Raw genomic sequence first — 132,833 nt, 5'->3', positions numbered from 1 at the left:
TGTAGCGATGAACATGACAAAATGTGGATTGTTGTTGATTTTTCCTAATGATGTCGATGATTTGTTCAGGAAATTGGTGTCCTGCTTGTAGCATACAGTTCGCCTTTAATCTGCGTTCAACAAACCATGATTGTGTCCTCTCAAATGTTGTTCTGATGAGAGCACATATTGGTAATGAACGTGCTCCCTTTAAAATGGAGTTGGTGCACTCAGCAAGATTAGTCGTCATATGTCCATATCTTCTCCCTCCATCAAAAGCCTGAGACCATTTTTGTAATGGGATTTTATCTATCCAATCAACTTGTTGTGAGTATTGGTTTCTCAATGCAGCAAGTTTTGCCGTCACAGTTGGTTGCTTGACCTCGTAAGCTGTAATGATGTAATGAATAAATAAATTAAAGAATAATGTTAACAAAATTATAAAAGTAAAAGTGTATGAAGAATGTTTGTAGTAGTACCTAAATTGATGAATTATTTTCTGAGATCGTGATTTTTGAATCTGTTGTTGAAGTTGGATGCTAGATGACGTATGCAATAAACAAAGTTCAAACCATCTTCTTCCCAACCAACCTCTTTCGATCTCAAGGCCGATAGGATACCCTTTCCTCTGTCAATGATGATGCAAATATTTTGTTGATGGCAAACATGTTCTCGAAGTAGTTGAAAGAACCATATCAAGGCCTCCTTTGTCTCACCTTCTACAATGGCAAAGGCCAATGGGAAAAGATTTCTATTGCCATCTTAAGCTATGGCGGTGAGCAAAGTTCCATGATATTTACCCGTTAGAAATGTACCATCAACTTGGAGAATGGGTTTACAGTATTTGAATCCTTGTATGCAAGGACCGAAAGACCAGAAAACTCTTTCCATAATATAGCAATTATTGTCGGTTGGTCCATCAATCTACACTGGAGAACCAGTGCATTGTAAAATTGTACCCGGGTTTGCTTCCTTGACGGCATGCAACCACCTCAGCATGTGGTTATAAGAGTCCTCCCAGTCTCCAAACTCCATAGCAAGAGCCTTTTGTTTAGCGATCCAAGTTTTTCTGTATGACACAGAATATCCGAATCGACCTTTAATATCTGCAATCAAGGACTTGATTGGAATGGATGAGTTTGTCCGGATTGAATTTGATATGATTGTGGCAATGTGAGTACTATCAAGATTTGTATGATCTTCAGATAGTATTGTTGAGAAACACGAATGTTGTCCGTCTATATTTTTGATTTCCCAATATTTACAGACTTTGCTATAAGCTGCCCTCAAACGCCATTGACAACCGTTGTGATATTCCACACAACGAATAACATAAATGTTGGGCTTCGATTCAACGACGGTGTATTTGTAACCGTTGGTTATGTGATAATGTTTGATTGCAGCAATAGTTTCTTCCTTTGAATGGAACTGCATACGTTCATTCAACTCTGTAACGACATGCGCAGATGATTGTGTGATGTGGTCGTCGTTGTTGTCATCTTCAAGTATGTTGTCTAATTCATCATCAGTGCTGAAGTCATCAACGTTATCTCATATCAAAGGTTGTTCGTCGATGAATTGCGATGATGAAGATGCTGGAAAGTTCCCTGATGCCATAATGTTATAGATGTTTGGGAGAATATGTAAGATTGGAGTAGAAGAAGAGCTCTTGGGCGTGCAGTTTGGATGCGAAGATGGATTTGTTAAAGACTGATATATAGATATAAATAGAAGTTCTGGGGAGGGGAAGGTTACTTTTGATAACTGTTAACTGGTTGTAATGTAATAAAATAGGAAGTATTGATAAGTGCCTGTTACGGTCTAAAATAGAAGTACTGAAGAATAATATAGCACTGTCAATATAGCAATGTCATAAGCTTTTGATCACACGTTTTTTTTTATTACTTATAGATATTGAGAAAATAATTTGTTTTATTGTTGTTAAAAATTAAATAATGTAGTATTTAGATGTATAAAAATAATATAGTTTAGAAATAATTAAAATCTGAAATGGGAAAATTTTAGAAATAGGATTTTAAAAAAAATGAAAAAAGGGAAGTTGTGGGGAGGGGGCACGACTTCAATAGGTGAAGTCTTTAAAATCCTATTTCTAAAATTTTCACAATTTAAAAAATTATTTTTTAACTCTAATAAAATGCTTCAATATTGGAAAATATTTTTTCAATTCAATAAAATTCATTCAATACATTTTATTTATTAAAATTCATTACATATTTTTACATTTTTTTTATGGAAAAAATGTTTATTGCAATTGATTAAAATGAGGTGGTAGGTGTGATGACCTTCTACACATGCACTCTGCACCTTAGCCTCTGACCACCAACATTAGTCATGGTATTCAACTTTCCTATTCATTTGCATGCCTAAATTTGGTGCAGATTTCACATTCAAGATTCGTCCTATAACCTCCTATTCAATCACATGCCTCCCTTTAATATTTGCAGGTTTGAAAATTCTTTGATAAAGACCACTCATTACAAAGTTTGAATTGTAATTTTCATGTCCTCAACCACGTGACTTTGAAGATTCTTTGGGCATCAATGGTTGTAGTTAAATATGTGGAGGGTCATTTCATTTCTCCCACCGTCTACCCTTTTCAATTGTGAGTTCCAATAGCCAAAGCACTTAACCCTTTCTCATTGCTTACATATCCCAGTTTCACCCAGAAAATTCAATATGGCTTATGCTCGTCAACTTCCCGTTGATATGTCCCTTCTACGTCTACAAGATAAACACATTGTGAAGTCAATTTGGGAAGGCAATGAACGAGTTATTTGCCCTCGAAGACATGCAATTTGGATAGCAAAGCATGTTAACGAACTTGATGAAAGAGTCATGAATATTTTACAGGCAGCAGGGTTTATCCATATTTTGAAAGCATCAACATTGGAAATAAATCACCACCTAGTCACTGCTTTGGTTGAGAGGTGGAGAGTCGAGACTCATACTTTCCACTTGCCTCTTGGTGAAAGTAGTATAACATTGGAAGATGTTGCATTACAACTAGGGCTTCCCATTGAAGGACATGTGGTCACTGGCATCAGGAGTGGTCCTCTGACAGTTTTTTGTCATCAACTACTAGGAGATGTTCCTCCTGAGAACAATGTTAGGGGGAACAGAATAAAGTTGTCTTGACTGAATAACACTTTTCGCCATTTACCTCATGATGTCACCGATCAGGTTATTGAACAATACGCTAGAGCGTATATGTTGATGATAATTAGCAACATCATGATGCCAGACACATCTGCAAGAATGGTGCATTTGATGTATCTTCCCCTTTTAGCGGACCTGCAGAATGTTTCACAGTATAGCTGGGGATCCGCAGTGCTTTCCTGCTTGTATCGTGCCCTTGATCATGGCACTAGGGCTGACCAAGAGAACATCAGAGGGTGCATGATCTTGTTACAATGTTGGGCATGAGAACGAATAACATGTATTTCACCATAATTACTTGAAGTCATAGAAGATGACATATCTTCTGGTGCAGTTTTTCCACTGGTGAAAAGATGGTGTCGCACAACACAGTCAATACATCATGACACGACAACTGTGAAACGATTTCGTCAAAAGTTAGACGACCTATCACCTAGACAGGTATTTTTGACCTCTTAACTTAATATTGTTGTACAGATTATGTTATCCATTTTTGGCTTAATTACTAGTATCTTTAATATCTTCAATACTTCAGTTTATATGGACACCATACAGACGTGATCTCCTTCCTCAAATCATTCCAGTCGAAGTGGCCCCGACTTGTCGGGCAGTTGTGCCTCTAATATGTTTCTCTGTTGTAGAATACCAACAATCAGACCGTGTCATGCGTCAATTTGGATTTCGCCAAAATATACCCCATCCACCGATGAATCTAGATGTCGAACATAAACAGGATATGAGAGGACGCGCTGATTGGAATTGGCAGGAACACCATGGACAGTGGATTGCATTATGGAATGATCGGCATAATTGTGTATTCAACGATATTCCTTTCCAAAAAAATGGTCACTTGCGAGATGAATCCGAGTACATGCAATGATATATAAATCATACAATCCGCTATATTGTTGTCATAGAAGATTCAACCGATGAAAAGGTACTACAATATCCGCACCATTTAAATTATGAAAGTCTTATTCTATTGCGTTCTTCATATCACACATTGTGTTTGGCAGTATGACATGGACCACGAACAACAGTTCCAACCGCCATCTGCATTCCGCGCATCACCACCGTATCATGATCCACAAAGGTCTGCCTCTGACCATGTAAACTATCAACATCCACATATGAATTCAAGGTTCCAACAAGACATGCCACCGACATCAACATATCCTGGGGTTGAGACCTCTTATTTCGCCTTTCCACCTTCAACACTGTTTAGTGGAGGTCCATCATCTTTTATTGGAGGTCCTTCCAATTCATTTGGAACCTCGACAACGACTCCACCATCTTCATGGCAACACGCTTCATCGTTACATAACGTGTATCGACCGACATATGATTTCCAAAACCTTCAGCAGTCCAATGAAACTCATCCCACGGATGAAGACCAACACGCGCTGAGTCCCACACTACAACAACAACAAAGGCGAGGACAACGACAACGACGAAGACCAACGTGTGGGACTAGAGGACATAGATAGATTGGTTGCGATCTTTATTTATAATTATGTAATTTGTCTATGATATCTTAATTAATGAATAAGATTTATTTCGTTATAAATTGTTATCCTTTGACGTTATTATTGCACATCGTGTCAAAACAACTTTATACATAAATCAATTTTAAAATATCATGCATTCAATGAATTCTAAAGCAAAGAATAAATCAAAATTTGATCCTCCACACACGGGTAATCGCTTACAGAAAGCCTGTAATCGATTACCAGTTACACCATGTAAGTGATGGCATGATTTCCTGGAATCCATTACCAGAGACGCTGGTAATCGATTACAGGGTTTGTGTAATCGATTACCAGAGACTCTGGTAATCGATTACAGAAACCCTGTAATCGATTACAAGCCCAACCCTAGCCTATATATTCACATTTTTCTCTCTCCTCACGAACTCAAACCCCTCTCACTCCAGTAGCAGCGCCTCCCCACGGTTTCCCCTCCTCTCCAACCTCAACAATCAACTTTTCTTCCACAATTTTCACTTCAAAACACCATTTTTCAACTCCCCTTTCAATTCTCTTCAATTTGCACCGATTGAAATTTGAAATGGCGGAATCTTCAAAGAGGCAAAGACTAAGGGGATCATCTTCTACAGTTGGGGGACGTCGCCGCCGTCAACCTTCACCCGCAGAAAACTCACCCTCGCCCTCACCACCACCGTCACCGACTGCTCCACACCAAAATCTTCAATTTTCAACTCCTGCACTAGCCCAAAGGTATTTCTCACTATATAAAGACCGTCAAATCATTGAGCCAAAATGCCTAGATGACGAATATTTTGAAAGTCGTAGTTTTGAATTTTTTGGAATGCTCAAAAATTTGGGATTTGATGAATTTTGCTGCGATGTTGCGCCTTATAATCCTGATTTGGTACGTGTGTTTTATAGTAACCTCACAATTTGTGAAAATGGAACAATGAAAACTGAGGTGAACAATGTGCAAATTATTATCAAACCCAACATTTTTGCTTCCATAGCCAACCTTCCCTCTGTTGGGTTGAAGTTTGAGGGAAAATTATTTGAGGATTGGGCCGATGAATACAATATAGACGTTGCTAGACAATTAATTTGTTTGCCACACAATCCTCCTACCACTATAATTCTAGCCGGCAATATGACAGCTGAGGCTAGAGTATTACATTATACTATATGTCGTGTTTTGTTTCCACGTGTTTCTAACTTTGCACAGGCAACCGAGGAAGATCTTCTGATAATGTGGATAATAATGACGGCAAAGTAGATAAACTGGACCCATCTCATCCGACATAGGATGAAGAAGGCTTTGAGGCCAGGTGCTCCTTTACCATATCCAACTTTGGTCACCCGCATCCTAGAACATTTTGAAGTTCCATTGGAGGATGAAATATTTGTCCCACCTAGTAGGCATTGCACAATATCAGCAGGAGTGATACAATCATTTGGATTGACCCAAAATGCTGACAATAGATGGGTTCACAGAAATTCTCCTCCTCCACATCAACATCAAAATCAACCGCCTCCTCAACTACAACCACAACCACGTCCTCAACAACAAACTAATTCATTTCATGACGTCATGAGGGGGATAAACGATCTCCGAACATTTGTTGAAGACAACTTCAATACACTCAATGAAAGCATGAATGCAAGATTTGAACAATTGGAGCTGAACATGGGTGACCGCTTCGATACTATTGATGCTCGAGTTGAGCATGTGGAGCACGACATTGACTATCTGCGTCGTCATTTTGGTCCACATGGTGGACCATCTTCCTAGATGCCTTTGAATTTGTAGTGTCCTTTTCTTTTAATTTAAGCTTATTCCTTTTGTAATGAATTTTTCATTCAATAAAGTACTACAATTTTCATTTATGATTTTATCTTATGATTTTGTCTTACAATTTTGTCTTATGATTTACATAAATTAAAAAACTCTTCTAATACATAACAATACATCACAATGTAATCAACAACAATGTGTGCTTACACAAATTCATATCAATACACTTAAATAACTTCCAAATTTTCAAAAACCTACAAAAAACACACTGGTAATCGATTACAACAACCTTGTAATCGCTTACCAGAGTGGTTCTTGCACAAATAACACACTGGTAATCGATTACAGAAGTGTCGTAATCGATTACCAGTGTGTTTTTGGCCTACTGAATTGAAGTCGTGCAGGGGTGTCACGATAACCACACTCTGTAATCGATTACCATTACAATGTAATCGATTATAGCACCCAAAAGTCGTTTTTAGGTTGCACGACTTCAACACTGTACACATACACAGTGTGAAGTCGTGTAGGGGGGGCACGACTTCTTCAATTGAAGTCGTTTGGGCCCCCACGACTTCCTCATTTTCGTAATTTCGGTTGAATTTGCCCATTTTGGTAATATTGAAGGCAAATATGCCTAGTTTGGTGCAAAAACCTCAAGCATTGCTGAAAGAACATTCTACCTTATTATAGCTATATAAGACTATATTTACTCTGAGTTTTTCTCTCCTTGAAGTATTGCCGAATATTTTAACTTCAAAAGACTCTACCATGTCCTCGAAATCCGCCTCACAGCAAACGCACTCCCTTCGTCTCCCTCACCCTCACCCTCATGTCCTGCTGGAGAAACATCCTCGGACTCAATATCCTCTGGGTCCTGTTATAAAAAGAGTTGGAACTTTTCAACCAAGTCTCGTGCTTCGAGGAAATGTTGCTGCCAATGTTCCTATTTGTTGCAATGTTTTATTTTATTAAAAATATTATATTTCCTAGTAGATATTTTGCTAGATATTTTTGATATTTTGGATCATGGGCTTGGTTCTCCAACACTATAAATAGAGTACTTCCTTCACTCCAAAACATAATCAGAATCATTCTTCTCTCATCCTGTCTTCTCTTAATTTCATTCTTTCTCTTTTATTTTTCTCCTAAAATTATTATGGGTTTAATTTATTCTCTTTATAAGAGATCATTGCTAGTTCTGAGATCCTCATATGAGAAGTTCCTGTTGTATCCTGGGGACTTGCGCAATACACCGCAGATAAGTCCTTAAGGACAATGAATCTACACGTCTCAGGAAATATTGTTCGTGATTATGTCAGCCTTTTTATACAACAATCTTAAGGACGTACTGCTAACATCAACTCAAACGGTATTTACGAAACGTTTTACATAGACACAAACTATTGTAAAAAGTCAAAAAGGTATGTTATTATTATATGATGATGTGAATATTTTAGGAGTATGAAAACTAATTTTTATTAATTGATAATTTAGCTATGAATGTTTTGAATGTTTCGTTAGATGTTTGTGTTTTGTAAGTCGATTATTGGTGATATTTTTAATATTTTTCGTGATCAATGGAAAATTGATCGAGAGTTGTTGATTATTTCCATGAAACTAATTTGATGTGAATCTTTTAGAGAGAAAAATAGTTTAAATGATAGGTAAATATGGCAGTAACCTAACAATGTTACGTTAGGCAATCAATTATGCTTAAAGTATTCTTGAAAAAAAAAACCTTTAGTATTAAAATGAATTAACTCTAATTAATTGTTTCACTGGAGGAAGAAAAGCGTTAAAATACTGATGCAGGCTGTCGCGGGGTTTTTGAAGATTTTGTTAATGCAAATGAACTAAATTAAAACACGAATGTAAACACAGAATTAAAACGGTTGATTACTAAAGCTAACATTACAATTAAATTAAAGAAAACTTGCCTGACTCACTCAAATTGAAATTGCTAAATCAGAAGACGTAAAAACAACCAAATTAAAATGCATCAACTAACTTAAACACTAAACGTAATAATAGAAATATCAATAAAAGCAAACGGAGATTGAAACAATTCTTGAAAACAAGATTAACAGTAAAACACAACGGATAATAGAAATAAAAACACTTGGTACAGAAAATGAAATACACATTGGGTCAACCACTTGAAAAACAATTTATAATTAAGAAAATGCATCTTGCGGCTGGAATAAAAATTCAATCAAAGAGTAAGCTAAACATAAAAAAAGCGTGTTAAAAGTGAACTAAATTACAATTGTTGAACCGGTGAAAATAAAGTAAGAAAATCTCATAGCAAACTGTGAACACCTGCTGGATGTAACCGCTGCCCCTCCATCAATTAAACAATACCGTGGTGCTCCCTGGACGTAACAGCAGCTCTCCAAGACGCTCACCGAGTGCACACCACTCTCTCTCTTCACCGTGCAGCCTTCTTTTCCAAAAGCAAAATCCACTTCTTCCAAAAGAAATTCAAAATGAATCCAATGTGCCGTGCTCTCATCCCATCATCATCAAGCCGTGACAAGCTCAATGTGTACCGCTCCAGAAAAGAAAATAAAAATAACCGTGCACCGTTTTCATTCAATGATAAACTGTTAAATAAAACCTTCCAGCCTTGCACAAAATTAAAAGGAAAAGAAAGTGTATTTTTTTTTTCATTCAACCAATGCAAAACGTTCCAAGCTTTCTCCAAAAAGAAACGTTCAAAAGCAAAGCTTAAAACAAAACTGAGGTTGCATCTCGACCGTGTGTCTCTCCTCTCTCCTTCTCGGCTGCTGCCTCTATTCTCATCACCACGCTACGTGTATTCTCCAACACTCCTGGACTCTTCCTCTCTCCTGGAATTCAACCGTAACCTTCCATCCTCAACGCTGCTTCCAGCTCCAGGCTAAAACAACACTTCACACCCCAAAAATCCTCTCGGTGGCTGCTGGTGGTGGCTACTGCCTCCCTTTCAATCACTCATATACCCTTAAAAATGAAGCAGTGAATCCCCTCCGTAACCCTCCTACGCGGACCCTTTGTTGTCCATTCCAAAGTAAATTCCCCTAGAGAGAGTCCGCTGGAGCCCTCCAAGTGTGCTGGAACGCTTTGCTCTTGACACCTCTCCATCCGTGTGTGCACACCACTTTCTCATGCTTTCTCTTCTCAAGGTGGCTGTGCTGGACCCTTGCTTGGATGCTGGACCTGGTTGAAGCTGGACGCTCCACGCTGCTGCTGCCTTCTAAGATTGCCATGGGTCGTGACCCTTTCCCAAGCTGGACACGTGTTGTGGGCTGAAGCTGCTGGAACGAGAATGAAGAAACATGTTGGGCTTTCTTCTCCCTCATGCGGCTGGAGCACACCTTCTAAATTGCCCAGTTCTCGGACCTACTTTTGCTGGATGCTTGCTTTCCTTTCTCCAATATGGATGCTCCGTGTTGGACGCTGCATGCTGCCATGGGCCGTGAGTGCTCCTGGAAAGCTTGTTGCTGCTGGGCGTTGCCAATTCCTGGACGTGCTTTGGGCCGTGGCTTCTTCGTGCACCTCCATGCTTTGCTGCTAACGTGGAACCAAGTGTGGGCTGTAACAGCGTGTGCATCTTCCATTCCACTAGTGCTGCTGGACCGAACTTGGAGTGGACGTGTAAAGCTGCTGGATGCACCTCCTTTTTAATGCCCGTGCCCCGCTGGATGCTCCTCAACGCTGGATGGCTTGCGCGTGTGAAATGCTGGATGCGTTGCTTGGACGCGTGGTGACAAAAATAAGGGTGTTGCTCCCTCTACCACCACCCTATACTTCCTCCACTTCCCCACATTATTTTAAATACAATTATATCCTTAATTTAAAAAGACTTTTACTTTTATCCTATTTTAAATAATTTGAAACCCTAATTTTACTTTCCCAGCACCCACCCACGGAACTCTATTCCCCTTTCCCCATTTCCGTTTCACCTCCCCACCTCCCGCACTTTCATTCCTTTTTCTTCCCAATTTTTTTTTAGTTTGAAAGCTTTCATTGCCACCGTGGTGTGAAGGAGTGTCGCCGCCATGGTGTGGAGGAACATCGAGGAGCGTCCAGAGCATCAACCAGCGTGAGGAAGTATACATCAACGGAGGTGACATCCTTCAACAGATGTCCCCTAATAAAACAAACCGTTTAAGGTAAAAACGGATGTCGACATCCGTTGAAGGATGTCACCTCCGTTTAAAGGTTACGTTTTTTATTTTAGGGTTTTATTTCAAGGTTTATTCGAATATGCATCTGGAGGAAGCACGACACGCACTGCACCACTCCACGCACTGCACCACGAGAGCAACACTGCACCACGAGAGGGAGACTGCTTGATAATTCTTTCCATCACCACCAACCTTTGAACTTGTAGTATCTCACAACGACGAAAGAAAGAGAGGAAGAAATATAATGTTAAAATGAAAGAAAAGTATTTTACTCATGTACGAGACTAGAATAGGTTATTAGTGAAATAGGTTGTGAATGGATAAAATAAAAAAATAATAACCCTAAAAATAAAATTTTACTGAGGGGCAAAATAGTAAAGGGGAGGTGGAGGGAGAAAGGTGTGGTGGTGGAGGGAGCAACACCCTAAAAATAAAAGTGAAGCTCTCTCCAATTTTACTAAACGCACCATGGGCCCTGCTCTTCTTTTCCAATAAATGAAGCCCATGGACGTGTGCACCCCTCCAAAGCCAAGCTGCTTGATTCAGCTACCAAATCTCTCGCCCATGTGCATATTGGATGCGTCACCTCCTTACTTTCCAAGCCAAAAATCCCAAGCTGTTACCTTCCTTTGGGCCGTGAGCGTGCTTCAAATTATTACCGAGTGCACCTCCCAAATAGTGAAATCCACATCTTAGTTTAAAGTATATTTGATGTGGCATTATCTTTTGAGCTCCAAATGTCCCAAATATTATCCAACAATTTCCTTACAATTAATAATGCAAATAATTAGCCTCAGATAATTCAAATTAATTAAAATAAGAATTTCTGATCAAATTAAGCACAATTAGCAAAAATGGAAAAATACTGGACATTCAAGTATAATTCCCTGATTAAATCTAGCACAATAAGCTAATTCCCTGATTAAATCTAGCACAATAAACTAAGTGAAATCGAGAAAATATTGACTCATCAAATACCTATGTGGCTCGTAGGTTTCTTCTAGTAAATAAATTTTTTATTATCTTGTTTTTTAAACTTGAAATCCTAATTGAATAGGAACCCAAATTTAATCCCCTTTTCCCAGCCTCGATTTTTTTTCTCTCTCGCGCACCAATCTTTGGGTGCCCTTACCTTTTCCTTTCTCTTATTCTGGGCTCGCGGAAGCACAAATTTTGGTGGCACTGAGGTTGATTCTCAGGGTTCTTCGTCGCGCCACCCAGGGAGGGTTTTCTTCTCCTCTTTCGCCATGGTCCGAGCTCGTAGACATCCCTCTACTCCCTCTGTTCCGTTTTGATCTGCCTTCCAGGGGAACCTTTCTTTTTCCTCTTCTTTGTTCTGACTTGGAATTTTCGCATGGAGGAAAGACCAGGTTTGGTGGCACAGGCGCGACGCTCTCTCTGTAGCAGTGTGTGCTGCATTGGCGGCTCTCCACGGCTTTGAGGACGCTCTCTCTGTAGCAGACAGTGTCGCGCTGGCGGGCGAAGGCCCCGGTGACGAGTTGCGAGGAAGGTCGGCGCGACAGCAGAGTGAATCACATTTCGTTTTGAACTTTTTTTTTAGGGTTTCTGAAATTGAGAATTGGGGAATTAGGTTTTTGATTCAAAAATTTGGGTTTTCTGTCCTTGTTTGTGTGATTTAATGTTTTCTTTTGTCCTCTGATTTTGGGGTTTTAGAATTGGAATCTGGAAATAAGTTTTGTTTCTGGGAATCTCGTGCTCTTGATCGTTTTGGAATTTCTTTTCTTTGTGCGTTTTGATTTGCGATTGGAGTAAATTCTTTCTTTTTGATTCCTAGGGTATTTTGGGGTCTACGTAGTAGAGGGTTGTTCCTTTCCTTACAGCGGTGAATGTTCACGGCCACCTGGCCGTTCTGAGGACTTTCGGTTGCTACAAGTTAAACTATTGATCTTAGAGGTCCAGTATCGGATTGGAACTAATGAGATGATTAATTAAAATAATAAATGATTTATTATTTTGAATTAATATTGAATTATATTTATTTATATTTTGTCATTATTGTTTGAGTAGAATCTATTCAGTAGATTATATTTTGAATGATATAATGATGAATGAATAGTCTTAGACAAAGAATGAGTATGATTTTTGTTAGAATTAAACAAACTTTGAAATGAAAGACATGAGTGAAACCAATGTGATTTTAGTTATTTGAATCATAAGGAAGGGAGATAGAATTTTACTATCCCAAGAACAATACATTGAAAAACTTCTTAAGAAGTTTAGGTTTTATGACTTCAAACCAGTGAGTACCCTTGTAGTTGATGAGTTTTTCTAGACTTGTTATTGCTTATGCAGTAGGTAGACTGAGTAGGTACACTCAATGTCTGAATCAAGAACATTGAGATGCACTTGCTAGGCTTATGAGATACTTAAGAGGTTCAATGGATTATGCCATTGAATATAGTGGATTTCCCACTATACTAGAAGGGTATAATGATGCTAGGGATATCTGATTCAAATGAGACAAATCCACTAGTGGTTTTGTATTCACACTTGGGGGTGATGCGATTACATGGAGATCAGTCAGGCAAACAATTATTGCAAGATCAACAATGGAATCTGAGTTTGTTGCTTTTGAGATGACTGGTAATAACACTGAGTGGTTGAAAAACTTCTTAGCAAATGTTCCGCTAGGAATGAAACCAACCTCATCGGTATCAATACACTGTGATTGCCAATCGGCAATAGCTATAGCTAAAAACAAGAAAGAATAGACATATTCAATTGAGACACAATTTGGTGAAGCAGCTGCTAAAGAGTGGAACTATTTCCATTGATTATGTGAAGTCAGAACGAAATCTAGCAGATCCTCTGACAAAATCCTTGGGAAGAAATATGATTTTAAAAACATCGAGGGGAATGAGACTTAAGCCACTAGCAAACAAACAAGTGATGGTAACCCAATCTTTGTGATTGGAGATCCCATTAATAAGGTTCATATAGGTAAAAACAAGTCACTTGTTAGTTTTGATAACACTAATTTGATTCTAAATCAAATATGTTTATTCCTATGGTGTGTGAAAGTGCTAGAGACTGCATTATTGAGAGGTTAAACTTTGTAATTAAACAAAGTTTTTAATGATCTTCATATCCCTTATGGGTGGTGTATGATTTGCAGCATACACTTGATGAAATCACCTATATGAGTGTCAAGTGGGGCCGCTTGCATGAGATCTTGGCATGATCTCTAAAGCACTTATGAATACCGGGCACGCGCATGGCCTAGTAAGCGCATCACAACGATAACAGCAAGGATTGTGGGGGTGTACTGTGATTGATAAACCTATAACACACTCAAGTATCTTTGGTTCATATAGCTTGCTATACCAACTATATTGTATGTTAAGTTTCTTGATCTAGGACTGGTTCATATAGCTTGCTATACCAGCTCTGATGCATTACATCTTGTGAAACCTAGAATAATTTCTTTTCTCTTTCGTTTGTATATATATTTTGCAATATGTGGGGGATTGTTATAAAAAGAGTACCGTTATTGCAAAATATCTTGTTTTGATTATGCATGTTCCGCAAGAAGCATTGGAACTTTTCAACCAAGTCTTTTGCTTCCAGGAAATGTTGCTGCCAACGTTCCTATTTGTTGCAATGTTTTATTTTATTAAAAAATATTATATTTCCTAGTAGATATTTTGGTAGATATTTTTGATATTTTGGATCATGGGCTTGGTTCCCCAGCTCTATAAATAGAGCACTTCCTTCACTCCAAAACATAATCAGAATCATTCTTCTCTCATTCTATCTTCTCTTAGTTTCATTCTTTCTCTTTTATTCTTCTCCTAAAAATATTTTGGGTTTAATTTATTCTCTTTATAAGAGATAATTGCTAGTTTTGAGATCCTCAGAAATTCTGAGAAGTTCCTGTTGTATCTTGGGAGACTTGCGCAATACACCGCGGATAAGTCCTTAAGGACAATGAATCTACACACCTCAGGAAATATTGTTCGTGATTATGTTAGCCTTTTTATACAACAGGTCTTTCCTTCACAAATACTCTCACGTGTTCCAGGTGTTCGTCTACTGATAGGCATAAGAATAATAAGCAGGGATGGATTGTATATGAGAGAAGGAATAAGAGAGCGACTTAGCTGTCATCATTTAACTGTTCGACAGTTAAGGGGGGAAGGATGAGGTAGTTATAAATAAAGGGTTGGTTAGTGGGAGAGAGGACTTTTGGGAGAGTTAGTTGTTGACAGGTATTGACCTGTGAAGAGGGTTAAGCCTTTGTTCTCACTGTACAAACATTGGTTCTGTGAATATCATTCTATATTCTTTCATCCTTTCTTGTGTGAGGAAGAGCATTCTTGATTAGGTTCCCAATTTAGGAACCTAACATCCACCCTTTCAGGAGGAACACGTGCTGCAGGGTCACGAAAAAGAGGAAAGAGTTGATCTTTCTTGAAGAGGTGGTGGTGAGGTAGTAGGAGATGAAGGCTGGTTAAGAGGGTTAAGAAGTTGTTGATGATGTTTGTGAATGACACTCTTCATTTGCAAGCTTTGAGGATGAAGCATATCATCGTAAAGGGGGTTTGATTGAACTGAAGCCCGTGTATGAGGCACATAGGAATATGTTGTGATGAAACTAAGGAAGAGAGTAATGTTATAGTCTGTAAAGTGATTGAGGAAGGTGAAATACAAAGAAATTAGGTGATTCCTTTCTTGGAGAACTGTGAGGAGAGTATATCCCCTTGATGTTGTCTGTAAAGGTAGCAGATGCAGGATATTTAAAGGGATTGTGAAAATGGTTTCAGGATTTTGGAGTTCATTGCCTTTGGCTTCTATTTTCTTGAGCAGTGTTTCATTTGCATTCTATTGATCTCGATTGACTTTTCATGTGCTGGCTAGATGAAACATACTACAATGGTGCACAAATCAACTCCATTGTGTTAAGGATTTGCAATATCTTTACCGCATATGTTGTCTTTGGTTGCTATACTAACTCAAACTTGTAGAATTAAAAGATTATATATATTAGGAAGTTAACAACGAACACGGAAAAGTGTCAAAATGCTATTGGATCATTTAAAATAATATTATTTTGAAAAAGTTAGTGTGCAAGGGTGTTGGAAATTGGTTTCTAGTTTTCATTCTCTCTACTCTCCACTTTCATTTTCATTTTCTGCATCGTGTGGTTCCTTTCTTTTCTCTCTCATAAAGCAAGTTCATTTTTTTCTGTGAGACTCCGTTAAAGTAATGGAAAATTCAGGTGAAAAGTTATTCCTTTTCTCATTTGCATTGTTCGTTTCTCCTTTCCCCTCTCTTTTTTCACTTATTCCATTTTGATTTACCCTTTAGCACTTTTAATGTACCCATTTCCATTTGCATTTTACCCTTTGATTATTGATTTATGTTTCATGTAGTTGAATGTGCGTCATCCTTTCGAAACGAAATATGTTGGTGATTTGAATGAAAGATTGACCCCGCACCAGAGGAAGTTAATTGCAAAGACACCATTCAGTTGGTTTTTTGAATGGACGTTTTTCGCAGTATCGATAAATAAAATCAATCATCCACCTAAAAAATGGAATAAATCACGTAAAAACACACCTAAAATCATCCAAAAAGACATAAAAAATGACCTTGGGGAGTCAAGTTCTTCCAACTAGCAAGTCACATATTACTTTTTGTACAAACCAATAATTAGCCCTTAGTAATCGATTACATGAAGTAATCATTACCCAGGCATAACTTGGACAAAAATGGTCATAAACTTCACCTATCTTGGAAATTACTTTCCTGCAGTATTTGTTATAGGAAATTACTTAATATTTGGAGGCTTATGTAACTTTATGCTTCCCATTACTTATATTTCTTCAAACATTTATGAGAGGTATAGTTATCATTTAGTCATTCTCCACATTTGCTCATCAAAAAATTGTTCCACTTGTATTCATTACATTATGCTAATATCATAACTAATCCACCCTTTTTAATCAATTGACGAAATGAAAGTAAATGTCAGTTGGTTGAATTGAATAATCTAATAACTTTCCTTCTTACGACCAATTCAATCATATAAATATTAAGGACTATAAGGTTCTTTGAGAGGGTACATATTGGTGTCAATATTGTTGTCATGGATTCTTAAGTGAGTTCATCACTTAAAGTCAACTTATACATAACTGAAATCACAATTTACACGCTATAGTACTTATAATTTGGATAATGATACTTTGATAACATTTTTTTGACAACATTTTAACATCATTTACGTGTCATTCTGTGATTGGTCCATGTTAGTATTTATGATTATTATTATTGATTGTGGAGTAATTTTGGACCAATAACATAATGAGACGTAAATGATGTTAAAATGTTGTCAAAAAAATGTTGTCAAAGTATGATTATCCTTATAATTTTAAAGTCTTTGAACAATAATATTTATTTAATTCTTGATTGTGTTTCGGATGACAATATTTCAGTTTCAAAAGCCTTTCTTTTGTCAGATATTGAACTTATCTTCTAGTTATGCGGATGGAAAATTAAGGACAACTCTTAACACGGTGAAAAAGTGCAATTTAAAAATTCCATGTTACATAGAAAAACAGAAGTGTGGTCAAAAGGATTGGTACTTTTGGGGTGTAATTTGTAACCACAACATTGGCAGTAATGTTGCTATTGGGTGAAACTTGGAGAAGCTTGTTGGAGAATACTTAGGTTAAGTGGACTTGCAAAAGTTAAAATATTGGTTGCAAAATTCTGTAGAGGTTAGTATACTAGTTCAAGAACCTGCACAGGATAGATACTTGTTGAAAAACATGCAGATTGAGATTTACTGATCTCAAGAAGATGTGAGAAAACTCAAACACTTAATTAATTCAGTGTTTGATAAAATTACGATTGGCTCCATGCACTTTTCACTAAAATTAAGAGATAAAAAAGAAAATTTACAGTGTTTGTTTGTGGTTGGATCTATCAGTTTGTTATGTTTGCGTAGTGATCTGGTTCATATGTGTACTCATGCAATGGTTGGTGTTGTAGCTTCTGAAATTTGTTATAGAAATGGAAATACTTAGTTGATATAGCTTGTGTATGTAAAGAGCCTGGTTTTATTGTTTTTTTCAACCCATCCAAAATATTCATTCCACCCTTGAAAATGTTAGTTCCATTTGGTGAAATGTTTCTGGCTGTAAAAATCCTACTTTAAAAATAAGATACTATTTTTTAATGACAATTTTCTTTTTAAAAAATAAATAATATAGTGTAACAAGCTGCTCCAATTGTAAATTGCATAAATTTGTAAAATTAAACATCATCAATTGGACAGAAAGAACTGAATTATTTAAATTTTGAATTTGCTTTTAACCAAATTGGATCTTTTAATAATTGGTGTAACAAAATTGAATAAAATAAATAAAAAATTTGTTAATTAAATCTAATTTTATCTTAATTGATGTTTAATATTTTATTATTATTTTAAAAGACCCTTCCTTTAACTTGCCATTGAAATTAACAAAATAGATGTACACCTTTGATTTCAGTTAAATCCCAGTCTGATATAAAGTAGTGTTCAAAGAGTAAAATCTTACGAAATTAGAGTGTCAAGCATTGAAAGAAAATAAACATGATAAGAATTTTAAACAATAATAAAAGTTTAACTGTAAATCAAAATAAAGTGAGAGTTTTTAATATTTAAAAAGTTATTTTTTAATAATTATATGCGAGCAATTGAAAAATAAAGTAAACTTAAAGGAATAAACGGTAACATTTTTAATTTTTTTTTGCGGGTGTCCTTTCCCCAACTTGTTCAAACCTGCCATCAAAGTGGTGAGAGACTGCAGCTTTTGGGTATCCATCGTTTCAGAGCCCAAATTCCGTTTGAAAAGAAAATGGTGAATGGAGCATTGTGCTTCCACGTACACAAATTCCCACTCGCTTACCGTGTCCTTAATCTCAACCTCTGTCGTCAACATGCCACGCGCCTTCACTTCCACACTCGCTCTTTGCTCCTCTCTCATCCTTTCAACTTCAATCACTCCGCCACCCCCTTCAAACCCTCCCTCCTCCGCATCCCCGATTCCCGCCTCTTTTCCCTCTCCGACGGCGGCTCGGGCGGAAACGGCGCTCGTGGCGGCGGCGGCTCCAACGGTCCGAATTCCGGTGGCTCTGGCGGTTCGAATTCCGCCGGCGGCAATGGAGGACATAAGTGGTCCTTGTTGTCATGGTAAACAAATATCAACATGCAACCTTATGTATCATGTTCCCTTTGTTTTTTTTCTAAGGTTACTGATGTCTTCTTTGGATAATAAGCACATGCAGAACAATAAAATGTTAATAATCATTTATGAGAAAAGTGTATTTCATTTTTGTTTCTTTATTTTTCTTTTATACGTGTTTGCCAAGAAGATTCCAACTTGTGCTCTGTGAGAGAAACACTTAACCTTATGTCTGAATAATAGACTTTCTTTTGAAAATGTAACATGGTTTTACTACAGGTACTTGGCTCTTCTTGAAAAATACCCTGTTGCGGTGAAAGCTCTAACTTCTGCACTTCTGAATCTAATTGGTGATTTGATTTGCCAGGTATTACACTATTTTTCCCCTTTTCTCTTTCAATTGTTTTGGTTATATTTTATTAGTGTTTCAAAATGTATGATATAAATAGAGACACTTTTTTGCATAGAATATAGCAGTGTTTTTACTTTTGTGCTAACTGCTCTGCTTTATGATAATTTGCCATCTTGTTGTCTGTGGACAAACATGCAAGTTTTCACCGATAATTTAAAAGATCAGGAGAGATGGAATTATGCTCAAATTCGTGGAATCAAGAGTTGTTTTTTTTTTTTTTTTTTGTAAAAGGATTTTATGACATGAATGAAGATTACGGAACTGGCATATAAAGAAATCCAAGCAGCACCCAATTTGCGTAGTTTATTTATAACATTTATGATGATTTTACATAAACTCGCAGTTAGAAAATATTTTGAACATTGAGTTTTTTGGCTACAATCAATAAAAGTGATGTCTTGATGGCTGGATTGGACTTACTGCTATTACCTTCCAATTAAAAGCAAACATGGTTAGACATGCTATGTCATTTGCTCAAGACTGGTATAAATTTATTAACAGTGGTGACAGACTGCTACACTAGTGTCACACAGACTGAGAGTCCTTAAGATGATATATGCTTGCAAGTTGCAATATGTTATGCTCTAAAATCAACAAGAACTGATCTAGTGGATGCCCTACTTTGTGCATTTATCTTAGAAGTAAATTGATTGTTTTTTTTTTTTTAATTTTGTTTCTGAAATTTATCTCTTGCCTTTCGAGGCATTTTGGGTCTATCCTTATTGCTAATGGTATCTAGCTTTATTTTTCATCACTTTTTATATGGATTCTGAAAGGATTACTTTTTTTGTCAATCCTTAATTTACTTTTTGTAGCATTGCGTGCCTATGCTTTCATTCATATATGTTAATTTTTTTAATAAATTTAATCTTATTTTCTACAGCTTGCCATAGATCAAGTGCAGTCACTGGACTTGAAGAGGACATTTGTCTTCACTTTACTCGGTTTTGCTTTAGTGGGTCCAACATTACATTTTTGGTAATTCCCTAGAACCTATGTTGGTATGCCTCTTTATATAGCCTAATAAATATGACTTTGTGACCGTACTTTGAATAATATAATGACATCCCAACCCAACAACAGTAGTAATAAGTTCAATATGTTGGTGTAGGGTTTTTTTTAATAATGTTGATAATATTTATTCATTACCCTGATGAATATTATTAGAAGAATCCATGAAGATTGATTTCTGATATCTGTGGTGTCTATCTTTAGGAAATTTTCCGCCATGGTCACATGAGTTTGGATGAAGGCTAACCGATTTGTCAAGTCTGTCTCATTCCATCGCTCTTCCTGATTTTTTTTTTCTAATTTGTAGGTATTTGTATCTGAGTAAATTGGTTACACTTCCTGGAGCATCAGGCGCTTTTTTGCGGCTTGTACTTGATCAGGTGGGATATTTCTATTGATCCTCCAATACACTGCCAGTCTCCCGTCAGTTATTAATTAATTTTGTGCTTGCGTGTGATAGTTTAATTTTGAATGTTATGAAATCTTTTCACAGCTCTTATTTTCTCCCATATTCATCGGAGTTTTCTTAGCTACGTTGGTGACACTTGAGGGAAATCCATCACAAGCTGTACCCAAGCTAAAACAGGTGTGTGTTTAACTTGCTTGCTTTTATTAAAACGTATTCAAAGGGTGGTTATCAATGTTGTCATGTTTATTAGTGTGTATTCATCTACAAATTTCATTTTGTAGGAGTGGTTCTCTGCAGTTCAAGCAAACTGGAAACTATGGATACCTTTTCAATTTCTCAACTTCAGATTTGTTCCACAACAATTTCAGGTTAGACTGGTAGACTCATGCACACACACTGGGGATTTTACGTCAACATAAATCTGTTCACCACTCTGATACATGTTGGCATTTTAATATTGAAGATCAATGTTTAATTTGACTTCACCAATGCTTAATTTTCTTGAAATTCATTTAAACGAACCAGGATTTTATTTAGTCTATTGCTCCTCGTGGAAATTCATAGTTCTTGAAAAAAGAATATTCTATTGATCTTTCAATAGACACTCTCTCATACTACCTTCTAATCTTTTTTAGCTGAACAACAACGGAAAAATGAACATAATGAAGGAACTTTTTATTAACATTTCCGTATTCATCTTGCAACATGTTTGGATCTCTGGATTCATATTTTTGGTCCCTTGTTTTCAAGTATTATCATATGAAAGAAAATCCTGCTTGGCCTTCTTAGTCGGTTGACAAGGCTTCCCAGTTGTTTGCATTTCATTGTTCCATTTTTTTATGTAAAGCAAACATTTACATTCACACTCACACACATATACTCTTTACTCAAAGTTGATCTTTAATTACATTGAGAAGTTCTCAAATGCCTAAAATCAGTGCAATGGAGCTATCTTTGGTTATGCTTGCTATTTCAGGTGGATATTTTTCAACTTACCCTACCAGATTGTATTTTTTGTGGACAGTATTCCTTGGCCATAGAATCTAATGCTTTCTTCAATGTTCTTATATTTGCTTCTCCCTTTTATTAATGTTATTGTTGAGTTTAAAGTAAATGGACATAATTTCAGGTCCTTGCTGCTAATGTTATTGCTTTGGCTTGGAATGTCATTCTCTCATTTATGGCACACAAAGAGGTTCTTCCAAAATAGGTAAGTTGTATGTTCCTTGAATGCACATATTAGGTTTCTGAGTAGGAAACTAATTAACCACGATCACAATAGACAAAAAAGATAATGAAAGAATGAATTTATCTTATTAATGGTAATAGAATTCTCTAAACAAGGATAGTTGGGAGCATAACCGCTTGTTAACAACCTCAATAATCAAAAGCATAACCCTAACAATAGAATCTAGCTCTATTTATATTAAATATTTCCCGCCCATCTTATACTAAATATTTCCCTAGAATATAGCTCTATTTACTATAAATATCTTATACTGAGTATTTCCCTATAATATAGCTCTATTTACTATAAATATCTTATACTGAATATTTTCCTATAATATGGTTCTATTTACTATAAATATTTTCTGCCCATCCTAACTGCACCAACAGTTAGGATAATAACTCTTCAATCAATTGGCTCTAGTTCTTTTCCTCTTTCTACCGTTCGACTCGAGCTCTCACCGCCTTCAGCCGTTCGAATCGATTTCTCACTGCCTTCCATCGTTTGGCTCAACATCTCCCTGCCTTCCACCATTCGATGCCCTTTTTCTTCTCCCTCACTGCCTTCCACCGTTCGACTCGACCTTTCCCCGCCTTCCACCGATCAGTGTCCTTCCTCTTTTCTCATATACTTTCTTCTTCTCTCGTATACCTTCCAACCCCTAACATTACCCACTGCTTGATGTTCAACCTTCTCCTCAAGGTTGAAATTTGGATTGATCTTTGATAGTCATTGCATCTTCCCACGTTGCTCCATCCAGTCCCCCCTCTTGCCATTCTATTAACACTTGTTGCACCTCGTCCTCCCCTTGTTGTATCTGTCTTCTATCCAAAATTCCGATAGGCCAAAAAGACAGTCCATCTACTTACAAGTATGTTGGCAATTCCTTCTCCACACTTCTTTCACCCACTGCCTTCTTCAACTGGGATACATGGAACACTGGGTGCGGTATCTAGCAATTGGAGCCTAAAAGCGACCTCTTTGACCTTCTGTGTGACTTGGAAAGGCCCAAAATACTGAGCGGCAAACTTAGGATGTAGTCTGACATAGAAGTATGCCTGTGCGGTCTGATCTTTAAGTACACCCAATCCCCAACCTCTACATCTACTGATCTCCTTTTTTTAATGGCCTGTTTCACCATCAGTTCTTGAGCCTGTGCTAAATGAAATTTTAGTTGTTTTAGCACTTCATCCCTTGTCTGCAACTCTTGACCTACAACTTCCATAAGGTTTCCCCTGGTATGAACCTGTGCAAGGAAGGGGGAGATCTCCCATTCACTGTTTCACTTGAGATCTAAAACAGAGAAAAATAGTTCTAAAGGGCTTTAAAGACCCTTCTCAGTTCTATTATTTATATAGATAAAAATCTGATACAATAGATAGATGGAAGATGAAGAGATTGTCCTAGACTGCTAGGAACAATCATTATAGATAACCCAACACACAACTACCTACTTTAGGCCCTGCTCTACTAATCATAGGTAGACTTAATAATTATTCTAACACTCCCCCTCAAGCTGGAGCATACAAATTGTATGTACCCAGCTTGGAACAAATAAACTCAATCCGAGGTCCTCTTAACGACTTAGTCAACACATCTGCGAGTTGGTCATTTGATCCAACAAACTCAGTACATATTTCTTTTGACAATAATTTTTCCCGAACAAAATGACAATCAATTTCTATATGTTTGGTTCTCTCGTGAAACACTGGATTTGATGCAATGTGAAGAGCAGCTTGGTTATCACAATACATTTTCATACTTTGGATGCCACAGAAGTTAAGCTCTTGAAGGAACTGCTTCACCCATATAAGTTCACATGTTAATGAAGCCATTGCCCTATATTCAGCCTCAGTTGTTGATCGAGCCACTACATTTTGTTTCTTACTTTTCCATGAGATAATGTTTCCTCCAAGGAAAACACAATATCTAGTAGTAGATCGTCTATCAATAGGAGAACCTGCCCAATCAGCATCACAATATCCTGATACCTGAAGGCTTCCTTTTTCTTCATATAACAGCCCTTGCCCGGGAGCCTTTTTCACATACCTTAGAATGCGAATGATAGCATTCCAATGGCCAACACATGGAGCTTGCATAAACTGACTAACCACTCCAACTGCAAAAGATAGATCCGGCCTTGTAATAGTGAGATAGATTAGTTTTCCAACTAGCCTCCTATATCTCTCCGGGTCGGAGAATAATTCACCTTCTTCTGTTGTTAATTTTTGATTTGGATCCATAGGACTATCAACCGGTCTACAATCAATCATGCCTGTTTCTTGCAAAATATCCAGAGCATACTTTCTTTGGAAGATTACAACTCCATCTTTTGATTGAGCTACTTCAATGCCTAGGAAGTATTTGAGGCTCCCAAGATCCTTGGTTTGGAAATGTCTACACAAGTACTCCTTCAATTGAGATATTCCAGCAGTATCATTTCCTGTAATAACTATATCATCAACATATACTATCAAGTAAACACATTTCCCAGGAGACGAATGATAATAAAAGACTGAATGGTCTGCTTCACTGCGTTTTAGTCCAAATTTTTGAACAATGGAGCTAAACTTTCCAAACCACGCACGTGGTGATTGCTTGAGCCCATATAGAGATCGATTCAATTTACAAACCATACTAGACTCCCCCTGAGCAACAAACCCTGGAGGTTGCTCCATATAAACTTCTTCCTCAAGATCACCATGGAGAAAGGCATTTTTGATATCCAACTGATGAAGTGGCCAATGACGAATGACTGCCATTGCAAAGAACAATCGAATGGTAGTCATCTTTGCCACGGGAGAAAAGGTGTCACAATAATCAAGACCATAAACCTGAGTGTACCCTTTTGCAACCAGCCGGGCTTTTAGCCTATCAATGTCACCATTAGGGCCGACTTTAATTGCATATACCCATTGACAACCAACAGCCTTTTTGCCCGGGGGAAGTGGCACAAGCTCCCAAGTATGACTGTGGTCAAGAGCCTACATTTCTTCAATCATGGCTTGTCGCCATCTAGGATGATCAAGTGCTTCTTTCACATTTTTAGGAATAACCACAGGAGATACTGAGGATAAAAGGGAATAAAAGGAGGGCGACACTCTGTGATAACTAAGAAAATTATAAATGGGATGAGGGTTTCGAGTGGAACGAGTACCTTTTCTGAGAGCAATGGGCCAACCAGAATCATCTTCACCAGGAGGCGTGACAGGAGATGGTGACGGAGAAGAAACTGAAGGAGGAGATCCACCATTTTCTAGAAGAGGATTACTCACCAGGGTACTGGGTCGAAGGATATCAGTATGTGGAGAGGAAGGTTCGAGAGGACCTTGGGCATGACTTGGATTGACTGAGGTATTGGAGATATTAGACTCAACCACTGGAAGAGGAAGGACCTGGTGGAGGATATGAACATCTTGAATAGAGGGAGAGAAGAAAGGTGTCTGTTCAAAGAAGGTAACATTGGCAGACATGTAGTACTTTTTGGTTTCAGGAGAGTAACACCGGTACTAGGGATGGCAATTTTATCCGCGGGCACGGGTATCCGCGGGTAAAATCCGCGGCAGGTAGTAACTATCCGCGGATATTTACTACCTGCGGGTAACGGTAGCGGGTATTTTAGTATCCGCTTCTAAACGGGTCGGATACGGGTAGTATACTACCTGCCCCGCGGGTACCCATTATCCGGAAAAAATTAAAAAGAAATAATTTATATATTTTTTAATTAAATTTAATTAAAAATAAATAAAATTATATTTTATTAGTTTAAATTTAATTAAAATTAAATTTTAATTTACATTTAATTTAATTTATATTATATATATATTTGTATTTTTATTTAAATTTTATTTTTAAAATGTATTAAATAATTTTTTTTTATTTTTTACGGGTAGCGGGTCGGGTAATGGGTACGATTTTATTCGACGGGTCGGGTTGCGGGTAGGCACTACCCGTGCCCGACCCGACCCGTTGCCATCCCTAACTGGTACCCTTTTTGAAGCCGAGAATAGCCCAAAAAGACACATTTGATCGCACGAGCAGAGAGCTTGTCGAGCCCCGGAGACATGTCGTGAACAAAACAAACACAACCAAAGACTCGAGGAGAGGTGTGAAAGAGAGGATCATTGGGAAAGAGAATGGAGAAAGGGACTTTATTATTGAGAAAGGAGGAAGGCATCCTATTAATAAGAAAACATGCAGTTAAGATGACATCCCCCAATGATGAACAAGAATATTAGCACCAAGCAAAAGGGTACGAGCCGTTTCAACCAAGTGTTTATTTTTTTTTTCGGCTATACCATTTTGCTGGGGTGTATGAGGACAAGTGGACTGATGCAAAATACCATGGGAGCTAAGAAGTGAAGAAAAAGTTGATGAGAAATATTCTTTAGCATTATCACTTCTTAAGACTTTAATTACGTGACCAAATTGGTTCTTGATTTCATTCAAAAAAGATGTGAAAATGGGTAACAGTTCAGAGCGATCTTTCATTAGATAAACCCAAGTACATCTAGAGTATTCATCAATAAAAGTAACAAAATACCTAAAACCAAAAGAAGAGACGCGACTAGGTCCCCAAACATCAGAATGAATAATAGAGAAACTAGAAGTACACATTGATTGAGACCTTTTAGGAAAGACAGATCTAACATGTTTTCCTAGTTGACATGACTCACATTCTAAAGTCTGAAGACCACTAAGTTCAGGACACGTCTTTTTTAACTTTGACAAGTGAGGATGGCCAAACCGATCATGTAACACTTTAGGGGGAAGAAGAGCTACAACACAAGATACCCGTGGACGAGATCCAAAATGGTATAAACCTCCAGCTTCATATCCTTCTCCAATCTGTCTCCCCGAGCCACGCTCCTGTATAACAAAAGATTTTGAATCGAAAGTTATTGAACAAGGTAATATTTTGGTTAACTGACTTAGGTTAAATTAAATTGAAATTAAATTCAACAAGATAATGAAAGAATGAATTTCTCTTATTTTAATGGTAATAAAATTCTCTAAATAAGGATAGTTGGGAGCATAACCTCCCTCACAAGACTGTAGCCACTTGTTAACAACCTTAATAATCAAAAGCATAACCCTAACAATAGAATCTAGCTTTATTTATATTAAATATTTACTGCCCATCTTATACTAAATATTTCCCTAGAATATAGCTCTATTTACTATAAATATTTTATACTGAATATTTTCCTATAATATAGCTCTATTTAATATAAATATCTTATACTGAATATTTTCCTATAATATAGCTTTATTTACTATAAATATTTCCCGTCCATCCTAACTGCTACAACAGTTAGGATAGTAACTCTTCAATCAATTGACTCCAATTCTTCTCCTCTTTCCACCGTTTGGCTCGAGCCCTCATCGCCTCAGCCGTTCGGCTTGATTCCTCACCGCCTTCTATTGTTCGTCTTGACATCTCCCCACCTTCCACCATTCGGTGCCCTTCTTCTCCCTCACTGCCTTCCACCGTTCGGCTTGACCTCTCCCTGCCTTCCCCACTGTGGTTCGGTGTCCTTCTTTTCTCATTCTCAGATTTAGAAGGAATATTATTTCTTTCTTATTCTCATTATGAGGTTATTCACCTCTATAAATATACATGGGTTAGCTGCATATTTTAGGAAATGCAGACTATTAATTCTAAGAAACAGATCCCTATGATTACGGGATCAATCATACATAAATAAACCTAATAAATGCAGCACATAACTGTTGCATAAATACAGCCTATCAAATATAAAAACATCCTAAAAATATATCACGACAATTACTACCACGTCAATCATGGTTTTGACACTCCCCCTCAAGCTGGTGAATTGGTGTTTTCCATTCCCAGCTTGGATATAATCCCTTCAAATTTACTGTAGTTCAGGCCCTTGGTGAGGATGTCCGCAAGTTGGTTTTGAGTGGGACATATATGGTGTGCAAATCATGCCACTGTCAAGTTTTTCCTTGATAAAGTGTCTATCGACTTCAATATGTTTTGTCCTATCATGTTGAATCGAGTTGTGAGCTATGCTAATTGTAGATTTATTATCGCAATATAACCTCATAGGTTCATCCCACTTTATCTTCAAGTCTTCCAATATAATCTTAAGCCATAGAAGTTCACATATTCCGTGAGCCATTGCACGAGATTCTGCTTCAGCACTTGATCTAGCCACTACACTCTGTTTTTTACTCTTCCAAGTGACTAAGTTTCCACCGAGGAAGGTGCAGTATCCCGTGGTTGACCTTCTATCTACAACTGACCCTGCATAGTCTGCATCTGTATATGCTTCAAGACTTACACTCTTGTTCCGCTTGAACAAAATTCCTCTTCCGGAGGTTCCTTTTAAGTACTGAACAATCCTAAGGGCAGCTTGTAGATGAGCTTCCTTTGGTTGGTGCATAAATTGGCTGACTAGACTTACAGCAAAAGCAATGTCTGGTCTAGTATGAGATAAGTAAATAAGTCTGCCCACAAGTCTTTGATACATTTCCTTGTCCACCGCAATATCCTCCTCCATACTTCCCAATTTTATATTTGGATCAACTGGAGTATTTGCTGGTCTGCAGCCTGTCTTCCCTGTTTCTTTGAGCAAATCAGTAATATACTTCTGTTGAGATATGAAGATCCCTTTCTTGGAATGAGCCACTTCAATTCCCAAAAAATATATTTAAGCCTCTCCAGCGTCTTGATCTCAAATTCAGTGGCAAGACACTCACTTAACACTTGTTGTTCCCGCTTGTCGTCCCCACTTACTATAATATCATCTACATACACTAATAAAAGTGTTACTCCCCCTGAAACTGAATGTTTGATAAATAATGTGTGATCTCCTTGGCTCTGTTTGTAGCCCAGACCTGTCATGACCTTGGTAAATCTTCCAAACCATGCTCTTAGAGATTGTTTCAGCCCATATAGAGCCTTTCTTAGTTTGCAAACAGTTCCAGCAGCAACCTGATTATTGTAACCAGGGGGCAATTCCATGTATATTTCTTCTTCAAGATCTCCATGCAAAAAGGCATTCTTAGCAGCAACCTGATTATTGTAACCAGGGGGCAATTCCATGTATATTTCTTCTTCAAGATCTGCATGCAAAAAGGCATTCTTCACATCAAATTGCTGCAAATCCCAATCATTATTAGTTGCCAATGACAATATTACTCTGACTGTGTTCATCTTAGCAACCGGGGCAAATGTCTCCAAGTAATCAACTCCATAGGTTTGAGTGAAGCCTTTAGCTACCAACCTTGCCTTGTGACGTTCAATGGTCCCATCGGCCCTATACTTCATTGTATATACCCACTTACATCCAACTGGTTTTTTTCCAGGAGGTAGGGTGACAAGTTCCCAAGTTCTATTTTTATTTAACGCATCCATTTCCACATCCATGACATGTTTCCATTTCCTGTCAGACAATGCTTCAGATACAGATGAAGGTGTGTGTGTGGAGTTGAGGTTAGTGAGAAAAGTTTTATGGGTAGGAGAGAATTTTTCAAAGGATAAGAAATTTGACAGTGGGTAAAGTGGTTGTTGGGTGCATGTTCTAGTTCCCTTTCTAAGGGCAATGGGCAGGTCCAGAGTTTGGTCCACCACCGTTACCTCATGCAGTGACGGTGGGTTGGATTCTTGGACATTGCCAGATCCTGGAATGGCCTTTTCTTTCCTTGAATATACCAGATTTTTCCCAAACTTTCCGCCTCCATCAGGTGCAGGTGCAGGCTGTTTTGCTGGTTCAGGTGCAGGAGGTCTCACTAGTTCAGGTGCAGCATGATCATCATGCTCAATGTTTCCCTCCATGTTTCCCTCAGTTTCAGGGTCAATTTCCTGGCTGTTGAATATAGTAAAAAACTATATATTAGATTAATCTCCCTTGTGTTAACACACATAGGGTTCTCTATTTATAATAGAAGAAATATGTGCTAAGCCCAAAATACAACTTGAGATCTAAAACAGTAAAAAATAGTTCTAAAGGGCTTGAAAGACCCTTCTCAGTTCTATTATTTATATAGATAAAAATATGATACAATAGATAGATGGAAGATGAAGAGATTGTCCTAGACTGCTAGGAACAATCATTATAGATAACCCAACACACAACTACCTACTTTTAGGCCCTGCTCTGCTAATCATAGGTAGACTTAATAATTATTCTAACACTCCCCCTCAAGCTGGAGCATACAAATTGTATGTACCAAGCTTGGAACAAATAAACTCAATCCGAGGTCCCCTTAACGACTTAGTCAACACATCTGCGAGTTGGTCATTTGATCCAACAAACTCAGTACATATTTCTTTTGACAATAATTTTTCCCGAACAAAATGACAATAAATTTCTATATGTTTGGTTCTCTCGTGAAACACTGGATTTGATGCAATGTGAAGAGCAGCTTGGTTATCACTATACATCTTCATACTTTGGATGCCACAGAAGTTAAGCTCTTGAAGGAACTGCTTCACCCATATAAGTTCACATGTTAATGAAGCCATTGCCCTGTATTCAGCCTCAGCTGTTGATCGAGCCACTACATTTTGTTTCTTACTTTTCCATGAGATAATGTTTCCTCCAAGGAAAACACAATATCCAGTAGTAGATCGTCTATCAATAGGAGAACCTGCCCAATCAGCATCACAATATCCTGATACCTGAAGGCTTCCTTTTTCTTCATATAACAGCCCTTGCCCGGGAGCCTTTTTCACATACCTTAGAATGCGAATGATAGCATTCCAATGGCCAACACATGGAGCTTGCATAAACTGACTAACCACTCCAACTGCAAAAGATAGATCCGACCTTGTAATAGTGAGATAGATTAGTTTTCCAACTAGCCTCCTATATCTCTCCGGGTCGGAGAATAATTCACCTTCTTCTGTTGTTAATTTTTGATTTGGATCCATAGGGCTATCAACCGGTCTACAATCAATCATGCCTGTTTCTTGCAAAATATCCAGAGCATACTTCCTTTGGGAGATTACAACTCCATCTTTTGACTGAGCTACTTCAATGCCTAGGAAGTATTTGAGGCTCCCAAGATCCTTGGTTTGGAAATGTCTACACAAGTACTCCTTCAATTGAGATATTCCAGCAGTATCATTTCCTGTAATAACTATATCATCAACATATACTATCAAGTAAACACATTTTCCAGGAGACGAATGATAATAAAAGACTGAATGATCTGCTTCACTGCGTTTTAGTCCAAATTTTTGAACAATGGAGCTAAACTTTCCAAACCAAGCACGTGGTGATTGCTTGAGCCCATATAGAGATCGGTTCAATTTACAAACCATACTAGACTCCCCCTGAGCAACAAACCCTGGAGGTTGCTCCATATAAACTTCTTCCTCAAGATCACCATGGAGAAAGGCATTTTTGATATCCAACTGATGAAGTGGCCAATGACGGATGGCTGCCATTGCAAAGAACAATCGAATGGTAGTCATCTTTGCCACGGGAGAAAAGGTGTCACAATAATCAAGACCATAAACCTGAGTGTACCCTTTTGCAACCAGCCGGGCTTTGAGCCTATCAATGTCACCATTAGGGCCGACCTTAATTGCATATACCCATCGACAACCAACAGCCTTTTTGCCCGGGGGAAGTGGCACAAGCTCCCAAGTATGACTGTGGTCAAGAGCCTGCATTTCTTCAATCATGGCTTGTCGCCATCCAGGATGATCAAGTGCTTCTTTCACATTTTTAGGAATAACCACAGGAGATACTGAGGATAAAAGGGAATAAAAGGAGGGCGACACTCTGTGATAACTAAGAAAATTATAAATGGGATGAGGGTTTCGAGTGGAACGAGTACCTTTTCTGAGAGCAATGGGCCAACCAAAATCATCTTCACCAGGAGGCGTGACAGGAGATCGTGACGGAGAAGAATCTGAAGGAGGAGATCCACCATTTTCTAGAAGAGGATTACTCACCGGGGTACTGTGTCGAAGGATATCAGTATGTGGAGAGGAAGGTTCGGGAGGACCTTGGGCATGACTTGGATTGACTGAGGCATTGGAGATATTAGACTCAACCACTGGAAGAGGAAGGACCTGGTGGAGGATATGAACATCTTGAACAGAGGGAGAGAAGAAAGGTGTCTATTCAAAGAAGGTAACATTGGCAGACATGTAGTACTTTTTGGTTTCAGGAGAGTAACACCGGTACCCTTTTTGAAGCCGAGAATAGCCCAAAAAGACACATTTGATCGCACGAGCAGAGAGCTTGTCGAGCCCCGGAGACATGTCGTGAACAAAACAAACACAACCAAAGACTCGAGGAGAGGTGTGAAAGAGAGGATCATTGGGAAAGAGAATGGAGAAAGGGACGTTATTATTGAGAGAGGAGGAAGGCATCCTATTAATAAGAAAACATGCAGTTAAGATGGCATCCCCCCAATGATGAACATGAATATTAGCACCAAGCAAAAGGGTACGAGCCGTTTCAACCAAGTGTCTATTTTTTCTTTCGGCTATACCATTTTGCTGGGGTGTATGAGGACAAGTGGACTGATGCAAAATACCATGGGAGCTAAGAAGTGAAGAAAAAGTTGATGAGAAATACTCTTTAGCATTATCACTTCTTAAGACTTTAATTACGTGACCAAATTGGTTCTTGATTTCATTCAAAAAAGATGTGAAAATGGGTAACAATTCAGAGCGATCTTTCATTAGATAAACCCAAGTACATCTAGAATACTCATCAATAAAAGTAACAAAATACCTAAAACCAAAAGAAGAGACGCGACTAGGTCCCCAGACATCAGAATGAATAATAGAGAAACTAGAAGTACACATTGATTGAGACCGTTTAGGAAAGACAGATCTAACATGTTTTCCTAGTTGACATGACTCACATTCCAAAGTCTGAAGACCACTAAGTTCAGGACACATCTTTTTTAACTTTGACAAGTGAGGATGGCCAAACCGATCATGTAACACTTTAGGGGGAAGAGCTGCAACACAAGATACCCGTGGACGAGATCCAAAATGGTATAAACCTCCAGCTTCATATCCTTCTCCAATCTGTCTCCCCGAGCCACGCTCCTGTATAACAAAAGATTTTGAATCGAAAGTTATGGAACAAGGTAACATTTTGGTTAACTGACTTAGGGAAATTAAATTGAATGGACAGTGAGGGACAAAAAGAACAGATTTCAGAGTTAGAGAGGGAGACAGGGAGACTTGACCGACTCCCTTTGAACAAGTTTTAGAGCCATTTGCAAGGGTAATGAAATGGGGTTTTTCTTGGAGGGAAAGGGTTGAGAACAATGAGGTATTACCAGAAATGTGATCAGAAGCACCCGAGTCAATTACCCATGAATTTAGACCTTCCATGGATTGAGAAATGCAAGCTGTGGACGTCCTCGACCTCCACGTCCTCCTCCTCTAGTGCCACGTCCTCCTCTTCCTCGCGTGGCAACCATGAGAGATGGTTCCATTGTTTCATGAGCTTCCTGAGACTGAGACACCGGAACACGAAGAAGACGTGTGGTCAAGGCTTCCAAGGAGGGGACCTCATGACTTGTGAGAAGTTGATCTCTGATGTGATTCAAATCTGGATGCAAAGCACGGAGGATCATCACCATATAATACTTGTCAAGCTTCTTTTTGATATCTTCTGAAGATTCCACTTCCAAGAACATTCTCAATTCTTCCACAGCTGCTTGGGCTTCAGTCATGAAGGAGACCATATCATGGTCTGTCATTTTGAGACAGGCGAGCTTGTTTGCGGTATCATAGAGACGTTGAATATCATTAGCATAAATGCTTTGAGCTTTCTTCCAAAAAGTGTAACATGTCTTGAACGCTCTCAGAGATATCAAAAGCCGTGGTTCCACAGATTGCCACAATAGGGCATACAATTGGAAATCAGCTTGTTTCCATTTTTCAGCTTTGTCAGAAGGAACTTGGCTCCCATCCTGCTCAAGGTGGTCATAATGTCCTTGACCAAGGAACCACATTTCCACAGCAGCAGACCAACACAGATAATTCTTTCCATTTAGCTTTTCGGAAGTGATTGAGGGACTTCCAGAGAAAGAAAGAGCACTTCCAGACGCCATTCTTTGATAAAAAACAGGAAAAGGAACCAGAAAAACCAGAAATACCGTGAAGAACCAGAAAACCCTAAAGGGTTCCTTAGGGTTTTCTTAAAGGGGAGCTTCTGGACACACCAAAGTAGAATTTTGAGGGGCAGAACGGACAGAGGAGCAGAGGGCGACAGCTATGGAGGTGGCGCGGCGACTTTTCGGTGAGCAGAGGGCGGCGCGTGGACAACACGCGCCTGTTCGCAGCGCACAAAGAGGCGGCGCGTGGCGGATCGTGGAGGAGAATCAGGCGAACCCACCGGTGGGGTTGGCTGTCGCGTGAAGAGGCGAACCAGATTCAGTGGTCGCCTGACGGAACAGTGACGGCGGTCGGCGGCAGACAGCGGTGAACGGCGGCGGACGGCGACGGATGGCGGCGAACGGTGGTGGACAGCAGCGGACAGCAGCGAGATGGTGGACAACCAAGTTGAAGAACTTCAAACTGCAGTTGACAGCTGCAATTAGTGGCGAGACAGCCGCGGACAACGGCGAACGGCACCGGACAGATGCAAACAACAGTGATAGTGCTGGTGGACAACCCAGGACAGAAACCAGAGCAGGATGAACCTGCTCTGATACCAACTTGAGATCTAAAACAGTAAAAAATAGTTCTAAAGGGCTTGAAAGACCCTTCTCAGTTCTATTATTTATATAGATAAAAATATGATACAATAGATAGATGAAAGATGAAGAGATTGTCCTAGACTGCTAGGAACAATCATTATAGATAACCCAACACACAACTACCTACTTTTAGGCCCTGCTCTACTAATCATAGGTAGACTTAATAATTATTCTAACAATACAAATGAGAAATAATAACAAACTAACTAAAAGATAAAAGATATAATATATCTAACACTCCCCCTCAAGCTGGAGCATACAAATTGTATGAACTAAGCTTGGAATAGATGAACTCAGTGTTGAACTAGATGATTTGTCTTCAAGAGTGTGAGGCAAACATAGATGGACTAACAGTAGCTTGTGAAACTTCAACTTCAAAAGTGGATGAAGGAAAGCCGTGGTGGACAATGACAAACTGCAAGGACTGATTTCCAATCAATGATGGATGAGTGACGGGATCAACAGTGGTAGCTAAAAGCTAAGAGCTACAAAACTGCAGGGACTACACTAAATCCTCATCAATGATGGCTGGGTGACGGGATCAACAGTAGTAGCTGAAATCTACAAAACTGCAGGGACTACACCCATATATATGTGACTTGTAGTGTCTTGGAAACGTACTCCCCCTTAGTGTGAACGACGGAAATGTGGAATATCACAGTTGCTGGACCACTAAAACAGAAACAAAATACTAAGCTATAATGCTGAAATAAAGTCATCAAAGATCCAAAGATTGGAGGTCCAAAATTCTTTGCTGGACAACTCCCAAGTGGTGATACTTAGCAGTGTATCACAAGAAGATCGGGCTAAACTCTAGCCCAAGAAGAACTGACACAGTTGCGTCTGTCTGAGACGGTAGTTGTTGCAGCGGCGGTTGACTGCTATAAAACTGTAGGGACTAAATTGCAATCACTGACTGATGAGGCCTGTAGTGGCTGGAAGCGACAAAACTACAGGGACTGCCATCACTAATTGACGAGGTGATGGGGGCCTACAGTTGTTGGAAGCATACGGTGCCTGGACAACGACATACGGTGCTAAACAGCGGCAAACAGTGCCGAACAGCGGCAAAAAGTGCCAAACAGCGGCAAACAGCGCCGAACGGCGCCGGACAGCGACAAACGGCGCCGGACAGCGGAAGACGGCGCCAGGACAGCGGAAGACGGTGCGGACAGCGGCAGACGGCGCGGACGGCGGCAAACAGTGGCTGGACAGCGACAAACAGTGCCTGTACAACGGAAAACGGTGCTTAGACCATCAACGGCGGTTACGAAGACAGACGAAGATGGCAGCAATGGCTGCTCTGAGGTCTGATTAGAGAGAGGGAGGTCCGGCGAGAGCTATGGAGGTGTCGCGGTGAAACTCCGACATCGGGAAGGCGGCACGTGCAGAACACGCGCCCGAGATCTGACGGAAAGAGGAGGCGCGTGGAGGCGCGTGAAGAGGAGTCTGGTCTTGTCTCCGTCGGGGTTGGCCGTCGCTCGAGGAGATGCTTCAGATCTGCTGGTCACTGGTCGAAACTGTGACGGCGACCGACGACGGACTGGCCTGAAAGAAGTGCTGCGTGGCGGCGCGTGACTAAGAACTGGCTCTCGAAACCGGCGTGGTTGGCCGTCGCTCGAAGAGACGGTCCAGATCTGCAGGTCACCGGCTAAAACTACGGTGGTGGCCGGCAGTTGCGACGGTGGCTGGCCGCGAAAAGTGGCGGCGACAGCGATAGCAGCGACGGCAGCGGAAAGCGGCGATGGTCGACGACAGAGGCGACTGGCTGCACTGAGAAGAAGAGAAAATGGGCTGCCGACTGAAGATGATCAGAGAACCACTAGAAGAGGATCAGAGAACCTGCTCTGATACCATGTTGAATATAGTAAAAAACTATATATTAGATTAATCTCCCTTGTGTTAACACACATAGGGTTCTCTATTTATAATAGAAGAAATATGGGCTAAGCCCAAAATACAAATGAGAAATAATAACAAACTAACTAAAAGATAAAAGATATAATATATCTAACCAATTTCAGGTCCAAACGTCATATTTGGGAACATGAGAGTCTCATCTTCCTTTCTTACATTCTCCCCTTGAAGATGAGGTTGTTTAAAGTAGCTTTCTTGTTTATTGAATGTGACATCTCTTGACACATAGAATTTTTTTGAGAGGGGTTGAAAACATTTGTACCCTTTTTGTGTGGTAGAGTACCCTAAGAAGACACACTTGACAGCCCTAAGATCCAACTTTCCCCTTTCATTACTATGAATATGCACAAAGGATACACACCCAAATATTCTAGGTTGAAGGTTATTTGTAGGGTCTAAGTGTGGTGGGTAGAACGAGGATAGAACTTCCATGGGACTTTTAGAGTTTAAAATTTTAGTGGGTAGCCTATTAATTAGATAGGTGGCAGTAAGAAGGGCTTCCCCCCAAAATCTCTTAGGAACATGGTTTTGAAAAAGTAGAGCTCTAGTTTGATCGAATAGGTGCTCATTTTTCCTTTCTGCAATCCCATTCTGTTGAGGTGTGTTTACACATGAGGACTCATGGATTATCCCTTCCCCTTGGCAAAAGGAGTTTAGAACAAGGTTAAAGTAGTCCTTGGCATTGTCAGACCTAATTCTTTTGATACTGACCCCAAATTGATTTTTAATCATTGAGACAAATTGGATAAACATACAGCTAACTTCAGATTTTTGTTTCAATAAAAACACCCAAGTCACCTGGGTACAATCATCAATGAATGTTAAAAACCATTTAGCACCTGAGATATTAGGAACATGGGCAGGACCCCATACATCAGTGTGAACAAGAGAAAATGGGAGAGAACTCATCTTATTGCTAATGGGAAAAGGTACACGCTTGTGTTTTGCAAACTCACACACCTCACAATGGAGACTCTCCACATTTAAATTTTTAAACAGGGAAGGAAACAACACTTTTATAACACGGAATGACGGATGTCCTAGCCGGTAATGATGAAGTTGAGCTTTCTCTTTATTGGTCATGATGGATGTAGATATAAGACTCTTGGTAGGCAGATTAGGGTTCTCCATGTAGTATAGGCCATTCCATTCTCTAGCATGTCCAATCATCCTCCCCGAGTTCTTGTCCTGCAAGATACAAGCGTTGCTGTAAAAGACAACATTACATGAAAGATCTTTGGTAAGTTTTTGTATGGAAATCAAGTTGGTGGATAGTTTAGGGACATGAAGGACATTTTTTAAGGTCATGGATGGGCTTATTTGGACCTCTCCTTGTCCGGCTGCAGTTATAAGGGTTCCATCTGCGGTAGAAATTTTCTTGTTGCTAGGACATGGGGAATACGTGGAAAAGTATTTGGGTAAGGGGGTCATATGGTCAGTGGCTCCAGAGTCTAATATCCAGTAATGTGTAAGTGGTGTATCTGAAACATTGAGCCCAAACAGAAACGGAAACTTACCAGAGTATGTCAATGTACACGTACCTGTACTGGTGGGCTTCTCCAATTTACTAAGAATTGCTCTTACCCGTTCTATCTCTTCATGATTCAACTTTACAGATTCTTCACTTGGACCATTAGCAATGTATGCTTGCCCTTGCCCTCCTTTTTTGTATACGCTTCCTTTTTGCCCCCATTCTCGGCTTGGGTTTTTTGGCCTCCATTCTCGGCTTGGGTTTTCTCCTTTCGATCCCCATTCTTTGCTTAAGATCTTTCTATCTTTCATCCCCCATTCTTGGCTTGGGGGTTTTCCGTATAATTTCCAACATTTTTCCCTTGTGTGGCGTGGCTTATTACAATGAGTACACCAAACCTCTTCATGTTTCTTCTCCATATTCGGAACCCAGTTTTTTCTCTGGTTGGCAATCATGATTGTTCCTCCTTCTACTATCATTGCAAAATTTTCAGGGGTTGAGGTTTCCAGCATCAGCCCTCTCCTACTTTCTTCACTCTGGATAATGGCCACCACTTCATTAAGCCCTGGAACTTTTTCTTTTCCCAGGATTTGGATTCGAACTTGGTCATATTCAGGGTTTAGGCCTACCAAAAAATCATAGACCCTATCTTGTTCAATATACTCCTTTAGAATTGTTGAGTCTTCTGAGCATTTTGCTTTTATAACTCGATAGTGATCCAGTTCCATCCATAGAGACTTGAGTTGATTGGCATATTCTATGACTGATTTATTTCCCTGTTTGGCAGCCACAATCTTCACTTTTACATCATAAATTTGAGCAGCATCATTGGCCTTAGAGTAAGTTTGTTCAGCTGCCTCCCAAATTTCCTTGGCTGATTTCAGAAACATACAGGTATCACTGATTTCTGGGACCATTGAATTCCATAGCCACTCCATGATCATGGAGTCTTCTTCATCCCATGATTTGAATTTGGGATCAGTCTCATCTGGTGCATCACCAGTCAGGTGACTGATCTTCCCTTTACCTTTCAAGATGGTCTTAATGATTTGAGACCATTTGAGATAGTTCTTCCCATTTAACCTATAAGTGGAATGAATATTCTACATTTCTCCAGTGGTTTGGGGATTGTCCCCAGTTTCCTGATTCACTACTTCAGCCATAACAAGGAGAAATGGTGGAAGGAGTTATGCTGCAATGAAGGCTAGCTCCGGGGCGCAACAATAAAGGCTGCGATTTTAGGTTACAGATCGTGCAACAATGAAGGCTGCAGCTGCGGTTTAGCGGCACGGTGAGAGACTCCCAGGGATCGGGAGTTCTGATACCATCTCAGATTTAGAAGGAATATTATTTCTTTCTTATTCTCATTATGAGGTTATTCACCTCTATAAATATACATGGGTTAGCTGCATATTTTAGGAAATGTAGACTATTAATTCTAAGAAACAGATCCCTATGATTACGGGATCAATCATACATAAATAAACCTAATAAATGCAGAACATAACTGTTGCATAAGTATAGCCTATCAAATATAAAAACATCCTAAAAATATATCACGACAATTACTACCACGTCAATCATGGTTTTGACACTCATACTTTTTTCTTCTGTCTCGTATACCTTCCAACCCCTAACAACACAAGACCTAATTTTTAGTAACTAGCCTTTTGACCTTAGGAATTGAAATAACTAGCCTTTTGACCTTAGGAATTGAAATATACACGAACCTGAGGCAAGAAGAAATTCCTAGGATGTTTCCTAAGAATAGCTTCATCATTAAGTAGTTGCAAAGCTGGTGTTTCTGTAATTAAAAGTGAAAATGCAATATTCGACTATTGGCAATTATAAAGTTACTCGTTACTATTGTATCTAACAGTTCACCTTCAACACAGAATAATTAAGACACTTGAAAGAAAAAAGCAGAACAGTTATCCTGAGTGATTCAATATGTATTACCTAACAAAAACCATCTTGTAATCCGGTGATGTACAACAAAATCCTATTATTATGGATATATAATACCGACTTTGTACTTTCAATCTGTTTATTTTACAGCTTGGTAGAGCATGCACAATGCTACTGTAACTGCATAATAGTTGACAATATTAATCAGTTTTATGTCCGTTGATAATTCTTTAGACCGAGCTCGAAAGGAAGCTGCAAGAGCTATATGTTAGTTTTTAAACTTTTGTAATTTACATGAACATGAAAACTTGCACTTGTATAAACTTGTGGAAATGTTGTTTGGTCATACAAGAGTTTCTTGTTGTTTGGCTTGACTGAATTTTTTATAACTATGTTGTGGTCTATGCTAAATATTGATTGGTGGGGAGACCCCTCATGAGTTGGATGAGCAACCTGTGCAAGGAATGAGTGAGACTGCTGAAAAAAGGCTCTGGTAATCGTTTACAGCACCCCTGTAAACGATTACCCGAGAGAAATTGCCAATTTGTACAGAAAGTCCAACACAGGTACTCAGTCAGATGAACAGAGGTCACCATTGGACAAAAAAGTGACTTTTAGGCACTTCTGGACCTGTCTGAGGCTGGTGCAGGTGTTGCAGTGGTGGGAGAGGGTGGGTGGTGATGTGATGTGAGTCCAAGGAGGGTGGGGAGACCCCTCATGAGTTGGTGGAGCAACCTGTGCAAGGAATGAGTGAGAGTGCTGAAAAAAGGCTCTGGTAATCGTTTACAGCACCCCTGTAAACGATTACCCGAGAGAAATTGGGAATTTGTACAGAAAGTCCAACATAGGTACTCAGTCAGGTGAACACAGGTCACCATTGGACAAAAAAGTGACTTTTATGGTAATCTGCACCTGTCTGAGGCTTGTGCAGGTGTTGCACTGGTGGGAGAGGGTGGCTGGTGATGTGATGTAAGGCCAAGGAGGGTGGGGAGACCCCTCATGAGTTGGAGGAGCAAGCTGTGCAAGGAATGAGTGAGACTGCTGAAAAAAGGGGCTGGTAATCGTTTACAGGACCCCTGTAAACGATTACCCGAGAGGAATTGCCAATTTGTACAGAAAGTCCAACACAGGTACTCAGTTAGATGAACAGAGATCACCATTGGACAAAAAAGTGACTTTTAGGCACTTCTGGACCTGTCTGAGGCTGGTGCAGGTGTTGCAGTAGTGGGAGAGGGTGGGTGGTGATGTGATGTGAGTCCAAGGAGGGTGGGAAGACCCCTCATGAGTTGGAGGAGCAACCTGTGCAAGGAATGAGTGAGACTGCTGAAAAAAGGCTTTGGTAATCATTTACAGGACCCCTGTAAACGATTACCCGAGAGAAATTGGGAATTTGTACAGAAAGTCCAACACAGGTACTCAGTCAGATAAACACAGGTCACCATTGGACAAAAAAGTGACTTTTATGGTAATCTGCACCTGTCTGAGGCTTGTGCAGGTGTTGCAGTGGTGGGAGAGGGTGGCTGGTGATGTGATATGAGGCCAAGGAGGGTGGGGAGACCCCTCATGAGTTGGAGGAGCAAGCTGTGCAAGGAATGAGTGAGACTGCTGAAAAAAGGGGCTGGTAATCATTTACAGGACCCCTGTAAACGATTACCCGAGAGGAATTGCCAATTTGTACAGAAAGTCCAACACAGGTACTCAGTCAGATGAACAGAGATCACCATTGGACAAAAAAGTGACTTTTAGGCACTTCTGGACCTGTCTGAGGCTGGTGCAGGTGTTGCAGTGGTGGGAGAGGGTGGGTGGTGATGTGATGTGAGTCCAAGGAGGGTGGGGAGACCCCTCATGAGTTGGAGGAGCATCCTGTGCAAGGAATGAGTGAGACTGCTGAAAAAAGGCTCTGGTAATCGTTTACAGCACCCCTGTAAACGATTACCCGAGAGAAATTGCCAATTTGTACAGAAAGTCCAACACAGGTACTCAGTCAGGTCAACACAGGTCACCATTGGACAAAAAAGTGACTTTTATGGTAATCTGCACCTGTCTGAGGCTTGTGCAGGTGTTCCAGTGGTGGGAGAGGGTGGATGGTGATGTGATGTGATGCCAAGGAGGGTGGGGAGACCCCTCATGAGTTGGAGGAGCAAGCTTTGCAAGGAATGAGTGAGACTGCTGAAAAAAGGGGCTGGTAATCGTTTACAGGACCCCTGTAAACGATTACCCGAGAGAAATTGGGAATTTGTACAGAAAGTCCAACATAGGTACTCAGTCAGGTGAACACAGGTCACCATTGGACAAAAAAGTGACTTTTATGGTAATCTGCACCTGTGTGAGGCTTGTGTAGGTGTTCGAGTGGTGGGAGAGGGTGGATGGTGATGTGATGTGAGGCCAAGGAGTGTGGGGTGACCCCTCATGAGTTGGAGGAGCAAGCTTTGCAAGGAATGAGTGAGACTGCTGAAAAAAGGGGCTGGTAATCGTTTACAGGACCCCTGTAAACGATTACCCGAGAGAAATTGGGAATTTGTACAGAAAGTCCAACCAACACAGGTACTCAGTCAGGTGAACACAGGTCACCATTGGACAAAAAAGTGACTTTTATGGTAATCTGCACCTGTTTGAGGCTTGTGCAGGTGTTCCAGTGGTGGGAGAGGGTGGATGGTGATGTGATGTGAGGCCAAGGAGGGTGGGGAGACCCCTCATGAGTTGGAGGAGCAAGCTTTGCAAGGAATGAGTGAGACTGCTGAAAAAAGGGGCTGGTAATCGTTTAGAGTACCCCTGTAAACGATTACCCGAGAGAAATTGGGAATTTGTACAGAAAGTCCAACACAGGTACTCAGTCAGATGAACAGAGATCACCATTGGACAAAAAAGTGACTTTTATGGTAATCTGCACCTGTCTGAGGCTTGTGCAGGTGTTCCAGTGGTGGGAGAGGGTGGATGGTGATGTGATGTGAGGCCAAGGAGTGTGGGGTGACCCCTCATGAGTTGGAGGAGCAAGCTATGCAAGGAATGAGTGAGAGTGCTGAAAAAAGGCTATGGTAATCGTTTACAGCACCCCTGTAAACGATTACCCGAGAGAAAAATCCAATTTGTACATAAAGTATGACACAGGTACTCAGTCAGATGAACAGGGGTCACCATTGGATGAAAAACTGACTTTTAGGCACCATTTTGTATGACATAAATAAATTCATTATAACACACCATTAATAGAGATTCAGTTACACAACATACACAACAAAATGATACATTGTACGTTTCAAATATTACAGTCATCCATGAAATGGTGTTCATATAAAATTACAGTTATCCTAAACCCACTATTGGTTGTCTGCTTGATTGGACGTTGATGGTTGGTCAGATGGACGGACAAATTTGCGGAGGATGTCATCCACATTGAGTTCCTTCTCTGCCCACATAGGAAGTCGAATGACAGGTTTTGGTGTCTCCTTAACAAGGTCAATTGTAGGAGGAGAAACTTAAGCTGGAAATACCTTCACTATAGAGCGATGCGTAATATTGAGGTAGTGGTTTTGCCTAAATGGAGTGAAGGGGTGGACCTAAATGTACAAACAGAATTTGTAAGAAGAAGAACACTTAAATACCAATAAAATAATTATGGTAGTTAAGTACAAATTAGATGGCTTACAAGATTGAGTATGATAACGGAACCAACTGCGATATTTTCTGCAATTTCAGGATCTTCAAGAGCTTTCTTGTGCAAGGAAGCCTTCATCGTGGCAGTTGGGTCCTTAAGAGTCAACTGCATATCTCCCAACCCATTGGGCTTGCACTCTTTCAATATGCAAACCACCAATGGAAGGACCTCAGCTGATTTTGCCTCTTGGAGGGAGTTAACGTTCTCGAATTTTCCATCCTTTACGAGACCTATGATAACAAAATATGAAAACAAATTACAAGTATTGAAGGTAATAATGTTCTTGGAAGCGTGTATGAGATTCAGTGTACCGTGGTGTTCAATAAACATCTGTGCCCATTTCCAAGCATTGGACTTGAAATCTCGTTCATAGGTTGCGTCAGCAACATCACGAGCAAATTCTTGTGTCGATTTCGGTTGTTCTGTTCCCGTTCTATTCATGAAAGCTACTTGGATGTTACCTGCAGGACCAGGAATAAGCGTTGCGGAAGCATCGCATTTTTTCAAAAACGATTCAAGGACATCATCATCATAAACAAGGTCTTCCCATGCATCCATGATTATGCAGAAATTTCCTGTGGACATAAAAATTGTAGGTTAAGGAATATACATCAGTGGGATGATTAAAGAAGTCACTCACAACTAAATAATGGTAAACGGGTTACTGTCACCTGATTCAAGCCTACAGAATTGGTTTCTCCCCGAATTTGAAATACAAGTACGTGAACGATGAAATAATATGAAATCAATGAAACCAAAAAAATATTAATATTATATCTATTTCCATTAACTTAACTTATTCAAATCAAGTTACATTAATTGTGGGGAGATAGTCTGACTTGATGGGTAGCCTTTAAAAGTGAAAAGCATTGATTGGGGGTTAGGAGAGAGAAACTTTATGCTGACAACCATCAATGCATGCTTTCACAGGATAACCAAATACGTGTATGACAAGGCAAAAATATGACCTTTTGGCGGGAATACACAGCTGCGTCAACAACCAACGTTAGAATCCAACGTTCACACTTATTTCCATTGACCAAGCACTTCCAAACAACTTACCCGGGTGTTCATTAAAGAGAAGGGCCAAAACGAAGTTCGGAGGGTTGGTGAGAAGCACATAAGGATCATTTATGGTGGACTTAAATGTAGAAGATGAGGTTGGTTAGGACCCCTGAGCTTCATTAAAGGGCACACCATTTTTCACCAGGGTACGTTTTAATAAGTTCTTCGAAAAAGATTTTATTTTCATTATTTTTGTAGTTGCCAGTGGTCATAGTGGTAAGTGTGATGAGTGAATATAATTTGCTTTATGTCTAAAGGTGGGTTTAATGTCAACGCACACAATGGATGGGGATCAAGGGAATGACTATAATGACAATGTTGATGAGCCCAATGAAAGTTTAATGGAGATTGACCCAATAGTGCATATGTGTTTTGACTCAATGGTTGAAGCAAAAACTTTTTACACAAACTACGCCATTAGACGTGGGTTTGCCGTGCGGACTAGAACTTCTAAAAAAGATAAAGACAACAACGTCTACTACCTCAGAATAGTTTGTTCAAGGGAGGGAAAATATGTGTCTTCGGTCAAACCAGTGGTAAAAACACTTCCAAGTCAAATTAACCAATGTCCTGCTGGGATAACCATTGCAAAGAAGGAGGACAAGTGGTTTATAAGGACCGTTGTTCTGGACCACAACCATGATCTTTGTCCAAATAACTCCAAACTATTTGCAGCCAATAGAAAGTTAAGCATGCATGCAAAACACACGTTGCAGGTCAACCACGATGCTGGAGTTAGGTTAAATAAGAGTTTCCTTAGCATTGTGAACGATGCGGGGGGATATGAAAACATGGACTTTGTGGAGCGGGACGCTCGAAACTACATTGGCCAACACAGAAGATCTTTATGTAAGGATGGTGATGGTCAGGCACTCCTACGACACTTTTCGTCAATGAAAGATAGAAATAACGAGTTCTTCTATGACATTGCTCTGGATGAAGGGAATAAAATCTGTAGTGTGTTTTGGGCTGATGCAAGAAGTCGTGCTGCATGTGAAGAATTCGGTGATGTTGTTTCCTTTGACACCACTTACTTAACAAATAAGTACGACATGCCATTTGCGCCTTTTGTTGGAGTTAACCATCATGGACACTCGATTTTACTTGGCTGTGGATTGTTGTCTTCAGAAGACACTGTCTCATTTGTCTGGTTGTTCCAATGTTGGCTAAGATGCATGCGTAATAAGACTCCTCAAGGTATTATTACTGACCAATGCAGAGCAATGACCAACGCTATTGAACAAGTGTTTCCTCATACGAGGCACAGGTGGTGTTTATGGCACATCCTTAAGAAGTTGCCTGAAAAATTGCACGGGTATAGAAATAATCCCGTTATCAAAACCGAACTACATGCGCTTATATATGATTGTGTTTGTCCAACAGAATTTGAAAATGGTTGGAAGGAACTACTTACCAAACATGGATTGGAGGAAAATGAATGGCTATGTAATTTGTACGAAGAGAGACATAAATGGGTCCCGTGTTACTTGAAAAAAGATTTTTGGGCAGGCATGTCTACGACTCAGAGAAGTGAGGGAATGAATGCCTTTTTTGATGGATTTATCAATTCTACAACAACACTTCAACAGTTTGTGGTCCAATACGACAATGCACTTAGGGTAAAGGCGCAGAAGGAAATAGAAGCCGACTTCTCCTCCATGAACACCACTATTGCATGTGGTTCTCAGTCACCAATTGAGAGACAATTTCAAGTGGAATACACACATGCAAAGTTTGAGGAGGTCCAAACAGAATTCCGTTCAAGGATGAATTGTTTCATCAAAGACACCTTAAAGGAGGACTTGTGGAACACTTACACTGTAAAAGAGGAACGAATGTGGGAGGGTAATCGTGTACCGGATAAATTTTACAAAGTTCAATTTGATCCCATCACACAGACAACCACTTGCTCTTGCCACCTCTTTGAGTTTAGAGGAATTATATGTCGCCATTCCCTGTTGGTATTTGGCCAAGAAGATGTTTACAGTGTTCCCTCACAATACATTTTGAGGCGCTGGAGCAAAAACATTCGAAGAAGACACACACTAATAACAGCATCGTATAGTAATTCGACAAATGAACCACGGATGCAAAGATACAAACTGTTGTGCAAACGTTTTTATGAAATTGCTGAAGTTGCATGTGAGTCTGAGGAAACTAGTACTGAATTGGAAAAAGAACTTAATTGTTTGGGTACAAAATTTGGATTCAGTTCTTCCATGACAAATAACATCATCAGTGATGCAGGCCAACTAAGATACGATAATGGTGCATGCACGTCAATACCACTTACTCCAGTTGGAACATCTGATGTCCTTGTACACAGTCCTGCAACTGTTAAGCGAAAAGGACGTCCACGCACAAATAGGTTGAAGTCCACTGTTGAGAAAAAAACCAAAAGAAGAAAGTCAACTTCATTGACAAACACTTCAACACCACCCACCGAACAATGCGTGAGTCATTATTTACGGTCAAAATATTTATTAAATAGTTTTAGTCTACCAATTATGTTTAACTTAGTAGTTGTGTTGTTTCAGGGCGAAAGACCAAGTAATGTTATTGAATGTGATCACCGTGAACAATTTGAAGCGGACACTATCCAACTATCACAAGATACCGAAATGGGTCATTTTGGATTTATGTCGTTGTTGTCAGCTGTACATAACAATTTCGATAACAACATCAACTGATATATACAACTTGTTTGCTGCTTATTTTGTAACTTTTTTCTGTTTTTCAAAGTTAAAATGGTCTTCCATGAAATTCCTTTAATGAATGTATGTGATGCATATGACCACACCAGTATTTGATGTTGTAATCGATTACGAGGCTCTTGTAATCGATTACGAGGCCATTGTAATCGATTACGAGGCTCTGGTAATCGATTACTGTGTTCAGTTAATTAAACCAAATTATCCCACTGCATAACGTGTATAACTTGCAATCGTGTTCATAACCGCCCAAAACACATCCTTCCTCAAATTCGTTTCGAAAACCTCTCTTCTCTCAATGCAAAACCCTAAACGAAATACAATGGCTGATCGTGGAACGAAGAAACAAAAGGCATCTTCTTCCGTTGGTGGACGTCGCCGTCGCCGGAGTCCAACCCCATCACCATCGTCATCCCCTCCTCCGCCTACCAATGATCTCTTCTCGTCGGATGAGCAACAGGAGAAATATGCCCAACATTTCGTAAATCGGGAAATTTTGGAGAGTAAGTATCTAGAGGACGAATACTTTCAAGGAAAAAATTTTCAATTCTATGACATATTACACGAAGCTGGGCTGACTGAATTTGTGTGTTTAAGAAGACATTACCACCCACAATTAGTCAGAGTGTTCTATAGCAACATGTCAATATCGGATACGGGGGTTATTCGAAGCGAAGTTAGAGGGGTCAAAATTAGGGTGAGCCGTAATCTTTTTCAACAACTCACTAATCTCCCATCTGATGGTGTTTGTTACGAAGGCAAAGTTGTAGATGAGTGGAAAGAACAATACGATTCTGTCACTGCAAGGCAACTAGTGTGTAGAGATGATGCAACCATACAATCTAGAATACTAGCGGGGCAAATGAAGGTTCAACCAAGGATACTTCATTACGTTCTCACTAGAGTATTAATTCCTCGTGCAACCAATATTGGTCAGGCATCCGAAGAGGATATTATGCTGCTATGGGCATTTTTCAATTCCATTCAAATTAACTGGGGACATCTTATTAGATATAAGATGAAAAGAGCATTAAGGGAGAACGCAAAGTTGCCGTATCCACATTTGATAACCATCTTCATGGAACACTTTGAAGTGCCTACTGAAAGTTATCCCATTTCAGAACTGAAGTTCAAGCAAAGAATTGGTTGTGAAGTTGTAGCATCATTTGGTTATATGCAAAATGATGAAGGAGAATGGGTTCCCAAAGGCAATGCCCCCCATCCCCCCGTACAAGAAGGTCAACAGAATCAAGGACAAGATGATGAACAAGGCAGTTCATCTACAACACTAGATAATGTAATCAACCGCATAGAACAACTTCAAACCTTTGTTGGTACAAGATTTGATGCCTTTGAAACTCGATTTGATGCCCTTGAAACAAGATTTGGAAACATGGACATGGTCATCACTACAAGGTTTGATGCGTTGCAATCGCGTGTTGGGAACATTGAAGAACAACTGCAACACTTGCCAAGTGCTTCTGGAAACAATCCTCAGACTTAAAATTGCTTGTTTAGGCTATCTTTACTGCATTTTAAAGAACTATGTACTCCAGTTCCTGCTTTGATCATTTCAAGTATTTAATAAAATCAAGTTGTTTAGTTTCAAAATGGTTCCTCAACTCTCGAAATTTATTATGTCATGTTCAATTTATGATACACTTAATACCATGGCAGTTGTGAGTAAAAGTCAGTAACCAATACCACTTAATACTAACCAATAACACTAACCAATACCACTTAATAACACTGCAGTTGTCTGTAAAACTAAAAGTCACTTTTTTGTCCAATGGTGACCTGTGTTCACCTGACTGAGTACCTGTGTTGGACTTTCTGTACAAATTGGCAATTTCTCTCGGGTAATCGTTTACAGGGGTGCTGTAAACGATTACCAGAGCCTTTTTTCAGCAGTCTCACTCATTCCTTGCACAGGTTGCTCCTCCAACTCATGAGGGGTCTCCCCACCCTCCTTGGACTCACATCACATCACCACCCACCCTCTCCCACAACTGCAACACCTGCACCAGCCTCAGACAGGTCCAGAAGTGCCTAAAAGTCACTTTTTTGTCCAATGGTGATCTTTGTTCATCTGACTTAGTACCTGTGTTGGACTTTCTGTACAAATTGGCAATTCCTCTCGGGTAATCGTTTACAGGGGTCCTGTAAACGATTACCAGCCCCTTTTTTCAGCAGTCTCACTCATTCCTTGCACAACTTACTCCTCCAACTCATGAGGGGTCTCCCCACCCTCCTTGGCCTCACATCACATCACCAGCCACCCTCTCCCACCACTGCAACACCTGCACAAGCCTCAGACAGGTGCAGATTACCATAAAAGTCACTTTTTTGTCCAATGGTGACCTGTGCTCACCTGACTGACTACCTGTGTTGGACTTTCTGTACAAATTCCCAATTTCTCTCGGGTAATCGTTTACAGGGGTCCTGTAAACGATTACCAGCCCCTTTTTTCAGCTGTCTCACTCATTCCTTGCAAAGCTTGCTCCTCCAACTCATGAGGGGTCTCCCCACCCTCTCCCACCATTGGAACACCTGCACAAGCCTCAGACAGGTGCAGATTAGCCTAAAAGTCACTTTTTTGTCCAATGGTGACCTGTGTTCATCTGACTGAGTACCTGTGTTGGACTTTCTGTACAAATTGGCAATTTCTCTGGGGTAATCGTTTACAGGGGTGCTGTAAACGATTACCAGCCCCTTTTTTCAGCAGTCTCACTCATTCCTTGCAAAGCTTGCTCCTTCAACTCATGAGGGGTCTCCCCACCCTCCTTGGACTCACATCACATCACCACCTACCCTCTCCCACCACTGCTACACCTGCACCAGCCTCAGACAGGTGCAGAAGTGCCTAAAAGTCACTTTTTTGTGCAATGGTGACCTGTGTTCATCTGACTAAGTACCTGTGTTGGACTTTCTGTACAAATTGGCAATTTCTCTCGGGTAATCGTTTACAGGGGTGCTGTAAACGATTACCAGAGCCTTTTTTCTGCAGTGTCACTCATTCCTTGCACTACTTCGTCCCCCTACTCATCACGGGTCACTCCACGCTTCTTGCGTTCACATCAATCACCAACACCCATCTCCCCACTCAGAAATTGATCAAATCCTTCGCATTAATTACCATTAATTTTAGTGAAAATGGTCTCGTACTTTTCAAATCTTTATTATAATGCTGCGTTCATTTTTCAATCACTAATTTTGTCATTATAACAAACACAAACGCAAAGCAAAAACAATTCATTTCGAAATCCAACCACTATTCTTATTACAAACACAACTGTACATTGTCAAATAACATTAGGTACATATTTGAACATCTTATACATGTCAAAATTGTCAAATAACATTAGGTACATATTTGAACATCTTATACATGTCAAAATTTGATAATTTCTTAGCAATCCTAGACAATGCCGTATAGATGTAGGGCTTCCATTCTGCTAATGTTGTCATTGTCCAGGATCCAGTCACACACATATTTCTTTCTAATCCCAAGCAGCTCCTCCTGAAACCAACATTTTCCACATTAGAAACCAGGACATACAAGAATATTATCAAACACACAGTTCCAACTTACAGTTGTATATTCAGGCATGCTTTTCCCGTTGTATTTTTCATCTCCATCCCAGATTTCCATTGCTTTCAACATTATTACTCCACAATCATGTCTGAAATAATATACCCACAACATCAGATTACTTTTGCCCATATACATCACAATATAATCCGGCAGTACAGTTGAAGAAACTTACAAGTTTGGTTGGGATGGGATATTTGCTTGTTTAACTGTCAAAGGACCAATACTACCTTCCGGTATATTCATCAGGATGCAAAAAAACCGTGCCATATTTTCAGCCTACCAGTTAACAAAAACAATAAATACTTAAACAATGCAGGGTTATGTCATAATCACACGGTAATCAACAATGAAAGATGTCTAATCTTACAACGGCTGTGTCTATCCTTTTGCGGTCTCTGATCCCCTTCCCCAGTGAATCAATCACAAAAATCTCCATTAACCTCAATTTCACTGAATAACACCACCAATGATCATCGTGGACAAATGGCAGAAACAACTACAAAAAATATAAACAATTTCAGTAACACATTTACAACCAAAAGTCGACAAGATTTGCAAATTCAAGGTTACTCACAAAGTCCGCCGTGGGTAATTCTTCAAGTCCAAAATGATCGGAACGCAAATAAGTGTTATAGTTATGAAGCGTGAATACATGGCGATTCTGTGGACGTTTCCTATAATCTGTAAGAATATGGTGCTGTGGACAATTTCAAATTCATCAATAAAAAATTGATCAAAAATACTTTCTTCAATTATAAATATGATACAATATCAAATTTTATTTACCGAGTATAACGGACTAAAATGAAACCTCTTAACAACACCGCACAACCTTTTCTCAAAGTACATAAAGACCGTACAAGCAAAGAACACCACCTACACAATAAAAAATTTTCACATTACTAAAATAAACTATAACATGAAACACAACCAAATGTGACAATACTAACCATGTTATCAACGTATTTCATTGGGGCCAAAGTGTAAATTGAAGTAGTGCTCAAGCTTTGGCCAATTATCTCGCTTACAACCCTAAACATACAAATATTAGTCAATCACAAACAATACATATTCCTCAACCACAACTACAATTCATACCACATACCTGTGTACGTTCATCTCTCTGATGCTGACTGCTGTATACAATTGGTTTACATCCACACTAGTGCTTGGATCACCAACAAAACTCCGCAATGGGGGTATAGCCAATGGCACAACCTCCGGTTCTCCTTCATCACCATCATCTTCTATTTCAATAAAATTAATGTTACGAACAGTTTCATCATCCCCTCTTACTTCAGCATGTGCACCTAGGTGTTGCAGTGGTGGGAGAGGGTGGGTGGTGATGTGATGTGAGTCCAAGGAGGGTGGGGAGACCCCTCATGAGTTGGAGGAGCAACCTGTGCAAGGAATGAGTGAGACTGCTGAAAAAAGGCTCTGGTAATTGTTTACAGCACCCTTGTAAACGATTACCCGAGAGAAATTGCCAATTTGTACAGAAAGTCCAACACATGTACTCAGTCAGATAAACACAGGTCACCATTGGACAAAAAAGTGACTTTTAGGCACTTCTGCACCTGTCTGAGACTGGTGCAGGTGTTGCAGTGGTGGGAGAGGGTGGGTGGTGATGTGATGTGAGTCCAAGGAGGGTGGGGAGACCCCTCATGAGTTGGAGGAGCAACCTGTGCAAGGAATGAGTGAGACTGCTGAAAAAAGGCTCTGGTAATCGTTTACAGCACCCCTGTAAACGATTACCCGAGAGAAATTGCCAATTTGTACAGAAAGTCCAACACAGGTACTCAGTCAGGTGAACACAGGTCACCATTGGACAAAAAAGTGACTTTTAGTTTTACAGACAACTGCAGTGTTATTAAGTGGTATTGGTTAGTGTTATTGGTTAGTATTAAGTGGTATTGGTTACTGACTTTTACTCACAACTGCCATGGTATTAAGTGTATCATAAATTGAACATGACATAATAAATTTCGAGAGTTGAGGAACCATTTTGAAACTAAACAACTTGATTTTATTAAATACTTGAAATGATCAAAGCAGGAACTGGAGTACATAGTTCTTTAAAATGCAGTAAAGATAGCCTAAACAAGCAATTTTAAGTCTGAGGATTGTTTCCAGAAGCACTTGGCAAGTGTTGCAGTTGTTCTTCAATGTTCCCAACACGCGATTGCAACGCATCAAACCTTGTAGTGATGACCATGTCCATGTTTCCAAATCTTGTTTCAAGGGCATCAAATCGAGTTTCAAAGGCATCAAATCTTGTACCAACAAAGGTTTGAAGTTGTTCTATGCGGTTGATTACATTATCTAGTGTTGTAGATGAACTGCCTTGTTCATCATCTTGTCCTTGATTCTGTTGACCTTCTTGTACGGGGGGATGGGGGGCATTGCCTTTGGGAACCCATTCTCCTTCATCATTTTGCATATAACCAAATGATGCTACAACTTCACAACCAATTCTTTGCTTGAACTTCAGTTCTGAAATGGGATAACTTTCAGTAGGCACTTCAAAGTGTTCCATGAAGATGGTTATCAAATGTGGATACGGCAACTTTGCGTTCTCCCTTAATGCTCTTTTCATCTTATATCTAATAAGATGTCCCCAGTTAATTTGAATGGAATTGAAAAATGCCCATAGCAGCATAATATCCTCTTCGGATGCCTGACCAATATTGGTTGCACGAGGAATTAATACTCTAGTGAGAACGTAATGAAGTATCCTTGGTTGAACCTTCATTTGCCCCGCTAGTATTCTAGATTGTATGGTTGCATCATCTCTACACACTAGTTGCCTTGCAGTGACAGAATCGTATTGTTCTTTCCACTCATCTACAACTTTGCCTTCGTAACAAACACCATCAGATGGGAGATTAGTGAGTTGTTGAAAAAGATTACGGCTCACCCTAATTTTGACCCCTCTAACTTCGCTTCGAATAACCCCCGTATCCGATATTGACATGTTGCTATAGAACACTCTGACTAATTGTGGGTGGTAATGTCTTCTTAAACACACAAATTCAGTCAGCCCAGCTTCGTGTAATATGTCATAGAATTGAAAATTTTTTCCTTGAAAGTATTCGTCCTCTAGATACTTACTCTCCAAAATTTCCCGATTTACGAAATGTTGGGCATATTTCTCCTGTTGCTCATCCGACGAGAAGAGATCATTGGTAGGCGGAGGAGGGGATGACGATGGTGATGGGGTTGGACTCCGGCGACGGCGACGTCCACCAACGGAAGAAGATGCCTTTTGTTTCTTCGTTCCACGATCAGCCATTGTATTTCGTTTAGGGTTTTGCATTGAGAGAAGAGAGGTTTTCGAAACGAATTTGAGGAAGGATGTGTTTTGGGCGGTTATGAACACGATTGCAAGTTATACACGTTATGCAGTGGGATAATTTGGTTTAATTAACTGAACACAGTAATCGATTACCAGAGCCTCGTAATCGATTACAATGGCCTCGTAATCGATTACAAGAGCCTCGTAATCGATTACAACATCAAATACTGGTGTGGTCATATGCATCACATACATTCATTAAAGGAATTTCATGGAAGACCATTTTAACTTTGAAAAACAGAAAAAAGTTACAAAATAAGCAGCAAACAAGTTGTATATATCAGTTGATGTTGTTATCGAAATTGTTATGTACAGCTGACAACAACGACATAAATCCAAAATGACCCATTTCGGTATCTTGTGATAGTTGGATAGTGTCCGCTTCAAATTGTTCACGGTGATCACATTCAATAACATTACTTGGTCTTTCGCCCTGAAACAACACAACTACTAAGTTAAACATAATTGGTAGACTAAAACTATTTAATAAATATTTTGACCGTAAATAATGACTCACGCATTGTTCGGTGGGTGGTGTTGAAGTGTTTGTCAATGAAGTTGACTTTCTTCTTTTGGTTTTTTTCTCAACAGTGGACTTCAACCTATTTGTGCGTGGACGTCCTTTTCGCTTAACAGTTGCAGGACTGTGTACAAGGACATCAGATGTTCCAACTGGAGTAAGTGGTATTGACGTGCATGCACCAGTATCGTATCTTAGTTGGCCTGCATCACTGATGATGTTATTTGTCATGGAAGAACTGAATCCAAATTTTGTACCCAAACAATTAAGTTCTTTTTCCAATTCAGTACTAGCTTCCTCAGACTCACATGCAACTTCAGCAATTTCATAAAAACGTTTGCACAACAGTTTGTATCTTTGCATCCGTGGTTCATTTGTCGAATTACTATACGATGCTGTTATTAGTGTGTGTCTTCTTCGAATGTTTTTGCTCCAGCGCCTCAAAATGTATTGTGAGGGAACACTGTAAACATCTTCTTGGCCAAATACCAACAGGGAATGGCGACATATAATTCCTCTAAACTCAAAGAGGTGGCAAGAGCAAGTGGTTGTCTGTGTGATGGGATCAAATTGAACTTTGTAAAATTTATCCGGTACACGATTACCCTCCCACATTCGTTCCTCTTTTACAGTGTAAGTGTTCCACAAGTCCTCCTTTAAGGTGTCTTTGATGAAACAATTCATCCTTGAACGGAATTCTGTTTGGACCTCCTCAAACTTTGCATGTGTGTATTCCACTTGAAATTGTCTCTCAATTGGTGACTGAGAACCACATGCAATAGTGGTGTTCATGGAGGAGAAGTCGGCTTCTATTTCCTTCTGCGCCTTTACCCTAAGTGCATTGTCGTATTGGACCACAAACTGTTGAAGTGTTGTTGTAGAATTGATAAATCCATCAAAAAAGGCATTCATTCCCTCACTTCTCTGAGTCGTAGACATGCCTGCCCAAAAATCTTTTTTCAAGTAACACGGGACCCATTTATGTCTCTCTTCGTACAAATTACATAGCCATTCATTTTCCTCCAATCCATGTTTGGTAAGTAGTTCCTTCCAACCATTTTCAAATTCTGTTGGACAAACACAATCATATATAAGCGCATGTAGTTCGGTTTTGATAACGGGATTATTTCTATACCCGTGCAATTTTTCAGGCAACTTCTTAAGGATGTGCCATAAACACCACCTGTGCCTCGTATGAGGAAACACTTGTTCAATAGCGTTGGTCATTGCTCTGCATTGGTCAGTAATAATACCTTGAGGAGTCTTATTACGCATGCATCTTAGCCAACATTGGAACAACCAGACAAATGAGACAGTGTCTTCTGAAGACAACAATCCACAGCCAAGTAAAATCGAGTGTCCATGATGGTTAACTCCAACAAAAGGCGCAAATGGCATGTCGTACTTATTTGTTAAGTAAGTGGTGTCAAAGGAAACAACATCACCGAATTCTTCACATGCAGCACGACTTCTTGCATCAGCCCAAAACACACTACAGATTTTATTCCCTTCATCCAGAGCAATGTCATAGAAGAACTCGTTATTTCTATCTTTCATTGACGAAAAGTGTCGTAGGAGTGCCTGACCATCACCATCCTTACATAAAGATCTTCTGTGTTGGCCAATGTAGTTTCGAGCGTCCCGCTCCACAAAGTCCATGTTTTCATATCCCCCCGCATCGTTCACAATGCTAAGGAAACTCTTATTTAACCTAACTCCAGCATCGTGGTTGACCTGCAACGTGTGTTTTGCATGCATGCTTAACTTTCTATTGGCTGCAAATAGTTTGGAGTTATTTGGACAAAGATCATGGTTGTGGTCCAGAACAACGGTCCTTATAAACCACTTGTCCTCCTTCTTTGCAATGGTTATCCCAGCAGGACATTGGTTAATTTGACTTGGAAGTGTTTTTACCACTGGTTTGACCGAAGACACATATTTTCCCTCCCTTGAACAAACTATTCTGAGGTAGTAGACGTTGTTGTCTTTATCTTTTTTAGAAGTTCTAGTCCGCACGGCAAACCCACGTCTAATGGCGTAGTTTGTGTAAAAAGTTTTTGCTTCAACCATTGAGTCAAAACACATATGCACTATTGGGTCAATCTCCATTAAACTTTCATTGGGCTCATCAACATTGTCATTATAGTCATTCCCTTGATCCCCATCCATTGTGTGCGTTGACATTAAACCCACCTTTAGACATAAAGCAAATTATATTCACTCATCACACTTACCACTATGACCACTGGCAACTATAAAAATAATGAAAATAAAATCTTTTTCGAAGAACTTATTAAAACGTACCCTGGTGAAAAATGGTGTGCCCTTTAATGAAGCTCAGGGGTCCTAACCAACCTCATCTTCTACATTTAAGTCCACCATAAATGATCCTTATGTGCTTCTCACCAACCCTCCGAACTTCGTTTTGGCCCTTCTCTTTAATGAACACCCGGGTAAGTTGTCTGGAAGTGCTTGGTTAATGGAAATAAGTGTGAACGTTGGATTCTAACGTTGGTTGTTGACGCAGCTGTGTATTCCCGCCAAAAGGTCATATTTTTGCCTTGTCATACACGTATTTGGTTATCCTGTGAAAGCATGCATTGATGGTTGTCAGCATAAAGTTTCTCTCTCCTAACCCCCAATCAATGCTTTTCACTTTTAAAGGCTACCCATCAAGTCAGACTATCTCCCCACAATTAATGTAACTTGATTTGAATAAGTTAAGTTAATGGAAATAGATATAATATTAATATTTTTTTGGTTTCATTGATTTCATATTATTTCATCGTTCACGTACTTGTATTTCAAATTCGGGGAGAAACCAATTCTGTAGGCTTGAATCAGGTGACAGTAACCCGTTTACCATTGTTTAGTTGTGAGTGACTTCTTTAATCATCCCACTGATGTATATTCCTTAACCTACAATTTTTATGTCCACAGGAAATTTCTGCATAATCATGGATGCATGGGAAGACCTTGTTTATGATGATGATGTCCTTGAACCGTTTTTGAAAAAATGCGATGCTTCCGCAACGCTTATTCCTGGTCCTGCAGGTAACATCCAAGCAGCTTTCATGAATAGAACGGGAACAGAACAACCGAAATCGACACAAGAATTTGCTCGTGATGTTGCTGACGCAACCTATGAACGAGATTTCAACTCCAATGCTTGGAAATGGGCACAGATGTTTATTGAACACCACGGTACACTGAATCTCATACACGCTTCCAAGAACATTATTACCTTCAATACTTGTAATTTGTTTTCATATTTTGTTATCATAGGTCTCGTAAAGGATGAAAAATTCGAGAACGTTAACTCCCTCCAAGAGGCAAAATCAGCTGAGGTCCTTCCATTGGTGGTTTGCATATTGAAAGAGTGTAAGCCCAATGGGTTGGGAGATATGCAGTTGACTCTTAAGGACCCAACTGCCACGATGAAGGCTTCCTTGCACAAGAAAGCTCTTGAAGATCCTGAAATTGCAGAAAATATCGCAGTTGGTTCTGTTATCATACTCAATCTTGTAAGCCATCTAATTTGTACTTAACTACCATAATTATTTTATTGGTATTTAAGTGTTCTTCTTCTTACAAATTCCGTTTGTACATTTAGGTCCACCCCTTCACTCCATTTAGGCAAAACCACTACCTCAATATTACGCATCGCTCTATAGTGAAGGTATTTCCAGCTGAAGTTTCTCCTCCTACAATTGACCTTGTTAAGGAGACACCAAAACCTGTCATTCGACTTCCTATGTGGGCAGAGAAGGAACTCAATGTGGATGACATCCTCCGCAAATTTGTCCGTCCATCTGACCAACCATCAACGTCCAATCAAGCAGACAACCAATAGTGGGTTTAAGATAACTGTAATTTTATATGAACACCATTATAAGTATTTCATGGATGACTGTAATATTTGAAACGTACAATGTATCATTTTGTTGTGTATGTTGTGTAACTGAATCTCTATTAATGGTGTGTTATAATGAATTTATTTATGTCATACAAAATGGTGCCTAAAAGTCAGTTTTTTATCCAATGGTGACCCTGTTCATCTGACTGAGTACCTGTGTCATACTTTATGTACAAATTGGATTTTTCTCTCGGGTAATCATTTACAGGGGTGCTGTAAACGATTACCATAGCCTTTTTTCAGCACTCTCACTCATTCCTTGCACAGCTTGCTCCTCCAACTCATGAGGGGTCACCCCACACTCCTTGGCCTCACATCACATCACCATCCACCCTCTCCCACCACTGGAACACCTGCACAAGCCTCAGACAGGTGCAGATTACCATAAAAGTCACTTTTTTGTCCAATGGTGACCTGTGTTCACCTGACTGAGTACCTGTGTTGGACTTTCTGTACAAATTCCCAATTTCTCTAGGGTAATCGTTTACAGGGGTCCTGTAAACGATTACCAGCCCCTTTTTTCAGCAGTCTCACTCATTCGTTGCAAAGCTTGCTCCTCCAACTCATGAGGGGTCTCCCCACCCTCCTTGGCCTCACATCACATCACCATCCACCCTCTCTCACCACTGGAACACCTGCACAAGCCTCAGACAGGTGCATATTACCATAAAAGTCACTTTTTTGTCCAATGGTGACCTGGGTTCACCTGACTGAGTACCTGTGTTGGACTTTCTGTACAAATTCCCAATTTCTCTCGGGTAATCGTTTACAGGGGTCCTGTAAACGATTACCAGCCCCTTTTTTCAGCAGTCTCACTCATTCCTTCCAAAGCTTGCTCCTCCAACTCATGAGGGGTCTCCCCACCCTCCTTGGCCTCACATCACATCACCATCCACCCTCTCCCACCACTGGAACACCTGCACAAGCCTCAGACAGGTGCAGATTACCATAAAAGTCACTTTTTTGTCCAATGGTGACCTGTGTTCACCTGACTGAGTACCTATGTTGGACTTTCTGTACAAATTCCCAATTTCTCTCGGGTAATCGTTTACAGGGGTGCTGTAAACGATTACCAGAGCCTTTTTTCAGCACTCTCACTCATTCCTTGCACAGGTTGCTCCTCCAACTCATGAGGGGTCTCCCCACCCTCCTTGGACTCACATCACATCACCACCCACCCTCTCCCACCACTGCAACACCTGCACCAGCCTCAGACAGGTCCAGAAGTGCCTAAAAGTCACTTTTTTGTCCAATGGTGATCTCTGTTCATCTGACTGAGTACCTGTGTTGGACTTTCTGTACAAATTGGCAATTCCTCTCGGGTAATCGTTTACAGGGGTCCTGTAAACGATTACCAGCCCCTTTTTTCAGCAGTCTCACTCATTCCTTGCACAGCTTGCTCCTCCAACTCATGAGGGGTCTCCCCACCCTCCTTGGCCTCACATCACATCACCAGCCACCCTCTCCCTCCACTGCAACACCTGCACAAGCCTCAGACAGGTGCAGATTACCATAAAAGTAACTTTTTTGTCCAATGGTGACCTGTGTTCACCTGACTGAGTACCTGTGTTCGACTTTCTGTACAAATTCCCAATTTCTCTCGGGTAATCGTTTACAGGGGTGCTGTAAACGATTACCAGAGCCTTTTTTCAGCAGTCTCACTCATTCCTTGCACAGGTTGCTCCTCCAACTCATGAGGGGTCTCCCCACCCTCCTTGGACTCACATCACATCACCACCCACCCTCTCCCACCACTGCAACACCTGCACCAGCCTCAGACAGGACCAAAAGTGCCTAAAAGTCACTTATTTGTCCAATGGTGACCTCTGTTCATCTGACTGAGTACCTTTGTTGGACTTTCTGTACAAATTGGCAATTTCTCTCGGGTAATCGTTTACAGGGTTGCTGTAAACGATTACCAGCCCCTTTTTTCAGCACTCTCACTCATTCCTTGCACAGCTTGCTCCTCCAACTCATGAGGGGTCTCCCCACCCTCCTTGGACTCACATCACATCACCACCCACCCTCTCCCACCACTGCAACACCTGCACCAGCCTCAGACAGGTCCAGAAGTGCCTAAAAGTCACTTTTTTGTCCAATGGTGACCTCTGTTCATCTGACTGAGTACCTGTGTTGGACTTTCTGTACAAATTGGCAATTTCTCTCGGGTAATCGTTTACAGGGTTGCTGTAAACGATTACCAGCCCCTTTTTTCAGCACTCTCACTCATTCCTTGCACAGCTTGCTCCCCGAACTCATGAGGGGTCACCCCACACTCCTTGGACTCACATTACATCACATGTTACTCATAATGACCACTCAAACACCAACATGTTACAAACAAGCCTGCAACTTAGGAGACAAAAACAATTACGACATTCTGAAATCGACAAACCCACAACTCATAATAACAATGGTATTGAATAGATAAAATATGAGACCAATTCAAACCAAAACTCAAATTTTATTTCATTGAACCAAATCGGATACATTGAACATTGTTTTCTTAATCTATTTACAATGATTACAATTTTCATTACTTTCCAAATAACATTTTCAATCAACTAAATACACAAATCACTCATTTTTTATTCTAAGCACTACGGTCCCGGTGTATGGAGTCCTAAGTGCTCTTTCCTTGTAACGCCTTCGTGATCCAACCCTAACATACGTCTTCAAAGGTTGTTCATTTCCGTCAATGTCAGTAGGGGATACAAAACCAGTGTTCACAGATGGTTCTGTACGAGGCACACTTTGTCCAACGTCATCTTTATTTTGCCTTCTTGCCTTCTCTTCAGCCAATTGTGCCTCCAAAGTTGCAACCCTCCTTTTAAGTTCTTCAATTAGAAATTCTTGTTCCTCTAAGGCACGCATAAAAGTTTCTCTGCGAGCTCTTTTTTGTTTCTTCTTTCCTCTTGGTTTAGCATCCTTTCTTTTAGGTATTGGTCTGTATTCCTCCTTATCCTTTGTTGAAGGACCACCATAAAAATCGTCAACAACCTGAAATTTAACAACACATTACAGATTACACAACTTTGGTCAATATATGAAAACATAACAAAACTTTCGATAACAAACAACTTACCAAACCTGTCTCCATACACCGTTTAATGAACTTGTCTCCAACACTTATATTCATCCAATGCAATATTCGTGGAAATTTATCAATAGGACCTTTTGGTGGAACAAACAGCTCAAAAAACCATACCTAAGACAAATAAATCATCTTAACTTGTAACAAACTTAATTCAAATAACAATTTAAGTAAGTACATCAAATACTATTAATTACCTGGAGCATGTACACACAACCGTTGACGTAAACGTTTGAAATACCTTTGCCTTTCTTCAAGCCTTTTTGAAGCTTTGCACAAACTATGTAACAGAAAACGATAAACTAGACTACCCCAACAATAACTACCCAAAGCACTTAAGTTGTCAACAACATTAAACATTACGGGAAACACTTTCCCGCTACGTTTTGGAAATAAAATCTCACTTATCCCTACCAGGAGGTAAAGGCTACAAAAATGAGAACAAGGAATCTTCTTCTTTTGTTTTCGCATTAGAATTTTGTATATTGAATTCAATTCCTTTGTTCCTTTGCCTATGTATTTCACACATTCACTATTGCCCAGCTCTTCCTTTAAGTTAATGTTTGCACCATCTGTACTCAGTCCCAACCCTAAATAAATATCATTTTCATTTATATTCAAAACTTTATTCCCAACTATAAAACCACTACTACAGTCGTCCCACTTACCCAATAACTCACTCAGTATATTTCTACCTACTTTAACATTGACATTGACATCTAAAAACCAAGCAAATGGAGTTGTCGCAATCAATGATCGATGCTCCTTTGTTAAGCGTTCGTTCAAAGTACATATATACTTTGCCGAAAAAGAGTGACGAACACTCAACTGCATAAACCAAAATCAAATCATCAAAACAACGAAACCCAATAACCCAAGCACCACAACACAACGATACGAACCCCAAACATTAACCCAAATCAAATAACCATGCTACGAGATGCCCAAACCGAATAACCAAGCTACGACATGGAATGGAAAACCACTTACCTTAGTCGTCGGACAATCGTCACCGGAACTTGCCATTACGCACGATAACAGGAGACCAAACTGGCCGGAGACAACAGGATGCAAATGGAACGAAGCGAGACGAAACGCGACCTTCCACCTCTCAAGAGAACGGACCTTCGTTTGCAATGGAACAGAGAAAGGGAAAGGCAATGGAACAGAGAAAGGGAAAGGGGTATTTTAGGATTTTCACTCAAAATAAGGGTTACGGTCATAGGTTTTAAAAAAAAAAAAAATTTTAAACGAACCAATGAGGTGGCGACACGTGGCGTTGTCAAAAGAGTGTTAAAAATCTGTTGTTGGAATATCGCGGTCCTTAAAAAAATGTAATATTTGTCACTTGTCTTAGTGTTAGATGAGAGTAATTCTTTATTCCAAAGTATATGCATGACATCTTTTTGTGCCACATGGTGTTGTGGTTCATGTGAGTTGCATGTTAAATGTTTGAGTTATTACACATTACAGATTTTTGTCGAACATAGCGACCATTGTTAAAGTTATTAATTTTGTTGGTGTTTATAAGAAAACAAAGTTTCTTTAACAGAGAACAAAAATGAACAGAAAGGATTGAAAAAATATATTGAAAGAGAATATATAGATGGAGAATAATGAAAACTTATTTTATTGAATAAGGAAATGTTACAATTTATAAAATTTAAAAATAACTACCCACTAACAATGTGTTCCTAGAACTAAGCCATTAAATAAAATGCATGAATCAAAAATAACAAACCTAAACTGATTCCTTAAAACTAGGGAAATTGTTAGAATCTTTTTAGCTATTTCTATTAAAGTCTTTACTTTTATTAATTATATTTCTTCCTTATTTAGGAGATTATAATTATCAGGTATGATTAGGATATCCCTGAAATATAGGGATTCTTTCTTTAGGAGTTATTATATTACTTCCTAAAATAACTTTCTAGCATTGTATATATGGATTTGTAATCTCAGCATAATAAGATATACGTTTTTATCCTAAATTATGAGATGGCATCAAAGCTCTCAATATTTGGGAGCCGTCTTTGACTGCGTAGTAAAACCCTAGCCATTGCTGCCACTCTCTCTTTCAAAACAGCCTTCATTGTTGTTGCCAACACAACTTTACACTGTAGCCTTCATTGTTGTAGTGTTCTTTCTTATGTAGTGCTTTTCCTTTGAAATCTCTTCTCATTGCATTACTATCGTTCTGCTACTTGGACATGGCAAACCACACTGTTGAAGTGGTGCCTACTGCATCACAAACCAATCAGGAACAACTCTAGAACCTCAACACTGCCTATCGCTTAAATGGAACAAATTATTTGAAATGGGCCTAGCTTGTTCGCAGAAATTTAAAAGTTAAAGGGAAAGCTAACCACTTGACTGATGATGCACCTCTAGAAGACGATCCCAGATTTACAAAATGGGACGAAGAAGATGGTTGATCCCCAAAAGGGGGGACTCACCAATATGGAAAAGAAAAATGAAGGAGTGTGGTGTACCTTCTGTAACAAACCTCGTCACACTTGTGATAAATGTTGGAAGCTACATGGAAAGCCTCCTAGTCGAGATTAGGGATCCCAAAATCATGAAAAGGAGTAGGGAAAAAGAGGCGACAACAGTAGAAAGGGCGGACAAGCACACCTAGGTGTTGCAGAAAATGAAGAAAACAGGTGGACCAATTCCACTTAACCAGAATGAGGTTCAACTGATGTGCTCCTTCCTTAACAAGTTGGATAAATCACTATGTAGTTGTTCTCTAACACATTCAGGTACGTTTGGCGAGTTTCCTTCTTTTGGACTTAATGCCTCAAATAAACAACCTAACCCATATTGGATACTAGATTTTGGGGCTACCGACCATATAACACCCTTATCTAACATTTTCTCCTCATACATCCCTTGCCTTAGCAACAAGAAAATATCCATAGCTGATGGCTTTCTGATGACTGCATCAGGTGAAGGAGATGTTCAAATAAGCCCTTCCATCACCCTTAAAAAATGTCCTTGATATTCCTAAATTATCTGTTAGTTTAGTCTCCATTAAAAACCTCATACACGATTTCTCATGCAATGTTATTTTTTCTAATAATGATTGTATCATAATACAGAACCAACAATTGGGGAGGACGATTTGACATGCTAGAGACTGAAATGGCTTGTATTACTTGGACAATCCAAATCTGCCATCAGCCCTGGGAAATAACAACTCTTTTTTATAGACCAGCAGGGAGAAGATCTTTCTCCATCATTGTCGTCTTGGATATCCTTCCTTTAGAGTCATAAAATTATTATTCCCTTCCCTTTTTAGCAAATTGGATGTGGCAAGTCTCAATTGTGAAGTGTGTGAACTTGCTAAACACAAACGTGTTTCTTTCCCTGTTAGTAATAATAAGAGCACTTTTTCCTTCTATTTAATTCATACTGATGTATGAGGTCCCTCAAATGTCACAAATGTTTCTGGTACTCGTTGGTTTGTTACCTTTATAGATGATTGCACTCGTGTCACATGGGTTTTCTTACTAAAACAAAAATCTGAAGTAAGCTCTATGGTTCAAAGTTTTTTCTCAATGGTAAAAAATCAATTTGGTGTTAGCATTAAGAGGATTAGATCTGATAATGCCAAAGATTACTTCAATCATGGGTTGATTTCTTTTTGTCAAAAGGAAGGTATCATCATGAGTCCTCCTGTGTCAAAACTCCTCAACAAAATGGGATTGTAGAGAGGAAAAAATGGACACCTTCTAGATCAAACTAGAGCTCTCCTTTTTCAACATAAGGTTCCTAAAAGTTTTTGGGGGGAGGTTGTTCTCACTACCTATTATCTACTTAATAGGCTACCTTCTAGTATTTTAGCCTCTAAAAGCCATATGGAGGTTCTATCATCCTTTTATCCTAATGTGTCCACATCCAACCACCTTGTTCCACGCATCTTTGGTTATGTCTCTTTTGTCCATGTCCACAGTAGTGATAGAGGTAAACTTCATCCTAGAGCCTTAAAATGTGTTTTCATAGGTTACTCATCCACACAAAAGGGATATAAATGCTATCACCCACCATCCAAAAAAATTTTGTGTCTTGTGATGTCACTTTTTTTTAGCACAAAAGTTACTTCTATAAAGATCATCTTTAGGGGGAGACTGCACCAAATAAAGATGATATCCTTATGCTTCCTGACTTAAGCTTAGGACCAAAAATAAGGACTAAGACTCAAGATGGGGTTGATGTAAGATTTGGTAAAAATCTGGTTTATACAAGAAAGACAAAGACTGTTCCAAAATCTGTCCATGTTCAACCATCCAACCCAACATTACATGAGGTAACTATCCCCAATCCTTTAATTTCCAATGCATCAAACTCTGTTTTTTCCAAATATACAAAAATCTGAATCCAGTCCAGCATCCCTTTATGAGGACCTAGATATTCCAATTGCCTAAGCAATTCATCGCTTATTTGGTGTGTACATGATATTGGCTTAATCAAATCAGATGCATCTCAATTGAATTTGCAATCAGATTTTCATCAGAAAAATATTGTGAATCAGCTATAAATCTGAATCTCCTGCCAGTCATCATACATTCGAGCTCTTGAATGAATATGTCATGGCTCATATGGCATGTAGATGATGGACATACACACAGATTATGTAGTCCAACTCAAGCACATTTCTAAACCAGAATTGAAGACAAAACCAATAACTAACATGACAGAATGACAAAACAGAAACAAATTAAAAAAAATTAAAATGACTCAAATCTGAATTGACCGATTAAAATGATGAAACACCATCAAAGAAAGACTAGCACACAAGAATTAAACTCAACAGAACCTAATGGAGTCAGATTGGCAATGTAACAGTGAAAACAGAAGCAAAAAACAAAGAAACAAATATAAGGACAGTGAAGAATGGATGTAGAACGCTTAGTTGGAACAACCACACAACACCGTGAGCAACCTAGGCTCTGAATACCACATGATAGGTTGCGTCCTAGCTAATGGATAATATGAAGCAGTAGATGGATGATGGAACCGTGAGTAAAGGTGAAGTGTGCTCACTAGATTTAACTGGCAGCGGAAGAATTTGGATTCGGTGGTTGATGTTGGTGGAAGAATGAGCTATCAGTGGAGGCAAAGCTAGCTCAAACGACCTTCCATCCTTGGAAGGAAGCTAGAGGAGAGAAAGGGGAAGCTCAAGGAAGGTGACTTTTGGGCAGAGTAAGGGGGTTGGCTTCTAGGCAGCAAAGGCTTACTCATATTCATTCAAAAGTGTCTCATACAATCTGATGAGTGTTATTTTATAGCACTTTCAATCTATCCATTTGGTGCTTCTAAGCTGAGCCAATAATCAGCCGCATATAGTGAATCATAAGCCACGTGGCTTAGTGTGCATCTCATGGTAAAATACAATTAAACACCTAATTCACGTGCTGTAAAGTGGATATGAGCTTGCGGATGGTTGAGCGCTCTAAGGCTTGCGCTGGGCATACCTTCATGGGCTGCATTAATGCTTTCCTTAGCTAGCTCCCTCCACGGGTTTGGACACACTTTGCTGCCTGCATGGGCTTGGATTGGTTTAGTTGATCCTTCTTGCTAGCTTCTAGCTCCCATTTGGAGTGTGCAAAGAAGTGTTGGCATGCTACAAAGATCATTATGAAGCCTCTTTGGTTATTTTTCAAGTAAATGGTTCCTTGACTAGTTGAGGGCTTGGACCTTGTCTGTCAGATTTCCTCACAAACCTAAACACCACAACCACACCTACCTCTCTTTATCTGAGACATCGAGTGATAAAAAATGGAAACAAGCTATGGACATGAAAATGAAAGCACTAGAAAAGAATAACACTTGGGATTTGGTGGCTCTCCCGAATGGAGAAAGACCAATAGGGTGCAGGTGGATATATACTATAAAATACAAGGCTGATGGGTCTATTGAGAGGTACAAAGCAAGGTTAGTTGCTAAGGGGTTCACTCAAACCTATGCAGTGGATTACATGAAAACTTTTGCTCCAGTGGCAAAAATGAATACAGTTAGGGTGATATTATCCCTAGCAACTAATTATGGTTGGAACTTGCAACAATTTGACGTTAACAATGCCTTCCTTCATGGAGAAATTGAAGAGGAGATTTACATGCAATTGCCCCCTGGATATGAGGCAAAAACAGCTGTCAACACTATTTGCAAGCTAAAAAAGGCATTGTATGGGTTGAAACAATCACCACGAGTGTGGTTTCGAAGGTTTACTAAAGTTATGATAAGTCTGGGCTTTAAACAAAGTCAAGGTGATACGGTGCTCCAGAAGAGGTGTGGGTTGAAGGCAGTGGAATAATGAGTTGGACCGTGAGTAGTGATGAAAGTTGCGCACAGGAAGCAAATGGCAGTGGAAGGACTTGAATGCAGCAGATGATAACGCTTGTGGTTTGGCAGCAGCGGAAGAATGAATTTAGTGGATGCATAGGTGGAGAAAGAGCTCTATGGTGAATGGGTTCTCTAGCTCAGGTGACCTTCACTGGTAGGAAGCTAGATGGAGAAGGAAAGCTCAATAGGAGGTGACTTTTGGCAGAGTTTCGGTTGCTAGAAAATGCTTTAGCAGAAGTAAAACTCATTAATCATCAAAAGTAACTTTACAATGAGAAGAGGTGCTGATTTATAGCCAATCCAACAACCATTTTAATGCCTATACTGAGCTGATGATCAACCGTGTTTAGTGGATCAAAAGCCACGTGTAAGGAAATGAAACATGTGCTGGAAATAATTGATGCACCGAAAACATGTGCTACACGTGAAGACAAATCAGCAGCTAGATGGGTGCACGTGGGGTTTGTGCTAGGCGCATCTTCATGGCTGAAATGAGACTCTATTAATCAGCACTTTATTATTCTTTTCTTGGGTTTCTTCTATCCTTCTAGTGATGAGACCTTGGTTTGCTATGGTGCTTGGTTCCCGCATATCATCACGAGTTTGCAAGCTAAAAAAGGCATTGTATGGGTTGAAACAATCACCACGAGTATGGTTTCGAAGGTTTACTAAAGTTATGATAAGTCTGGGCTTTAAACAAAGTCAAGGGGACCACACTTTGTTCATTAAACACTCTAAATCAGGGAGAGTTACAGTGCTATTGGTTTATGTAGATGATATTATAGTAACAAGTGATGATGAGGAGGAGCAACAACTGTTAAGCCAACATCTAGCCAAGGAATTTGAAATTAAGACCTTGGGAAAATTGAAGTATTTCTTAGGGATTGAAGTGGCCCATTCTAAAAAGGGAATATTTATATCTCAACAAAAATACATCACAAATTTGTTGAAAGAAATTGGGAAGAAGAAACTGGGAAGACAACATGCAAGCCTGTGAGTACACCAATTAATCCAAACATGAAATTGGGGAATGTAGAAGAAGGTACTACAGTTGACAAGGAAATGTATCAGAGGTTAGTTGGTAGATTGATTTATTTATCTCACACTAGGCCTGATGTTGCATTTCTTGTAAGCCTTGTTAGCTAGTTCATGCACCAACTTAAGGAGGTTCACTTACAAGCTGCATTAAGAATTGTGCAATATTTGAAGGGAACCCCAGGCAGGGGAATTTTGTTTGAATGAAATGGGAATGTAAGTGTGGAAGCATATACAGATGCAGACTATGCAGTCTCAATTGTGGACAGGAGGTCAACTACGTGGTATTGCACTTCATTAGTGGAAATCTTGTGACTTGGAAGAGTAAAAAGCAAAATGTGGTAGCTAGATCCTATGCGGAAGCAAAATTCAGGGCAATGGCACAAGGGATATGTGAACTACTATGGTTAAAGATCATCTTGGAAGACTTAGGAATAAAGTCAGATGAATTAATGAGACTTTATTGTAATAACAAATCTACTATTAGCATAGCTCATAATCCAGTACAACATGATAGAACCAAACATATCGAGATCGACAAGCATTTTATCAAAGAAAAATTAGACAGTGGTCTAATATCTACTCCATATGTCTCTTCACAAGACAACCTTGCAGATATTCTAACAAAGGGGCTGAACAGTAATAACTTCGAAAGTATCGTTTCCAAGTTGGGAATGGAAAATACCCATTCACTAGCATGATGGGGAGTGTCATAATCTTTTTAGCTGTATTATTTCTATTAAAGTCTTTGCTTTTATTAATTATATTTCTTCCTTATTTAGGAGATTATAATTATCATGTATGATTAGGATATCCCTGAAATATAGGGATTCTTTCTTTAGGAGCTATTATTATACTTCCTAAAATAGCTTTCTAGCATTGTATATATGGATTTGTAATCTCAACATAATAAGATATACGTTTTTACCTTAAAAGGTGTAGTCCTGAAGCAATTTTCTAACACTCCTTCTCGCTTTAGGAACTTGATGACAAATTTATGAACACCGAAAAATGACACCAAAAACTTGTTTAACAATCGGCAAATGTGACCGAATCGTATCAAATAATAAAACTAGGTAAGACCAAGTATCGTTTTCCCAAAGGACTCACGGCCTAGTTAGCTATATGATTTGTTGATTATTTAAGACTTGTAAATGATTGATTTTAGGTTTTAAATGCAAAAGACAGTAATTAAACATGTATGCATGAAGTTGATCAATGGAAAAGAGGAATACAAACACTTTAATGAATTAGATGGATGAGTATGTTGTTGGGGTTATCAATTTCATCTTATCCACTCTCATATTTTTAGGAATTCATCATTCTTTTCATCAATTGCTAATGCCACTCTCTAAATCACCTTGCAAGAAGGCCTATCCTTAATTACGAGTTCATACAATTCCTAGCATTCCTAATAATTAATTCTGAAGTGCAGAAGCTTAACGACAACCAATATACTATTGGGAGAAATTTCCCGGATCTAGACTTTCCCGTACGTTCCCGTATCGACAAAATCAATAATCATGCATTGAATGAGTTAAACAAAGCAAGCTTTAAGCAAAGAGGAAAAACCCTAACTACTGATGAAAGAAAGCATAGGTCTTAAATATAAGATGTAAAAACAAATTCCATATATGAGAGTTTCACAAGACTATATTGATTCCCCAACAACAATACAAGGTTTAGTTCACCATATTCATGGTGAAACTAGATGAATAATAATGGAAGAATGAAAGATAAAACCCTAGAAAGGTGAAGAGGTAGCCTGAGCATCCAAGATCCTCCTTCAAAGGGGTGGAAGAGAGAGTGTTTGCTTCGTTTCTACCAAAGATACAAACCTTAGGACGTCCTAAAGCTTATATACTATTCTAAAATTACAGAAAATTTAGGCCCAAGCCCATAAGTGTGCCGCTCAGCGGTAAAGTACCGCTCAGCGGTAAGTGCGTGAGTTGGTTTCTTCCCCTCAGCGGCCATTTTGCCCCTCAGCGGATCCCCCGTGATCTCTTGAGTGCCGCTCAGCGGTAAACTGCCGCTGAGCGGCAGTTGCGGCTTCTCTTTTTGCACTTTTTGATGTCTTTTCTGATTCCATCTCTCTCCTTCTTCACTTCTTTCACCAAATTCACCTTAAAACCTGCACAAAAACACTGAAATCAAGCATAAACCTGTCTAGCTCTCTTATTTCTGAAAATATGAACAAAAGCATGATTTCAAGCTAGTTTCTAAGCGTTAAATGTTGCTTTTAGTATCAATTTTAAGCATGAAAATAACAGTTTTTCAACTGTTATCAACGTCTTCTCTATAGTTCTCTCTGGCACATCTTCTTCTCCTCCACAAGCTCTTGCGTTGAGGGCAAAGTTCAAAACTGCCAACGCCGCGACTCTTTCCAGATCGTCTGCTTGTCAAAACCGCCAACGCTCTTGGACCGCGACTCCTCTAGAAGGTTAGATCCTCTCTTTTGCTATGTTTGGGCGATTAGGGTTTCGCAACAATACTAGAGTAACTTCTTTCCACAGTAACTATTTTCTCTTCCACTAGCATTTCTTCACTGTATAACATGCACTGCTCATATTTGTTAGTATGCCGTGATTATAAAATTTACCAATGAACCGAGTGCTGGATGGTTTCTTTGTGGCTATACTCTTAGTGAGGAGTGCTTATTAAAGTTAAGAAATCGAATGGCGAATTTTGAAAAGTCAATCTGAATGAGTATTGTTTAGTTAGAGCGAGCAATAGAAGGCACTTTTTAATGTACATTCAGATTGTTGTGGTAAATATTTTAATTGTTTGGTAGCATGTAATGTTAAATGAAGGTACAATATTCCATTTGTTGTGTATGATTTTTGTTGCAATTGTGTTAACTAATACATAGGAAACTAGAAACTCTCGGAGCTCAAAGGGCTAGTCTTGAAGATATGCTTAAAGATATGAAAACAAAGGTATGCTTGATAAGCCAAATTCACATAATTACATTTTTAAGTTCTTCCAGTAGAAGCTACATTTCCTGTCTTATTATCTAAAAGCGGGAGATATGCTTATGCCTTTCGATGAAATTTTATGCATGGTTTATTCTTAACAATTTGGTTTTCTCATGATATTTAATGATATCGAAGAAGTATTACACTTGTTGTTTGCATTTAATGTGTGATTCTCCATATTCTGAATTCAGCAATAAATGTCCTTGGTCCAATATGTGTTTTTGGATGTTAGGGGGATTATGCATGTGCAACATCCAAAAGTATATTAAACAAATCAGGTTTGGCTCTCTGAAGTTGTTAGTTTTGTTTCTGCATGTTGTGGATCTTCTTTATCTTCTTTCTCAAATGCTTCTTTATCATCCAAGTCCAGAGATGGAACTGTTAACTCAGAAGAATTAGAGTTGTCAATGGCGTGGCCAGAGTCAATAGTATATATTAAATTAGCAATATATACTAGAAACTAGAGGGTTGAAACTAGAAGCAAGAATGAAGAATGACATATGGAGAAAATCATGCAAAACTTAAAAGTGCTTAAAAGAAAAATATTTCGATAACTAAGGGAAAACTAATCTTAGAAAACAAGTATAGAAGTTATTTTTGGATATTTCCATGTACTTTAAATTTAAAAAAACTCGTCAGTAAGAATACAAGTAATCTTCTTCCCCACAGCTTAGTGAAGAAGGAATAAGGCAAAATGTAAATGGAAAGCAGAGGAAGAATGATTTGACTCAAGTGCAACTGTGAAAGCAGAAAACTTTTGTCCCAACAATATGTTTAAGTATATTGGAAATCGCCAGATCAGTGTGTATCATTCATTATAACACACTAGTACAATATTTGCTTTTAAACTCGCATAATATAACTCATTTTATATCAAACCGCTGCCTATCAAAATGCGATGGCAGATTTGAAATTAAGGGAACCTTATTGATAACAGTTGAAAAACTGTTATTTTCATGCTTAAAATTGATACTAAAAGCAACCTTTAGACTTAGAAACTAGCTTGAAATCATACTTTTATCCATATTTTCAGAAATAAGAGAGCTGGACAGGTTTATGCTTGATTTCAGTGATTTTGTGCAGGTTTTAAGGTGAATTTAGTGAAAGAAGTGAAGAATGAGAGAGATGGAATCAGAAAAGGAATCAAAGAGTGCAAAAGGAGAAGCCGAAGGCACCGCTCAGCGGCACTTTATCGCTGAGCGGCACTCAGAAGGTCACGGGAGGTCCGCTGAAGGGCAAAATGGCCGCTGAGGGGAAGAAAAGAGACGCGCACTCACCGCTGAGCGGTACTTTACTGCTGAGCGGCACATTTATGGGCTTGGGCTTAGATTTTTTGTAATTTTAGAATGGTATATAAGCTTTAGGACGTCCTAGGGTTTGTATCTTTGGCAGAAACGAGGCAAACACTCTCTCTTCCACCCCTTTGAAGGAGGATCTTGGATGCTCAGGCTACCTCTTCACCTTTATTGGGTTTATTCTTTCATACTTTCATTGTAATTCATCTAGGTTCACCATGAATATGGTGAACTAAACCTTGTATGTTTGTTGGGGAATCAATGTAATCTCTTGAAGCTCTCATATATGGAATTTATGCTTGCATCTTAATCTAAGATTTATGCTTTCTTTCATCATTAGTTAGGGTTTTTCCTCTTTGCTTAATGCTTGCATTGTTTAACTCATTCGATGCATGATTATTGGTTTTGTCGATACGGGAACGTACGGGGAAGTCTAGATCCGGGGAATTTCTCCCAATATTATGTTGGTTGTCGTTAAGCTCCTGCACTTATGAACTGATCATTAGGAATGCTAGGAATTGTATGAACTCGTGATTAGGGAGAAGCCTTCTAGAAAGGTACTTTAGAGAGTGGCATTAACAATGATGATTTGAATGTTGAATTCCTAAAATATATGAGAGTGGATAAGATGAAATTGACCCCCAACAACATATTCATTCATATATTTCATTGAAAGTGTTTATCTTTTGCTTTTTGCCATTGATCAAAACTTCATGCATACATATTTAATTTTCGTCTTTTGCATATAAGATCTCAATTATTTCGTTTGTAAGTCTTAGCTAATCAAGAAATCACATAACTAAACTAGGCCGTGAGTCCTTTGGGAAGAACGATACTTGGTCTTACCAAGTTTATTACTTGAACGATTCGGTCATACTTGCCGATTGAAAAACAAGTTTGTGACATCATATTTTGGTGTTCATAAGTTTGTCCATCAAGTAAGTCTCGGTTGCATGTCGGACCGAACCAGAACAACGCTACGATCTCGGTTGCACGAAAAACCGGTGCCTAAAACAAGGCTGACAACTTTTTGAAAAGGTGATACTACCTCGGGTACATGCAGAACTGAGGCATAAAACCTCTGCCACACCTGCAACTCACTAAACACGCTACTTCCACACGTCAAGTCAACCTTACGGCATCGGGTGCTATGTTTAACCGAGGCATATAATGCTTTATCGCCTTAGACAAAGGTAGAACCGAGGTATAATATGCTTTACAAACCCCATTTCATTCGTGTTCTTCTCCTCTTTGCCCTAAAATGAAGCACTTCATGCTCCCAAGAAACCCTCTCAAGGAAGAAGAACTTGCTTATGCGGCCACCATTGTCGCCTCTCCTAGGCCGTGAGTCCTTTGGGAAGAACGATACTTGGTCTTACCAAGTTTATTACTTGAACGATTCAGTCATACTTGCCGATTGAAAAACAAGTTTGTGACATCATATTTTGGTGTTCATAAATTTGTCCATCAAGTTTTTGGCGCCGTTGCCGCGGACTCGTGGTTTAACTGGTTAATTTGTGTGATTATTGATTATCTTTGACTTGTTTTTGAATTTTTAATTTAAATTTCGAATTTTTATTTTCTGTTTATATTTTTCAGTTTTTATTTTATTTTATTTTATTTTTCTGTTTTTATTTTATTTTATTTTATTTTTCTGTTTTTATTTTTCTGTTTTTATTTCCTATCTTCTTATCTTTTCAATTATATCCTTTGATTTGTTTTTATCTATCTTCTCTATCTTTTTGTGCTAACAAATATTTTCTAGAGTTTTGTGCCTAATGTTTGTAGGATGCAATTCGAACAAAAATTTAATAGGCACTCAATTCTACTAAGGTAATTTCAACCATTGGTGGGATCTCACTCAGGCATGGATAATGATCAATTTTGGCAAGCTGTCAAACAATTTAAGAATCGACCACCACAACAATGGCAGCAAAAACCCTCTCTATCGGGAAAAAGGAGAACGTTGGAGGAGGCAGTTCAACAGTACATACAGATACCTGATTGTCATCACAAAACCACTCAAGCTGCCGAAGAATTTGATAGGCCGCCACCACAACAATGGCAGCAACAACCCTCTCTATCAGTAAATTTGAATGACACCCTTCAACGATTTTTGAAAAATTCCGACTCTACTCAGAAAAGCATTGAAGAATCATGTAAAAGGATGGAGATGCACCTTCGTTACATTAGTCAGAGATTGAATGATGAGGTTAATACTGAAGTTAACCTTAAGGAGGAAGGGCAAACCAATGTCACTGAAAGTGACAAGATTCTTGATGAGAAAAAAATAGAGGGAGATGAGGAAAAGATAGAGAGAAAAGAGAAAGAAGAGTTGAGTGAGAAAAATAAAGATGAATAAAAAGAGAAAGAAGTGGTTGAGAGAGAAGAGAGAAAGAAGATTTGTGTGAAAATAAAGAAGTTGAAAAGAAAAAGAAAAGGGAAGAAAAAAATGAAAGAAAGGAAAAAGAGAAAATTTAGGGAGAGAAAAAGGAAGAAAAAGAAGATGAGAGGAAAGAAGAAAAAATCATATGAAAAATCCCATCCTCATCTAAAGAAGAATCATAGGAAGGAAAAGAAATTTAAGTGCTTAATGGAAATCTTCAAGAAATTGGATATGATTGAGACACTGCAACAGGTTCCTGGTTTGATCAAATTTCTGAAGAAGTTCAGTAGGAAGAAGAAAAAGAAGAAGGAACTTGAGCTTTATTGGGTCAAGCTAGTGACGTTAAAAGAGCGCTTGCTGGGAGGCAACCCAGTGATTTAAGAACTTTTAATTTTTGGTTTGGTGATGTAATTTTGAACTTTTGGGTATTTTTTGTTTTTGTTATAAGTGTGTTGCAAGGTTTACATCTACTGATGGATGTTAGGCGGAAGAGTATCTACTGAAGGATACTATGTTTGTATACACCTACTGATGGGTGTTGGTAAGAAAGATTTGCATCTACTGAAGGGTGCTGGAGGATTTTGGGTCAGGCTCGTGACGTTAAACAAGCGCTACCTGGGAGGCAACCCAGTTGATTAATTGTTTCTGTTTGTTTATTTTAGTTAGGATTTGCATAAGCATTTTTAACATTGAATTGCAGGGAACCCATGAGGGGCATGCAGGGAAGACACGTAGGTTAAGAAAAGAAGGAGAGGAGCACATCACGAAAGCGCCGCTGAGCGGTACTCTCGCAGATTAGGCTTTAGTTCCCCTTAGCGGGACCCGAGCCCATTAGGGTATTTTTAAACCCTAAGCTGCGCAAAGTCTTATACTTTCTGGCTTTTCTCTGCACAAACACTTCCACACATCTTCTCTTAGGTTTTCCACATCTTTTCACTCTTACCTCTTAAGAAAAAAATCTCTTCCATTCACTTTTTCACTAGTGTGCCATCAAAGTTTGGGGTTGGAAGAGAGCATTCTAGCTTGGAAGCATTCTCATTGCATCTAGCATCTCCACCCAAGTAAGTAAAATGCATTTTGTTCATTCTAGAGTTCTTGAATTTGAATGTGATTGTCAAAGCATGAATATTTAGGGGTTTTGATTTTTATGCATGATTTGATGATATATTTGATGTTTGAACCGATTAAACTGCATGATCATGAACTGGAAAACTGAAAATTGCATTTGGGTGGAGTTAGGACAGCTTTAAAATAGGTTTTTCAAAAATCTGCAGAGTTACCGCTGAGGGGTAATCTGCCGCTGAGCGACACTCTGCCAGATTTGGTTTTTCTGAGTTTTTGTGTGTTGGAATGTGGCACTGGTGGCGCTGAGGGGAAATTCTGGCCCTCAGCGGTGGTTTAGCTTCGAAAGGAGTTGTGTTCTGTGTTTTACTAATGATTAACATCATGTTCTGTGGTTTTGTTTGTGTTTTGAATGTAGGAATGGCATCTTCATCAGGAAAAAGATTGAAAACCATGGCAACCAAGAGAAAGGAAAAGGAACCAGAGCAACCCCATTCTGGCAGGTTCCTCTCTAGGAAACATGAGAAACACTTTAGGGTGGTTCAGGACAGGAGACTTCTGATGGAGAGAAAGGTTGGAATGATACCTAACTTTGCTCCTCAATTTGGAGAGCAAGTGTTAGGGAATGATTGGGGAAAGCTAGCCACTTATCCTGCACCTGCCAACATAGCTGTGGTAAAGGAATTTTACACCAATGCAAAGAAGATTGGTGATTATCCAACTGAGAATTATTTGGGGTATGTCAGAGGCCATGCTATCAGGTATGATCCTGATTCTATCAACAACTTCCTGGATACTGTGTGGGCTGGTGAGCAATGTCAGTTTGCTCTTTGCATGGAGGAAGGTGCTGATTTTGAGGATGTGGAGAGAGTGTTGTGTATACCTGGAGGACACTTCCAAAGGAATAGATCTGGCTCAGTGGTTAACATTAGGAGGACAGATTTGACTTCTCTTGCAAAATATTGGATGGCATTTTCTCATGCCAACATTCAGCCATGTTCACATGTGTCAGATATTACTCTCAGCAGGACACTATTCATCTACTATGCTATCAGAAATTTGAATGTTAATATTGGGCAGGTGATAGCTGATGAAATTAGTGTATGTGCTAACACCTCAAACAACAAAGCACCATTAGGACATCCTTCTTTGATCACTCACCTTTGCAAGCTAGCTGGGGTGGACACTTCTGTTCCACCATTTGAGAGGCCAAGAAAAGCTATTGATGAGGCTTATTATAGACAGTACTGTGGAGGTGAGGATGTAGCTCAGCCAGTTCCACCACGCCGGGCTCGTAGAGAGAGAGAGCCAGCACAGAGCCAGACATCTGCTGATACACATGAAGCAGAACCATTCCAGATGAGGGACATGTATATGTCTCTTATAGGTGCTCAGTTGCAGTCCATTCACAGAGGGCAGGTGGCCACTGCTGAGATGATAGTGGGGATGTATGATACACCTCCAGCCCACAGGTGGACTATGGATGAATTCCACAATGTAGTGGCTTGGCCAGAAGAACCAGTACATGGAGGAGGAGCTGGAGCAGCTGAAGCTTCAGCTAGAGATATGGAAGAAGATGAAGCTGAGGAGGAGGATGCATTTGATGATGATGAAGATGAGGAGGAAGAGGAAGATACAGAGGACAGCTCAGACTGATGAGGAGCTGAGATAGCATTTACTGATGAATGCTATCATATGATTATGCTTTTGTGGTTTAAGTTTTCTGAACTTATTTGTTTTTGTTTTTAGATTAGGGTTTGATGTACTCTATTGAACACCTGGTTTGTTATGATGGTTTGCTATTAACTATGATTGTGTGATAAGTACTGCTTGATGATGCTTATTGATTGATTGATGTTGAGATAGATGTGCACATTAAAATGCTTATACAGGTGATTCACAAGCTTTGTGAACAAATGCATGATATTATGATTGTGATTGTGAGATTAAGCAGGATGTGTATGTCAAATATGAATGAGCTTATATGTGAGGTTTTGAGCTCCAGAGTTTGTGGTATGATTGAATGCTATTACTTTGAAAGCATGAATGATTTTGCCCAGGTTTTCTATGATTGAATCAATTGCTTGTTTTGCATCATGTGATCAAGGCCATTTGTTGGAACCCTTTTTATTGGCCAAATTCATAAAGTTAGCCTACTAAAAGAGAACACGTTGTGTTCTATCCTTTGAACCCTTAGCCTTGAACATACACTGAAAACCTTTGATTGAAAATCTTTACCTTGAGTTAAGTAGAAGATCTTGTATGGTATTGTTAAATGTTCAAGTTTGGGGTTGTTGGGAAAACATGAAAAGAAAAGCATTGAGCTAAGAGCTAAAAAGTAAGAATATGCAAAGAAAAAGAAAAAGAAAAGAAAAGAAAAAGAAGTAAAGCTCAATGCAAATGCAAAGGTAAAAGAAAGTTGGGAATGAATAAGATGATTGTGTTGTTATGATTCTCTTAACTCAAGGATTTTGTGATCCAGAAAAACTAATTTTCTTGTTAGCCCAGCCACATTATAAGCCATTGAAAAGTCCTTGTGATGATGCATGCTTGTGAATGTTTTTGATTGTGGTAAAATGAAAGGCAAAGTTGATTCATGTGACATTGTGATAGTAGAGTGAAGGAGTGAAACACTTTACCTCTTATACACTTGTGTGTTGAGTGAAACACTTTACCTAGTGAGGAAATAGTCCATAAGCACATGAACATCCATGCTTAATTGATTGATCATTCATGAAAAATAGCATTTGTTGGAATTTAAATGACTTTGTGAACACTAAAGCATGTGCACATCTTGAATGAACTCTTGGTCATAAGTTTGAGTGAAGTTGTTATTTATCTTGAAAAAGAGGATTTTTGAATGAGTGAACCATCATATGAATTGGTTGGAGATTGAGTTACATTTTGTTTGCTTGAGGACAAGCAAAGTTCTAAGTTTGGGGTTGTGATAACAGTTGAAAAACTGTTATTTTTATGCTTAAAATTGATACTAAAAGCAACCTTTAGACTTAGAAACTAGCTTGAAATCATACTTTTATCCATATTTTCAGAAATAAGAGAGCTGGACAGGTTTATGCTTGATTTCAGTGTTTTTGTGCAGGTTTTAAGGTGAATTTAGTGAAAGAAGTGAAGAATGAGAGAGATGGAATCAGAAAAGGAATCAAAGAGTGCAAAAGGAGAAGCCGAAGGCACCGCTCAGCGGCACTTTACCGCTGAGCGGCACTCAGAAGGTCACGGGAGGTCCGCTGAAGGGCAAAATGGCCGCTGAGGGGAAGAAAAGAGACGCGCACTCACCGCTGAGCGGTACTTTACCGCTGAGCGGCACATTTATGGGCTTGGGCTTAGATTTTTTGTAATTTTAGAATGGTATATAAGCTTTAGGACGTCCTAGGGTTTGTATCTTTGGCAGAAACGAGGCAAACACTCTCTCTTCCACCCCTTTGAAGGAGGATCTTGGATGCTCAGGCTACCTCTTCACCTTTATTGGGTTTATTCTTTCATACTTTCATTGTAATTCATTTAGGTTCACCATGAATATGGTGAACTAAACCTTGTATGTTTGTTGGGGAATCAATGTAATCTCTTGAAGCTCTCATATATGGAATTTATGCTTGCATCTTAATCTAAGATTTATGCTTTCTTTCATCATTAGTTAGGGTTTTTCCTCTTTGCTTAATGCTTGCATTGTTTAACTCATTCGATGCATGATTATTGGTTTTGTCGATACGGGAACGTACGGGGAAGTCTAGATCCGGGGAATTTCTCCCAATATTATGTTGGTTGTCGTTAAGCTCCTGCACTTATGAACTGATCATTAGGAATGCTAGGAATTGTATGAACTCGTGATTAGGGAGAAGCCTTCTAGAAAGGTACTTTAGAGAGTGGCATTAACAATGATGATTTGAATGTTGAATTCCTAAAATATATGAGAGTGGATAAGATGAAATTGACCCCCAACAACATATTCATTCATATATTTCATTGAAAGTGTTTATCTTTTGCTTTTTGCCATTGATCAAAACTTCATGCATACATATTTAATTTTCGTCTTTTGCATATAAGATCTCAATTATTTCGTTTGTAAGTCTTAGCTAATCAAGAAATCACATAACTAAACTAGGCCGTGAGTCCTTTGGGAAGAACGATACTTGGTCTTACCAAGTTTATTACTTGAACGATTCGGTCATACTTGCCGATTGAAAAACAAGTTTGTGACATCATATTTTGGTGTTCATAAGTTTGTCCATCAAGTAAGTCTCGGTTGCATGTCGGACCGAACCAGAATAACGCTACGATCTCGGTTGCACGAAAAACCGGTGCCTAAAACAAGGCTGACAACTTTTTGAAAAGGTGATACTACCTCGGGTACATGCAGAACTGAGGCATAAAACCTCTGCCACACCTGCAACTCACTAAACACGCTACTTCCACACGTCAAGTCAACCTTACGGCATCGGGTGCTATGTTTAACCGAGGCATATAATGCTTTATCGCCTTAGACAAAGGTAGAACCGAGGTATAATATGCTTTACAAACCCCATTTCATTCGTGTTCTTCTCCTCTTTGCCCTAAAATGAAGCACTTCATGCTCCCAAGAAACCCTCTCAAGGAAGAAGAACTTGCTTATGCGGCCACCACTGTCGCCTCTCCTAGCTCCGCCAAAACCCGCCCCTCTCACAAGCACAAACACTCCCTAGCCACATTGTTCTTCTCTCTCGCTGCATCCAAGCGCTCCATCATCGTCTCAACCACAAGGTTGCTGATAGGTCGTTGTCGCCGCTACAGTGTTCTCGCACTGCTTCGCGATTCCTTTTATCGCTCAAGATCTCCAAATGCCATCGCCGGTGTTGCCATCCAACCACTGCCTCGTCGCCGCGCCTCCCTGTTTTATCCTCGCCGTTGCTCCCTCCCCGCTGCGTTCACAACGTCTGTCGCTGCCTCCCCGTTGCTGCCTCGCCGTCGAGGGAACGAGGCTCGAACCACTAGACCCCGGTGCGGAACTGGAAGGCGTTGTACTCGTGCGTGTGGGCTTGCGAGGAGGTGACGGAGAACTCGCACATGGTGAGGTAGAGGGCGGAGAACTCGCACATGGAGGAGGTGACAGTGGCGAGGATTTTCTTGTCTTCTTGTTGATAATTTTTTGGGGTTTCTTAATACGATGGCAGAGTCGAGGTTTGCAAGTGATTTATTTTCTGTGGGATTCTATGGTGTTTCTGAGGTCTGAGAATGGAGAGTTGTGTGTTGGGATTCGAAGGGAAAGAAGGGAATCGGGTTTGAGGTGTGGAACTCTGCTTCTGGTTTAGGGTCTGGAAGTATCGGTGGAAGTGGGAATTGTGGGATTGGTCCTTATGGGCCTTTCTCTTTTTTCTTGAGAGAGGAGAACAAGAGCTTAAGGAATGGTGGCGGCGGTGGTGGTGGTTGGAATTTGAGTGGCAGGGCCAAAGTGAGGCTTGAGGCTGTTGTTGAAGTAGTGACCCTGGCTGCTTCTAACAAACCTTTTGAGGTTGTTTATTATCCAAGAGCCAGTACTCCTGAGTTTTGCATTAAGGCTTCTTCTGTAAGGGCTGCTATGAGAATTCAATGGTGTTCTGGGATGAGGTTCAAGATGGCCTTTGAGACTGAGGATGCTTCCAGAATAAGCTGGTTCATGGGAACCATTGCTTCTGCTCAGACTCTTATGTGACTGTTTTTTTTTCTTTTTATTGCTTGGTATGTGACTGTGTGTGATTGTAAGCAAATATGTTTGGTTCTGCTGTTAATCCACCTATAACATTCTATGTTTTCGCATGAGATTTCTCATGAACGTTCCTAGGCTTAAATTGCAGTTACTTAGTATGCCTATGGAGGCAATATGGAAACATAAGTTGTGTCCCTTGAAGGTGTGTTTGCCTACTATAGTAGTGGAGTTTCTCATATCAGGCGTTGATGGCTTCTAGAATTGATTAACAGAGAGAATTTGGCAGTTTATTTTATTAGCAGGCAGCAATGAATTTGGTTTTGACCTTAGGAAGAGCAGATACTGATTTTGGTGATGAGACAAAAGGGACTGGAAAAACCATACGCCTAGGGGAATATACTGCCTCGGTTCCCCTGAACCGAGGCATAAAGTCTTACAAAAAAAAATTAAAAAAAACCAAAAACTTTACTGCTTCGGTTAATGTTGAACCGAGGCGAAATCCTGTCATTTTATGCCTCAGTTCTCAACCAAGACCAAAAGTAGCAGACTTTTTGCCTCGCCTGGATATGCCTCGGATCGGGAACCGCTGTCTATAGGCAAAAATAACCGCTGTCGTTTCCCCTGTCTGTACTAGTGACATATTGATAACACAACTTCTTGCTTGTCTACATCTTAAATGTCTTATCAAGAAGTTTGAGTCCAATAGATTTTTGCATATATTACCACTACCAATTAAGATAACAATTAACAAAAATTCAAAGAAAGTATTCATAATATACATGTCATGTATACCATACTGGTTTTTTAGTTGAAGTGCAAGAAAAACATTTAGGTCAATAGCTTCTCCATGTGGGTAAATCAGACTCTGATAAATATATACTAGGAGAAGATAATATTAGATGGTCTTGGATACTCTATAACCCCTGTTAATCTTTGTATGACATATAATCAAAATGCTATTAATTTTGTATTGTAAATTTTGAATGTGTTATGCAGACATTGGTTAGGACCATAAACATGTGATGGTTTATGATTAGTTAATTTCTTTAGCGGTAAACATGCTTCTCAACTCGTAGTAAATTAAGGTACTTGAATTGCAGAGGGAACAAATTCATGTTTCAGTATTTACATGTGAAAAATATGTGAGACATTTGCTTGTACAATTGCCGATAACCAAAGTTTTGCTTAATTAAATTCCTTGTAAAGATAACTAAGTATCTAGAAAGACTCTTATTCATGCTATGATAAATCCAAACTTAGATAAGGCTTGATACAGTAGGTTACGACAAAACCTCAGTTGAATTTAGCACACTTCTACTCCTAAAAAATAAAACGTGGAAAGACATCACAATAGAGGAAGAAATCGCAACTATGTTGCTACCTCTAGTTGTTTAATTTCTATTTCAACTTCTTTCATCAAGTTTAGTTTATCATGAAAGTTTTCTTCAAGTCAAAGCTGATCAAACTAGTTTAAATATTCACTTAGAGAATGAATCAAAAACTTTGTCTGATATTGATGATTGTTATGTTGATGTGTATATCTGAAACACATTCACTTAAATTATAACTTATTGAAGATACACATCAATATCACAATGAGGAGGAGAAGAATATCAAGAAGATGATGTGGGAAAGAGTTAACCGAGAGTATGTTATGGTACATAAATTTAATTGCTATTTTCTAGTTTTTGTAGTGCTAGAAAGTTGTTTATATCTATAAGTTTTTTCACTTTTTATCTTCATCTGAAAGTCAAATTCAGAAGAGGATGCGTGTATCTTGTATTTTAACTTGATCTTTTATTTTATCTTGTATTTTAACTTGATCTTTTATTTTAGGAATAGGCAGTCAAGGAAGGAGTTGCAACAACTAATAAGAAAACTTTTGAGGGAAGTTTTGGAAACTGCTTAGAGGATTTCCAGCAGCAAGAAAGCTAGCTGTAGCTGCAACAGAATCCACAAAGGTACTTTATGAGAGTTTTGAATATCCAAAAATATAATATAAATTTTCTTCTTTAATTATTGTATTTTTAAATTATTTTTCTTTCTATTTAACTATTATTTCCAAAGTTTTAAATAATATTAATTACTTTCATTTGTTACTTATATTTTAACTTTTTACTTAAGTCAACCTAGGAATCTCCCTCAACCTTTTCATCTTTGTATAAGCTTAAAGGAGAGTTGTGATGTTCCTCCTAAAAACGCTTTTCCCACTATTGATGCAGACTACGAGTTGTTTAGTGATGATGTCCTACAGTGCTTGGTAGCCTTAAGTAATTTATCTTATTATATTGTCTAAATGTACTTGTTTGTTGAATTATATTCTTTGATATATTTTATAAATATTATTTGGATAACTTAGGTAAAATGTATATATTGGGGTCAACCATACACCATGAAACCATTATAACTGATATGATGAGAGTGGTGGTTGTTGACTCAAACTATTCATTGTGTAGATATTTGATGACACATGTCCAGTGGAGCAACATGTCATAAAGGATGAGGAGCAGTGAGCTCAATTTTTTTTAACTATTTGTAAATGATTAGATGTTTCAATGTTACATTTTGAGTTTAGGAACTATTTTATGTGTAACTGTGTTAAGTAAGTATGTTAGGTAAATATATTTAGGAACTTTTTTAGGTAAATATTATATTTTGATGTATTAATAGAAACAATATTGTTAGGTAAATCTGGGATTGAACTTTTTGCAGGTCTGGATATGGATAGTAGCACATACAAATCAAATATTTAAAAAAAAACCGTCACTTTTTACACCAGTTAAAGTCACATTAGGTATAAAAAAGTTTTATAATCGGTATAAAAGTGAGTTTCTTTTATACCTGTTCTATTACCAGCAGGTATAAAAGTGAGTTTTTTCAAATACGAGGGACGATTATTTTTATACCTGATCCAAAAATATCAGGTGTAAATATAAAACTTTTATACTTGTTACAGAAATAACCGATATACAAAAGTAAACTTTTATACTGGTTCTAACCGGTGTAAAAGGACGTAAACTTTCTATACCCCTTCATCTATAGCTATTCAAAAACAGATATAAAAAGTCTTTTTGAAACAGGTATATAAAAAACCTTTTTTGCACTAGTGGTGGGATTGTCAGGCAGCGGAAGGATTTCATAATCTTCTTCTATGACTTTCCAAATATATAAAGCTTCTAGTTAAGCCTCCATTTTAACAGCCCAAAGATAATAGTTTTCCCTTGAAAATTGGAAGAGTTGCTTAGGAAAAGCTTGTTTCAGAATCCATTCTAAGGTCCCGTAAGAAAAAAAGCTCTAGATACCAATTGTTGGTGTTTATAAAGCAAAGTTTCTTTAATAGAGAACAAAAGTGAATAGAAAGGAACGAGAAAACATATTGAAGGAGAATATATGAAAAGAGAACAATGAAAACTTATTTTATTGAATCAGGAAACGTTACAATTTATAAAATTTTAAATAATATCCACTAACAATGTGTTCTTAAAATTAAGCCATTAAATAAAATGCATGAATAAAAAATAACAAACCTAAACTGATTCCTTAAAACTAGGGAAATAATAAAAATAAAACAGAATTAAAAGGACTAGTAATTTTCTAACAAATTTGGGCATTGGTTCCCCTCTTCTTCTAGGTTCTCATCCTCGTCCCTTTTTGTTCGTTTTTTGGAACCATTTCCATGAATATAGACATGAAAGCATCACAATCTAGATTAAACAGAATACTTTAGTATTTAATTAAGTGTAAATAGAAAAAAAAAAATTAACTTTTATCTTCCCGCTCGTGAAATCTCTCGCGAACCAGCAACAAGACATATTCGACTTACGTGTATTTGAATTGTCATTCTTGCCAAAACTGTATAAAAGAAAGAAAAACTATAAAATACACACAAAGAAAAAGAGAATAAAAAAAATTAGAAAAAACGTTACCCGAATGATTAACCAAGATGTGTAGGGTTCTAAATCGTCAGTCAACAATACGAGTCTTCTAGTTAAGAACGTGTGTGAGCATCCCAATATTTTACTCTCTACGTCAAAATAATATATTGTATCCTACCTTTTCGGTATATGCTCTTCCCCTCATAATTGTTTGATAATAAAGGAAAAAGTATTTTCTTCGGACTTTGTCCTAGATAACGATGTCATAACATCTCGAAAACAAATCGCAAAAGAAAAATGGCAAACTGTAGCTCATACATCTTTGCAACTAGTATTCACAATGGTGCATTATCAACTATATGGTGCAAGTTTTTTACTCCCACTAAAAGCTTTGTAATTATCATCTATATGCATTTCCACAAAAGTACACATGAATGGACGTGAAAAAAAACTGAAACCAAGAAATTAAGGGTTAATTAGCAACTTCTGAATAAAAAAATTACTTCTAAATGATGCATTGAACAATGGTATGCTTCAAAAAGACCTCTTGGTGAATAAATTACTGAGGTATTTGGATTCCATAATATAACCACTAAAGTTCACAACCTCATCATTCAATTTGCATAAATAAGAAAGGAAACATTAAAGCTATGAACTAGAATTGTAAAATCTGGAAAATTAGTTCTAAGCAACAAGAAATCATACAAACTAAGAAAAAAGAGAGCACAAGAGAAAGGAAAGAAAGGTACAAGAATAAAAAACAGAGTCAAAATGAGAAGAAATGAGGAAAAGTCTAGAATTGTATATGGATGCAGATTTGCTACTTTAACCTCAGTGCAAATGAAATTAAGGATGCAAGAACCTAATAAAAATAAAACATATTATATAAAATTTGATTTAATACATTTAAATATATTATATTATATTAAAATATTAAATTAAATTAAATAATTATTATATTTTAAATAAAAAACTAAATTTCAAAAACCTGTGTTTATCGGATATCAAAATCCGTTAAACTTTTAACGGATTCCAATAAACAATTTTTTTTTCAATTTTTTTATTTAAAGTTTAATAATTATTTAATTTAATTTAAAATTCTAATATTATTTATAGTATTTTTAAACATTTCTTTTTAATTTTTAGGTTTAATAGCCTATTTTCTCTCCAGTTTTGCTGAATAATGTCAATTCAGTCCCTCATTTTAAAAGTGTTTGAAAGTGGTCTTCAGTTATTAAATTTTGTGTCAAAATCATCCATTCTGTTAAATAGAACCAAACGACATTAATGGATTGATGATCTGGCAGCATATAGTGCTTACGTGTCACTATTGGGCTACCGCAATAGAGATGCTTCGTTCCCTTTCTCTTTGACTCGTGTGAGAGGTTGGCTAGGGAAACTTCCCCATCTAGGTTCAACCCGCATCAACCCAAGGATTCACTGTCATCCATACCTCGAAGGTGGACATCCCCATGGTCAAACCCAATGTAGACGAAACCAAGCTCTCAAAGAAACCTAAACGCATATCAAACAAAATTCCCAGACCCAAAATCAAAACGAAAAATCTCACATTTGCAAATCGAAAAATGAAATAGATAAAAATCACAACCCTAATTTCATTCATTGCAATTGCAGATGCACAAGAAATTCCCAATTAAGAACCCAAGACAGGACCCCAAAGTCCCAAATTGAAACCCTAATTCGCACTGTCGATCTGCAAAGAAGAAGAACCCCAAACTCAAACATCCTATCCAAGCCTTGCAGAAAAGAACAGAGGAACAACCCAAAATTACTCGCGCATTAAACTATGGCCATCTCCGACGCCAAGTAACCCAGCGTCCCCACCACACTTGTGGTGTTGGGAACCTCCTTGTGTCGTGTTTAGCTCCCTCGCTAGCTGGTGTCAAATTCGACAACGACAAGGGGAAAAAGGTGGGGGAGGTGGCATTGGTGAATAGGCCGAAGTACTGTCTGGCGAGGGCCCCAAGAGGGTCGGTGTTGTTGTTGAGGACGAAGGCGAGGTCAAAGCCAGGACTGGTAGTGATTTGTGGCAAGACAGAGAAGACAAAAGAGGTTGAGAATGAAGTGATGGATGAGGATGAGGAATTGGAAGAAGTTTTTGTGATGAGAACTTTTGTGGGTAGAACACGCATCCATAAGAGTACTAGTTGGAGTCGTTGGTCACCACCGCTAACCCCTTCTACACTCCAGCGGAGGTGGCCAAGCAAGTCGCGGCCTCCAATGCCAAACTCATCATAACACAGGTTTCCTACGGTGATTGTTGTAGCAGCAGTACTTGTCTACAACACACAAAGATGACAACTTGTTGCGGCCAAAGGACAGAGAACAAGCCAATAACACCTACCATTGTCAAGCAGAATCACACATGGAGGTGGGTTTCTCAATTCTCTCTCTCACGGACCTTCTTTTAGATGAGTTATCTCACTGCCAAGAAAGAAGATAAAATGGAATTCGCATTGTTTTGAGTAATCAGTGGCAAGAAAACGGAAGAACATTGTGGTTGGAATGCTCTCGAGTGCCTCAGAGGGAGATTACTAGCAGAGAGACAAGCTTCAAAGGTTGCCAAAGAACAAGTAGAATCATTATGCAAGAAGGTCATTTTCATACGTTGTTTCTTGTTTCCTTCAGATAATTTAGATTAGGGAAACAAAATGACATAACTTTGTAGTTTTTGCTTGATAAATTTTATTCTGTGATTTTATTTTTGTCTCCCTAAAATTGAAAATAAAAATCTTGCGTTTTAGCAGTTTAATGAGTTGGAAAAGAAGCTTAAAAGAAGAGATTAAACTAAGAGACAAAGCAAAAAGAAAGCTAAACTTTTCAAGAAGAAGCTTGAAAGTTTCAAGGGGTTAGTGGTGGTCACAGTGGCGCCGTAGAAGGAGGAGCCTAGGAATGTGAAGACGAACTGGGGGCAGTTTTGGAGGAGAAGGACTTTGACGTGGCAGTGCCCTAAATAAATATTTTCCCAATTAAAAAAGCCCTACACGTTAACGTCTAACTGTCACTACGTATACAACTTTAAATTGACACATTATCACTACACTATGCCAGATCATCAATGCTTTAACTCTGTTTGATTGTATTTAACGGAAGGGACGCTTTCGACGCAAAATTTAATAATTGAGGACCACTTTCAAACACTTTTAAAACGAGGGACTAAATTGACATTATTCAGCAAAATTGGGGACAAAATAGACTATTAAACCTAATTTTTATTGTTGCTACTTTTATTTTAATTATTTTTATTTTCCTTTTTTTAATATAACTATTATAATAATAGAAATTATATTTTAATAATTATGGAGATATAAATGTATATTAAATAATATTAAAATTTTAAATTAAATTAGATTATTATTAAATTTCAAATCTTAAAATGAAATTTAAAAAATTTATGAATTGAATTTCAAAATCGGTACAAATTTCAAAATATGTTAAAGGAGTGTAGAGTGACTTTAATAAGAAAGAGAAAAAATTAAAAAATATTGATTAGGTTAAAAATGAAATTTTTGGAGCTATAGATGAGAGGTTGCGGGTGTAGAGTGAAACACCCTAAAAAAACTCACAAGACTACAATATCTACAAAAGTCATGTCGGTCAGGACCAACCCATGGACATTTTATTTTAGAAAAAAATGTTTATTTTAAATAAAAAATGTAATTACTTTTAAGATTACATTCTCATTTCTTATAATTGTACAAATCATACTTATGTTCCACTACTATGGGTTTTTATAGATTATTTCATTTAGCGTACAAAATGTTTGAGAGTGATGCTCCCTCCACCTAGGGATGACAACGGGTAAGGTCGGACACGGATAGTCCTTACACACAATCCGACCCGCCGGATAAAATTGTACCTGTCATTCGACCAACTACCCGCACGGGTATCCGTCTAAAAAATACCCGCGGGTATTTTAAAATCTGCAGATACCCGCAAAAAATAAAATAAAACTTTTTTATACATTTTTAAAATAAAATTACAAAAATTATATATAATATAATATAAATTAAATTAAATATAAATTAAAATTTAATTTTAATTAAATTTAACTTAATAAAATATTATTTTATTTTATTTTTAATTAATTTTAATTAAATATATATATATAAATTAGTTTTTTTTTATGAGTAACGGATACCCACGAATCGGGGTATACTACTCGTACCCGACCGGTTTAGAAGCGGGTATTAAAATACTTGCTACCCGTTACTTGCGGGTAGTAAATATCCGCAAATAGTAACTACTCACCGCAGATTTTACTCGTAGATATCCATGTTCACAGATTTTTTTTGTCATCCCTACCTGCACCTCACCTATTTCACCCTGCACCCCTCATTTTACATATTTGTCCTTCATTTATTAAAGTCAAAAGAAAACTAATGATGAGTTAATGATTTCCTAACCACCAACAACCCTCCTAACGACCAACAACCCTAAATCTCCTCTGACTGTATAAACCCTACCCTACATGCACCCCCTTCCCCCTTACCATTTTTACACTTTCATCACAGTAGCATTTTGTTAACTTTTACTATTTGACTATTTTCGGAGTTGAGACTTTAGAGGTTATACAGTGGTGGTTGTGATTCGTGGTGGTGGTGTTGTGGATATTGGAGGAGAAAGAAGGTGGCGACAGAGAGCTCAACGAAGTTAGTTTAATATTTCAAGTAAACACCCTTACTCGACATTGGAGTTGCGGTTAAGGGTGTCATCGTCTGAACGCCAGTTCCATATAGCCGAACTTCGAATTTCGAATGCCCCCAATCGCACCTCGAACTGCGGTTTAGGGGGTTGCACTTCCAACTTCGGTTGCATTGTTGTTGAGTCATCGACAAGTGTACCGGATCGTACAAGTAATATAAAATGGTAAGACCAAGTATCATGTCCCAAGAGACTCTTAGCACTAGACAGTCGTGTCATAACTCGATTAATTAAGACTTAAAAGGAACGAAATCATTGGTTTAGAATGCAAATACAAAAAAATTAAATATGAATGCAGTTTTGATCAATTGAAGAGTAGCACAGCGATGAACAAATGATGTTTATGTTATCAGATGAATATGTTGTTGGGGTTATATTTCACCAAGTTTACTCTCATGTATATAAGAATTCTTCTTCTTTCATAAAGTCAATGTCACTCACTAAATTATTTAAAACCCAATCCCTTGGTGAATAAAGTCTATCCTTAATTACTAGTTCTTACGATTCCTAGCTTCCTAATAATTAATTCTTAAGATCAAGAGCTTAAGACGACCAAGACTCATACCCCCATCCTTGAGAAATACTGTTCTTGGAAATAGTTCTACAAGAACCTGAATGGTAAAGAACCTCCCAGAACTCATGCAATTCATACATCACGCTATGAATGAGTTAAACAAAGCAAGCATTGATCACAGAAGAATTACCCTAAGAGTTAATGAAAGAAGCATAAATTATTAAGAATCAATTCAAATACATGAGAGTTCACAAGGTTACATCATCCCCAACAACAAATAGAAGTTAGTTCCCCATTGTCATGGTGAAACTAGATGTACAAAGGAGAAGAATGAGATAAAAACACCCTAAAAGTTGAAGATAGAAGCTTTCGCATCCAAATCCTCCTTCAAAGAGTGGAAGAGTGTGTTGTTGCGCCTCCTCTGCCAAAGATGCAAAACTTAGGGCATTTGGGTCCTTTAAATAGAGCGGAATGACAACATAAACAAAGCCCATGACCATTTTGCTGGCGCTCAGTGCCCCACTTAGGGCGCCTAGGCGTGTTGCGATACTAAAACTAGCGCTCAGCTTCACTCGGAGGGCAAGAAAGCGTGGTTCTTCTGGAAAAGTGACGCTCAGCGCCCCCAAAAAACGGCGCCCAGACAGTTAAAAAGACTTAAAAGACTTTTTAAAAAGAGATTTTTTCAGGAATGGATTAACCTATAGATTATGGATGAAATTGAGAACTCTAATTATCTATATATAACGATAAAAATATCCAACTTTTACATTATAATATATTAAAAAATGTTATTATCCATATTCTCTACCAGTCTCATCTATACCGTCATATAAAAAAACACTTTTACCCTTTAAAAAAAAACATATTTTGTTAACATTTTATTTTTTATTTAATAGAATAAATAATTAAATAATTCTTTTAATGTCAAAATAACTAAATAATATATTTTTTAATATTATATAGAGATTATTTTTTGGTGTATTTTTTTCAATTTTATCATTTAATAAATAATTGTACTTTTTAAGTGATTTTCCTTTCAAATTTAACCATTTTTAAAATTAAAATAACATATATAATAAAAAATTATTTATAAAATAAATAAAAATATCTATAATAAAGTTATAAAAATTATTTATAATTATAATTTTTTTTGTTATCATTTCACTAGTATTAATCACTAGTACAATAAAGAGTAAAGACACCGGTTGTAAATGTTTATAGGCCTCGGTTCTACAACCGAGGCATACGGGGACAAAGTAAAAAGTTAAGGTTTATGCCTCGATTATAGACCGAGATAAAATGAAATAGAAATATGCCCCGGTTCTTAGATAACCGAGGCAATAACGTGTGTGTTTTTTTTTTCAGACTTTACTCGTTCATTCATGCCAACCAAACTCAAAATTTCCCATTCAGCTTAAGAATCTAACACAACCAAGAAAACCATAACAGAAATCAAACAAACCACAGTATTACAACAACCAATAATCAATGTCAAAAATCTGTCTACAGAAGCAACAAACATCATGAACTCACCAATGTCCAAATTACAACCCACAAATTACAAATTACAACAACTAATGAGAAGAAACTCAGATACAGAAACTCAGATACAGAGATGAAGATGAACTTAAGCTGAAGAAACTCAGAAGCAGAGATGAAGATGGACTTAACAGAAGCATCTCCGACCACCAGAAGCATCTCTGACCATGGGTTTCTTCCTTTTCGCACATGGGTTTCCGTGTTCTTCCCCCAACAGAAGCATCTCCGACCACCACCATCTCCCCCACAAAGGTTGCAGCATCCACCATCATTGACTTCCTCTGCTCCCCCTCCACCGTCCTCACCCTCCTCGCCACCGTCACTGACTTCCTCTACTCCCACTCCGTCGTCCCCACGAAGCTTGCCAGCATATCCTCTGCCGTCCCCACCCTCCTCGCCACTGTCACTGACTTCCTCTGCTCCCCCTCCTTCCGCGAATCCTCTGTCCACCGTCATAGATCTGCCCTCCGCCCCTCCATGTGCGCAGATCTGCTCTCCGCCCCTCCATGTGCCCAGATCTGCCCTCCGCCCTTCCATGTGCCCATATCTGCCCTCCGTCACCTTCCTCCGTCACCGCTGCGTCCTCGTCGCCGTTGCATTCTCGTCGCCGCGTCCTCGTCGTTGTGTCCTTGTCGTTGCATCCTCGCTGCCGCCGCGTCCACCGTCGTCGCACATCGCACATCGCAGGAGGAATATCGCGAGGCGGAGAAGAGGCAGAGAAGAGGAGAGGTGCTTTGGGGAAATGATCAGGGTTGTCTCGATTTAAAGCCCAATATGCCTCGGGTCCATGCCAACCGAGGCCGATTTAGAGCCCAATATGCCTCGGGTTCATGCCAACTGAGGCCATATCTTTGCTACGTGAGGGTTATGCCTCGGTTCACTCTGATAATCGAACCAATATTACTTTTAGACACCGGTTTCTTAACAACCGAGGCATATAATGCTTTTAAAATTACGAGACTGCCACCACGTTTTGATATGCTTCGGTTCAGTAAAAACCAAGTCGTAATGTACGAGTTAGAAACGTCATTTTTTACTAGTGAATATAACTAAAATGTGAACGGAGATGTTCAAAAGAGTTTTAATAATTTAAATTAGGCTTAATAGTCTATTTTGTTTCCAGTTTTGGTCAATTATGTCAATTTGGTTTCTGGTTTTAGAAAAGTGTCAACTTGATCCTCACTTATTAAATTTTGCATCAAAATTGTCCCTTCCGTTAAATAGAAACAAACAGCGTTAAGGATGGATGATCTGGCAGAAGACGTGGTATTTTTAAATTGTATGCGTTGTGACGTATTTAGTATTTCCTTTAATTATAATTAATTTGGATTAATATTTTTCTTTTAATTATAATTAATGTGACACTTAGCAATGGTGTCCCACTTCTCAGATCAAATCTTTTTCTTCTTCCAAAAAGAGTGTTGCAGTTAGTAATGGATAATCGGCAATGGCGTCCCACTTCTCCATCGAATATATGTCCCACTTGCTCCCTCTCTCACTTCCCCTTCTGCCCCACTCCGCCTCCCACACCCTATCACCACCCCCACCCCTCCAAACCCCTCTTTCTTACGCCCCCACCAACCTAAATTTCCAAATGGCTGCATTGCGATTTATCCATGGTTGTTCTGGTTTGGTTCTCTTGCTTTGCAGGTCTGAGGAGGCATGATGTTGATGCACGATGAGGATTCTCGCGGTGGGGATGGTTTCTACGTGATTAGGGTTCTGCAATTTGGGGCTCTTTTCGATTGGGGTTTTGGACGACGCTGTGGTTGATGTTCTTGTGCGTCAATGGAGGTGATGTGATTTACTGTGGTTGCTGGACGACGCTGGTTGTGTTCTTGAGCGTGGTTGAGGTGTCGCTGTCGACGATCGATGCCGCTGTCGACGATCGGTGGAGAAGAGACCTTCGTTTTTTATTTCGACTATGACGGAGACCTCTTTGATTATGACAGAAACAACGAGGCTTACTCTCATTTTCTACACTCCGTGGACTCTTACTTGCTTTCGCGTGATAGAGACCAACCCCTCCATAGATTTCGCCTCAGATCGAACTCTACCTATGGTCATCTTGTAAGTATCCAAACATGGATTACGGCTACAGTCAGTGGAAGCGTTCGACACCTCGACCTCCATTTCGATTTTGGTTGTGCAGAAAGGGGAGGTGGTGGAGAAGTAGAAGGGGTAGGTGGTGGAGAAGTAAAAGGAGTTGGTGGTGGCAGTGAATGAACAAGCGTTGGTGGAGGAGGGGAATTCTCCGGTGCCAGCGGAGGAGATTTTTTCGGCGGAGATACGGTAGGTAGAGGAGAAGAGATTTCTGGGGGTGGTGTGGTAACGTTGAAGGTGATGGTAAAGGCGATGAATGTAAAGGCTGCGATGGCGATTCCAAGGATGGCGGAGACTCTGTGTCGTCCGATGATTGCTGCAACGAGGACGGTGGCAGAGGCGAAGCTGTAATGAAATTCGAAATAGGCGAGCATAAGGTTAAAGTAAATAAAGGTTAAAGTTTAAAGGGTATTTTGTAATTAAAAAAGTTGTGGAGAGGTGCAGGGAGATTTAGTGATGTTAAAGTTTAAACGGTATTTTGTAATTAAAAAAGTTTTGGAGAGGTGTAGGGGGATTTAGTGGTGGTGGAGGAAGCAACACCCCTAGAGAAAAGAGGGTTTGGGTCTGGCCAAAAAAATACCAAATGCACTCCTAAATTCTATCTCTGCACTCATTCTCTGACACGTAAGCATAAATATATCTACAAAATGCCACGTCTTCTGCAAGATCATCCATCTTTAACGTCGTTTGTTTCTATTTAACGAAAGGAACAATTTTGATGCAAAATTTAATAAATAAAAACCAAATTGACACTTTCTTAAAATTAAGAACCAAATTAACACAAGCGAACAAAACTGGGGACAAAAATGACTGTTAAGTCTTTGAATCAATTTAAATGTATCAATGAATTGTAATTACTATATTAAAAATTAGCTATTAAATGAATAATTAAATAAAAACATACAATATGTATAACCTTTCAAACTAGTTTATTTACGCTAAAACCCATACATTGAGTATGCCAACTCCACCTCACCTTAAAAATAAAAATATAATAAACCAAATCTGAGACATAGTTAAACACTACCATGTCACAATTTATTTAACTTTTAGAATAGACTAACACTACATTAAATAAAAATTCTTAAAAATATAATAACATGTTGCTCAAAGCAAAAGCAAAAGCCAAAGAATATAAATGAATAAATAAATACTATAAAAAATAGAGAAGTTACCACCTACTACATCCACTTTTATCATCACGTGCAGGAGCATGTTCATTGGTAGTCCACGTGTAAAGCCACCGACCATGGATAGATTTACGTATCAAAAGCTTTAAATTCAAAACTGGATAAGGTTGCGATAACTGTAATTCAAACTTGAATTCAAATTTGAGCGCCAAAAATGAACGTGTACTACATAAATACTTCAATGGTGTCTTTTAAACTACCAACGGTTACTTTGCTCAATAGGAAATTGTACCAGTAGTATATGCACTGAGTTACTAATACCAAAGAAGCAGGAAGCTCCTCATTTTGACTTCCAGAAACCAACCCAAGCTGTTAAATCGTTTACTTTTCCAAGCGATTTGGTTTGAATTTGCAAAAGTTGGAGTTTGTTTTGGAATTTTTTGTTCAAAACTGAGAGTAATAGAGATGGATTTTCATGGCATGAAGAGGAAGAGACTGCAGGCTCTGTGCAAGAAACATGGCATTCCTGCAAATTTGAAGAGCTGCGAAATGGCAGACAGACTCTCCTTGCTTTTCAAGGTTCATATCATTCGACCCTTTTCTTCAAGTAGTAATTTTTTTAGTAACAAATAAAATTTCTTCAAATAATTTAATTTGAGAATAATCCCAAATAATCTTCAAATAAAATTTTCTTCAAAACCGTATAAGAAAATTTTCACACACTCTCTGTACTATACGAACAAAAGAGGTGTCTTTTATGTTATACAAAGATATTAATACCCCTTTTAATTCTCTACCGACTTCAATTATTTGAATTGCAATCACTAATAAACTGAAGGAAATTACGACTAAATTTTATCCATTTTCTATTTTGTTTAGGAACATGGTGTTAGGGACTGGTTTTTAATTGTTTATTTGCTTATTGGGTTGGTTATTGAATTGTTGGTTTGTGGAATTTGGTTTTGTTTCGAACACAGGAAAAAGAAATGGAAAATCCTGTAGGTTCTGGTAATGCTAGAACTGAGAAAGACACCACCCTTTATTGTGTTGGTGGCAAAAATGGGGAAGTGATTGATTTGGTGACTCCTAGCCCGGGTTCAAAGGAAAGGAGTGTTTTTTCTGCCAAGAATTTGAAAGGTTCAGAGATTGAAAGGTTGGAATTTGAAACAAATTTGTCCCCGGAAATAACAAGGGAAGACTTTGGAATTTGTGGGGTTGGGGAAGACATGCAAAACAGACTCAAGAACGAGCATGATAACAGTCAGGGAGGTTTACATTTAGCACCTGTAGCAGTTGCTTTAGTGGAATTCAACAACCAATTGTCGGAGGGTGAAGATGAGAAGTTGGGCGACAACAATAATCTTATTGGAGATATTTGTGAATATGAAAAGGGAAAAGCCGGAGCTGCAGAACAAGGCGTTCATAATAGCCTTCGAGGATCAAACATGAAAGATGTGAATGCTTTACATTCTTCTAAAGAGGAATCTGTCTCTTCTATGATGGTAGAAGATGAAGCTACAGAACAAGGCGACTGCATTAGCCCTCAAGGATCAAGAATGAAAGATGTGAAGGTTTTACATGTTTCTCAAGAGAAATCTGGTTACCCTGTGGTGGAAAAAGATGACGAAGTAGAACAAGGCGACCAGAGTAGCTCACCAGGATCAAACATGAAAGATGTGAATGCTTTACATGCTTCTGTAGAAGAATCTGGCTCTCCTATGATGGAAGAAGATGAAGCTATAGATCAAGGCAACTGCATTAGCTGTCAAGGATCAAGCATGAAAGATGTGAAGATTTTTCATGTTTCTCAAGAGGAATCTGGTTACCTTGTGATGGAAAAGGATGAAGCTGAAGAACAAGGAGACCACAATAGCGCTCCAGGATCGAACACGAAAGATGTAACTGTTTTACATGCTTCTGAAGAGGAATGTGGTTTCCCTATGGTGGAAGAAGATAATGCTTTAAAACAAGGTGACCTCAATAGCTCTCAAGGACCTAGCATGAAAGATGTGAATATTTTACTTCTTTCTCAGAAGGTATCTGACTATCCTATTGCGGAAGATGTAGCTGTAGAGCAAGGTGACAACAATAGCCCTCAAGGACCAAACATCAAAGATGTGAATATTTTACGTGTTTATCAAGAAGAATCTCTTTACCCTGTAGTGGAAGAAGATGTAGCTGTAGAACAAGGTGACCACAATAGCCCTAAGGGACCAAACATCAAAGATGTGAATATTTTACATGTTTATCAAGAAGAATCTCTTTACCCTGTAGTGAAAGAAGATGTAGCTGCAGAACAAGGTGACCACATTATCCCTCAGGGACCAAACATCAAAGATGTGAATATTTTACATGTTTATCAGGAAGAATCTGTTCACCCTGTGGTGGAAGAAGATGCAGCTGTAGAACAAGGTGACCACAATAGCCCTCAAGGACCAAACATCAAAGATGTGAATATTTTACATGTTTATCAGGAAGAATCTGTTTACCCAGCAGTGGAAGAAGATTTAGCTGTAGAACAAGGTGACCAAAATATCTCTCAAGGGCCAAACATGAAAGAAGTGAATGTTTTACATGTTTTTCTGGAGGAATCTGGTTACCCTATGGTGGAAGAAGAGGAAGTTGTAGAACAAGGTGACCACAATAGCCTTCAAGGATCAAACCTAAAAGATGTTAGTGTTATGCATGTTTCCCAAGAGGACTTTGGTTTCCCTACGGTAGAAGAAGTGCAGAAAGCTGAAGGCAATATTCGTAATGGCAGTTTCTACGATCTCTTAAACACTGGATCAGAAGTTGAAGCCAAGAATACTGATGGAAAGATCAAATTATCTGCAGAAGATTCTGTAGAAGATGTTCCTTCTAGTTTGAATAAATCTTCAGTTGGCACACAAGATCAATTTCAGAGCACTTATCCAGAAAATGAAGTCATGTCTAGTGGTCTTAATATTCACCAAGGTATAGTGCAGTTTTTATTTTCAAATTTCTTCGTTATGTCTTTAAGTATAATTGGTTTCATAATGTTCTATGGCTGCCTTTCTGAACCATCTGACTTAATGTAGATACGTGTAAAGAGGAGTTGAAATCACCACAAAATACAGGTTCAATTGCAAATCCAGGGGAATGCTCTAGATTTTCTCCCCATAACCTTGAAGCCTCCTTAGTTGAGAGCTTTCAGTTTGAAACATATTCTGACCCGAGTCCACTTGGAGATATAGGAAGTTGTAACATGAAAGAAAGCATGCAAAGTTACAAGATTGAGAAAGTTGAAAACAAGACCAATGCGACTATTGAACAATTTACAGATGAGCTCCAATCTTCAACTTTTGAAGATTCGGATGGGACACCAGTTCAGTTCCTATCAAATGATGCATTAAGTGAAGTGAAGACAGATTTTAATGTTCATGAAATGGTTGTTGCAGGTACAGTGAACTGTTTTATTTTAAAGTTTATTTATAATGATGGTTCATCAAAATTTCTCCCTTGATTTTTAAGTAATGAATTTGTAATCTCTCTAACCGTGATGTTCTAGGCATTGTGTTTGAAAATGTTGATATGTCTGAAGCGAAGTTTGTATCTTCAAGAAAAATAAGTTTAAGCTCAGCTTCAGATAGAATGATTGGTTTTTCCCCCAAGCAGCTAAATAATTCAGAGACTAAAGTCTTGCAGTCCGAAACAAAACTTTTCCCGGAAACAGCAAGAATTGATGTTGGAATTGGTGATATGGAGAACATGCAGATGGATGTCAACAAGGAACTAGTTGATGAAGTTGGAGACTACTTATTGGAGGGAGAAATTGACAAGTCAGGTCTGATTGCTGATTCTGAGGAAGTTGATAATCGAATTTGCGATGTGGAAGAGAACATGCAAATTATTGTCAATGAAAAGCAAGTTGAAGAAAGTGAGCAAGTTATACGTGCAACACCTAGTCCAATGGTCTTGAACAACGTGGAAGTTGGAGAGCAGTTGTTGGAGGGAGAGATTGAGAAGTCATGTATGAATGCTGATTCAGAGGAATGCATTGGAATTTTGCCCAATAATCTTCTGCCTTCAGCAACAAAAGGCTTTGAGGATGAAACATATTTTGATGTAAGTGCACTTGGAGATGTTGTGGAAACTTTCAAAATGGAAGAAAGCATGCCAAGTGATCAGATGGAGAAAGAATTCAGTCAGAAAGTTCTGCATATGACAAATGATTCGGTGCAGGAAGAAATTACCAGGTTGATTAATAACTCTGATGATCATGAATGTGTTGGTGTGACTGGTCCAGAAGATGGCAAAAACCAACATAATATGAAGATGGACATGGAAAGCATTGAAAAATATTTGCTCAATGATTTCCACACTTTGGAAGATGCAAGTGGTCAAAATTTAGATGAGAATGCTCCAACTATGCCTCAGGAGGGTGAAATGAAGTTATGCACTTTTAACCATCAACAAATGTCTGCATCAGGTAAAGTATATAAGTTATGGTTAAAGCAATGCAATCAAGAGTTTGTTTACCTGTACAAATTAATTGTTTATATATAGGAATCATCTGTGATATTTTTGTAAACCTTTATTTGCAGGCACTTTCTGTGGAGATGAAATGGAAACACCACCAAATTGTACAAGACCTAAGCTCCGTGAATCATTTATAAAGAAAGAGTTGAAGATTATGTCGAGTTTGCCTATGAAACGTGCAAGGGATATTCTTGGAGCTAGTGACATGAAAGAAAACATTAAAATTTCAAAGAAAACACCTTCAAGGAGTGCATTTCCTAAGAGGAAACCTCTACAACATCTTCAACAGAACTGAACTTCACAGCCCGTGAACTGTTGATTTCTGTAGCAGTTTAGTGAATGACAGTGTTTCAATAATGTGATGGTTACAAATTTTTCTCGATGACCAACATGTTTTAAAGTATATATGATGAGAAAAGACAATGCTACTTTATGGTAATTGTTGTGTCAAGTGTGTTTTCATGCTTATTCTGTTTCATGTAGCCCTTTATCTAACATGGCATTGAGATTGTTACAATGCACTAGTTGAAACGTGTCATATTGAGATGCATATGATATTTAACTTGTAACGCAGATTAGAACTGGCATGATCTTTCTCTAGGAAAAATCTCACATACTCAGACAATTTGTGGCTTAATTTTCATCATTTGGTTTGTATATTATGTTGTGTAGTTTCATTGGATTTGTGGCTTGATTTTCATCATTTGGTTTGTATATTAAGTTGATTTAGGCTATGGTTTATTACTCAGACAGTTTTTTACTTCTCTTTTTAGGATATTGTTATGCTTCTTTGGTTTTATGAGGTAATAACACATAATTTAATGACTTCTCTTTTTGGAAGCATGATCTTGAAGACTCTTAGAAATGTGAGAACCTCGCTGAAGAGGAGCAAAAACTAGTTTATTTTAGAAGATGATGCTCTTAAAATAAGCAGACTTTACAATGGTGTTCAAAATTTTCCAGTATACGAGTGTAAACATTTATGTCATTTTTTCTTGGAATGCTCTCTAACATTTATGTTGGCAAATATCTTATGAAATTTTTATACAAGTGTGATATAACCACATTTTTTATTATATAATATATATATATATATATATATATATATATATATATATATATATTAAATATTTGATATTAATTTGAGATAAAGAGAATTTATAATATATAAAAAAATACTTTTAGATGATATGGATAATCATGAGTTAAACTTAAAGTCATTTTTAATATATTATTCAACGATAAACTTATATATAGCATGGAAGTAGAGATAAATTTATTTTGATATGATTTAGTATTTAGAAGAATTGATTAGTTAATTAAGCAAATAAAAACTCATACAAAATCTTTAAATATTTTTGTTGAATAACTTTTTAATATTTTAATGACTTTCTCTTCTTTCAAATTAAATTTATGAACTTAAAATTATTTATCATCATTGAATTAAAATATCTCAGTTAAATTTTATTTAATTGACAATAATTACGCTTTAAACAAATAATCTAGGAAAAGAATGATTTCTAACTTTGCAACACCGTAACCCAGCGGTTTATTACTTTACCAAACAAGCCTTATTTTGCATATCATTGTAAAGTTTCGAAGGCTTGATTGGTTATTTAATTTATTTTAATATGTAATTAAGTGTAGCTAACAGTGAAGAAAAAATATATTTTGATAATATATTTATGATTTAATGAGTAATTTGGTTTTTATATTTAATTTTTTTATTTTTATATTTGTTTTCTATTTAGTGAAGATTTTATTTTTGTAAAAAAAAATCAATTTGGCATTTTTGATTAAATTTGTACTAACACTTCTTTTACATTATTACGTTTTAAAATTTAAATTTGTTACATGTTAAAATCATTATCTTTTATCTGAAATTCTTCAAATTTTGATATCTAACACTTTCAAAGAAAAAAATAACCCAAATTTTGATGTATGTATATTCATAATTTGACACCAAACACTTCCAAATAACATTAACTCAATTCTTTCAACACTCGAGTTTTCTTCCTGCATATTATTAGTGAAATATCTTTAATATCCTTTATTATAAAAAGATTAAAAGTCCTAATTTTCCAAGTCTCATCTCTTACGGGTCATGAATTTCTTTTCTAGGAAAAGAAGCAAGGACCGTATCAGAGAATAGCATTAAATCTATCTTTTTAATCGTAATAAGTCATGGAAGAACAGCAGCATAAGCTTATGTGCACTGTGGAAGTTCATGAAGTGACGTATGTGTGTGAGCAAATGCATTATGGAAAGAGAAGAGAATAAACTCAGAAGTGAACAAGAAGAAATTAGAGGAAGAAAACAGTATAACCTTCTTTCATATTATTTGAATAATGAGATTGTACAATACAGAGAAAGTTTATATAAGAAGAGGGAAGAAACAGAAAGGGAAATAGAAAGGGGAAAAGAAAACAGAAAAAGAAACGGTGGTGCGGTACAGAGGAGCATTTAATGAGAAGCGGTGACAATGCTTTTAATAGTGTTCTGATAGCCCCCTTCAAGCTTGGCGTAAATGTTCAGAGTGTCAAGCTTGGAATTAATGGTATGGAAGATGGAAGGAGGAAGGGTCTTCGTTAAGATATCAACAAGTTGTAAAGTGGTATGGATGGGGAGAAGCTTGATAGTGCCTTGCTAGACTTTTTCGCGAATGAGGTGACAATCTATCTCGATATATTTGGTTCTTTCGTGGAAGACCTGGTCAATAGCAATTTTGGTTGCAGAGAGGTTGTCACAGAAGATGGTAGCAGGTTGAGAGAACGGAAGGCAAAAATCAGTGAGAAGATTGGTGAGCCATTGAACTTCACAGGCAGTTTAAGCAAGAGCATGATATTCAGCCTCGGAAAAGCTGCGCGACACAGTTGATTGCTTCTTGGATTTCCATGATATTGGGGAATTTCCCAGGTAAACAATGTATCCCGTGGTAGATTTGCGGGAGTTAGGGCAACCAGCCCAATCTGAATCACTATAAGCTTTTAAAGTGAGAGTGTTAGTAGCTTTTAAAAAAATTCCTTGACTTGGTGTTTGTTTGATGTAGCGCAGGATTTTGAAAGCATCTGGATGATGAAGCTTAGTTAGGGAAGCAATGTGCTGGCTTAAACGGTGGACCGCATATAGGTGACATCGGGACGAGTATTGGTGAGGTAGATAAGTCTCCTGATTAATCTTCTGAAGGCAGCAGGATCATCAAGAGGATCACCTTGAGAGGAAACTTTGGTAGAGAAGTTCATTGGTGTGCTGACAAGAGCACCATCAAGCATCTTTGTTTCGTTGAGAAGATCCAAAGCATACTTGCGTTGGGAGAGATGGATACCTTCACTGCTTCATGCCACCTCAAAACCCAAAAAGTAAGACAAGTTACCAAGATTTTTAATTTTGAAACAATCATTAAGCATATTGGTAATGTGATTAATGTCATTGATGTAATTTCCTATCAATATTATATCATCTACATAGACAAGCATGATAGCAATTTTATCATCATTGTGTTTGGTAAAGAGAGAATGATCATCTGATGTTTGTGTAAAATCGTGAGAGAGGAGAAAAGAAGATAATTTATCATATCATTGACGACTAGCTTGTTTCAAACCGTAGAGGGATTTGTGGAGGAGGCAAGCTTGGTTAGGACCTATTGCAATGACTCCTGGTGGTAATTGCATGTAGACTTCTTCATGCAAGTCTCCCTGTAAAAAGACATTATTGACATCTAATTGCCTTAGATGCCAGTTTTTAGTAGAGGCAAGAGATAAGATAAGGCGCACACTAGTGAGTTTTACAACAGGGGAGAAAATGTCAAAGTAGTCAATGCCCTTCATTTGAGTGTACCCTTTTGCTACGAGGCGAGCTTTGAATCTATCTATTGTGCCATCAACGTTGCATTTGGTCTTGTAAACCCATTTGCATCCTATAGCTTTTTTATTTGAGGGCAGAGTAGTGATGGTCCATGTATGATTTTGTTCCAATGCAGTGATTTCTTCTTACATGGCCGATTGTCAATGTTGGTATTGTATGGCTTCTTTATAGTCTTGTGGATCAACAATGTTGTCTAGAGAAGAAAGAAAAGTTCTATATGCAGTAGATATTCTATCAAATGTTAGAACATGATCAATAGGATATTTAGTGTTAGTGTTGCTATAGGAAGAGATTTGAAAGTCTTTTAAATATGTAGGGGGTTTTCTTACTCTAGTGGACCACCATGGAGAATGAGTGTCATTCTCTATATTGTCTTCATCATTGTTTTCAAAATCAGAAGAATTGTTGGAAGTAAGAATTTCATAAGGATGATCATGAACATAAGATATTTGATTATTACTCAAAGGTAAAGGAACATGCAGATTATCAATAGTGGTAGAGTTTTTATCAGGAAAATCAGTTTCATAAAAAATAACATTTCTAGATATTTTAATATCATGCTTGTCAAGATCATAAGTTATGTAACCTTTGGTAGTAGGATGGATCCCAAGAAAGAGACTAGGCTTGGCACGGGGATCAAGTTTCTTCCTATTGCCTTGAAGGGTGCTCACATAGCACAGGCAACCAAACACTTTGAGTCTGTTAAAATCAAAATCTTTTTGATACAACCTGTCATAAGGAGAATTATTTTGCAGAAAAGGTGTAGGCATGATATTAATAAGGAGAGTAGCATAATTGATAGCATTAGTCCAAAACTGAACAGAAATGTTAGAATGCAAAATTAAAGCTCTAGTGACATTTAGAAGATGTTGATGTTTCCTTTCAGCTATACCATTTTGTTGGGATGTTTCATTACAAGATGTTTGATGAACTATGCCTTCAATCTTATAGTAATCATGCATAGTAAATTCATTGTCATTGTCAGACCTAATGGCCTTTATGGTAGTTTTAAAATTGATTTTTAACATATGAAATGAAATGAATGAGATGTTGGCGGGTTTCAGATTTAGTTTTCATCAAATGTACCCAAGTGTATCGAGTATGATCATCAATAATGGTTAGAAAATATCTATGAGAGTGTAAAGAAGAAATAGAGCATGGTCCCCAAATATCAACATGTATAACATCAAAACGATGTAAAGCATAAGAAGTACTGGAAGGAAAAGGGAGACATTTTTGTTTAGCAACATGACAGGCATTGCAGTTATCAGATCTAGAGTCAATACAGTGGTATTTTTGTTTTAAGATATCTAAACTTATATAAGACATATGATCCAAGAGATTGTGCCAAAGATTATTACATCCAACTTACATATTTGGTAAATATTTGCAGGGTTGATAGAGTGTTGTCTGATGTTGTTGTAGTCATGAAAGATGTATAAACCAGCGTGAGAATTAATTGAACCAATCTTCTTGTTTTTTTTCATATCCTGAATAAAACAAATGGTATTAGAAAAGGTAAGGCATAAATGATTGTGTGCAACCAATTTAGATATAGAGTAAGATTATAACAAAAATCTGGAATGAAAAGGATGTCCTTTAGAATGATCTTGTCATAAATCTGAATAACTCCTTTATGAGTAGCTTTTGTTTGCATGTCATTTGGTAAATTGATAGTAATTGGGGTAATCTTTTCATAGGATTGTAAATGATTAAGGGAAGAAACAATGTGATCTGTTGCGCTAGAATATAAAATCCAAGAGACACTACCTTTGTCTTTGTGTTAATTAAGACCAAAAATTGTTTTACCTGTAGTAGTGGAGGTAGAGACTATAGAACTGATTTGGTTAATGGATGCGGACCTTCCATCATTGATGGGTTTGATAAGAGCCATTAAAGCTAGATATTCCTGTTGAGTTAGCCGAACTTCATGATCAGGAGCATCATCTTGACTCTTAGTTCTGGTTTCTTGATTTCTGGTCATGAAGCTTTTTCTATTGTGAAACTTGTGACTAGGGGGAAACCCATGTTTTTTTGTAGCAAACCTCAATGGTGTGGCCAGCTTTATCATAGTAAGAGCAAGCCTTTCGATTGGTATAATTCTTGTTGGCAGGGAAACCATTTTTCTTGAAACAAACAGACTCAGTGTGTCAATTTTTACCACAATATGAACATGAAACAAGATTAACAACAGCCACACTTTTTGTTTCTAAAGCATTAAGAAAGTTGTTATTCATAACTTGTCTTTCTTACTACACAACATATGAAAAAAAATTTGGAAGAGAGGGCATGGGATCCATTAGAAGGACATGGGATTGAATGTTACCATATTGCTCATTCAACCCTCGAAGAAATTGTAGGACATGATCTTCATGCTTTCTTTGGGCAATAATCATAATCATTATGCAAGAACATGATATTTCACACGAGAAAACCGGTTCAGGACGAAAATTCTCAAGTTCATCCCATATGATACAAAGCTTAGTGAAGAATTATGTGATGGTGTTATCTCCTTGACGCAAGCAAGCTTCTTCATTTTGCAATGTAGAGATCCGTGGAAGATCCCCCTGGAAAAATATGGATTTGAGGTCATCCCATATGGCTTAAGCATTGTCCATCCAAAGAATGTTGTGCCGTATGTTAGGTGAAACAGAGTGGACAATCCAGGAGACCACCATATTGTTGCACCTCTTCCAAGCATTGTGAGTGACGTCCTCCTTGTGCAGTTCATTAGCAGTTCCATCAATAAATTAGACCTTGTTCTTGACACTTAAAGTAGTAAACATGGATTTGCTCCAAGCATGGTAATTATTTGATTCAAGGAATGGAGACACAAGAGAAATGGATGGGCTTTCACCAGGATGAAGATACAGAAAACTAGAAGAGTTGTTATAATCTTCTACCATTATGCAAGAAATTGTGAAAGAAAGCAAAAGACAGTAAAGAAAAGGAGATTTAGGGTTGGCGCAACAGGGCTCTTCAAAGAAGAGCTCTGATACCATCATAGAAGAACAACAAAAGAAGCTTTTGTGCATTGTGGAAGTTCATGAAGTGGCGTCTGTGTGTGAGCAAATGCTTTGTGGAAAGAGAAGAGAATAAACCCAGAGAAGTGAATAAGAAGAAATCAGAGGAAGAAAACAGTATAACCTTCTTTCGTATTATTTGAATAATGAGATTGTACAATACAAAGAAAGTTTATATAAGGAGAGGGAAGAAACAGAAAGGGAAATAGAAAGGGTAAAAGAAAACAGAAAAAGAAACGGTGGTGCGATACAGAGGAACATTTAATGAGAAATAGTGGCGGTGCTTTTAATAGGGTTCTAACAATAAGATAGAAGATGTAAGCGTTATCTAGAATAATTGGACATAAAAATGGCTTTTTAAATCTCAAGATTTAATCCTAGACAGACCATGAAAACTATCAAACTAAAGTATGGTAAGAACAAAAAAAAATTCGATAAAGCGGTGAAATGCATAAAGATCACTTCGTACCTCCCTCCTCCACTCATTCTCACACTATTCACTTCATCTTGCACCTCAATTTCTTCATTTCTCCATATCATAAGAAAATAACCCAACATTTTGTAACTTCTTCATTACCTAAAGCATGTCTTCTCTTTGTAACTTACGCCACTTAATATTGGAGATATACTAAAAGTAATGCTATTATTATAAAAGGAAGGGTGACCAAGATGCTAGACGATGTGTGATTTGTGAAACCTTAGGGTGTGTTCACTTGATACAATTGTACTATTCAAAGGAATTAAGAAGGATGGATTTGAGGGATAATCTTTGTTCACATTAATGAATTTGAAAGGAAGGAAGGGAGAGTATTTGGAGGATGCAACACTTTTTGAATATCTACTGATGGGAGGAGATTTGCACTGATTATGGGTGAAAAACCCATTTTATCCCTTACAAAATAAGGCAAAAGTAAAATAGATGATGGAATTGATTCCAAGTAACTTGTATCTGATTCCAAACTCTTGTATCTAGTTATAATACTTTGTATTCGGTTTCAATCATTCATGTTTAATTCCAATACTTCAATAAACTTCAATGTGGATTATACTTAATAATAATAATAGTAATAGTAATAGTAATAATACTAATAGTAATAGTAATAATAATAATAATGATAATAATTGTAACATCCCCAAAATATAGTCATAATCCATATAATAATAGTCACAAAAATAATAAGATAGAACAGTTAGACTAGTAAATAAAGTATTAACTTTACAGTCATCCAAAATAACCATAAAATTTAAAACTTTATATACACAACAGGTTACTCAAAACTATCTACAAGGTTAAACTAAAACTAACTACTCTACAGCATCTCCTCCATCCAACACCTGCTCTAGAGGCACCTCATCTCCCTCTGCTCACACCCATCGGATGATCATTGTAGAAGAAAGAATACCAACACATACAAAACACAAGCACACTACAGGGTAAGCTAGTTTAAACAAAGATTAATCATATGTTCATTAACTAAGTTTCATACAATCATACATCTTTATTCACATCATATCAATTCTTCATACATGACACTGCACTAACTTTGACTATCCAGACTTAGAATGATTGTCGAGCTATGACGGGTTGTGCACTCATGGTGGCTTCTAGTGCTTTGCAAAGTCATTGCCAATGGGTTTCACCCTACCACACTCACGAGGTTACTCTGTACCACGCCTTGGAGCATACTGGAAGCCCCCAATACTAAAACCTCCTACTACTCCTCACAACATAGATCAATCCTCTTTAATTGAGAATGAAAGACCATTGGAGTTTCAGGATAACCCCCAAGACTGAGCTCCTACATTCATAACCATTCGCACAACGATTAAACTAGTTATGCAAATAAACTCCTAATTGTATCAGACCCCAAACCCCTCGCATAGCGCCCCTAAATCGCTATGCGAGAGCACTAGGCAGTGGCTCAAACTCCATAAACACTCATAGAGCGCACCCATCCGCTATTCTAATAAATTTGGCAGTAGTCCTAGACCCCAACCAGTCGCATAGTGCCTCGATTCGCCATGCGGATCATCAAACAGAGAGCAACTCTCTCAAACCATTCGCACGTCACGTCTATTCGTTGTGCGAATGCCCTAGCAGAGAACATCTCGCTAGGGTGACTCGCTATTGGAATCCATTCGCACAGCGTGTCTGCATAATCTTCAGAACAAAATCTGTAGAATTATGCAACTCAAACTCCAATTACCAATTCTATCATTTTTCCCAACTTCTAACACTCCTAGATTGTGTTATATACCTAACTAGACTTGACTAAGTGATTCTAAACCTTCCTAACATCAATATAAAGTGTTTATGGATCAATTCATACTCTAGAACATCAAATTTATCAACTTAGGGACCCAAATCATAATTTACCACTTTGAACATGTTTTTGACCATTTTGATGACTCAAACAAGTCACATTCGACTTACCCAAATTGTCCCAACAGACCAATTGAGCCCTTAACTCCTAGTTCTCATTTTTTCACTACCTCACTTCTTCCAAATTAACTTAAAACAAGTATGGTTCACTTAACTTTCTATATCATTACTCTTATAAAAGATTACCCACTTCTAGTATGATTAATTACAGCTTCATACAACATTCAATTTAGTTCACAACCACCATTTCTCAAATTTCACAATCAAGCATTCCAATTACATACAACTCAATATACACCAAAAACCTAAATTTAGTTCAATCAGTACCATAACACAAAATTCACCACACATACATGCCAAACTACAAATTAAAACAATAATCTAGCTCCCCTTACCTCTGATCAACTGCATCACTCCACAAAAACCCCGACAGCTTGCTTGCACCGCAAGATAACTCTAGAAAACCCTACAAATCACCAATTGGTGATGGAAAAACAACCTTAGAACATAAATTGAGCTAGAATTTGGAAGAAAGGAACCTTGATCCATGCAAACAAAACCAATTTGCAAGATCAAGAACCTTAGACGTGCAAGAAAGGGATAACCACTTACCCACTCGATTCACCCAATTGATCGGTTAGATGCGTAGTCCTTGACGCCGTGATCGTCTAGGTACCTCCTGATCGTCAATCCGACACCCCAAAAGTGAGAGATGGTAGAGAGAAGTCAGAGGAACGGAAGGAAACAGTGTTTTAGAAAACAATGTTTAAAAGAGATAGAGTGTATTTAGATAATGAATCGAGCTTTAGAAATTTCTCTTTATATTATAAAATTCACTTTTTTAAATAGAAATGCTCGCCACATTATTTTAATACACATATCTACTCTAATATTCTATTTCTAGGTTCTTACAATAATAATAATAATAATAATTATAATAATAATAATAATAATACAATTTTTTCATGTTAAAAATTAATTTTTTCTTCTTCTTATAATAATTTTACCATTATAATAATATTAACAATTACAATTTTATATTACTTTTACTACTAAAGGTATTTTGTTAATCTTCAATTTTTACTAATTAAACCATTTTTTTTTATCTATCACATCGGTCAAATTCTATCCCAATTCTCACTAACTTTACTTCCAAATTCACTCTCATTCACTTTCAAATCTACTCAAATAAACAACAAAAAAATTTACTTTCAAATTCATCCACTCACTCGTCCCAAATCATCTTTCCAAACTAAACACAGCATCAAAAATTGCTGGTAATATAATGAAATGTGTAATATAGTGAAATGTAATATAACGAAATGTGTAATATGAATGAATTCAGAATATAATTTATATTTTAGATATTTTTAAAATTTATAATATAAATTATATAATCTGAAATGTAACTTTACATAAATATAATTTTCTTTTCAATTTTATTTTGTATCATGAATTGTACAATAAAATATAAATTTGCATTGCAAGTTTTGTAATTTGAAATATTTAAATATTATACAGAATATATTTTTCTATTATTTGTAGCAGGAGTATGAATAGATTTTAAAAGGTTTAATAGCCTCTTTTGTCCCCAGTTGTGTTCGGTTGTGTCAATTTGGTCCTTGGTTTTAAAAAAGTGTCTACTTAGTCCTGACTTAGTAAATTTTGTGTCAATCTTATCCCTTCCGTTAAAAAAACACTAACGGTGTTAAAGAATTGATGATATGGCAGTTTCTTTTTAATTTTATTTTTAATCTTTGGGCCACCTATTCCCTCTTGCCACATCAGCTTTGCCTTCACCAAACAACAAAAACCCTAATTCTTCTACTGTCAGCCAAACCCTATCTGCCACCACCACCTTGTCGTGCCGCAACAGTGAAGTCCAAATCGTATCCAACTGTGCCGCCACCACCCACACCGTCAATGCCGCAAAGAACCTGCAACCACCACATCGTCTTTCACCATCAATGCTTCAACCACCCACACCGTGAAACCCATCCACCACCATTAACCATGTCGTGTTGTCACCACCATGCCGGAAATCGCACAACCAGGTTCGAACCTACCCTCCATCATCAATCTCGCGCAACCCAAATCACCACCAACAACATCATCTTCTTCATCGCAATTAAGACCCAGAAAAACCCAGAAAAATTCCCAATTTTCAAACTCCCAATTCGTGCAGATCAAACAACCCTCGCACCGCCACCATTGCGAGACCCAGAAGCTTTTCCTAGTGCCACCATGACCTCGCAACACGCCACCATGCCACAAATCCATTAAAACAGATAGATCTACATCGAGCTCAACGTCTAAACACTAGAAAAGTAACAAATCTATAAAAAAAACAATACCTTGCTCTTGGTGATAGAGTCATTGACATTAACAACAGAGAACAAAAGAGTCCCACTAGCCTGCATCTGATACAGCCTTTTCACACTAGTGGTAGTCTATTCAGAAACCCCAACAATATGCTCCTTCATCTTGTGGTACTTGGTGGGGTCGGTCTTCAACCCATCTCTGATGATGGTAAGCACGATTTGGAACTCGGCATTGCCAGTGGAAGCGGGGTCGGGGAACGCGTTGATTTTCTCATAGAGCTCCTCGGCCTTAACACCCTCGTGGATGAGGAGGGTGGCGTCACCACCGTCGTCGATGATGAGGTTAGAACCCCGCCGGGCCCCCAATCAAGGTGCTGTTGCAGGCGATGGCAGTAGCAGCGTGGTCCTGCATGGAGAAGATCTTACAGGAGCACCAGCGAACCTCGACACCCTGTGTCCAAACTCAATTCTTCCCCAAATTCTAAAACTCAATCTGTAAAATCCACCTCGACCTTTCATTGCTTACCACGTCATCACGCAGACAACTTAAAATTGACACCTTACCAATTTATACTGCCATATTATCAATTCATTAACACCGTTAGTGTTTTTTAACGGAAGGGATAACATTGACACAAAATTTACTAAGTCAGGAGCAAATAGACACTTTTTTTAAAACCAATGACCAAATTGACACAACCGAGCACAACTAAGAACAAAAGAGGCCATTTTAAAAATATGGGAATGCGGAAAAAAAAATTCGTGATACAATAAGAAAATTTCTAAAAGAAAAATAAAATAAAATTACTAATTAAATTTTATTTAAACATAATTTAAAATATTATTGTTTTGTTATTGTGATTGCTGTCACAGTTCATGTAGAAAGATAGGTAAGTTATAATACAATATAATTATGTGAGATTTGTTGTCAATGTTTTATACATTTGATTGTTTTATACATTTGATTTAGCATGTAAACTTCATCTCATCAAGTGTTATCATATAATAATAATTGTAATTGAGTTTTTGTTTATAAAACTTCACAAGTCATTCTCTATCATTTCACTATTTTTATATTCAGCTTCTTAAAAATAGATGAATTCATGTTCTGAAAAGTTTTAGTTTCTAATTAACAATATATATATATATATATATATATATATATATATTCACACAAATAACGTTGTGATTTTTATAGTAACTGTCAGACCTCGGAAAAATGCACCCAAAACTCCTGTCAGAGTTATTTAAAACGCACCCAAAACCCTCTCCGCGGACGCTAGGTGTCAACTAACTAGGATTCTGAAATCAGATAGTGGAAGGCAGGTGTCGGCAGTAGAGCGGACGCTCGCTTGGACGTGGGAAGAAAATGATTGTTTCTGAAACTTTCGTCCCACTCTCCTCTGCATGCACCCTCCTTCCCAAACTTTGAAACTTTTCATTTTCTCCTCCTTCTCACTAAAAACTCTAACTTCTGTCTACCAAAACTCACCTTTTTACTCCTCCGATCATCTTTCAGAGACCGTAGAAGCGTTCCCGGCGTCATAAGCTTCATTCTGAACCGAACATTTCTGAGTTCTGAACCTGGTAAGTCATTTGTCCTTAGTCGTTCGTTCAATAGTACATGCAAACAAAGCCTCAGTTGCATACTGATATCTTGTCTGATCCACTTTTGGTTGTTTTGCTGTTAATTAGTTTAAGAGTTGTGGAACGTAAGGGTAGGAGAGATTTTAGTCAGACCAACCATACTTCTGCCTCTAGGACGATCGTTCACCTTAGAGGTAAGGGAAGCTTATTAATTTAATTCATATGTCTATGTATTGCATAAACGTTCGTTGACTTGATTTGATATGAAAAATGATTGTGCTATGTTATGATGCATGAAATGTATGAAAATTCTATGATTTGGTGGCATGAGATATGGAACATTGATTTTGGTATGAAAGTATAAAAGTGTGAAAACTATATGTTGAGAACTGAATTTGAATAATATTAATTCTGATAAGAAATTTCCCCTAAGAAAGTAACGTTCATTACTGAACGGTCTTTAACCGTTCGGTTTTATAGTAAATTTGGTTAGTAGTGGATTCTTTCATTTGGGAAGAATCCTAGTGGAGGACGAGCGTCTACACTTCGAACTTCTGTGCTTGAGCGTTCGGCCAAGCATAGTTCTATCTTGATATCCTGCTATGAAATATTTTAGTATTCTTAAATAATACTTCAATAGTGTCTTGGCATAATTATCCATCTTCTTTTATATCTGTTAGTAGCACCTGGTTTTATACCAAGTGTTCGTCCTAAGCAAGTGTTTGGTTTCACACCCGTCACTCGTTCTATCTCCTTAAGCTAAATTCTTTATATGAGCGTTCGTTCAAGCCCTCTAGGGTTCGCTCGCTATAGTGTCTAGTCTTTGACTGTCACTTAGATTTTTGATACTAAACTCAACTAAACTAAGTATTCACAAACGTTCGTTTTCTTTCGACGAGATAATTCTAAGTATTATTCTTCGTGCCTTGAAATATTATTATTCATTGGTTTCACTCTGGAGTCATCGTTCTTCGTCTGGTCTTTTGATGTTCAGATAGAGTCCTCAAGAGTCGGTTCCTCTAACTGGCTCAACGTTGAAATCGACGTTCGTCCCATTCGTTTCTTGGAATATATTATTACGCTCGCTATCTTTCTTAAAATCCGATGTCAACCCTTGGTCTAAATCTATTCTCAAAGTTGAAGGTCTCTCGGTCTCGCTCTATGCGTTCGGCCTAGTTTAAGTTCGGTTGAACGTTCGTTATTTGAAATCCTCATGAATCTTTGTACGAGGTGATTAAATGAGATATGTATTAGTGAAAGATGAAGAAAATGTGATATGGAAAGGTTGTGGTTTATGGCCTGTGCCTGTAACATAATTAAGAATTACAAGCGTACATATGAAATAGAATATACATAACTTATGTATGAAAGAAAAAGTTATGTAATGAGATTATACCATACGAATGGCATGCTCATGAATGGTGATCGACCCACCAGTATGCAGGGTGCCACCCCTTTCAGACGCTCTATTCCGCTGGGCTTTGGCACACTTATTACGGAACTCTACTGTATTCCAATGGGCCAGTAAAGAGTTCCAAATGTGTTCACCCAGCCAGTTAGGGCGCTGTCCTACATTGCGGGCATCCCTAAACATCTCTGACAGTCGATGAGATGCTTTCATGTGGAAATTTCTGTGTATCTGACTTTCATGCTCAGGTTTCCACTGCACCTTCATCTGTAACATTAAAGAGAACAAACATTGATTACAAAACATACTAAAATAAGACAGACATTAGTGTAATAGATTGCTCACCTGAAAGCGCTGCCAGAATGGCTTTCTGTCGTCATGAGGTATTACTCCCTAAGTAGGCCATGGAGTTAAAAACTGTTGCTTTATTGAACGTGTGATGGCCTGGGAAGCAACCCTAGATGGAATAAACCTGAATAACAAAACTCATTTCAATTACAATATGGTTTAAACATCAAATGAGTGCAACAGATTATAAACTTACCCTTTACCATAGGGCTCAATCCATGGTCGATCATGGAGGGGCGGGTCAAGATCTTCAGCATCACCACTTGAATCTGGATCACCAAGTGGTGTGACAGTCTCAGAAGGAGGTACAGAAGATGAGGAAGGTATAGAAGTAGGGTCAGGGAGAGGAGTGGGGGTAATAACAATAGGGGGAGGAGTGGGGGTAATAACAATAGGGGGAGGAGTGGGGGTGACAATAATAGGAGAAGGAAGAGGGTCTGCTGCAGGGGTTGTAGAAGGGTGTGCTGCAGGAGGAGGAGAAGGATCTACTGCAGTGGTAGTAGAAGGGTGTACTGCAGGAGGAGGAGTAGGGTCTACTGCTGGTGTAGGAGTCTGTATACTAGGGGTAGGAGGAGGCCCCACAGATAATGAACTACCGGGAGCAGGGGTAGGTAGTCTAGCAGGCACCCTAAGTACATACTTTGGTGCCTGCCGTTGCCTCTTTGTAGGCCTTGCTACCCCTTTTCCTTTATCAGGACGCTTTGAACCTTGTCCTGTCATTACTGCATTCAAATGGTTACAAATAAAGCGAAAAAATATAAATAAATGAATTGTTTTCAAAGTCAATGTATAAGTAATTGCATACAACTTAAAGATGGTATTTTAGATAATGGTAATGAAATGATAGTCCAATTTGCTACAATAGATGTTCAACATTCAATCATCGTCATCATCATCATCATCATCATCATCATCTTCATCTTCATCTTCAGCATCGTCTTCTTCTTCTTGTTCTTCTTCTTCATCGTCATCATCATCATCATCTTCTTCTTCTTGTTCTTCTTCTTCTTGTTCTTCTTCTTCTTCCTCTTGTTCTTCATCACCTTGTATTGTTGCTTCTAATTCATCTCCATCACCATCAAGGTCGACCAATGCGGTTATACGTTCAACTTCGATAATTTCTTGTGATTGTGACATTTGGTCAAGTTGGTAGGCTACATCTTCCTCAACTTCATTTGAGTCTATGCGACCTCTAGGCTTCGTTTGTATTGCTACGGCCCAACCACGCTTGTCAATATTGCGAAATGGTGGATATGGCACATAATAAACCTGTCTGACATTACATGGTAGAATGAAAGGATCAAAAGGCCCATATCTTAATCTCTGGTTCAGTTCGACAATATTAAAGCGTGGATCGACTCTAGTACCAGCTCTAGAAGGATCAAACCATTCACAATAAAAAAGTACCACTCTGTTTGGAGAAGTAGTGCTGTTGTACTCTAACTCATATATTTTATGAATGATGCCGTAGAAATCATCATAAGACCCCTCTGTTAGGCCCTTGACATACACACCACAATTTGATGTTTTCTTTCCTTTAGACCATTCATGTGTATGGAATTTGTAACCATTGATGAAGTAAGTGTGCCATTCTTTGACACATCTCATTGGCCAATTGGAGAGATGTCTTAACTCTTGAACTGTGGGAGTTAATGCCTGATTAAAAACCTACAAAGGTACTAACAAAATTATAAAAGCAATAGTCAAATTAACCTTTCTCTAAACGTAGGGAAAACTACGGACCTGATTTCTAAACCAATGGGGAAACTCTGAGTGTATTCTAGCAGAAGTATTTCCTTCTACGACTTGCTCAGCCACAACAAATGAGCTGGTACAAATGAAATTCATTAGTGTATAACAATTAAACCGTTTGATAGATTAGAGATGGATGATGACATACTCAAGGTACGGCTTTACTTCATTGCAATTGATCAAGACATGGACATGAGCAGAGTTGAATTCAGCATCAGTTAACCAATGAGTGAATTCTTTCCCTGCGTGACGGCCTGATTGTCGGAAAACTGATAATGCACCTTCACGTGGTTCAACTTGCCATTGCATTTCATTTCTGACATGAGTGGGGGACAACATGAAGTTCTTGAAGTAATGTGAACAAAAATAAGTTGTCTCTCTGTGCAAGTAAGCTGCACAAATTGAGCCTTCCACTCTAGCTTTATTTTTAACTGAGCGTTTGGATTCTCCCATAAACCTTTCAAAGGGATACATCCACCTGTACTACACGGGTCCCCCAAGCCAAGCTTCATATGCAAGATGAATTGGAATGTGCTCCATTGAATCAAAGAATGCAGGAGGGAATATTCTTTCCAATTTGCAGAGAATAATCGGGATATTTTCATCCATCTTTTTAAGGGAATCTTCCTTTAGTGTCGTGCAGCACAAATCTTTAAAGAAGTTACTGATTTCTATCAGTGGATTTAACACGTGCATTGGCAAACAACTGAACGCAAGAGGGATGAAAGTCTCATGAATACATGACAATCATGACTCTTCAACCCTTGAATAGTACCGTTCTGAACATTGGCACATCTGGACAAGTTAGAAGCATATCCATCTGGCATTCTAAGCTCCTTGATCCATCCACACACTATTCTTGTCTCGTCTTTTGACATGGTGTAATTTGCTTTTGGTTTAAATAATCGGCCGTTACCTTGTGCCTTCAACTCTAAGTCTTTTCGTCCACAATACAAAGGTAAATCTTTTCTTGCTTTCTCATTATCTTTTGTCTTACCTTTAACATTCATAACTGTGTTGAAGACATTGTCAAAGAAATTTTTTTCTGTGTGCATGACATCGATGTTGTGTCTTAGCAAGTTGTCCTTCCAATAGGGAAGTTCCCAGAATATGCTTCTTTTAGTCCAATTATGCCATTCCCCAAACCCTTCTAGCCTATTCGGACCAGATTCAGTCACTTTTGGATAGTCTTTCACTCTTCTCCACACGTGTGATCCAGTCAACTTTGGCGGGGGCATATCCGTTTCAACTTGTCCTTTGCGAAATGCCTTTTTGTTTCTTCTAAAGGGGTGATCAATGGGCAAGAACCGTCGATGGCAGTCAAACAAACTACTTTTCCGGCCATGACTCAATTGGAATGACTTTGTATGTTCCATGCAATGTGGACAAGCTAATCGACCATGTGTGCTCCAACCAGATAACATGCCGTACGCTGGGAAGTCATTAATAGTCCACATCAAGGCTGCCCTCATAAGGAAATTTTGCCTCCTTGAAACGTCATACGTCCAAACACCATTCCATAACTTCTTCAAATCATCAATCAAAGGCTCCAAGTACACATCAATCAATGATTTGGGATTAGATGGACCTGGTATTATACACGATAAAAACATGTAAGGCTTTGTCATACACATCTCAAGTGGTAGATTGTATGGGGTAACTATCACGGGCCAGCATGAATACGGTGATGCAGACGCCTGAATGTACAGGGTAAACCCATCAGAGCATAGACCAAGTCTGACGTTACGTGGTTCACTAGCAAAGGATGGATGTTTACGATTGAAGTGCTTCCAAGCTTCACCATCAGAAGGATGACGCAAAAATCCCGGAGTTTTGTTACCATCATGCCATGTCATGTGTACTGATGTTTGCATTGAAGTAAACAATCTTTGTAATCTTGGAATTATAGGCAAGTAGAACATGGACTTTAATGGAATTGGTCTTTTTTGCCTCCGTCCAGCATGCATTGTCTGATATCGAGGTGAGCCACAAAACTTGCATTCAACCAACAATGCATCATTTTTGCCACTGTCATTGTCATAGAATAACATACATCCATTAACACAACAATCAATCTTCTTGACATCCAATCCCAACTTTGAAACACATTTTTTGTCCTGGTAATAGTTCTTCGGCATGATATTGTTTGGTGGTGTCAAATCTAACATCAATTTTGTATAGAAGTCCACTGCTTGAATGGGAACGTTCCAATTAGATTTCCCAGCCATGACTCTAATGCACACTGACAATTTTGACTCAGATGAACCTTCAAATACAGGTAGATTTGCCTCTGTCAGTAAATTGTAAAACCTCTGCGTCGTTTCATTTGGAGGCTCTTCATCATGACTATCGTCTGCTTCTTCAGCATGGTGACGAAGAGCATTGTCGACCATCTCTTGCATGTAGGCAAATTGATCTATCTCACATGTATGTACAACAGTATTCGAACCTGATGCAAGCCGTTTTTCAGCTGCAGTGGAGGTTGAAGGAATTTCTTCACCATGAAATGTCCAAACCGTGTAATTAGGCATGAACCCTTTTTGGTAAAGGTGAACTTTGACGACTTCATCTTTCAAAATCCTTGTACATTCGCACTTGATGCATGGACATCGAATCCCTCCATCAAGGGCATAATATTGATATCGTCGGGCTGTCTCCACGAACTCTTCAACTCCGATGACAAAAGATTCCTTCAAACCTCTCCTTCCCCTATAACAACGGTCGTACATCCATCCACGATGGTTGACAAAATGGGCCATGTTCTGTGACAAGCCAAACAAATAAAAACTTAGCCAAAACAGCAACACTCCATGTGACATAAGTAATAAACCTATTACTACTCAAGTCGACCATGGAAGGCAATTTGAACACTATGGTCATAGGCATTCAATTAGGGCATCCAAAGAGAAGTCCTCCGTATCGAAATGCCTTAGACACACTAAGGGGTTGTGTATTAAAGTTGGAGGAGACAACTTATTACTACTGAAGTTCTCTTGTCTAGAGTACTTCCAAATATTTTGTAGGTTCTAAGTGTTTATAATATTTTTACCCTTCTCATTGCATTGAGAATGTGTGTAGTACCATAAATGAAAGACAATATACATGAACATACAATATGGACATCAACATAATTTAGGCAATCAAATATCTATAAAAGCATGGATATATAATACATATTAACATAATTTAGGCAATCATATAGCTATAAAAGTATCTACTGACAATCAGTGTGTAGTACTGTGATTCGTTGTTGTTTCAATGTTTAATACACTATGCATTATGACCACTTTTAGTGTATTCTACTAACTAGTTTTAGGTTCTAGGGTGTCATATTTTGAGTTCTACGTTGTTTTTCTAGTGTGAATTTCTAATTAGCATTGTTTTACCATCCTAAACTTCTTAGGACAGTTTGTTTGAAGTTTCTTAGGCTAGTTTAGTGTAGTGATCAAAATTTGACCATTCTAGTGCATTTCTAGTACACCTTTTGAGGTTTCAGTTCAGATTTCTGGATTTTCAGGCTTGGAACAAGTTTTTTTGTTGATTTCATATATGTTTCAAGTATTAACAATCAGTAATACACACTGACATTCAAAATATGTGATTAAGTTCATCCAACTCTGATTTTACATTATGGAGTAAAAGTGAGTTTCTGGTCTACTGTGGTGCACACTGTTTCTGCCAGTTTTGTTGTATATAAAACTTGAGACAAGTTTCTTATGTCATATTAAGCATGTCTGAAGTGATAGTCATTACAATCAATCACAATTCTGCAAAAAACAGTAGTTGAGTTGATTTCAATCTGGTTTTTACTATTGTATCAGAATTTTATGAGCTTTCCAACGTGCTGCATCTTTGCCATGTCTTAGGACAATTATTAATCACCTAGTTCTTATTCAGCAACTAGATCTAGTTGATTAGGATGTTTCTTGTACATTTCATTGAACCAGCCACCATTGAATCTGTTGTTTTTCTAATTCTGCATCAATGATTAATGCATTTTCTGCATTTTTGAGCAACTGTCACAGTGATTTCATGCATCACTGTATTTCAGTGCAGTGTGAGCATTTAAACAAGTTCAATTAGTCATTTCAAAGTCACGGCAAAGCAATTAAAAGTGGGATAGAAGTAAATCCCAGTAAATCCCAGCTGGAAGAAGTAGTGCAAATGAGGATAGAAACCTTTTTAATATAGAAACCACAGTGCAGTAAAAAAAACACACACAACCACATTTATGAAAAGAGACACTCACGGACAAGGAGCTCCAAGTGGATGCAAGCTAAAAGAGGAGACAACACATGAAAAGGTGTGAAGAGGGGATTGACATTTGGACGTTTTGCATTCCAGACTTGAAAGGGATGGTTTTCAGCATTTAAAGAAGGAAGGAAGTTGGCTGCGGGGGTACACACTCGGATACACGCTACTCTTAGTTACAGACACTCTCTGGGGAACGTTTTAGAAAGCTACTGGGAAGTTTTTGCTGCTGGAGTTCCATAACTGAATTGGTTGGAGGGCAACGTGCAGGAGAAGACGTTTGGCTGCCACTGAGAAGATTTTCTGGTTGAGCTTTCATTGCAGACGGTGTCCAGAAGGAAGGGAAAGGAGCTTAGCTTCAATAGGTGTTGTTGTATCTTAATGCTTGAACCAATCTTATTCTACACGTTGGAAAACATTGATTGAAGTAGTTTATTCCTCTGTTAATGTGTTTTATGTATGATATTTCCACCATGAATTGTATTGGAATGTTTAGCTTATGTGTTGCATCGTATTTTATTCCTTAAGCAAGTGTCACTACACGGCCATGTTCAATAATTATTGGGATATGATATTTGTTTAAGTAAGGGATAAGGCTTTAGGTGTGCTTGAATAAAATATAATGTGAGAGAAGTGGTCACGGCATGCTTGCTGAAAAGAACATTCATTTGCATAAAAAATGAGAAAAAGGTTTGTTTAGAAATATAGCTCATGTGGTGATGAATAAAGAAATTGAAGGTGGAATCTAGATGGCATTATGTGTCACGGTCTTGTGAAGAAAACGGAAGTGGAGCTCTCTTTTCATTTACCTGCACCGAGAAAGCACACACACAAATTGGAATGACTAGTTGATTTAATGTGTATTACTTTATAGTATTTTAATGGACTTCATTTCAATTGAATTTTGCTGGAAGGAAATGGCCTAGGACCCGTGAACAAGCCATCAACTTTTGCATTAGAATATAATATTCATTTTGGTTTGTTTTGGAGTGGAAGTGATGGAGTATGTACGTGAAGTGGTGTGCATGGTTACATGATGAGGTTTGAAGTGGTATGTGTTAGGTGTTTGAAGTGCCACGGTTGCTGGAAGAATGGGAGAAAAGAGAATGGTTCTTTATTTAAGCAAGGTGCTTGTTGATTAGATGGGTTTAGGTGTACGGTGATAATTTGGAGAGAATGAAGCACATGCAATGTTCATCACGGTAATAGGAGAATGGTTTGATGAATGGAAAAGGTGCTGATTTACCTTTCATTTTAGATAAAGCTTGGTGTTTTCAAAAAGAGGAGTGGTGTCACGTCTTGGTTCCAGCACACGCGCAAGAAGAATAAGGAAGTAGATTATCTTTGCTTATGGGCACATGAACTCATTGCTTGAGTATGAGAAGTAAAACACGTTCCAGAGAAGTGTAGCATTGGTAGTAGCTTGTTTCTATTTTCTTTCTTAGGGAATTGTACTGGCCTAATAGAGTTTTATGCTACAGCCACTAACTTAGTTGGCAGTATACCGTCAACCTTAATTAGGACTCGTTAGTTGTAGGTTCTAAGTCTAAAAACTCTTACATATTTGACAATCAAATTCAAACAATTCAAAACAAAGTTTGACAAAACTCAATGTATACAGTATCATAAACTCCATTCAACATAACTTAACATTCAAAGTGGACATTCACAACATTTTATAACAACATCAAATTCATGAAACAAGAATGAAAATAACATATCACATATAATCATGCAATTTCAGTTTAGGTTACCATACCTTCGCCTTTCTTATCCTTTCCTGATCAAGTCTTCTTTGTAGACTCTCTTCCTCTACTTCTGCCCACAATTGCTTTAAAAAATCACCTAAGACATCAAATAGAAGTGTATTTAAGGTTATTCATTAGATTTTGTTCCATTAATTTAATAACCACAGCAACAGTTTAAGCATTACCTAATAGTATCCAAAAAGGAATAACAATAACCATCTAGATATATCTCAGCAGCTAGCTAACAGTTTTTTCAGTAGACATAATTATGAAATTAACTCATCTAGATTCTCACCTTGTGTATATATAGAGCTGTTAAAAACTTCTTAATAAGAAAGTTAACACAGTGTGAATAATATATCTTCAAACACCATGATTGAATTTTTTTTAACATCTCAGCATTACTATATTCTTTCAGTCTTTGAAATCTATATTTATTTTCTTCATATTCAATTCATTTGTATCATGCAGCTTGTGGATTGGGTTTGGGAAGAAGGGATGCTAACTATTTATATCAGTAAAAAAAGTCAGATGTTAAACCAGAACAAGTTAATGCAAATTAGTAATATGTTAATCAAATGACATTAAATAATTCACTTTTGAACAAATTTTGAGCATATTATATGTATCCAACAACAGAACAAGGTGATTAATGTTGATGATTGTTAAATCCAGCATGCTAAATAATCCTTAAGGAAGAAAGATACATGGAGATAAAAATGCAAGCCAAGAACTGATATGTACGAAAACCTAAAGAAACAATAGCATTCACGGTTTAAAATGAAACCAAAATATTTTGCAGTTTGATAGGAAAAGAATGTCAGCAGAACCTGACATCATAATTTAAGAGGGCAGAGTGTCCATATCCAAGCAGGAATAGTGGGTTCATTTTTTGAATCCCAAGAAAACAAACTCTCATTATCCTTCCTGTCTCACCCTAGCTAGAAAGGGACACATCAACACAGTTGAACAAAAATGTCAAAAAAATGAATCAAACTTTTTTATGTTATTTTCTTCTAGGGTAAATTCTCCTCACTCTGTTCCTTCTTAGTCATTGTTGTACAGGCTATTCAGATATGGAATTGGAATTCACTTGCTTCAAGTACAGGACCCCAGCAACATTCCAAGAAAGAAAGAAATTAATCCGAAAGATAATCACATATCATTCCAGGCAAGGTTTCAGTGAGAAATGAAATTTGTTTCATAGCATTACTTGAAATTAATTACAGTGTGTTTGACAAAATGACTGAACAAAAGGAAACTGACATGGTTTGTTTGGTTTTTGTGATGAATGAAAACAGTTTGAAAGCATGGGAGCAGTGGAGAAGAAGCTTGAGGAAATGGAGATAGAATACGCGCGTGGAACGGTGGAAGAAGGCGGGATCAAAGTGGATCAGTTGTTTTTTCATGACCCAGATGGGTTCATGATTGAGATATGCAACTGTGATATCCTTCCCGTGATTCCCTTACCAAGTGACATGGTTAGGTCATGCTCTATAACGAACCTAAAACAATTTATTTCATAAGCTAGTTAAAGTAATATATTAAAATATATGGGTACCAAACTGACTGAAAAAAACAACACTTTCAATAAAAACAACATTTTTATAATCAAAATCAAATATAAGTAATTTTTCTTTTGTAAAACTCACATATATTAAGAATTAATTTTGAAGAATACTGTGCATAATAATAATTGTATCTTTTAGTACTTATAACTCCTTGCTTGTAATCTATATAGCAGTAAATAGGAGGCTATATAGATAATAGAGGGCACTCCAACAGAGGGCACTCCAACAGAGGAATGTAACTAGGAGGCTATATCTTTTAGTACTTATAACTTCTTTTACTACTTATAACTTCTTTTAGTAAATAGGAGGCTATATCTTTTAGTACTTATAACTTCTTGGAATGTAACTCCCTTAATAACCCTCCAACAGAGGCCACTCCAACATCTCTTGTATGAAAATTCTCTAGAGGGGGAAAAACAGACATAGAGATTCTGCTGCTCCAGACTTGTCTGTAAATCTCAACAAGTCATATTACATAACACTGAAGATAAAGCAGCAACAATGCTGGCACTACCTAAAGTAGACAGACATACAGATTCTGCTACTCCAAACTTCCATCTCCATTATGAAAACAATAACTGTACTGATGACATGCACCAGTTGCCACCTGATCATGATGCTGAATCTGCAAAGAAATTGGCTACTGCTGCTACTCCACATTGTGGTTCATCAAATGTGGTAGAAGTGCTAGTTGAATGTAATGTTGGGAACCTCAGTATCAATAGAAGTGTTTCAGGAAGCAACAATGGAAGCAATGGCCAAAATGGGGGCAGCACAGCAGTTAATGCTGGAGGAACAAACATGGAAAGCAACAATGGACTCCCTGGGAATAGTGGCAGTGGCGATGCTAGTGGAAGTAGAAGTGCCAACAGAGTAGATCAAAACAAGACTTCTCAAAGGGAAGCAGCCTTAACTAAATTTCGCCAAAAGAGAAGAGAAAGAAAGGAGAGGTGCTTTCATAAAAAGGTAACAGTCTATAGAGTACATAAGTAAGTGATTTAATATATATTGCTATGATGTTGTAGAAACTGGAAATTATATGTTTTAGACTATATATACTTCTTTTTCCCAGTGGTTGACCTCTATAAACATAATTCTCGAGAAAATTTCAACAAAAGAAATTGAATATAACAATGGGAAAATTCCTAAAACCCCTTTTTGCCTAACTATTTCTCACCATCCCACCCCTCAAATATATCCAACCTTCTGGTGGTGATACTATAGTCTTTCCCATCTCTATTCTCTCCATCCAGCTGTTCTTGCCATAAACAATATTCTTGAGCGTTTCTGTGCTGTGACATGTAAAGACAGTGGCACTCCCTTCAAGTGACAGTCATGTCCAGAACTAGCAAGATGTTGTCATGAGTGGCACTCCCTTCAAGTGCCAATGTAAGTTTCTCATTTTCTCATTTCATCGTTACAACCATTTCACTGAATTAATCCTTCTTTTATTGAACTTTTGAGGAAAGTTCTGTCACTCACAGTTTAACTTTTACATTAATTGAAACTTAGGAATAATGTTTAATTGTATTCCTCGTTTTCTTTGATTTTCCTATACTACGGTTAAAGGTTATTTAAACTTTTTAACTGGCATGCCAATACCTTGCCCCTCATTCCAATTACAAATCAATCCTTCTCAATCAAACAAGCACAGAAACATTCTAACTGATAACCAATTTATAAACGAACAACTTACCTCAACCGAGATAGCCTTGACAGCAACGCCCCACAACGGCCACTCCAACGCAGCCCTCAACCAAGTTCCTTCAACCGTATACTAAGAAGTTAATGAAAAGTAGATGAAGGCAGCAACACTATCTAAGCTTTATCAAAATGAACATGACAGTGTCAATGAAGTTCTGTGGAACTTACCTCCGACAAAGTCCCTCAACCTCCACACCACCACCCCTCAACGAAAGAACTAACCTAGGACGAACCCTAGCCCCGGACTCCCGAAAACCACCACGCACCGTGAACCAACACCGATGGACGCACCACTGACCACCGTGACCAACCACCGCCGGTTACTCACCGATAAAGTGACAGACCGTGAACCAACGAAGGCAACCGTGTGAAGAGAGGGAGGATACGCACAACACGACGAGGCTGATGAAAATGATTTTGGGGCACGACGAACCTAATTTCTGACTTAACTTAATGAGGTCCTTACCGACGGCTTATAAGCCTTCGGTAATTACCTCTGTACCGAGGGCCTTAAGGCCTTCGGTAAAATGCCGTCTGTAAATCCCAATTTTCCAGTAGTGGTATTTAATATATTTTAAAATCATTTTGAATTATTGTTTTTATGTACAAAATTTTATTATATAAAATTTCATATTTTCAACCATAATTTAACACTATAAAAATAAAAAAAAACTATTTTGGTCGATTTATTAAAATTTTTAAAAAGTATCCATATATTGAAATTAAATTAATATTTTATTTAAATAACCAAAATATATAGAAGGTTCTAAAATATTACAATTTTCAATAATATAAATATTATTTTGAATAATGTGATCTTAATAAAATTATTAAGTTTAATTAATAAATGAAACATATTTTCATCTACATGCTATTCCATATGTTATATAAATAACTTAATAGATTTTATTAAAAAAAATTTTATTAGATGTCATTCTTTTAATTAATTAATTATGTAAATTAAAAATAGTTTAAATATTTCTTCATTTCTGATTTGTAGAATTTTTTATGTAAATCATTAATAATAATTTGTATTAAACATACGATGAAAAAACACATTTAATATCTGTCTATATTGAATTGTTACATTTTATTATTAATATTCAAACAAAACTTTAAATATTAATATTAATTCTTTACACACAGTTTTTCGAAAAACAAATTTTTAAAAACTTACTTTTCTTGATTTTCTTATTCGTTTAAAAAAAGCAAAAATCAACAAATGAAAAACAATCAAGACTAGAACTTGGCTCCCTGGTAATTGAATTCAGACCATACATGGAGTGTGTTATTGTTAAATAAAAGTCCAATATATTATTATTATCTTGTAATTTATTTATTTATTTCAACAGTGCCGTTGGGTCAATTGCTCTCTTGGTTTGGCTTCTTTATACTTTTACCATTTTCTAACTTTAGATATCTATTCATTACACTCAGCCTATCCAAAATCACACATGGCAATTTCTTACTGGATACAATACCTATTCAATCATATTTTATCAGATGTTTCTTCTCTTTGTAGGGTTTCCAAAACAAACCGTTAGAAATCTACAAGTGATATGAGAAGAAGCATGTGGACAAAAAGGATGCACCAAACCAATAGAAATTCAGCTATAGATCTCCCAAAGATAACAACCCTTTCTTCTTTAAGCTATATATATCATTGGCTCTGCAAACCCATACATCAACAACACCCCATTCACTTACAAAGCTTTTTCAGTGCTTCATTCTACAACATTGCAATGGCCGCTTCCACCATGGCTCTCTCTTCGCCATCATTGGCTGGTCAAGCCATAAAGCTGTCTCCTTCCACCTCGGAACTCTCCGGTGGAAGGATTTCGATGAGGAAGGCGGCCTCCAAGTCGGTTTCCTCTGGAAGCCCATGGTACGGCCCAGACCGTGTGAAGTACCTGGGCCCATTCTCGGGTGAGGCTCCTTCTTACCTGACGGGGGAATTCCCAGGTGACTATGGGTGGGACACTGCCGGGCTTTCGGCTGACCCGGAGACATTTGCTCGGAACCGTGAACTGGAAGTGATCCACTCTCGATGGGCGATGTTGGGGGCTTTGGGGTGTGTGTTCCCTGAACTGTTGGCCCGGAACGGTGTGAAGTTCGGGGAGGCGGTGTGGTTCAAGGCTGGGTCTCAGATATTCAGTGAGGATGGGCTTGACTACTTGGGCAACCCAAGCTTGATCCATGCACAGAGTATCCTTGCCATCTGGGCCACACAGGTGATATTAATGGGTGCAGTGGAGGGTTACCGCATTGCCGGTGGGCCTTTGGGTGAGGTGACTGACCCAATCTACCCGGGTGGGAGCTTCGACCCATTGGGCCTTGCTGAAGACCCAGAGGCCTTTGCTGAATTGAAGGTGAAAGAGTTGAAGAATGGGAGATTGGCCATGTTCTCCATGTTTGGTTTCTTCGTTCAAGCCATTGTCACTGGCAAGGGACCTTTGGAGAACCTCGCTGATCACCTTGCTGACCCTGTCAACAACAACGCCTGGGCCTACGCCACCAACTTTGTCCCTGGAAAGTGAGAGAACTTGCATGAGACTTATAATTTCATTTTGTTATCTGGTTTGTGTAGTCTTATATTGATAATGCTCTTAATTTAACACATAATTCGATATATATCAATTAAAAGTGTTAATTGAATAATAGTGTCTTGGCCATTCATCGAAGATAAAGTGAAATGACACGATACAACACAGTTGAAATAGCGAGTTAGAATTAAAATTTATTTTTTAATATGGTTTCAAAAACTAGTGTTAAGACATTTCCGAAATAATAAAAATTAATTCTTATGGTATAAAGTTTTTATTTCATCTTTATCTCCATATTTATACTTATATTCGTTCTTTTACTAATTTAAAATAAATTAATTAACTTTATAAAATAAATAAAAATCACTATAAAAGAAACATAATATTTATAAATGTTAATTATGAAAAGAACGTATCCTTATTTTTTTAATGTCAAATATTTTTTAAAAATTATATAAATTTTAAATAAAATTGGTGAAATAGTTATATAAAATATTACAAAATTACACATAAAAATAAAATTTTACAACAACAAAAACATTTATTAATTTCATAAACATTTAAAATATTTTAAAAGAAGAAAAATAAAATATATATTCAAGTTTTAAATATTTTATGTACTTTTTTATGTTTCAAACCAGATTCTTATATATTTTTAATTAAGTTGTGTTGTTTTTTTTCAGTACTTTTATTATAAGAGATTATTTTGTTATTGTATGATTTCTAATTTTTGTATTAGAACTAACGTTTTTATTATGTTTTATTAGCAAAGAAAAAAAAAAAAATATATATATATATATAACTCTAGATTTATATATCATGTTTATTAATGGGAATTTTTCTGGCTTATATTGAGTCTTTTATTTGTGGTTCTGTTATATTTTCTAAGTGACCAAATAAATGTATTGAATTGGACAAAAAACTCAAATCTGAATGAGGAAAAATAACAACCAATTTTATACTTCATCCTAATCCAAACATTTAATTGTCTCAAAATAACTATTTCTTCTTCATTTATTTTCGTTTGCCTAAAGTCAACTTTATTCCTATGATTCCATTTGTTCCTCATAATTAAAATCTATACACTCTTCCATAACTTCTATTTGTGGTCAATAAATAGAATTGTTGAAAATAAGCTTTTAGTAGATTAAGATGCACCTTTCTCACTTCCACCCACTTGTAACAAATGTTCCAAATATTTTTTTCTATACTACAAGTGAGAAATAAGTGTTATTAGTCTCTTCTTCCAACCAACACAATTCAATGGAGACATTAATTAATTATACTCCTCTTTTCCTAAAGATTTATCTTTTAAACATCTTATTCATGGTTATCCTCCGAGCTAATATTATAATGGATTTATTTATGGAGTATTTATCAAGGGAGGAAGTGGAGCAGTTTGACATGCTAAGCAGAGCCAATGGTAGGTGTTACACCCTTAGAGAGATGTTAATGCTAATATTTTTTTTTTGAGTTAAATATGTTTTTAGTCCCTTAACTATCAAGCGATTTTGGGTTTAGTCCATATTTAAAAGGTTTGTTCATTTTAGTCCTCTTAGTTTTGAAACTATTATAATTAGTCCTTAAAATTGGATGACGTTAACTTTAGTTTGATGTGGCAAACGACGAACCCACGTCTTATGCTAGCTTCCATTTTTACTCTCTGTCACATTGCTTTTCTTTTTAGAAATCAGATTAAGTGATTGCCATGTTTTGATTTATGAAATCATATTAGCATTAGGGTTATTAACTTACTTTTTTTTTTCAATTGGGGAAAAGTAGTTTTACCCGAAGCATTCTACTTGATACATTCTACTCGAAGCATTCTTTATTTTCATTTTCTTTAAGAAAGCAAAGCAACATCCCTTGTTCTCTTATTTTGGAACTGAGACAGGTTCTTCTCTTCATTTACATTTTTCACTTGTTTCATATTATCTTGTCTATTACAGAGCATGACGACAATATGGATATGTACAATAACAGTAGCATGGTGCTGCCAGATTTCTTAGACCCCTGCAATGATCAAGAGCTGATGAAAGCACTTGAACCTTTTATGAAAACTGATTCCTCCATAACTTACGCTTCCTTATCTTCTCCAAACTTCTTCTCAATTTATGACCAAAAGCCTCTAAATTAAGCCAGTTCCATCAAAAATTTGGTTAAGAACCCTAATGCTAATCTGATTTCATAAACCAAAACATGGCAATCACTTAATCTGATTTCTAAAAAGAAAAGCAATGTGGCGGAGAATAAAAAGGCTCGTCGTTTGCCACATCAAACAAAAGTTAACGTCGTCCAATTTTAAGGACTAATTGGAAGAGTTTCAAAACTAAGAGGACTAAAATGAACAAACCTTTCGAACAGGGACTAAACCCAAAATTGCTTGATCGTTAAGGGACTAAAAACATATTTAACCATTTTTTTTATTTGGATAATGAGTTCGATGATCTGTAATGAGGTCTAAAATAGTAAACCTTTTTTTTAAATAAATGCACAAGGAAACTTTCATAAATCCCTTTTCTTTTTATAATTGAAATATGTATATATTATTATTAGTAATTTTTTTCACACATTTATATTTTAATAACGTTTTAAATTTTATAACACGAAGATAATTTACTAAACAATAGTTAAATCAAATTAAGACTAGAGGAATGTCATTTTAATATTGTGTTAGTGTTGGCTTACTTACCATATTAGAATAAATCTTAACTAATAAACGCTACCGTTTTAATTAGGAATGGCAATGGGGGTTGAGTATAGAGTTATTCATTTTCTTGGACAATCTTCTCCATATGACTCTTGATGATATTGGTGACACTGATCTATCTCTAGCGCGGAGAATGTGGATGGTTGAATTTGACTTTTGGTTAATACCATGTGTTATGGTATGCGGGACTTAGGTTCCACATTGGGCACCAAATTTTCTTGTCAAAAATTGTTGGAACAATCGGTACCGATTTTACGCAACGGAAATAATAAAACACAGAGTACGATACAAATTGTTAAAAACAAAGAACTTGTTCGGTCAATTTAAAATTTGGTTCCTTTAATTTTCTCTTAAACGTTTTATCAAACTGTTGATGTGCAGAAAATGTAAAGAGTGTAAAGAGTAGAAAAAATCACACAATAGATTTTTATCTTGGTTCGAATCAAAAGATTCTACGTCCAATTGTTAATCACTATAAAGAGTGATTAACGATTTCACTAAAAACAGTTTTACAAATTACAAAATGAAGAATGAGATAAGAGTGATAAAACCTTCCTTCGACAAACGAACCAGAAGCAAGCAGCGAGCACTTTCCTTCGATAAACAAACCGGAATAGTGTAGCAGAAAATCTTCCTTCGACAAACGAACCGGAAGAAAACAACTTTTCCAACTTGAAGAGAA

The 132,833-nt window shown here is 38.0% G+C and overlaps 9 protein-coding genes, 1 long non-coding RNA gene and 1 pseudogene across 18 annotated transcripts; 6 read left to right on the top strand and 5 right to left on the bottom strand.

Moving 5' to 3' along the window:
• Nucleotides 1-18,377: 18,377 nt before the first annotated feature.
• Nucleotides 18,378-73,651, top strand: LOC108343820 (protein sym-1). 9 transcript variants are annotated; one of them, XR_008244769.1, is made up of 10 exons: nt 18,378-18,804; nt 19,076-19,163; nt 20,092-20,186; nt 20,527-20,599; nt 20,713-20,805; nt 20,910-20,996; nt 21,758-21,838; nt 57,708-57,971; nt 58,053-58,291; nt 58,381-58,733. XR_008244769.1 is itself a non-coding variant. In XM_052867041.1 (8 exons), the coding sequence occupies exons 1-7, from the start codon at nt 18,470-18,472 to the stop codon at nt 21,836-21,838; spliced, it is 852 nt and encodes a 283-aa protein (XP_052723001.1). In that variant the 5' UTR covers nt 18,378-18,469; the 3' UTR covers nt 73,216-73,650. The 9 variants fall into 9 exon arrangements, 6 of the variants coding, with proteins under 6 accessions (XP_052723001.1, XP_052723000.1, XP_052722998.1 ...); XR_008244771.1 differs by lacking the exons at nt 57,708-57,971; nt 58,053-58,291; nt 58,381-58,733 and adding exons at nt 72,027-72,093; nt 73,216-73,651; XR_008244770.1 differs by lacking the exons at nt 57,708-57,971; nt 58,053-58,291; nt 58,381-58,733 and adding exons at nt 72,027-72,093; nt 72,365-73,208.
• LOC128193497 (uncharacterized) lies at nt 32,398-34,141 on the bottom strand. Its single transcript, XM_052867043.1, has 2 exons — nt 33,143-34,141; nt 32,398-32,906 (listed from the first exon to the last, which is right to left on the bottom strand). The coding sequence occupies exon 1, from the start codon at nt 33,920-33,922 to the stop codon at nt 33,185-33,187; it is 738 nt and encodes a 245-aa protein (XP_052723003.1). The 5' UTR covers nt 33,923-34,141; the 3' UTR covers nt 32,398-32,906; nt 33,143-33,184.
• LOC108320067 (uncharacterized) lies at nt 50,605-51,328 on the bottom strand. Its single transcript, XM_052867829.1, has 4 exons — nt 51,260-51,328; nt 51,065-51,168; nt 50,890-50,980; nt 50,605-50,817 (listed from the first exon to the last, which is right to left on the bottom strand). Exons 1-4 carry the CDS (start codon nt 51,326-51,328, stop codon nt 50,716-50,718), a joined length of 366 nt encoding a protein of 121 aa, XP_052723789.1. The 3' UTR covers nt 50,605-50,715.
• Nucleotides 51,333-51,782, bottom strand: LOC128193498 (uncharacterized). The gene is made up of 3 exons (XR_008244772.1): nt 51,679-51,782; nt 51,467-51,589; nt 51,333-51,388 (listed from the first exon to the last, which is right to left on the bottom strand). It is a non-coding gene; the product is annotated as an uncharacterized LOC128193498 (long non-coding RNA).
• Nucleotides 53,784-56,976, bottom strand: LOC128193496 (protein FAR1-RELATED SEQUENCE 5-like). The gene is made up of 2 exons (XM_052867042.1): nt 54,765-56,976; nt 53,784-54,680 (listed from the first exon to the last, which is right to left on the bottom strand). Exons 1-2 carry the CDS (start codon nt 56,949-56,951, stop codon nt 54,528-54,530), a joined length of 2,340 nt encoding a protein of 779 aa, XP_052723002.1. The 5' UTR covers nt 56,952-56,976; the 3' UTR covers nt 53,784-54,527.
• A 23,244-nt stretch (nt 73,652-96,895) lies between the features above and the next one.
• Nucleotides 96,896-98,437, top strand: LOC128193742 (uncharacterized). The gene is made up of 3 exons (XM_052867828.1): nt 96,896-97,017; nt 97,416-98,336; nt 98,423-98,437. The coding sequence occupies exons 1-3, from the start codon at nt 96,904-96,906 to the stop codon at nt 98,435-98,437; spliced, it is 1,050 nt and encodes a 349-aa protein (XP_052723788.1). The 5' UTR covers nt 96,896-96,903.
• Nucleotides 98,396-101,871, top strand: LOC108343779 (uncharacterized). The gene is made up of 4 exons (XM_017582165.2): nt 98,396-99,393; nt 99,498-99,857; nt 99,968-100,888; nt 101,004-101,871. Exons 1-4 carry the CDS (start codon nt 98,439-98,441, stop codon nt 101,231-101,233), a joined length of 2,466 nt encoding a protein of 821 aa, XP_017437654.2. The 5' UTR covers nt 98,396-98,438; the 3' UTR covers nt 101,234-101,871.
• Nucleotides 101,872-112,049: 10,178 nt separating this feature from the next.
• Nucleotides 112,050-114,177, bottom strand: LOC128193741 (adenosylhomocysteinase-like; annotated as a pseudogene).
• An 11,504-nt stretch (nt 114,178-125,681) lies between these two features.
• Nucleotides 125,682-126,562, top strand: LOC128193593 (two-component response regulator-like APRR7). Its single transcript, XM_052867417.1, has 2 exons — nt 125,682-126,160; nt 126,502-126,562. Exons 1-2 carry the CDS (start codon nt 125,696-125,698, stop codon nt 126,541-126,543), a joined length of 507 nt encoding a protein of 168 aa, XP_052723377.1. The 5' UTR covers nt 125,682-125,695; the 3' UTR covers nt 126,544-126,562.
• A 2,006-nt stretch (nt 126,563-128,568) lies between these two features.
• On the top strand, nt 128,569-129,556 carry LOC108344684 (chlorophyll a-b binding protein of LHCII type 1). The gene has a single exon (XM_017583134.2). The coding sequence runs from the start codon at nt 128,641-128,643 to the stop codon at nt 129,433-129,435; it is 795 nt and encodes a 264-aa protein (XP_017438623.2). The 5' UTR covers nt 128,569-128,640; the 3' UTR covers nt 129,436-129,556.
• A 741-nt stretch (nt 129,557-130,297) lies between these two features.
• Nucleotides 130,298-131,599, top strand: LOC128193478 (uncharacterized). Its single transcript, XM_052866891.1, has 2 exons — nt 130,298-130,864; nt 131,391-131,599. Exons 1-2 carry the CDS (start codon nt 130,705-130,707, stop codon nt 131,576-131,578), a joined length of 348 nt encoding a protein of 115 aa, XP_052722851.1. The 5' UTR covers nt 130,298-130,704; the 3' UTR covers nt 131,579-131,599.
• Nucleotides 131,600-132,833: the final 1,234 nt, after the last annotated feature.

This window comes from Vigna angularis, chromosome 8 (genome assembly GCF_016808095.1).
Source record: "Vigna angularis cultivar LongXiaoDou No.4 chromosome 8, ASM1680809v1, whole genome shotgun sequence".
NCBI classification, from domain to species: domain Eukaryota; kingdom Viridiplantae; phylum Streptophyta; class Magnoliopsida; order Fabales; family Fabaceae; genus Vigna; species Vigna angularis.
The sequence above is the reverse complement of the archived record's forward strand: the minus strand, read 5'-3'. Positions and strand labels throughout refer to the sequence as shown.

What these genes read in the sequence shown, in the direction of transcription:
- LOC128193497 (XM_052867043.1), bottom strand. Translation starts at nt 33,922, where the DNA reads ATGGCGTCTGGAAGTGCTCTTTCTTTCTCTGGAAGTCCCTCAATCACT.
- LOC108343820 (XM_052867036.1), top strand. Translation starts at nt 44,853, where the DNA reads ATGTCAACGCACACAATGGATGGGGATCAAGGGAATGACTATAATGAC. An exon ending in CACCACCCACCGAACAATGC is followed by an intron (nt 47,040 to 47,123) that starts GTGAGTCATTAT and finishes GTGTTGTTTCAG; the next exon opens with GGCGAAAGACCAAGTAATGT.
- LOC108320067 (XM_052867829.1), bottom strand. Translation starts at nt 51,328, where the DNA reads ATGGAGATTTTTGTGATTGATTCACTGGGGAAGGGGATCAGAGACCGC. An exon ending in ATCCCATCCCAACCAAACTT is followed by an intron (nt 50,981 to 51,064) that starts GTAAGTTTCTTC and finishes ATATTATTTCAG; the next exon opens with ACATGATTGTGGAGTAATAA. An exon ending in GCATGCCTGAATATACAACT is followed by an intron (nt 50,818 to 50,889) that starts GTAAGTTGGAAC and finishes TGTTGGTTTCAG; the next exon opens with GAGGAGCTGCTTGGGATTAG.
- LOC128193496 (XM_052867042.1), bottom strand. Translation starts at nt 56,951, where the DNA reads ATGTCAACGCACACAATGGATGGGGATCAAGGGAATGACTATAATGAC. An exon ending in CACCACCCACCGAACAATGC is followed by an intron (nt 54,681 to 54,764) that starts GTGAGTCATTAT and finishes GTGTTGTTTCAG; the next exon opens with GGCGAAAGACCAAGTAATGT.
- LOC128193742 (XM_052867828.1), top strand. Translation starts at nt 96,904, where the DNA reads ATGGATTTTCATGGCATGAAGAGGAAGAGACTGCAGGCTCTGTGCAAG. An exon ending in GACTCTCCTTGCTTTTCAAG is followed by an intron (nt 97,018 to 97,415) that starts GTTCATATCATT and finishes TTTCGAACACAG; the next exon opens with GAAAAAGAAATGGAAAATCC.
- LOC108343779 (XM_017582165.2), top strand. Translation starts at nt 98,439, where the DNA reads ATGAAAGATGTGAATATTTTACTTCTTTCTCAGAAGGTATCTGACTAT. An exon ending in TGGTCTTAATATTCACCAAG is followed by an intron (nt 99,394 to 99,497) that starts GTATAGTGCAGT and finishes GACTTAATGTAG; the next exon opens with ATACGTGTAAAGAGGAGTTG. An exon ending in TCATGAAATGGTTGTTGCAG is followed by an intron (nt 99,858 to 99,967) that starts GTACAGTGAACT and finishes GTGATGTTCTAG; the next exon opens with GCATTGTGTTTGAAAATGTT.
- LOC128193593 (XM_052867417.1), top strand. Translation starts at nt 125,696, where the DNA reads ATGCTGGCACTACCTAAAGTAGACAGACATACAGATTCTGCTACTCCA. An exon ending in AGAGGTGCTTTCATAAAAAG is followed by an intron (nt 126,161 to 126,501) that starts GTAACAGTCTAT and finishes TGACATGTAAAG; the next exon opens with ACAGTGGCACTCCCTTCAAG.
- LOC108344684 (XM_017583134.2), top strand. Translation starts at nt 128,641, where the DNA reads ATGGCCGCTTCCACCATGGCTCTCTCTTCGCCATCATTGGCTGGTCAA.
- LOC128193478 (XM_052866891.1), top strand. Translation starts at nt 130,705, where the DNA reads ATGGAGACATTAATTAATTATACTCCTCTTTTCCTAAAGATTTATCTT. An exon ending in CATGCTAAGCAGAGCCAATG is followed by an intron (nt 130,865 to 131,390) that starts GTAGGTGTTACA and finishes TGTCTATTACAG; the next exon opens with AGCATGACGACAATATGGAT.